Source organism: Phacochoerus africanus, chromosome 15, assembly GCF_016906955.1.
Source record: "Phacochoerus africanus isolate WHEZ1 chromosome 15, ROS_Pafr_v1, whole genome shotgun sequence".
Classification (NCBI taxonomy): Eukaryota; Metazoa; Chordata; class Mammalia; order Artiodactyla; family Suidae; genus Phacochoerus; species Phacochoerus africanus.
In genome coordinates this window covers 3,722,429-3,866,607 of record NC_062558.1, presented here as the reverse complement: position 1 = coordinate 3,866,607, position 144,179 = coordinate 3,722,429, and positions in this window count along the sequence as shown.

Here is a 144,179-nt window from a genome sequence, read left to right as displayed (position 1 = left end):
TTTAGTGTGCACATGTATTTCCCTGCTCATGTAAGTGAATGTGTGTGTGCACGAGTGTACTATTTTATGTAGTAGCCTTTTCTTGAAAAATAAGATATAATATGAAATGCTTTTAATTTTCCTACACTGTCGTCAAACATGCCAGTTGAATCTCCTTGTCTCACCCTTTTACATTCCCCATACATTCCATCATTTGCTGGCCAGTTTTATATATTAAAATTCAGTTTGAGGCAGTTCTCATCATGGCTCAGGGGTAACGAACCTGACTAGGATCCATGAGGATGAAGGTTTGATCCCTGGCCTCGCTCAGTGGGTTAAGGATCCAGTATTGAGATGAGCTGTGGTGTAGGTCGCAGATGTGGCTCGAATCCCGAGTTGCGGTTGCTGTGGCTGTGGTGTAGGCCAGCAGCTGTAGCTCCGATTTGACCCCTAGCCTGGGAACTTCCATATGCAGTGAGTATGGCCCTAAAAAGCAAAATAATAATAATAATAATAATAATAATAATAATAATAATAATAATAATAAAATTCAGTTTGAAAGTTCAATATCATATGAAATTTCATTTCACTCCTTTCCCATTTTCAGCATAAATGTGATCTGAGACCCTGCCTACCTGAGGTGGGTAGTTGCCCTCTTCTATCTCAGTCCCTGGCTTCTTCTCCTTCTATGGACCCTTAGCTCCCACCAGGAGCAGAGCACCCCCTCACACTTCATGGCTCAGGGGTAACGAACCTGACTAGGATCCATGAGGATGAAGGTTTGATCTCTGGCCTCGCTCAGTGGGTTAAGGATCCAGTATTGAGATGAGCTGTGGTATAGGTCGCAGATGTGGCTCGAATCCCGAGTTGCTGTTGCTGTGGTTCTGGTGTAGGCTGATGGCTACAGCTCAGATTTGACCCCTAGCCTGGGAATCTCCATATGCTGAGGGTGCAGCCCTGAAAAGACAAAAAAAAAAAAAAAAAGTTCATGGTCAAGCCCTTATTTATGCTGAAATATGGTAGCTATCAAAATAGGCTGCAAACATTAGAATTAATTGTAAAGTTTTAGAAGACACCTTAGTAGAAGAAGAACACTTACACAACATTGTAAATTACCTATACTTCAGTTAAAAAATTTAAAAAATAAAAAAGAAATGTTCTGTTACACTGGAAATTCCTATGATTTTCATATTCTCAGTATGCGGTTTCACCTACCTGTGGTTTGCTGTGTTCTCTCCAGCGTGTTGCTTCATTATTTACAGCTCATTAATTGAATTAGAACCAGAGAATGCATGGCTTTGACTGTTAGGCAAAGAAACTTAATTTTAATCCTTGAGCACAAGGGAGTGTCTAGAGTTTTGAACAGTGGAGAAAAGTGATAAAAGGAATGTCAGAGGGACAGTAATTTAGCCAGGAAATAGAGCAGACTGAAGAAGGTGGAGACAGAAAGAAGGACTGTCAGGGCACTTAGTACACCTACGTGAGTCTGTTTAGGTCCAGATTCTTACTATGACTTTTTTTTTTTTTTAATTGGGGAAGAATGCAATTTACTCATTTTAGGTTTTTGTATGTCCTTATTAATCTTGTGAATCACTATCTGATTCACAAGAGAAAGCTCAGTATGGCCGAAAAATGTCATTATTAGGAATTCTAACAGATTTTATCAAGTTTTTAATCAAACTCGGAAAAATAAAATTAGGGAATGTACCAGAGGGGGAGTAAGTTAAGTAAAATTTTTCTTGTGTGTTACCTATAAGATTTTGAGGATGGTTTTTTCAAAGAAAATATTTGCAAAAACACTTACATGTTTTTCTTTCTGCTGGAGGTATTACTTTCTTTTTATAAATTTTTTGTTTTTCATTGCTGCACCTATGGCATATGGAAGTTCCTGGACCAGATATTGAATCCAGGCTGAAGTTGCAACACAGTTGTGACCACCCTGGATCTTCTAATGCACTGCACCGAGCCAGGGATAAAAGCTGTGCCTCTGCAGCGACACAAGCCACTGCAGTCAGATTCTTAACCTACTGCACTACAGTGGAAACTCTGAAATATTAATTTCTTAATAATGTAATAATCAGAGACCTCAGTAACTAACATTTTCTGTTTTCTAATAATTTCAGAGAAACAGACATAATTCATTTTTTCCTCTTCTGGTCATGGTAGCATGCTTTGAAATATATGAATGAGAGAGAACACAGAAGCTAAATGTAAAAAAAAAAAGAAAAAAAGAAAAAGAAAACTAGAGATGAGAAATTGATCCAGTTTAGGAGGCTGGAAATTGTGCTACCTAAGTTCAAATATAAACAAAAATTTTGTTCTCCCATTGAGAATGGGGGCTCCTTCTTTAACTGCTAGAGAAGCTACCACCAATGAGGAGAATTAGAATTGCACTTGACGTCTATCTAATGTACAGTAAATGCATGAGGCACGGCAGGTTCACCTTCCCAAGAGAGTTCATGTGGGGAAGTGACTATCGTAGATCAGAATGAGCAGAAGTTAGCTTTAGATATGATGGCTTGAAAAGCAGTACTCAGCACTTTACCAGAAGTGGAGATGGGAATATAATGGAAAGATGCATTCATGCAATAAATGAAGATGTTAAGAAAACCTTGCAGTGTGTGAAGTTTTTACTCACCTGACTGGTTTCTTCCACTGAGATCAGTGAATTAACTTTGGGACTCCTGAATAGCTATTATAAGTGTTACAGATAAAAAATCTTTAAAATTCTCAAATTTTGCTTGGTTATAAACGCATGGGTCCTGTTTGTAGTTTTGTTATTATGTGTTAACTTTCTGTAATGGTAAATATTGTCATGCTGTAGTTGCTACATTGATAATCTTATTTTGTGAGACTGAGGAGATATGAAGTTGGCGAGCAGGCCTGGTGTTTGTCAATTTTCACTGATGTGAAAAGGAAACATATTTCTGAAAAATGAAAATAGCAAATTATGAACCATCTGCTTTTGTGAATAAAGTTTGCCAGCAGGGAGGCAAGGAATGTTGCAGCTGTGTCTCAGATTCAATTCCTGGCCCAGGAACTTCCACATGCTCTGGGTGTGGCCATAAAAAAAATAGAGAAGATGAACAAGTGTTATGCTGATGTGGAGAAATCGGAACCCTCATATATTTTTTTTGCTGGTGGCAATGTAAATGGTATAGCTGTTTTGGAGAACAACTTGGTAATTTCTCAAAATCTTTTTTTTTTTTTTTTTTTTGGTCTCTTGTCTTTTTAGGGCCGCACCTGGGGCACATGGAGGTTCCCAGGCTAGGGGTTAAATCAGAGCTGTAGCTGCTGGCCTACACCACAGCCACAGTCACATGGGATCTGAGCCGAGTCGGCAACCTACACCACAGCTTATGGAAATGCTGGATCCTTAACCCATTGAGCAAAGCCGGGGATCGAACCCTCATCCTCATGGATACTAGTTGGGTTAACCACTGAGCCATGACAGGAATTCCTAATTTCTCCAAATCTTAATCACAGTTACCATATGATTCAAGCATTCCGCATTTAGGTATATGCTCCCCAATCAAAAATAAAACTAAAACTTAATAACCAGTACATAAATATCGATAGCAGCATTAGTTATTTTAGCCCAAAATTTAAAACAACAAAATGTCTTAACTGATGAATAGCTAACCAAAATGTGGTATACCCATATTCTATTGTAAGAGAATTTATTTACCAATAAATAGGGATGGAGGATGGATACATGTTATAATATAGATGAACGTTGAAACCTTCTGCTAATAGAGGAATCCAGTTATAGAAGTTCATGTATTAGATTATTCCATTCATGTATATGACATGCTCCAAGTAGGCAAATTAATGGATGCAGAAAGTAAATAAGCAGTTACCTAGGGCCAAGTGGTGATAGGGAGAGGAGGTTAGTGATTGCTCCTGGGTATAGGTTTTCAAGGAGGTAATGAAATTAGATAATTAGATACAGTTGATGGATATTCCACTCTGTAAAATACCTAAAACTCCTGAATTATGGATTCTATCTCAAGAAAGCTTTTTAAAAAGCCCAAATGGGACATTCCAGTTGTGGCTCAGTGGTAACAAACCCAACTGGGGTCCATGAGGACATGGGTTTGTTCCCTGGTCTTGCTCAGTGGGTTAAGGATCTGGTGTTGCCATGAGCTGTGGTGTAGGTGGGAGGCATGGCTCGGATCTGGTGTTGTTGTGGCTGTGATATAGATGGCAGCTGCAGCTCCAATTTGACCCCTCTCCTGGGAACTTCCATATGCTGCAGGGGCAGCCCTAAAAAGCAAAAAACAAACAAACAAAAAACACCTAACCCCCCCATGATTAGAAATGAGTAGTCATAAAATATAATGACTACAGCACCTATTTTTTTTTAATTTCACAATCTTTTTTCCTGAGTTATAATCCGCATCCAATAGCAGTCACACCACATTCATGGCCATCGTCACTTCCAGACCCTGAAATCCACTCATGTACTTTCTTTTTTCAATGGATTTGCCTATTCTGGACATTTCATATAAATAAAATCATACACTATGTTGCCTTTGTGTCTGCCTTCTTTCTTTTGATATAATGTTTTTAAACTACCTCTATTTCTAAAATACCTATTTTAAGTAAAATGCTACGACTTTTGGTCAAAATAAAAGTAAACACATGTCATTTTGTATCATTTAGAAAATATGGAAAATATTATATTGGGCCCAAAAAGGGCATCTATAATTTTATAATTGGTGAAAATTCTCTTAGTAGAGAACTAAATTCTCACAAACTGTTTTTTTTTTGATCAAATTTCTATAGCATATTTAGTTTGTTTCCCTTTGAAGATTACGTCATGAGCATTTTTTCAAATAATCATCCAGTTATTCTATGTCCATCTCTATTTTTATATAATTGGCAGAGAAAAAAAAAGATTTTATGCTCTATTATGACTAGTTTCTAAATTTGTACTGCATTATACTATTTCAACTGAAAATAATGGATGGGCCAAGTTTTGCAATGTCCTATGTATTGAAGCCTAACACAACATTTTATTCTCTTTTGAATGTGCAGAGTTATTTTCAGAACATTTTCTGGCTCAATCATGATTCTAGTAGCCAAAATTTCAGTTGTTAGAACTATGACTAAATAGGTTCAAAAATGACTTATCTTTGTAAGAAGAGAGACTGAAAGAAAATGATCAGCTAATTTCTGATTTCTCTTATGAAATTTGTTCTTTCATCAATAGAAAATGTCAGTCAGAACAAAATGTAAAATATTCAAAAGCCAAGTGGGAATAAGTCTTCTCCAATCTGTTTGCAATATTGACAAGCTGGCTTTTAAAACACAGCATCTGTACCTGTTGTTGTGTGCATAAGATAATGATATAACTTTTATATCATTGTGTTTTGGTATCTTCCAAATGACTTTGGAATTATCATTTCTTGTTACAGTGTAAGAACAAAATTAGATCTTCTGGAAGATAGGAGTTTTTACAATACGATATGACACAGAAATGACAAAACCTCATGCCAAACAGAAGCACTTTGTGGGTAACTTGCCGTCATTCTCCACTGCACTGTACAATGAACATGAGTTATGAAGAATATTTCATATTTTATAGATCTCTCCTCAAAAAATTTTCCCTGCATCCCCCAAAGTGAAAGAGCTCTGATTCGGACTGTGACATATTTGTGGGATGACCTGAAGTACTTTAAAAAATAAATATTGGCAGTTCCCATCATGGCTCAGTGGTAATGAACCTGACTATTATCCATGAGGATGTGGGTTCAATCCCTGGCCTTGCTCAGTGAGTTAAGGATCTAGCCGTTGCTGTGGCTGTGGTGTGGGCTGGCAGCTACAGCTCTGATTTGACCCATAACCTGGGAACTTCCATATGCTGCAGGTACTGCCATAAAAAGCAAAAAAACAACAACAAAAAATTGGATTAAATAACTATCCCACACAGGTATAGAGTTTGGGAAAAGATATGCCACATCAAGATTCTAAATTTTAAGAGTAGGAGGCATGTGAAGTGATCCAACCAATTTTGTTCCTAAGGATATTTTCTTGGCCCCGGGAGGTAGAGCTCAAGTGAGGAATGGTGATGTACTGACAGAGTGAAGAAATGAAAAAGCACTCTGTGAGGCTGCCAACGGGATGGGTCTGAGAAGTGCACTGCCAAAGTGGTTGAACGTACGAGAGGGAACTTCAGAAATCTGTGTGGAAAGTCTGCTCAAGTCAATGGCCCAAACCTGGGTGGCACAAGCTTGTCGAGAAACTTGAACATGACTGGTAGATTCTAGCAGCGTCGGTAAGCTGAGAGGTAAGAGACATTGTGTGTCAGAAAATGCTGGAGTAATATTACAGCCAGCGTTAATCCTAAATGTAAAGAATCTGGTGACAACTTCTGGCATCAGAGATCTCAGTAGAAACCCTAAAAATATGTCACTCTAGGAGTGAGGTCTATACCCTTGGAGTAAAGGTGAAATAAGTCTCTTATGAAAAAGTGTAAACCAGCCTTCGATATGATCACAGCAATGTGATGGTAATTTTTTGAGACTTCCAGAGTTAAACTCAACACTCATTTGAGAAAAACAGCACAATCCAGGGCCTCTACAATGCATTATCTGTACTGTCCTACCTGTATACAATAAAAAGTAACAGACATACAAAGAAGGAAAACAGTCTTGACTAATAATTTAATATTAAAAGGCAAACGTTTAAATTTTGCTATCTCAGACCATCTAAGCTTCTACCTTAAGAAACTAGAAAAAGAAGTATAAAATACCCCAAATTGAGCAGAAGGCAGAAAAATATATTTGCTGCTGGAGAATCTAAATACAGGAAAAAACACAACTATAGGTTAGCTTACTTCGGGTAGTCTTTCCTTGTTTAGAGTACAAACGGCAAATAGATATTTTTTTTTTAGGTGAGAAAAATAACTCTTAGAGGTCAAGGTAATAACTTCTATCAGATGATCTATAGAATTACTTTTATAAGAAGAGTAAAAATTACTAATTTGGTGGCCATTTCAGCCACAAAACCAATTAAACTGCAGTCTGAGCACCATCAGGAATATATAATATAATATAATTATAATATATATAATATATAATTATATATAATATATTATATATAATAAATAATTATATCATATTATATTATATATTATATAATATATAATTGTAATATAATTATAATATATAATTATTGATATTTCAGGAGTCGACAGGAAGTACAAGTTTCTAACTCTGGTTTCTAATCAGAATCTATTTCAGAGTAGACTCTTAATTCTACATTCCTAAAGGCATATTTAAATGAACCATTCTTTTTCTATTAATGACTTAAACTGAAGAGTTACTTTTTGATTGATAACATTTTTTTTAACAAGTTATTATCATTGCTACAAAGTTTTTCATGTGGTTTGGACTTCAAGGGAAAAGTTAAAAATAGTGACTAAATTTTGTATAGCATTTTAAAATTCACTGTGGGTTTTTGCTAGTATCAACCTATACAATATCAAGCTATTAAGTAAATAAAAAATTGAGGCTGACAGAGGAAAGGGATTTGTTATTGATAAGTTGGAACTTGAATGAAATTTTATTTTTAAAATTTTTAAAATTATTCAATGAATTTTATTACACTTATAATTGTACAATAATCATCACAACCCAACTTTATAGCATTTCCATACCCAACCCCAGGCACATCCCCCCACCACCCACCCTGTCTTATTTGGAAACCATAGGTTTTTCAAAGTCTGTGAGTCAGTGTCTGTTCTGCAAAGAAGTTCATTGTGTCTTTTTTATAGATTCCACATGTAAGTGATAGCATATGATGTTGGTGTCTCACTGTCTGGCTAACTTCACTTAGCATGATAATTTCTATGTCCATCCATGTTGCTGCAAGTGCCATTATTTCTTTCTTTTCAATGGCTGAATAATATTCCATTGTGTATATGTATCACATCTTCTTTATCCACTCCTCTATCTATAGGCATTTAGGTTGCTTCCATGTCTCAGCTATTCTACATAGTGCTGCAATGAATATTGGAGGGCATGCATCTTGCTGAGTTGTGAAATTTTCCAAAAAAGAAGAAAAAGAAACACTACACTATTTTAGTACATCATCCTTCTGGTTCTTGGTGATAAAAGATTCAATCCTTATTATTATCTTTTTAAAAACTTTGATTATTTACCTAAGAATAAAGAAAAATAATTTTAAATTTAACAATCAGTAATTTTTGTTTGTTTAGTGTCTCTGAACAGGGCTGTAAACTATGTTCTCTGGTTATCTAGGTCTATGCATCATGCTATTTGAAATATCCAGCTCTGTATAAATGGGATTCCTGGTTATCTACCTATAATAACCATCACTACTCACCATGTGTTCTGACTCCAGCTGGTACGGGGTCAGTAAAACAACTGTGTGATTCAGCTTAGAGAATTTCCCACCAAGCCACTCATTTGCACTGGGAAATGTTTTCATTCATTTTAGTTGGCTGGGCTGCTTTTCATTTGCTATTCTTGCTTCTGTGGACAGTAAAGAAAGGACAATTAGTTACATATGCTGGTTCTTCATAGACACAAACCGAGTGAAAAATTGGGGGTAGAGGACAGCTATTTTACAAATCATCTCAGCCAGACAGATAATCTAATGGTGGTGAATAGGAGGAGTCAGTTTTATATAAATTTAAATAAAGCAAATCACACTGGAGTGTCCTAAAGAATTTAATCTACCTCTGATGGCTGTGGGTTTTTACCAGGTTTTTTAGTGCTTGTTCATCACATTCTGAGACTAATTATGATATAAGCTGATTAAATAGTGACATTATAATAGGGATTGATAGTGTTAAGAAAACTTGTCCAAAACTTAAAATAAGGCTAAAGGAGTTGGCTTGTCCATTCAATGCTATATTAGAGCATTATTTAATAGGTATTGTTAATATACAAGAACTATTTAATTTTCTAAGAATGTGCTTGATTTTGCTACCTATTCAATTACAGACCAGACTCTGGGAAGTTACCTGTTAATTTACAGAATTGTGCCTTCTAGAAATGCAAGTGTTTTCTGTCCAGGCTAAAAGATAACATCAAAACCCTTTTTCTCAGGTGGTCTTGAGTCTGCTTTATCATACACAATGGTTTCTCACCAATGAGTAGCAACACATCTTTGGCCTGTGCTTATCCTATATATCGGTAGAGTTTTATTTTTAATGTCTTGCATTTTACACTGACAACAAAAATGTATACTTTGTCCAATGGGTGGTCTTGAAGAATTTAGTGAGTAGAATCGACTCTATTGCTTTCCACAAATCTTTCGGATTGAATAAGAAACTGCTTATTTCTCTTACTCTCTCCCATATATATATATATGGCGAGAAAAATATAAAATGTAAAAATTTTAAAAATAGAAAAATATAACCTTTTGCACATACATATGTAAAATTTCCAAATTATTTAGCAATCTTTTTATGAACACAGAAGTACAAAGTGACATTTCCATCACTTACATTTCTTTGTGGAATCCCATCGCTTATTTCTCAAGAATATTATATCCAATAAAAGGATGCTCCTGTCACAGGAAACAATGGTAGCAGTCAGCTAAGTGACACATATGCCTTTGTTCCAAGTAGGAGCAGGGACATTTGTCACCCTTGGTTCAGACTCTTCTAGAGAGAGTTTCAGAATATTTCTAAATCATCAGGAATAATCTACACCTTGAACAGTGCCTTGCTCTGGCAATGACAGATGCCTCAAGAAATTTGGAGCACTTGCCAGCTGCCACTTGAGCTTTTTATTTATGACCTTTGTGCTCTTTAAAAAGTGAGAACAAAGCAACTAACCACAATTTCTCACCTTCCTGGAAATAAAGAACCCTACCTGCTGCTGGCTGTAAATTTAAAGGTGTATTTTTAAATTAACTTCACGGTTTCACTGAGCGGTATTTTTCCTGACAGTTGAAGTTAATTTTTTTTAAAAGTGAAACTTAACAAGCAAATCCTTTTCATTCATTGAAAGAGGGAAATGAGTGCCACTTTTGTTCTTAAACTCATTTTCATGGGCTACATTATGGAAATGACTGTGAAGCCTTTTGCTACTGCGGTTAACAATGTACCAATCGGTGGGCGGAGCGACCCCTGTGATGCCTGCCAATGACCCTGACAGCGGTTGTGCTGGTTGCTGTGGGTAACACACTGGGGAATGTTTGGTTTCCCTCCCTGCCCCACAATCAGGAACTTCTCTCAAGGTAGTAGGCGAGCTCACCATTTCTGTTTCCTGTCTTTCTGGGGTCACTGCCTTTTGGGGTCTCCTAGCCAACATTTTGATTTCCATGGTTTCATACATTTTGTCTTTTTTTGTTTTCTGCTTAGCGATGAAATCACTTCTCATTGCTCCATTTGGGTCCTCCATTGTATTTATATATGGTATTGGTTTCCTATTGCTGCCATGACGTGACCGCAACTGAATTACCTAACACAAATTAATTACCTTACAGTTCTCCAGAAGGTTGGGTAGGGCTGTATTCTTTCTGGAGGCTCTTGGGGAGAATCTGTTTCCTGGATGCTTCCAGCTTCTGGAGGCCACATATGTTCCTTGGTTTGTACCTCTTTCTCCATTTCAAAGAGCTTCATTCCAACCTTGGATTCCCTTGTCACATGTTTGACCTTCCTGCCTCCTTTTATAAGGACCCTAATGATTATATGAGCTCACCTGAATAATCCAGGAAAATCTTAGCACCTCAAGATTTTTAACTTAATTATATCTACAAGTCTCTGCAACAAAAAGCAATGTTCATAGGTTCTGGGGATTAGTGTGTGGTCAGCGCAGGGGCCATTTTCCTGTTTATTGTGTATACATTGCCTCACGTAATATCACCACCATTCTGTGAGTTTGGGAATTTTTCCCATTTTACAAATTATCTGTATCTATCTGTCTATCTCTCTACCTAGTACTTGTTTTTGCTTAACTGCTGTTCATCGTTCTGTTTATACCAGGATTATGATCCTTCCTGTTGGAGGGCTGACAAGGGCATCAGTTGATCAAATATATCCACAGGGGCTAAATTCACAGCCTATTTATCTTTTTTTTTTTTTTCCTTCAGAATTTAGTTTACCCAATTACACAAAATAGATCACTGCACAGTAGGAAAAAATTTTATTTTGATATATCTCCCTATTGAATTTATCTAGTATAAGCACCCTTGTAATAATCTGTGGCTGTGTCTTTAGAGTTATACACGTTAGCTATTTTTCATGGGCCTAATGCTTTAGACTAATGAAGGATTTTTATTTTTTTTAATTAAATTTTTATCTTGAGATAATTTTAGATTTACGTGCTGTTGCGAAAAAAATTAATACAAAGATCTCGTGTGTCTTTTAAGGCTTTTTCATCTCTGTTATGGGGGATATTGGTCTGTAGTTTTCTTTTGTTGTACTGTCTTTTTCTGGTTTCAATATCAGGGTATTACTGGCCTCATAGAGGGAATTAGAAGGTGTTTCTTCCTTTTCTAGTTTTCTTGAAAAGACTGTGTAGAATTCACTTTCCAATATTTGGTAGACTTCTCCAGTGAAGCCAACTAGATAAGGAGATTTCTTTTGGGGGAGTTTTTTTTTTTTAATCGCAAATTCAATTTACGTAATAGTTTAAGGCTATTCAAAGTATCTTTCCTAGGCTGGGTAAATTGTGTTTGGTTGTGTTTTTGGAAGAATTTGTTCATTTTTATGCCAAATTTGTTTGTGTAGTGTGGTTCATACTATGCCTTTTTTTTAAATCAGTGTTTTAATGTCTACAAAGACTTTATTTCTGTTCCAGTCCTGATGCTGGTATGTTGTGCTTTCTTTTTCTATTGTCTTCCTTATTCGGTGTTTGTTGATTTTATTGATCTTTTCAAAGAACCAACTATTTGTTTCATTGATTTCCTTCATGATTTCTTTCTGTTTTCAATTGCATGAATTTCTGCTCTATATTATTTCCTTCCTTCTGCTTATTTTGCTCTTCTTTTTGTAGGTTCTTGCGATTATTGATTTGAGACTTTTCCCTTTTCTAATGTATGCATTGTCTTACAAGGTTGACTATCAGTATTGCTTTAGTTGTTTTCTCAAATTTTAATACGGTATATTTTCATTTTCATTCGGTTAAATGTATTTTTCATTCCTTCATAATTTCCTCTTTGACCTCTGTATTATTTAGAAGTGCAATGTTTAGTTTCCATGTGTTTGGAGAATTTCCTGTTAACTTTACAATATTGATATCTATTTTGATTTTTACCATGACCAGAGAAAATAAATAATGCTAATTATTTTAAATACCAAGTATTTTCAAATTGTTGAGATTTGCTTCATAGGATAAGAGTAGGTTATTCTGGTATTATGTCTTGTAATCTATTAGGGAAAAAAAGGGTATCTTTCTTCTAGGTGGTGTGTTCTGTAGTTGTTAGATCCTATTGGTTGGTGTTCTTGTTGAAAAACATCTTTCTTCTGCATCCTTGCTGATTTTCTCTCCGAAATTTCTATCAGTTCTGTGTTGGTGAAATCCTCAATCATAGTTATGGATTCGCCTATTTCCTTTTAGTTCTACCAGTTTGTGTTTCATGGATTTTGATGATCTGTTTTTCAGTGGATCCACAGCATTTCTTTACTTCTTAGTGGATTCCTTTTATCGTAATTTATTGTCCCTCTTTGTTTCTAATAATTTTCTTTCCTCTATGTCTACTTTGTCTTATATTAATATAACTAATTCTTTCCTTTGATTAATGTTTGTATAATATATCACTTTACTTTTTGGTGCATCTATATTATTGTATTTAATGCAAGTTTACTGTGGACAGTATATAATTAGACCATGCTTTTTGATCCACTCCCAATCTTTGTCTTTTAATCAATGTATTTATACTATATATATGTATATATTTGTCTTTTAATCAATGTATTTATACCATATATATGTATATATTTGTCTATTGATATCCAATACAGTTCTCTGTGACATATGGAAGCTTCCAGGCCAGGGGTCGACTCAGAAGTGTAGCTGCCAGCCTAACATCACAGCCGCAGCAATGTGGGATCTGAGCCATGTCTGTGACCCATACCACAGCTCATGACAACACCTGATCCTTAACCCACTGAGTGAGGCCAGGGATTGAACTTGCGTCCTCATGGAGACTAGTCAGGTTAATTACTGAATGAATGGGAATTCCTATTTTTCATATCATTATTGACATGTTAGGGCTTAAATTTGCCTTAAATTTTTTGTTTTTGTCCTTCTGTTTTCTTTCCCCTGCCTTCCTGTGGTTTAATTAATGTGAATAATTTTAAGACTCTATCTTGACTTGACCTTAGTGTATCCTAGTGTATCTCTTTGCAGTGGTTAACTTTTTAGTGGTTGCTCTAAGTATAGAGTAATGTCTACATAATATATACCTCCTCACAGCCTAATGGCGATGTCATTTTACTAGTTCAAATGAAATGTAGAAACCGTGTCTTTTTCAACTCCTTTTCCTTCTTTATCTATAATACAATTGTCAAATATTTCAACATATATGGAGAATCACATTGTTATAATTTTTGTGTTAACAAACATAACTTAAAGAATTCAAGAGGTGAAGGAAAGCTGTTTGTACTTATTCATATTTTTGTTTCCTCACTTCTTTCTTGATGTTTTAAAGTTCCATCTTTTGTCATTTGGTGTCTATTTAGAGAACTCCTTTTATCATTTTTTTAGAGCAGTAAATTTTGGTGGTAAATTTTCTTGTTTTCCTTCACTTGAGAATGCCTTGATATCCTCTTCATTCCTGAAGGATATTTCATTGTATACATCCTTCCAATGGGAGCATGATTAAAGAAGCCTGAAGTGCCCACATAAGGATTCAAATAAGAGTCCACTGGGATCAAGAATCCTTCTACCTAGAGTGTTGAGATTGGCAGAATACAATGAAACATTTAGAATCTTGGGGACAAAATAGTATTTTCTACTATAATCTAGCCCATGTTCTCCTAGATGTTAAATAACATTGCGGATGAAAAATATCACCTGCTAGATCAGTAAACAAGGGCTGTTGCAGTCATCAAGCCATCAGCTACTCCAGCTGCCCACTGTAGTGATGTTCCAGCTACTAGGTTTTTGTTGCAAAAACTCATATGTATTCTGGCTCCTTCCTTTCCTCTTCAAAACAGTCCCTCAGAGCTATCTGAGAGGCTGTCTCCCAGCCTTTAAGTCCCGAGCAAATCCATTGAATAAAACATACTCCTTAACTTTTACATTGTGCATTTTGCTTTCAGTCAACAACACGTGGCATTGGGAAGGGTGCAGGGAGGAATGTTCCTGGGTCAGCAAGATGTGAGCCTGCTTGAAAAGGGGAATGAAAGCCTTTAATAAAGCCAAACGCCTGTCAGATTATGAAGGATTTCCAATGTATGCAGAGAAGCTGTCCTCATAGCAAAAATTGAGGGGGAGTATAATAACCTGTGAAGTTCAGAACATAATTTCTCATGGACATGATGCTAATACATAGTCCTCTATGTCATTCTGTGTCTTAGACCTCAGTACTAGGGAAAGCTGTATTTCCTTTGATCAACTGTTGTTTTCATCTTGGGATCATCTGGGAGCTTATTATTGAGTCTTTTTCTTTGCCATTCTTTTCTCAAGGAAACTGAGAGCTGAATTTGTAGCCCACAATCAATAGTTGTAGACACTCTGGGCTTTGCTTTCCTATGTCCTCACTCTAAATTTTTTTTTTTCCCATTTCTTCATGTTTTATTGATGTAGAGTTGATTTACCATGTTGGGATAATTTCTTCTGTACAACAAAGTGATTTAATTATACTCAGACACATCCATTCTCTTTCTGATTCATTTCTCATACAGATTATCACAGAATATTGGGTAGAATTCTCTGTTCTATACTGCACGTAATTTTTTTAAACTACCCCAAACTTCAGTCAGCCTTTTAAAAATTTTGTGTATTTAATATTATTATTGTGTATAGGGGATTGTGTATTATTACGCATTATTGTGTACATTATTGTGTATTATTACGCACATTGGTATTTTCAGTTTGAAATGATAATGAGATTTATGTTACCTGAACAAAATTATTTTAATCTCGGAGTGATAATTGGTGTTTACATGGGACTGCGTGTGGCAACCAAAGAAAGAAAATCACGACATTTTAGGATGACATCGGTGGATGAATACAAAGTGGATAGGAAAAGTCTGTAGGCTCGGGGCAGAGGGTTGCAGCAAAGATATCCAATACAGTTCTCTTCTCATGAAATGGGAAGGAAGCTGCTGCCCTCCTTGGAAAGTCATCCATGAACTTGCTTGAGTGGATTCGCACAGCAGATTAATAGAATGGCAGTTGGCCTTCTCTGCCTCCAATGTCTGAAGGACAATGATGACTGTCTCCCTGATACATGGAATGTCAGGAACAGACCTTCACCAAGCTCCGGCCAAGCGCACACCAGCTCCAGGAATCCCCGCCCCCAGGGATTCTGTAGAGGTGGCCCTTGCTTGTGCTTTATCCCAGAGCCAGAGCTAGTAACTAATTGCTACATTTTGGGTGACTTAAACTTTCTGCACCTTGGAGTCTTTCTCTCCATACTTGGAATGCTTTCTCAAGGCTGTTTAAACTCTAAATACATAAAAATGGGAGTTTTGCTTGCTTTCTCCCAAGAATTGGGAGCCAAATATATTCTAACACTCTGTATTTTCTGTATTCTTAAAAAAATGTCCCCAGTGTGGTGCCCATGTCAAACATATTTTTAAAAAATATGCTAACCTTATTTCACTCCATTAATTTCTATGTCTTTTGTTTGTTTGTTTTCGGGCCGCACCACGGCATATGGAGGTTCCCAGGTTAGGGGTCCAGTTGGAGCTGAAGCCGCTGGCTTATGCCAGAGCCATAGCATTGCGGGATCCGAGCCGCGTCTTTGAGCTACACCATGTCTTTGACCACACCGGATCCTTAATCCACTGAGCGAGGCCAGGGATTGAATCCGCATCCTCATGGATGATAGTCGGGTTCATTAACTGCTGAGCCGCGACTGGAACTCCAAACGCCTATGTGTCTTGAATGTATTGAACATTAGAAAGTCAGAGCTTGTCAAAATCAGTTTTCCTCTGCATTAGGCTGTATCATTTTCCAACATCCTGTGTCATTAGGTGTCATTGTTCATGGCCTGCACTGTACTCCAGTTATGTTGTCACTATGAATCCCAAATAAATTTTCTGCAAATTCTTACCTTTGCATTACTTTAACCCCAATTATTTCAAAAGTCAGCAGATATGCTTACTAAAAATAGTATCTGTACGCAGATGGATTTCTTACTTTGTCTTCTTGCTATTCTTTCTTTTTCTCCAGTTTGTGCATGACACAAACGGTGACTCTGTTCTTCAGATGATGAATCCAATCCTTCATTAGGCTCATGCCTTTCAAGCCTAGGGCATCCATTAGTTTGTGAGCGGGATCAATTGTTTTCATGTCTGCTATGTACTATTATCTTTTCACACCATTATATATTTTTTGTCTGTAATTTTTTGTTAAGAACTCTTTGGTCTTTAATTTTATGGTTCATATTAATTGGGCATTTACACATCTTATTTTAAAAGTACCTTTTGCTAAAAATATCTCACTCTCAGCTACCAAAGAATTTATATAATTCAACTTCTGATATTTCTCTATAACATCTGGTTTCGTGTCTTTTAGAAGGAGGTTGAGGAAGGCCTTCTTTTTATTTTATTGATTTTATTTTTTTTTACAGCCTCATTTATAGCATATGAAGTTCCCGGGCCAGGTGTCGAATTGGAGCTGCAGTTGCGAGCCTACACCACAGTCACAACAACACTGGATCCAAGCTGCATCTGCAACTTATGTTGCAGCTGGCAGCAAAGCTGGGTTGATCCTTAACATGTAGAGTGAGGCCAATTATCAAACCCACATCTTCATGGACACTATGTTGTGTTCTTAACTTACTGGGCCAAAATGGGGAACTCCCATTGGAGTTCCCTGGTGGCTCCCTAAGTGAAGGATCTGAGATTGTCACTGCTGTGGTGCAGGTTCAATCCCTGGTTCTGGAACTTCTGCATATTGTGGGCATGGTCAAAGAAAAAAGAAAAAAAAAGAGATAAAATCATATTTTTATAAAGTGGTCCCCAAATCCCATCTTTAGATACAGCAAAAAAAACGTCCCCAGTGTGGTGCCCATGTCAAACAGAAAATGTGGTACAGTCAGATTAAAATTTGTAACAGATTAAACAATGTTCACAGTTTTATTTTAAAGTTCAGCAACACAGAAAACAATGGGAAGAAATTTGAAATCATTCCAACCCTATTTCTAAGAAGACAATTGCATTTGATACATTGCATTCCAGATATCTTTTATTGAGGATGCAGAAAATATAGTTAAAACAAACTTTTATTTGTAAATTTACTAACATTATTGAGTTGTGAAAAGAGTCTTATATAAGCAGATCAATTAGTAATTTAATTCACTATAAAGGAATTCCTAGAGGCTAAAGAAATATTTCTTCAACATAATACATATTGGAGTCCAAAATATTTCTGCTAATTATGATAAAAAATTTTGAAGAATAATAATAGGGTGGAGTTTCTCTCTTGTTTAGACTTTCAAATCTTTCTTTAAAATGTTTAATCATGGCAAAATACACATCACAGAAAATTTACCACTTTAACCATTTTTGGTGTACAATTTTGCAGTGTTAAGTACATTCACATTGTTGCAAACTAATTTCTAGAACTCCCATCTTGCAAAATGAAAATGTATACCCTTTAAACAACAGCTCCCCGTTGTCCTTTCTCCAGTCCCTGGCAAATACTACTACTCTACTTTCTGCTTCTACTCTGTTTCTTCTGTAGTTATCTCACATCCATGAAATCATACAGTATTTGCCTTTTGTGACTGGTTTATTTCATTTAACATTATGTCCTCAAGGGTCATCCATGTAGTAGCATATAATAGGATTTCCTTCTTTTTAAAGCTGAATGATATTCCATTGTACCATATATACCACAATTTTTTTTACCCATTCATCTGTCATTGGACATTTGGGTTGCTTTCAACCTTTGGCTATCATGAATAATGCTGCTATGAACACATGTGTACAAATATCTCTTCAAAACCCTGCTTTCTTTTTTTTTCCCTTTGGCCACACCCATGATATATGGAGGTTCTCAGGCTAGGGGTGAAATTGGAGCTGTAACTGCTGGTCTACACCACAGCCATAGCAATGCCAGATCCTTAACCCACTGAGCGAGGCCAGGTATCAAACATGTGTCCTCATGGATGCTAGTCAGACTCATTTCTGCTGAGCCATGAAAGGAACTCCAAGACCCTGCTTTCAGTGATTTTGGGTATATTCCAGGAGTGGAACTGCTGGATCATATGGAATAGAATACTATTTCACATAGCAGCTGCATCATTTTTATTCCCACAAGTAGTGCCCAAGAGTTTCAGTTTCTCCACATCCTTCTTTTATTTTCTGTCTTGTTTTTGACGGTGATTATTTTCAAGGGTGTGAGATACTATTTCACTGTAGTTTTGATTTATAATTTTCCTAATAATTGCCTAATGATTGGCAATGTTTAACATCTTTTTATAGATGCTTATTGACTATTTTAATACCTTCTTTGGAGACGTGTCTCTTCAAGTTCCTTGTTTACTTTTAACATCCATGGTTGTTAATGTTGAAGTAAATGGATTATATATTTTAGATATTAATCTCTTATGTGATTTTCTCCTGTTCCATTGGTTGTCTTTTCATTCTGTCCCTTGTGTCCTTTGATGCATAGAAATTTAAAATTTTAATGTAGTCCTATTTATCATTTTTTTCTTTTGCTGCCTGAATTTTGGTGTAGGATTGAGTTTCATTTAAAGTACATATAGTGATTATAGGCTGTATTTACTTACTTCTTTATATAATATATGGGCTTTTAGCATACAGATTTTTCCTATCCCAATTTGATCCCTATCTCAATATTTGCTTGTTATGACCTATGTCATTTATTCTTCTCTCTAACACTGATTCCTACAACTTTTTAGATTTGGTGCTGTATTATCTGTTTAAAAGAATACAATGCTCAATTCTCAGCCTCTTTCCTCCTCACAGTCATCCCTGAGTCCCTTATCTTGATTTACTCTTAAATTTTTGGATTTCAGTGTCTCTTATGACTTAAGGAAAGTCCCTGTTGTCATGTGCTCTACCTATGCGCAAGAAGCACTATCTTGGTACCAACTTGATACCTGGGGTTCCACTCTTTTCTCTTTCCAACCTCTCTGAGATTGGCTTGCATTTGTCTCTTCTGGACCATTAGAGGCATGCTGAAGGATGAACTACAAAATACAAATCGCATAAACTCAGTGACTCCATGTATGAGTCAAATGCTCTTATTTTTGCATTTAAAACTGGAATTGTGCAAGATAAAAAGGAATGGTATGGCATTGTGATTGTGGCTCAGTGGTAACGAACCCAACCACCCTCCATGAGGACATGGGTTTGATCTCTAGCTTCACTCAGAGGGTTAAGGATCCAACGTTACTCTGAGCTGTGGTGTATGTTGAAGATGCTGCTTGGATTCTGTGTGGCTGTGGCTGTGGCTTAGCCCAGCAATTGCAGCTCCAATATGATTCCTAGCCTGGGAACTTCGATTTGCAAAGGGCACAGCCCTAAAAATTTATTTATTTATTTTTTACTGAGAACAATAGTTAGCAAATGAAAAGTACTGTAAACATATTGAGAGAGAGGATGCAAAAGAAAGAAGAAAACTTTTTACTTTAGTATTTTTAACAGAATTTTTTTCCTAGTTTTTTGAACATAGAGCTCTGCATTTTCATTTTTCATTGGGTCCCACAAATTAGGTATATGTGTAAATATATATGTATATATCTATACACTTTTAGTAAAAATATTGTTTGTTTTTACATATGTTAGTTAATTTTAACAGTTTTAAATTGTTACCCCTCTTAGTCTCTTTCATTTTGATATCTTCTTGTTTCATGTTTTATACATTGTACTTCCAAAGTTTCTTGTGTATTTACTTTAAAAATAGTGTATATTTTACTTTGAAAATTTTACACTATTTTTTTTCAAGAGATTTAGGTGTGGTGGTCATAGTAAAACAATTTCAAAAATCTCATTTTTCTCTGTGATTTGGTCTTTTCCTTTTTCTCACAATGCCAGAAGTCTCTACAAATAGAATTAGAGCGTGGAGTTGGATTTCCCCCTGTAGTTTGAATTCAAGCTCATCTGCTCTGTAGGACAGCCAAGTAAAAGAAAACACTTATTTGTTTTTTAGGGTAAAAAGTGGAGTGGGAAGACTATCATCAAACATGGTTTTGATCAGATAAACGGTATTTTCTCTGAGGTCTCTCGTGATCTCATGCAAATGTGTCTCTGTGTAGGTGCATAGACATTCTAAACACAAGTTACAGACAAATAAGAAGAGTGTAAGAGCATGAAAGAGTAAAGAATAAATGATCAATGGAGGTCAAGGAATGGGGAGTCACAAATGGAAGGGGCCCATGGAACCACAGGCTGAAGCCTCCTAGATACCTATGCAATAAAGGAGGAAAAATAATTCACTATCCTCAGAAAAGATTGACTCTTCTTCAGCTAAGGGGGCAAGTAACCACTAAAACCAGTCTTTAAACTCAATTAAACACTATAATGACAGAACCCAGTGTCCCTGCTAATCATGTTTCCATAGCCAAGCTCAGCCAGGTCTGACATGCCCACATCTGAGAATCCACCAACCCTGAAACACACATTTGCTCGGCCAGAGCAGAGCTTTCCTCCAGTGGGTGAGGTCATGAGCTACAAATAGGGCTTCCAGATGGCTTTAGTAAGTAATAACTTCACCCTCTGAGTTCAGACTCAGAGAGGTAGTCTCCTCTGTATCAGGTTAAGTCACAGTTCTCTTCCCTCAAAGATAATTTGTCAGGTACAGAATCATCAGTGGTTTTTTGTTTGTTTGTTTTTCCTTTGTTTAAATCCCTCCTGTCTTTTATTTTTTAAATTTTTTGTTTATTTTTTATTTTTTTATTGTTATTACCCCAATCCAATTTTTTTTCTACTGTACAGCATGGTGACCCAGTTACACATACATGTATACATTCTTTTTTCTCTCATTATCATGCTCCACCCTTGGGCATATATCCAGACAAAATTTTCCTTAAAAAAGACACATGCACCCACGTATTCATTGCAACACTATTCACAATAGCCAAGACATGGAAACAACCCAAATGTCCATCAACAGATGATTGGATTAGGAAGATGTGGTATATATACACAATGGAATACTACTCAGCCATAAAAAAGAACAAAATAATGCCATTTGCAGATCAATAAATACAAAGTAAAGGTTTGTGAAGTAAGTCAGAAAGAAAAGGAAAATACCATATGATGTCACTTATATCTGGAATCTAATATGGCACAAATGAACCATATAGTATATCTAATATACTGAGTGAAGTAAGTCAGAAAGAAAAAGACAAATACCATATGATAACACTTATCTGGAATCTAGTATACGGCACAAATGAACCTTGCCACAGAAAAGAAAATCATGGACTTGCAGAATAGACTTGTGGTTGCCAAGGGGGAAGGGGAGGGAGTGGGATGGACTGGGAGCTTGGGGTTAATAGATGCAAACTATTGCTTTTGGAATGGATTAGCAATGAGATCCTGCTGTGTAGCATCAGTGTTGTTTTTAATACCTTGATTTTTATTTGCATTCTTTGTTATCAGCACTTATCAGCCTTATTTAATTAGAAGCTAGCATTAGGAAATCCAGCTGCTCTGTGATTAATTAGAAAAAAAAGTCACATAATGATGCAATTAGAACTGTTTCCTCAGGTAGACAAGCTAACTCACGTTTTTAAGGTCAAACATATTCAAACTTAAGTAGTGAATAAAAATTGGCAGCCTGGAGGCCACTTCTTTTCTCTCCACCCCAGATCACACTGGGGTCAATTTTTTCTGTTTTCTACGTAGATGGAGGGTAGCATGTCTGTGCAATTAACTATACATCAACCTACACACAAAGCTGTAATTAATACTTTTGCGACATGACTGGAAAAACCTGTATATAATTTTGAGTCAGATCAGAAACTAACAGAGTATGTCCATAAACCAGGATCTATCTTAACGGTTGAGAGAGTTTATCTCTGTCTTACCTCTATTTCAGAAATGAACCTTTGCTTTGTATTTATTGATCTGGAATTGCACATGCAATTCCAGATCAATAATGCCCTGTCTTGTATATGCTTTCATCACATGCTTTTACATAGGTGCACAATGCAGAAGTACTGTATAAAGATGCGCTTACTCCCTCTTCCAGTAAGATATACCAGCCTCTCCCAGTTCACAGTGGGGCCTCTCATCAGAGCCAACTGGATTCTTTGCCCCATTCCTATGCATGGAGAGACCAAGGTCCCCTGAGCAGGAGCTTGATACTTATGAAGTGCCCACATTTATATTCTGTATTTCACCTCCAACTGAGCTTACCCATCTGGCCACAGAAATATCCTTGAAATTGAATGATGACACTCATCATCATCAAACTTGAAACTTGTGTCCCAGGCCTGGACCAGAATGCTCGCCTTACTCTAGGTATCCACATACCTAACTCATTCTGTAACTGTCTTGTGAACAGCACAATTGTGTACTGATTCATGTTAAATAGTTTTTTTTTTTTTTTTGCTATTTTAGAGCCATACACGCATCATATGGAGGTTCCCAGGCTAGGGGTCTAATCGTAACTACAGCTGCCGGTCTTTGCCACAGCCACAGCAACATGGGATCCAAACCACCTCTGTGACCCACACCATAGCTCACGGCAACACCAGATCCTTAATCCGATGAGCAAGGCCAGGATCGAACCTGCAACCTCATGGTTCCTAGTCGTATGCATTTCTGCTGTGCCATGACAGGAACTCCCAAACTTCTCATTTTTTAAAATTAACATTTAGATATATCTCAGCTTTTGAAATCTAGTTTTGCATTTCTTTAATTTTTAAAATATATTATAGCTCTAAAAAAAATGGAAGTGATCTGGCTTACATAAGTTTTAGGAGCACATTCATCTCAATTCATCTTTTCCTAGCTACCTGCTTCTGTGCTCTGAGATAGCTCCTCTCCCCCAAGCATGAGCCATGCATTTGGGAGATTCGTAGAATGAGACTAGATGTCGCAATTTACAGGAGCCTGTGGGGTATCTCCTGTCTGGAGGAGAAACTAGTACTGATACTGACTCATGGTCCTGCTGAATGAACCCACATTGTGCTGGCAGAAGCAGAAAGATAGAGAATGGCTTTGGGGATACAGCAAATCATGATACTAAGCTCCTGACAGCTTCCAAGGGAGCTTCTGAGGGGACCACAACAAAGCTGCTGGGCAGGGAAGGACATTCTGGAAATCAAGAATGCGAGAAAGTTTTTTGCTGCCTGCATCCAGATGGCTAAATGAAAGATTCTGGATATCTGTTGATCAGAAGTATCCTGTGCATTCCAGGTGACGATAACTCTATTTTGGAGGCGTGCTTCAGGGATGGAACCCACACCATAGCAGTGACCCTAGCTGCTGCAGTGACAATGCCGGATCCTTAACCCAATGCACCACAAGGGAAATCCTCAGGTGACATACTCTGAAAATGATGCCCATGGAGAAAATTGAAGGCTTTTTCTTGGCCTGTTAGCCAAGTTCCAACCAAGAGTAGGAGACAGCCTCCTTTCTTTTTTTCCATTCATTGCTCTGCATGGGCCACCACAGTCCTTTTGTTCCACCACACAGGTGGGCCAGTGGTCTGTGCACTTGACAAGGGGCTCCCCCAACCTGAGGTCCCAAAAGGTGTAGAGAGTAGCCTCTGACCCTCAGTTAGGCTCTAAAAAGAAATACTCTGATCTTGGAAGCCAAAGGCTCTGTATTATAGGGTAAGTACCCTCAGTCTCTCCCCCATCAGTGATGTATACTAGGGATTAATTAATTTGTAAGAAAGCTGTGTGACTGAGGTGGTCCAGGATGAGCGCATGCCTATTTGGTGGCCACGTTGTGAGTTGTCAGGGCCAGTCAGGGCATAGGGGCTGCCTGGTACTAATTTGCAGCCTGCTTTCTTCTATGATGGCAGGAGGGGCTGGGGCAGAGGAGGGATGTGGTTCTGGGTTCTTCTCAAGAAGACTGTGACTACTGCACCCTCTTGGGGATGCTACAGTTAGTGCAGTTCCTGTGACATCCTGCTCTTGCACCTTTGGCCAGATTGTGAGCAGTTAGTTGGCTCCAGAAGGTCTGTCTTTCTCCATACATGGGTGTGTTTGGGGCAGGAACCTGAACTCAAGAGGAGAGTAGCCATGAAGAGTTCCCGCGTGCCAGACTGCCTCTCTCTGTCTAAAAACATTGCACTTAATTCTCACGCTGACTCACACTGATTATCTTCTATTTTATGTGAGAAAACCTAGACTGAGAGAAGTTATGAGACCTGCCCACAATTATGCCGACCATAATTGGCAAAGCCAGGATTTATCTGCTCATCCATTCATTTATTTGTTCACTTATTTGTTTCTTCCCAAGCCTTTATTGAGTCTTTAGCAAATGTTTGGGGCACTGAAAATATAGCAGTGACCAAGTTCAGTGAATAGTAGTATAAATCTGGAGTTTAGGCTAGTTGTCCAAGCTGTTTATGTGCATTTGGAATTTATCAGTATTTAGATGGTATTGAGGGCCATGAAACTGAATGAACTTAACTGAGAGAGTGAGTGTTGATCAGGAGGAGAAGAAGGAGGAGGAGGAGGAAGAAGAGGGGTGGGGGAGGAGAAGAGAAAGAGAGGGGGAGGGGAGGAGGAGGGGGAGGAGAATTTCAAAGCCTGAGCCCTGGAACCCCTAAGATTAGAGATCATGAAGGTGAAGAAAAAGCAGAGACTAGAAAGAGTGGTCAGGGTGGTAGGAAGGAAGCTAAGAGATGTGTCCCGGAGTCTAGATCAGGAAGTAGCATCTGAGAGGCGTGCATGTTCACAGCCCAAACGAAGTTGATCATTCTAGGAAGATGAAGCCTGAGAAGAACTCTTCAGCTCTAGTCATGCAGAGGTCATTATGACCTTGAAAGGGACAGCTTCAGGAGAAGTTATTGGATCAAGTTCAAGCGAGAGTGAAAGGAAAAATGGTTAAAAACAATTACATGCATTTCTTCTGTTAATTTTGCAGTAAAGGAAGGTGAGAAATGGGGAAATGGGACAAGAGCTATTGGGGGAAATGAAGGGACTAGATGGGACATGTTTGAGTTCTTGCTTGTATTCTCCCTGGATCAGTGGAAGGGGACAAGGATGCAGAGAGGGAGGGAAGACTCCTGGTGAGGCAGAGCAGGGTGCCATGCCCAGGTGGTGGGGCTGCCCTAAGACGGTCATGGACAATCCATCTGCCATCACAGGAAGGAAGGTAAGTCAGAGCACTTGCCATGGTGGGGGAGCCATGGCAATTTTTCATCTGATTAATGTCTATGTTCTTAGAAATCAAGTACTTTGATTCTGAAGGAATTAGTCTTCCAACACCTGCTGATGGATTATCCTGATTCAGTTTTTCTTTAGAAAAGCCTGTTTCAAGGTTCTTTATGATTTGACCATAAATTAAAATCTTCTAGGGCATCAAGTTCATCGTGATTCTAGTTAGACAATGGCATTGTTTTGTGACACATGAAAGTTTATGGCAAGCAATGGTATAATATTTTATTATTTTAATAAGGGAAAAAAGCAGGCCTATTGTATGATTAAATCAACCCAAGAAAATGGAATTTCTAACTATCTGATATTGGCTTGCTGTTCATACTCAAATGTGACAGCCCCATTTTTCACTCAAATAATGAATGATTGTGTACTAGTCTGGATTCTCCAGAGAAATAGAAACAATCTGATATATATAGAGAGAGATTTATTATAAGAAATTGGTTCATGTGGTTATGAAGGCTGAGAAGTCTGAAGATTTGCAGCCAGCAAAGTGAAAACCCAGGACAGCTGATGGTATGGTTATTATCCAAGTCTGAAGGCCTGAGAAGCAGAATTGTTGACGTGTGAGTAAGTCCCTGTCCTGGGCTAAATCTAAATGCAGAAGTACGATGTTACGCCTTGAAGATAGGCAGAGAAAGCAAATTCTCTCTTCTTGTACCTTTCATGTCTTCACTGGATTGGAGGGTGCCCACTTGCATTGGAGAGGCCAGTCTGCTTTATTTAGTCTACTGACCAAATGCTAATCTTATGCTGAAATACCCTCACAGACACATCCAGAATGATATTTAAGCAAATATCTGGACACCCAGTGGCCCAGTCAAATTGACCCATAAAACTTAACATCACACTGATACACATGAAAATAAATTAAAGTGCACATTTAAGAGAAACCAATGCTGTTGGTTAGGCAATGAGGCCAAAATATGGAAAAAAATCAGGCTATAGTTGGTAAATAGTCAGAACAGGGAACTGTTGTGGATCTTCATTTTTGTGTGCATGCAGACAGATTACATACCAGCACACAACAGAAGAACTCACCTTTGGAAATGATGACAAAAAAAGGTCTTATACCAGGAAATGTGGTATTTTGTTAGGGCTGCTATAACCAGACCACAGACGGAGTGATTTAACATCAGAGATTTATTTTCTCGGAGTTCTAGAGGGTGGAAGGCCAAGAACAGAGTGTGAGCAGTCCATTCTTACCCTAAGTATTGGAGGAGACAGGGACAAACATTGGACTTGTGATCACCATGACAAAATCAGGGACAACGCTTGCGTCCCAGAAACAAGAGCTGGTATTAAGAACTACGGGATATTTTTATACTTTATGTTTATATTTTTAGAACGCTCCCAGACTTCAGACAACATTACAAAGCAGCAGTAATCAAGAGAGTGTGGTACTGGTACAAAAACAGACATGCAGGTCAATGGAACAGAGGAGAGAACCCAGAAATAAACCCAGACACGTATGGTCAATCAATCTTCGACAAAGGAGACAAGAATACAAAATGGGAAAAAGTCTCTTCAGCAAAGGGGCACTGGGAAAACTAGGCAACTGCATGTAAATCAATGACACTAGAACACACCCTCACACAATACACAACAATAAACGCAAGAACTACAGAATGCTTTTTATCTGGGCATCTATCCGGCTTATCTGTTCTGGTGGTTCACTTGGCAGGGGAGGATATGAGGTGACTCAGCGCATCTGATCGAAGCTCCTATGAGAACCCACATTGATAGAGGGCACGTTTTCTGCCCCCTGGCTATCTCCTGACTCCCCTGATATTTCTGGGCATAACGGGTCCACAAACAGGTCAGGCTCCTTGCAATCTACTCCGAACATGGCTATCACCTTGCAGACTGCAGAGGCCAATAAATCTCTGTGAGATGGGCAGTCTCCCTCTATGCGCCTCCAACACCTGTCCTTCCACTAACATCTCTGAGGTGCTTTGCACAAATTGCCCAAAAGGGAGCTTATTTAACACTCCTGATGAGGAAGACCAAAGGATACAAGTTCCTAAAAGAAACCCAAGGATGCTTCCCAGAGAAGGAGATTATGAGTGGGAATGAGTTACAGCAGGAGAGGCGGAACAGCAGGAACAACATGTCACTATGCTCATTGCACACCCTCGTGCCGATGGTCCCCAGGGTTACCTGGGCTGGGGCTTCTACAGTTTGCAGCCTCGGCAGTCAGTCTCATCTGTATTTGCATAGGGACTCCTCAAAAAGTATTCCTTCTCCCTACAGGGTGCAACATAGTATCTTGTAACCTCCTACCTGAACCTCAAAGTGTGCTCAAAAGGCATTTCTTTTGTCTACCGTAGCCCTAAGAGTTCTCACCACAAGGAAAAATATATTTTCCTTTTTTATTGTATCTATGTGAGATGATGATGAACCTACTGTGATAATCATTCATATGTAAATCAAAGCACAATGCTGTACACTTTAACTTTATGCATGTCAATTATTTCTCAATAAAACTGGAAAAATTAATTAAGAATAAACAAACGGGGAGTTCCCTTTGTGGCTCAGTGGTGATGAACCCGACTAGAATGAGGATGTGTGTTTGATCGCTTGCTCAGTGGGTTATGGATTCAGCATTGCCGTGAGCTATGGTATAGGTCACAGACCCGGCTCGGATCCCATGTTGCTGTGGCTGTGGTGTAGGCTGGCAGTTGTAGCTCTGATTTGACCCCTAGCCTGGGGACTTCTATATGCTGCTGTTGCGGAACTTTAAAAAAAGAGAAAAGCGAAAACCAAAAAAAAAAAAAAAAGAATAAACAAACAAAAATGCCCGGAGTTCTTAAATAAAAGTCTGGTTAGTGCTGTGTATATTAGGTGTCAGACCCAATTAGGTTTTTTGTTATCCTTGCTGTTGTTAAAAAACAAAACCCGAAAACCAAAACGTAAGCTAAAGCTACAGTTTGCCAGTAACAAATTTATAAGAAAATAAAGAAGAAAAAACAAGTGTTCTCCTCCCCAGGGTCAGCATTAGACTCATTTTCTTTGCCAGGTTTGTCTTGTTCTGCCTGGATCTCGTGATATCCCTCATTTTGCTTTGCAAAATTTCATCTGACTCACATTCCCAGGTCCCTAGTTTCACCTAAAATGAAATTTGGAACTCAATGAATTTGGAACTTGCTTGATTTGTCTGTTCCCCAAATGCCAGTCTATTTTTGGAAAATGGTTTGTGGTTCTCCAAAAAGTACACATAGAGATCACATGACCCACCAATTCTACTCCAAAGTATATTCTCAAAAGAACCAAATACACAAAAACTTGTACGCACGTGATCATAACATTTATGATAACCAAAAAATTGGAAATAATTCAAATGTCTATCAACTAATGAATAAACAAAATGTAGTACATTTACAGATTAAAATAAAATCAACGGAAGGTAATGAGGTAATGTCATATAACATGGATGACTCTTAAAAAATTATGCAAAATGGGGGAGTTCCTGTCGTGGCGCAGTGGTGAACGAATCCGACTAGGAACCATGAGGTTGCGGGTTCGGTCCCTGCCCTTGCTCAGTGGGTTAACGATCCGGCGTTGCCGTGAGCTGTGGTGTAGGTTGCAGACTCGGCTCGGATCCTGCGTTGCTGTGGCTCTGGCGTAGGCCGGTGGCTACAGTTCCGATTCGACCCCTAGCCTGGGAACTTCCGTATGCCACAAGAGCGGCACAAGAAATGGCAAAAAGGCAAAAAAAAAAAAAAAAATTATGCAAAATGGAGTTCCCATCATGGCTCCGTGGTTAACGAATCTGACTAGGAACCATGAGGTTGTGGGTTCGGTCCCTGGCCTTGCTCAGTGGGTTAAGGATCTGGCATTGCCATGAGCTGTGGTGTAGTCGCAGACACGGCTCAGATCCCTCATTGCTGTGGCTCTGGCGTAGGCCGGTGGCTACAGCTCCGATTAGACCCCTAGCCTGGGAACCTCCATATGCCTCGGGTCCAGCCCTAGAAAAGACAAAAAAAAAATTGTGCAAAATGAAAAATTCAACTATACAAGACATGATTCTGTTTATATAAAATATCTAGGACAAGAGCATATAGAGACAAAAAGTAGACTAGTGTATGTAAGGGCATAGAGGGAAGGAAGAATTGGGAGTAACTACTAAATGGGTACAGGGTTTTTCTCCAGAGAGCTAAATTTTTCTATAATTAGATTGTAGTGATAATTGTACAATTCTATGAATACACTAAAGAACATTGAATTGTGCATTTTAAAGGGTAACTTGCATGGTATGCAAATTGTATCTTAAAAGGTATATACTGAGAACTTTAATATGCAATGTACTATTTAAAGATTGAAGAAAGATATAGACATAAGATTTGACCATAAACCACAAACTGAAAATAGTGGTCTGTAACTTATTTGTCCATATCTCTATTATATATAAAGGTATTGTTTTGTGACAGTCTCAGTAATGATGCCATTGGCTAGGGACACCTGAGGCCCTTACCTGGTCAGCACTACTGCTTGTGGCTGCTCCCACTGACATAACCAGAGCCAATGCTGTTGGCTGGACAGGACCTTGTGGTCTCAATTACAGTTACAGAATATACCACTGCAACGATCATCAAGGAACTTTGAAAACACAAGGTCTGTTGCTCACAAGTCCTGGAGGATACACAGTACATCCGGGGCCACACAGCAAAGTCTTGGGTGGAAAGAAAGCCTAAGGACCTGGGGTTCTGCTTCTCTTGGGTTGAGGGTGTGGAGTCAAGGGTTTCACAGCTTCACTCTTTATTGGTGAATTTAACACAAGAGCAGGAATCAAAAGGGAAGAAGGAAGGGAAAAGCACGGTCGGTCACTTGAGCAGTCAGTTAAATTATCTAGGGCTTTCTACAAGGGGAACTTTACCCATGGGGGCAGCCTGGCTGCCTTCGTCTAGCGGTGCAGCTAGCAATGTGTTTATTTGAGACGAATGTCTTTGAAATAGTTCATGTCTTGAAAGCGTTGTATCTACCTGACGAAAATAAGAATAATTGATGATTAGTTTTCCTTACCATGTCTTATTGTGAAGAGTTTTAGGAATTAAATAAATGTGATATTCTAACTTATATTAATAAAAGTAGAGGGGAGTTCCCATGGTGGCTCAGTGCTTAACAAACCCGACTAGCATCCATGAGGACGAGGATTCGATCCCTGGCCTCACTCAATGGGTTAAGGATCAGGATTGCTGTGAGCTGTGGTGTAGGTCGCAGATGTGGCTTGGATCTGGCATTGCTGTGGCTGTGGTGTAGGCTGGCACCTACAGCTCCAATTTGACTCCTAGCATGGGAAACTCCATACACCACGATGCGGGCCTTAAAAAGACCCCCCCCCCCCCAAAAAAAAAATAGTGGTAGAAGATTCACAAATGACTGGCTGGGACAACACACCATCTGACCCTCCCCATTCTTGTTCAAATCAGACCCCTCAGCTTTAAATTTATTAGAAATTTGAAATCCACCCAATTTAGATCTATCCTGAAGTATATCATAAGAAAATTTTAATATTTTTACCATATTTGTTAGAAAACAAATGCTTTAGGGACCTGAGGAGAAAACAAACACAAATGTTTCAGTTTTTTTTTTTTTAACATACAGCACAAAATTAAGTTCCATTTCTCAAAGCCTTCTTGAATTTTCTAAATACACTTAATCATCATCAAGCCTTACGTGATACGTGAGATCAATGTGGTTGTTGAGAAAACATGATGAAGTACTTCTTGCCACCAACCAGGGTTTAAAATATTGGAATACTGGAAGTTTATTTAAAAATTTTGAGTATATTGACTACTTTATCTCTAAGATAAATATAAGCATGTATAATGGTAGAAACTGCACATATTCTAAGCATATGTGAGCATAAAGGCTGTAGGAAAGCGGTTTTGCATTGAAATTAAATACATAATTAATATGGAGCACACATACCACATTACAAATTGAAAGTAGGTTGGTAGTGAAAAATGAGCAAGGTTATGCTTTGTGATCCTAGTGTAAGAATACTACACAGAAATGAAACCCCTCCTAATAGTTTGATATTTTGTTTGTTTGTTTGCTTTTTGTTTGTTTGTTTTTGCTTTTTAGGGCCGCACCCTCGGCATATGGAAGTTCCCAGGTTAGGGGTTGAATTGGAGCTACAGCTGCTGGCCTACATCACAGCCACAGCAACACGGGATCTGAGCAGCGTCTGTGACCTACACCACAGCTCACGGCAACGCCAGATCCTTGACCCACTGAGCAAGGCCGGGGATCAAACTTGCATCCTCACAGATACCAGTCAGGCTTGTTAGTGCTGAGCCACAGAGGGAACTTCCAAATCCTTCCTAAGCTTTCTTTAGAATTCCTAAATAGAAAATGGTTAGGATAGCATTCGAACGTTGGCTCTTTACTCACCTAAAATGCACATGATGTCCCAGGGCCATTCAGACAGAACCATCCTGGTAAGAGATATGACTGTCTGGTCTGCTATCCTGCCCTAGCGTCTGAGCACAACTGTAGGGCTGATTTTCTTGTTAGCCACACCGGCCAACTTCTCCCTTGCAGAAAGCGTCAAAATGGAAGACACAGAAGCTGCCTTGGTATCTGGCAGATGACCCTGCACCTGCCATAGAGGCAAATTTTTATCCATAAGAATATCTGGTTTCCGGATCTTTGTTTCCTTTACTCCCAAATTGTTTGTTTTTACTATATAGACCTTGGTATTTTGAGGATTCGGTGCTGCTAACCACTGATAATATATATATTTTTTCTTTTTTGGCCCTCCATGGCACATAGAGTTTCCGGGGCCAAGGATCAGGTCTGAGCGGTAGTTACAACCTAAGCTGAAGCTGCAGTGATGCCAGATCCTTAACCCATTGTTCTGGGTGGGGGATCAAACCTGTGCCCAGTGCTCCAAAGATGCCACCGATCTTGTTGTACCACAGTGGGAAATCCTGGCCACTGATTTTAATGACTTTCGCAGCTGTTCATTAGGAAAGCAGTTTGAAAATATCAGAGAGCAACCAAGACATCTGGATATTAAGGCCTAAAATTCAGAGTAAAAGGAAGCCCACTATAGGAAGCCCAGTATTATCCACTACATTCCCCTTAAGATAACAGCCAACTGAAGTAGCGTGGTGCCAAGGAGTCAAGCAGAATTGGGGGCTGAGAATTTTCATGGTTTCATCTTGCTGGAGAGACACAAATTGGAGTTCAGAGCATCCAATCCAGCAAGGACTAAGATTCTGGGAAGTGAGAGTGATGGTGCTTTGAGCTGCATCCCCCCAAACGGAGTAGAGACTGGTCAGTCCAAGGGGCTGGTGGACCGGGTAAGAATGGTGGGGGGTGAGGAGTGTGGGTAGGTAGGTCATAGAGTAGAGCATTCAATTCAGCTTGATCCAAGATCCTAGAGAAATGGAATGCTGCAGAGAGGAGGACAGGGAAGAGATGGGGGAGCTGGGTGAAGCCAGCACTTTATAGATTCTCCCTAACATCCAGCCTCAGCACCTGATCTATCTCCCTATGCCCCACCTGTGTCCACTGCTCTACTCTTCTATATTCACTCTTCAGCAAGATTGTGAGAATTGGAGTTCCCACTGTGGCTCAGTGGGTTAAGAACCTAACTAGTAACGATGAGGATACAGGTTCAATCCCTGGCCTTGCTTAGTAGGTTAAGGATATGGCATTGCCTCAGGCTACATTATAGCTCACAGATGCAGCTCGGATCCTGCATGGCTCTGACTGTGGTGCAGGCCAGCAGCTGCGGCTCCAATTCAACCCCTAGCCTGGGAACTTCCATATGCTGCAGGTGCAGCCCTAAAAAAAAAATGATTATGAGAATCAAAGTCTAATGAGAGAATAAACTGAATGAAAAGATCCCTCGTAGGATGGCAGTGAGATTCCATTTACACTAGATGCAGAGAAGGCCCTCTGACAAATTGCCAAGTGCAGAGTTCTCCAATGGGGACACATAAAAGAACTGGAAAAGAGTTCTGGGGACAAAGAAAAGTAGCCGAAGATACTTTGACTAAACTTTTAAGACATGTGCTTCATGACAAAGAAGAGTAGGGTGGACCATGAAGGAAACCGCCCTTTACTGTTGTTGCTAAGGCTGGCAGCGTATTTGTGGGGGAGTTTGGGCATGAATTCTGCCAGTGCTTCAAAGTGCTGTGTTGTCTGCTGGGAAAGTGCACTGCCCCTCTGCCCACACTGACCACCCGCTACCCCTTGGGAATGCTTGTGAGGATCTAACACTCTTGTTCACTCATCGGTCCCTTCATAGCTGCCTGGGGGACCTGCCACCTCTGCAGGACTCCAGGCCTTCAATTGTCCCAGGTCCTGGCAGACAGGGGCGTGTCCCAGACAGAGAGACCAGCCTGGGACAAAAACCTGTTGGCTGAGACTTGGAGAAATAAGCCAGGAAAGGGGGATGAGGAAGGGGATTGGGACAGAGAAAGGAGAAAGCAGGGGAAGACTTTATGGGCAAAGTGGTGCAGGAAAGGAAAGGGCTGTGAACTGTCGTGCCCCACCCTCCTTCCAGCTATGAGCCACTGAGAAGTCCTGAAAACTCAGCCATCTTTCTATGTCCTGGATTTTAATAATTTAAAAGTGTTGTTTTTTTTTTCAGTTTTGATTATTCAGGGGTTTTGTTTTGAGCTTTTTAATAGTTATTTAGCTACAAAAGCAGAATTATTTTCATAGAGCCCTTAGGAATGGGGACTTAGGAACCGGGAGCAATGGCAAAGGAGAATTTGATCTCTAAACCATGCAGTAAAATCTTTTCTGGGACCATTTGGGATGCATCTGTGATTGCTCCATTTCCCCAGCAAAGCCAGTAACACTGTGATGGTGATGGGTTTAGCTAAGGGTCAACTCCCCTTGGACATCAGAGAGGAGAACTTCATGGGGAGATGGGAGGTGATGAGTGACCCTGCTTGACAATAATTGTTAATGCTCTTCAGCCAAAGACCAAATGAACATCTGGAGTTGAATATTTGTGTTCATTACTTGCCACGGTGAGGGAAAATACACATCATGAGGACAATGGGTGGGAGGTAAGAGGGTGCTCGTACCTAACATTTTGTTTGGGTAATTTGGGAGATACTCTAAGGGAGCAGGGGCTCGTCTGGATTGGATGTTGTCAGAAGTCAGAGGACAAATTTGCAACTGCGTATCTCAATGAATTTTACTTAATGGAGGGTAGACTACAGTGAAGTCAAATCTGCAATTGGCTAAGAGTAGCAGTCACTCATTTAGCAAAATAGGGAGTGTTTGCTATTTTATGAGTTGCATGTCATTTCATTTCAAATGGATGTTCAGTGAGATTGCGTGTGTGTGTCTGTGTGTGTGCAACAGAAAAAATAACACGGTTCAATCATAAGTATTTGTATCTACCTTGAGGTCTCCCTGTGAGGTTAGATCAGTTTCTAGATGTCAGAGCCTACTTTTCCTCTTTCTCAGGAGGGAATCGTATACTCAAAGCTCACTTACTGCAACCCCTGTATTTTACAGATGAAGCAACTCAAGCCCACAGGGGTCATGCACCTGCCTAAGGTCATAGATCTGGACCTGTCTTAGTAACAGATGTGGTAATCACAGTTTCTAATAACACTGCCATGTTCCAGACATCGTCTATAGCAATTTCTATGTATTAGGTCATTTAGTCCTCACAGCCACCCGAAAAGTCAAGCATTATAAGAAAATGAAAGATGGAAAGTTTTACTACTGTATCTGAAATGCACAGCGAATTCCTGCAGAACTGGGACTCTACATCCAGCTCCGGGTGTTTAGTTCCAAACCACAGTCTGCAGTGCTTCTGCTGGTGGAGAAGAGCTAGCACTCTAGAAGTGTGTACAAAAATGATTGTGTTGTGTGGTCAGACAACTGGTAGACCTCATACTTCTCATGCATAATGTTAATTATTTTCAGACACCTCATATTTAAATCAATCATTTGTAAGCTCTGTCTATCAAAACTAAATCAAAGAACATTTGACCAGGAGATCAAATATCTTTTGAAAAAGAGCCACTATTAGCCTGGTGTACCCAGCCAAAATCTTGAAAAACACACAACAACCACAACAAAAAACCAAATTATCAGTAAAATAACTGTGCTATGTAGAAAGCAATAAAAGTCACCACAATAAAAGGTTTTTATAGTATTGCTCTATGAATGCACATTCTTCTTTTTTTTTTTTTTGTCTTTTTCAGGGCCACACCCACAGCATATGGAGGTTCCCATATGGGGCTGAATTGGAGCTGTAGCCATTGGCCTATGCCGCAGCCACACCAATGCTAGGTCTGAGCCGCGTCTGTGACCAACACCACAGCTCAGGGCAATGTCAGATCTGCACACTATTCTTTAGGGGGAAAATATTCTTCAATTTTTTAAGTTCATATCTACTTTTTTTCTGTTTCACTGGTCTAGGGAACATTGGCTTTGTTGTTCTCCTGATGACATAGTGAAATAAACAGTGAAATTCAATGCTGCCATTAATGGATAGACCATTAATTTAATCTGAATCAATATGACTACTAAGAGCTCATTGAAAATCCATACTCTTGCTTGTATAATATTGAAGCACAATTAATTATAAAAAAGATATGATAAATGTTTCCTAAATGGATATAGAATTACATTTTAATAAACTAGCTTCCTGTGTATTATATAGTACACAAGGTAAATAGCATTGGCATTTTCTGAGTAAACTTTGGGATATACACTTAGTAGTGGTGGTCCTTAAAACATAAAAATATAGTGAGGCTAGGTATTGATATAGATTAAAACTTTCCCATTATGTTCTCCTTTTTGGCTAAGTATGAGCCAGTTCCAATTCCATAATGGTGTAAACTAGAGGAGGAAGATGTATGTGCTTTGCAGTCTTAATGCCTATGAGCCCCATGGATCTGGGCAGAGTTTATTTCATTAGGATGAATATAAAGTTTCCACTTCGGATCTGGGTCTGAGCATACTGTAAGATAATTGAATAATCCATTCATAATCTAACTGTGACTCATTATAAACACAGGATTTGTATTACTGCCAAATTGCATTATTCTTGGAAGTGTTTTACATGTTCCAAGGTCATGTTTGTCAAATCTTGGAGAGTTGTAAGAGTTATAATAAAGGCTCTAAATAGAACAAATAATTGAGTGACTCCCTATACTGATAAAAACTGGGTGTACTTGTATCCTAGAACAATGAATGCAGTCATAATTACATCTGAAAATGTGAAGGATAGCTTCATTTTGGTAACTATGATTTTTCTTTCTAGAAACTACTTCGTGGTTCATTGGCTCTTACATAAGACAAATGAGATAGTTATTATAAGTAGAACTTGCAATGTCAAAAATGAGGGAATTTCCAGCCCCTAAATTAAGCACAGGGAGTGAGTGGCGAAATGGGTGATATCTCCCTATTTCCAAGAACTCAAGTTTGGGACAATTTCTGTTTTGGAAGAGGTAATTCCATAGCAACCTGGAATATCCAACATGGAGGAAGCTGGAAAATCTAACCTAAATTTAAAGCATGATTCTTGGATGCATACTACTGAGTCAAATTAAGAAACACTTTCTAATCTTTAGTGCAACCATTAAGAAAATAACTAAAAATATATAGTAAAAATTCAAGAATGAAATTGAAATGGTAGACTAAAAATATTTATTTACAGCAAAAGAAGGTAGTCAAAGAGGAACGAAGATAGCAAACATAAAGATAGCAAACAAAAAAGATAGCAGACATAAAGAAACCAGTAAATGGCATCTTTAAAGCCAACCATGCCAATAATTATATTAAATGTGGAAGGTCTAAACACCTCAATAAGAAGACAAAGATTGTTAAGTTAGATATAAAAACAATATCTACATGGATGTGGTCTATAAGACACACACATAGATTTAAAGATACATAGAGTTTGGAAATAAAAGATGGAGATGGATATACCACACAAGCTGTGACCTTAAGAGAGCTGAGAGGTTACATTAATATCTGAGAAAAGGACTTAAAATAGGAAATCTTATTAGATAAAAAGTGTGAAAAAATGAGGAAGACATAGCTACTATAAATTTATATGTACCTACCAACAGAACCAAAAAAGGTAACAAAGCAAGGCCTGACAATATGGAAAGGAGATACAGACAATTTGAAAACTGCAAAATTTCAATACTCACTCTCAATGATTGAAAAAAAAAAACCAGCAAAAAATTGGGAAGAATAAAGACTTGAAAAGCATTATCAACCAATTTGATCTAACTAACCAATATAAAATATACAACCCAATGGCTGATGAATATTTTTTTCAAGACCACCTTGGATCTTGAAAAACACCAGCATGGATAGCACTAATTTTAAAATCCTGTCACTTGAAAGGATTAAAATTATACAAAATGTTTTCTTTTTTTGTCTTTTCTAGGGCCGCACCCGTGGCATATGGAGGTTCCCAGGCTAGGGTCCAATTGGAGCTATAGCCGCCGGCCTACACCACAACCACAGCAAACAAAATGTTTTCTGAGAACAATTAAACAAGATTAGAAATAAAAAATTGGAGAATTTATAACCTTCTATATATTTAGAAATTTAAAATCACACTTCTAAATAACCCATGGATCTAAGAAGATATAACAAAGAAAATTAGAAAATATTTTGAAACTGAAGGAAAACAAAAACACATGTCAGGATGCAGTTTAAAAAATTAATAACTTTAGATACCTATGTAAGAAAAGAAGGTTTCAAGTCAATAACCTAAGCTTTCATCTTAAAGAAGTAGAAGAGAAAAATTAACCCAAAGTAAAGTTAAAGAAATAAAATAATTAAAAGTAAAGCAGAAAGCAATGAAAAAGTTCATTAAATAATAAAGAAAATCAACAATACCAAAAGTTAGATCTTTGAAAGTATCAACAATATTGGTAACTCTTTAGGTAAGTTACAAGTAAATAAATTAAAAAAAAAAATCAGAATCTGGAATGACTTGGAATTGCAACATCAGTTGCTCCAATCATTATGTTTACTCACGCACATTTATTTCATTTTGTTCTGGGCATTCTTTTATTCCTAAGACTGACTGATCCACTGAAATTAGGCTATGTCTTTAGTCAGCCTTTGATGGGAAATGGGTTTGGACAATTATTCAAAAGAGAAATCTCAAGTCATAATTCTTGGTAACAGGGCATTTTAAGGCTTATTTATTTCCCAGGCTAAAAGCCTCTGCAAAACTTTTCTTACCAAAGCAATCCACAAAAAAGAAATTAACACACAGCAATTATTATCTTCCTAAGTTATTTAGCACATCAATACTGCAGTGCTGTTAGCTGTCTTTTAATGTATTCATAGATTCCCAAGTTAACCAGAGACCCCTTAAGGATGCTTATTTTTATTTGCTTTCTTCTTATTCCCCTACTCTTCCCAGAGAGTACTTTACACAAATCGGTACCAGAAAACATTTCTTTATTGATTGATTGATTCTCAAGGCTTCTGTGGCTACTTGAAAGTGGTAAACTTGATTATCCTGGAATCGAAGCTGCTGCCTAAGAATGAATCCTTTGTCTTCACTTTCTGACTCATGATTATAAAATCAAATTCCCCTGTCCTGTCAAATCAGATTTTAGAGGGAAGTAAGTGTAACTCTGATGAGATTCAAATTCTGTAGACCTGAATCACAAGATAAAGGAAAAGACATGTAACTATCAGAGCCATATATTTAGCTGACGTTTGAATTCACATATGCAACTTGATAACTTCAAGGTAGGTTGATAGATGAAAGTAGGTCACATCAAGAGAGTCTGAAATCTTTATTCATTTAAGAGCTCAGTGATTTGGGAATTCTCTGAACTAAATTGCTACTCCTCAGAGCACTATGGGGAAGAGGGGAATGGAGAGGGATTTTCTATCTCTTGAATTTCCATTAGGCCTAGAAAAATATCTGACACTTCTATTACCGGTTTTGTAGCATGCATAGTGAAATTTATCATGTCTAAATCTGCAATGCTAATATCAATCTTTTTCTGATTTTGGATAGGAAAAAGGGAGACCTGTTCAAAAAATCCAAAAGCTGCACATTAGAATTGCCTAGGGAGGCACTTCTAGGCAGTTTCATCAGAGTTTCTGGAGGTGACAACCAAATATCGGTATTCCTTATAAGCTTTCCAGATTATTGTAACATGTAGCCAATTTTAAGAACAAATGCTCAGTAATACAACTTTTGTTGGTATTCTTCATCATCTTTAATTATCTTAATTAAAATATTGATGTGGTAAGAACAATAGCATATTTTGCTACTTACTATGACCCAGTAATTCCACTTCTGGGTATACACCTGAAAAAAACCCCTACAAATTCAAAAAGTTGTACCCCAATGTTCATAATAGCATTATTTACATTTACCAAGGTATGGAAGCAACCTAAGGTCCACCAACAGATGAATAGGTAAAGAAGATGTGGTGTGTGGAGTGAAGACACATACATGCACACACACACACACACTGGAATATTACTCAGCCATGAAAAAGAATGAAATAATGCCTTTTGCAGTAACATGAATGGAGGTGGAGAGCATTATGCTAAGTGAAATAAATTAGATAAAAACAAAAGCCGTATCATATCATTTACATGCAGAATTTAACAAATACAACAAACTAGTGAATAAAACAAAAAAGAATCAAACCCACAGATATAGAGAAAAAACTAGTGGTTACCAGTGTGGAGAAGAAAGAGGGGAGGGGTAATACAGTGGTAGGGAGAAAAAGGGTTATCATGGATTATGTGAAGTCATGTGTGTGAAACTTTTGAAATTTGTAAGGCATTATAGAATTTAAAGACTATTTCATCCAATAAAAAAATTAATAAAAAAAGAGATTTTAGCAGGCAAGTACAGTCATCTATCCATCTTGAGGCCACCCATGACACACACAAAAAGTTGAGACCTAGAGAATACTATACCAACATACCTTAATTTAAAAAGAATATATATAGTATTCCTTTAGCTTCCCTGCATAATTTAGTTACTTTTTCAAGCTTACTTTTCTTTGTACAACCTAAAAAAAGCATGTAGTTTCTGTCATTTACCTGGGTCTTGATTCCTCATGAGAGCTCCCATGGCATGTAAAACATAAATATTTATGTTTTTCTCCTGTTAAGCTGTCTTATGTTAGCTTAATTCTCAGACTCAGGTGAAAAATTCTAAGAGGGTAGAAGTTGTAATTTGTCTCTCCTGCAGTGGACCTATTAACAAACTGGACACAACAGCTGAAAGAACTGCTGAGTGTATCTCAATAGAACCCCCAAAAGCTGAAAAGCAAACAGAACAAAGATGGGAAAAATAAAACAGTATATCCAAGGACTTTGGGACAACTACAAAAGATGTAATATGCACATACTGGGAATACCTAAAGGAGAAGAAAGAAAGAAAAGAGCAGAAGAAGCATTTGAAACAAAAATGACTGAGAATTTTTTTTTCCAAATTAATGTCTGACACCAAACCACAGATCCAGGAAGCTCAGAGAAAAACAAACATAATAAAATGAAAAAAAAAAATCCTACACCTAAGCATATAATTTTCCGTGAGAGAAAATCAGAGACAACGAAAAATATCCTGAAAAAATCCAGAAGAAGAGAACACATTATCAATAGAAGAACAAAGACAAGAATTACAACCAACTTCTCAGGAAGCATGCCAGCAAGAGAGTGGAGTGACATATTTAAAGTATTGAAAGAAAACAAAAATAAGAACAAAACCCCAACCTAGAATTCTGTACTCTGAAAAGTTATCCTCTGGAAGTGAAAGAGGGAATTACTGTTGTGGCTCAGTGGAAATGAGCCCAACTTCTATCCATGCGGATGGTGTTTGATCCCTGGCCTCACTCAGTGGGTTAAGGATCCCACGTTGCTGTGGTGTAGGTATAAAATTTGGCTCAGATCCCACGTTGCTGTGGTTGTGGCATTGGCTGGCAGCTGTAGTGCCTATTCCAGCTCTGGGAACCTCCATATGCGGCAGGTATGGCCTTAAAAAGACCAAAAAAAAAAAAAAAAAAAAAAGAGAGAGAGAGAGAGAAAAGAAAAATAGAAGTTGAAAAAAGTTCTTTAGAATAAGAAAAAATATAAATCAGAAGTGTGGATCTAAACAAAGAAAGAGAATATCAAAAAAGGAATAGGTGAAGATAAAATTTAAAAAATGTCAGTCATCCTCTAATAGGGCTTCTTAAAATGCACTTCAGTCAGTTTCACTCAAGAAAGTTATAGGCCATCAAAGAGTTGAAAGAAGCTATAATATCCTCTGCATAATATTTTCACTTGGTATGATAATCCCCAATAAAGCCATTTACATAGCTAAAAGAGAAATGGTAAATCATTATGGAAATTCTATTCTGTTATTAGAAAACAATTGGAAATAGGCGCCTCAAGGTTCAAATTCACTCTAAGACAAAAACAAATATTCTACACTTACTGGATAGCAGGGTATGATAATAATTTTCTCCCCAACTATGATAAGCTCTGCTTTCTCTAGTGTATTTTCTATTACAGTTTTCTGAAGATAAATATATCCTGAATAACCAGCAAAAATTAAGTCAAAGGATTTGGCCATGAGCCCAGAGACAACCAACAAAGCTGTGAGGCAACAAAATCCATGAGTTTTAGAGACAGAGCCATGAGAGAAAGGACTGGGACACAGGTAACAGAGAAAAGTCATTGTCATTGTGTTAAACAAAGAACCTGTCATATACAGAACAGTGATAATTGGAGCTTCTGCCTATAAGAAATGTATCATCTGTTCTTTTCCCCTAAAGAGCTCAGATGAAAAGTCTGTAAAGGGGAAAGAGGTGTGTAGAGGAAGAGAGGTTCCAATTTTTCATCCAGAAGCTGCCAGCCTGAAATAGCTTCCATGAAACCCTATCAAAGTTGCTAGTGAATAAATATTTCCCTTTACCCCTGGTGCCTTTCTGGAAAGAAAGGCAGGTTCAAGAGTGTTCTGAGGAACATTTGCCTCAGCCCATTCACTCAGATCTTCAGAGCCCTAAAATGTAGATCTCAGTTCTGCCATATGTCCTTCAAATAACATAAGCTGGTCCAGCTCCAGAAGGCTGGTGTTTTTTCATTCCTGGAATTGGGGTCATTTTATAATAAAGGATAAATTGTGCCTGGCAGAAAGAAAAGTGGCATCATAATGCTCTCACTTTCTCATGCATATGAGAGCCAGCACTTGGAGCGTGACATGTTGAAATGGTCAGAGCCAGTTCTTCCCACAAAACATAGGGCCATGTTGATCTATTGAAGTATCCACATCTGGAGTTGGGTTGGGCATAGAATCTCTTTAAATTTTGAAAGTTGAGCAGCTCAGGTCAAGGGAGGATTTTTTTCATAATTATTTTTGTATCGTTGAAAAGTCACAATTTCAAACTGAAAAATATTTTTTTTTTTAAAAACACTCATTGATTAGTTAATGAAAGTGAAATAGAGGTCTATATCCTACATAGCATCCAGTTGATTTGTTTGCCATTTTTAGACCTCTGCCTCTACGTTTCTAGGGCCGCTGGCATAAGTTCAAGGGGCTGTATATTTAACAACCCCTTGAACTTATGCCAGTGGCCCAGTCAGCCCATGGCCTGGATCTCCCACAGACAGTCAAATATTGGTCCACACACTTTACTGCCTAGTTCTCCATGCTTGATTTCAGCTTACCCATGAGGTTTTTTTTTTTTTTTTAATTTAATTTTATTGGAGTATAGTTGACTTACCATGTTGTGTTAGTTTCAGGTGTACAGCAAAGTGAACCTATAAAACATATAAATATATCCACTCTTTTGTCCCATATAGGTTATTACAAACCATTGAGTAGATGTTCCTGTATGCTAGAGTAGGTTCTTGTTAATCATCTATTTTACACAGTGGTGTGTATGTGTTATTCTCACCTTCCCAATTCTTTCCTACCCCCAGTGGTTTCATCTATAGTTACCATAAGATTGGTTTTAAAATCTGTTTGTTTCTATTTTATAAATAAGTTCTTTCAGTTCATTTTTTATTAGATTCCACATATAAATGATGTCCTAGGGGATCTGTCTCTGTCTGACTTACTTCGCTCAGTATGGATAATCTCTAGGTCCATCCATATTGCTGCAAATGGCATTATTCCATTCTTTTTTAATTGCTGAATAATATTCCATTGTATATATGTACCACATCTTTATCCATTCCTCTGCCAATGGACATTTAGGTTACTTCTATGACTTGGCTGTTGTAAATAGTGCTGCAGTAAACATTGGGGTGCATGTATCTTTTTGAATTATGATTTTCTCTGGACAGATGCCCAGAAGTGGGATTACTGGGTCATATGGTAGCTCTATATTTCATTTTTAAAGGAATCGCCATACTGTTTTCCATTGTGGTTGCACTAATGTATAATCACACCAATAGCGTAGGAGGGTTCCCTTTTCTTCACACCCTCGCCAGCATTATTGTTTGTAGACTTTTTGAGGATGGCCATTCTGACTGATGTGAGTGGTACCTCATTGTAGTTTCCACTTGCATTTCTCTAATAATTAGCGATATTTAGAATCGTTTCTTTCTTTCTTTCTTTCTTTCTTTCTTTCTTTCTTTCTTTCTTTCTTTCTTTCTTTCTTTCTTTCTTTCTTTCTTTCTTTCTTTTTTGCCATCTGTCTTCTTTGGAGAAATGTCTGTTTAGATCTTCTGCCCATTTTTTGATTGGGTTTTTTGATATAAAGCTTCATCGGATGTTGACTCAAGAGTGTTAAAGATAGAGCACCTTTGGTTCAGCCTGGCTTTCTGTTAGTGATGTAGGAAGGAAAAAAAGATGAATAGACTGAAGAGAATGACTTCACATTTTCCTCTATCCCAAGAAAAATAGAAAAATAGACACAGCTATGGAATGTGATATTTTCTTAGATGTTTGCTTTTCTGGTTTTATGATTTTCAAATGTTGTGCACATTTTAGTAAGATGGAAGATTTCAATACAGCGTAGACAATGCCTATTGTGCAACTTGTATAACACTCTCCTGGGAATACTCTGTAGCCCCTAGAAGACGTGATTCCTGCCACAGAGAGAAAAATTGAATGAATAAAATCAGTAACTTGGGTGTTCCTGTTGTGGCTCAGTGGTAACGAACCTGGCTGGTATCCATGAGGAGACAGGTTTCATTCCTGGCCTCACTTAGTGGGTTAAGGATCTGGCATTGCCTTGAGCTGTGCGGTGTAGGTCGCAGATGCCCTTTGGATCTGGCATTGCTGTGGCTGTGGTGTAAGCTGGCAGCTGCAGCTCCAGTTTGACCCCTAGCTTGGGAAGCTCCCTGTGCTACCGGTGTGGACCTAAAAAAACTGGCAAAAATAAAATAAAATCAGTAACTTAGTAATTTTCCAGTTTGAGATGTCAGTGTGTATTCTTGAGTATTTTAACCTCAGGAGACATAGCTGCTATTTTTGTTTTAGAACTGCAGAGATATCCCTCAGACTCCCTTGTGACTTTCCCTTGTTCTGAGCTGAGACTTGACTTAGAACATCTAAAATGTTCTAAAATATCACAGCTGATTCTGGGACCAAGAGGTGTGGTTGTCTGGAGGTTTCCTCTGGATATGGGTGAGATTTTGTTCATTACTACTCGCAGTAGAGAGACGAACTGAGCTCTTCCATTTGTCCAGAGGTGATTGGACCTTTTAAAAGGAGAATGAGGGAGTGGAGAAAGGAAGTGAGCAGTCAGGGAGGTAAAAAGGCAGAAAAAAAGAGTGAAGAAGGTTGGGTTTGTTGGTAAAGGTGATTAGGCCAACTGTGACTGCTAGCAGGCCTTTACCAAAGTTAAGATTCTATCCTCCCTCAGAGACTAGGAGAAAGAGGTCCTGTCCTTCCTGACGGTTACATTTCAAAGGAATGGCTTTCAGGTCCTTAAGAAAGACTCTCCTTGTTTGTGGGAAATGGAGATACCTATGTATATTTCTTAAGAGTGTAGAGGAAGATTTATAATTGCAAGATATTTTTAGTAAATGGTCTAAGAAAGAGGACTCAGTTGGCTAGGAAAAAAAAAAAAAAAAGGTAAATTCTTTTATAAGCCTTGAACTTTATCAGAAATTCAAATGGATTGTCCCAGGCATGTGGCTGCAGGCTGCCAGAACCCATGCTTGGTGTCCTGGTGTCTCTTAGTTCAGGATTTACAAGGAGCCACTAGGTTGAGTGTTCTTTTGCAGTTCTTTGGTATCGCACCCTGGGGCTCTTGGCTGATTTTAGGATTTACTTCATCCCAGAAGAGAGAGACTGAAAAGGCATTGTAACCTGTTGCTGCCTCCCACTTTTCTTCAGGAATTGCCCTGGGAGAGGCCGTCCCAGCAACCATGCCAGAGCATGGAGGGATGGCCCCCCTGCATCATCACAAGACCAGTTCTTCCTGGGAAGACAGGGCTTGGTGCCCTTCTAGAGGCCCCTGTGTGCTCAGGATTCCAGCAGGAAATGGAAGATGCCACTATACCCCATTCTGCTCTTGCATCTCTTTTGTGTGTTTCCTGGGTTCTGATTTTCCAGTCAAGCACAGTCTTTTTCTGAGAGCATTTTTCCAGTTCTATTTGACTCTTCCCCTAGGAATCACACACTCAAAGAAAGCGCAGTACATTACCAACACCAAGTGAAAAGAGCCTAAGGGGGAAGGTCCCACTGGAGTCACTTCAGCCTATTGAGAAAATGCCATCATGAGACCATTATGGCTCCAGGAAAGTGGCACTATATCAGAGTGTGGGATGGCTCTAATGTTAACTTTTATCCCTTATTTGTGCAATGACTCCTGCGTAGACTAAGCAATCTGTTCCCAGCAGATGGTAGATTTTCTGGAGAATGTGCTGTGCATATTACCAAACTGGTTTCCTTTGCTGATGTACTTGAAATTCCCATTAGCTGTCTGTAAATGTCAAGTCTCTTAACACGTGAAGATATTTTTTTCCAGGGAAATTCTAATCAGCCATGAGAAAGAGAGAAAAGGTGTTAGATCACAAAATCATAGGCATTAGTTAGGAAAGCTCTATGATTCCGGCAGTGTTAATGTTTGCTCAACGCCTATAGTTACATGTAAACCTAGGTCACCCAATTTTCCTTCCCATTGGGAACCATTTTACTCTCTGCATGTGTTCTAGCCATTTAAGTCAATTTGAAGACACTTACCCAATTAAAATATAAGCTTTCTCTGTTTAAACAGGAAATAAGGAATCCGGAAAGGAAAGCGAGAATTCACGCATTTGTGCATTCTATTAAAAAAAAAAAATTAAAGAGAGAATCAAATAGAAAAACAGGCCGGAAAGCTTTTCTTAAGGAAACCTAAAGAAGTTCAGTGTTTGAGGCGATCAGGTAACAGACTTAGTTATTTACTGGAGTCTCTCTTTTATTCTCCTCACCCAGGAGAACAAATATAAAGTAAAATCAAAGGAATTATCCCAGATACTTAAATAAAATGAAAACATATTTCTGGTTGAGCAAAGTGACTTGGTCTCAAACCAGTAAGAAGTAGGTTTTCTTTCTTTTTTTCTTCTTTTTAGGGCCACACCCGCAGCATATGGAGGTTCCCAGGCTAGGAGTCTAATCAGAGCTACAGCTGTCAGCCGGCCTACACCACAGCCACAACAACGTGGGATCTGAACTGCGCCTGCGACCTACACCACAGCTCATGGCAACGCCGGATCCTTCACCCACTTAGCGAGGCCAGGGATTGAACCCACAACCTCATGGTTCCTAGTCGGATTCGTTTCTGCTGCTCTATGACGGGAACTCCTAGGTTTTCTTTCTAAGCAGAATCTGTGCTGACAGATAGTTCACATACAGGATAATCCAATGAGCAATGAGTATCCAAAAAAAATACATCAAAATCTTCCATCGCTGACATTGAAAGTATTCCATTGAAATCTGAATTGCCTTCTGAGTTATTCATAGAATTGTATATATTCTTCCTAGGGAGATAAGCCATGTGTAGGCCAATAATTGAATTTTGCCTTAATTTGAAAGCATTATAGAGTTAAAAGATTAAGGATGACGTGTTAGGTTTAAACCCCTTTCTTCAGATGAAATCATATGTGGAAGTATTTTATCGAAAAGAGACGAAAGCAGTTCCACTCTGCACCAGACAGCCCCCCCATCTCTGTAATCTTCCTACAGGCTACAGAGCACATGGATAGAAAAGGCACTTCACCAGGAGTCATGGGACCTAAATTCTAGCTCAAGTTTGGTCAGAGCCCAGCTCGATAACCTGCACCAGGTGTGATCTCTGGATGCCTCAACTCCAAGTCAGTAGAGGAGGATCACAAAGTTCCTTTTGACCTCTGAAGTTCAGTTTTCTATATCAGTTTTTTACTTAATTTCTTAAAGTAGCTGGACAGTTCCTTTCCTCTCCTAGACATGTGCAAAGCACAAAACATGTGTACATTTCTAGCGAAATGCTAGTACTTTTTAGTGACCAGCATTTAGTGTAGGAAACAATGTTAAAAAAACATAATTTAAGACTTATGAAAAATATTTTCATAAAAGACACTTTTATTTAAATTAGCAAAGCCTTTTATTAAAAGGAAAGTAGAGTTTGACTCTAAACCTCTGAGATGGTTTTAAAGCATTATACCAGTATCATTCTCAAGGCTCTACATTTTACTTGTGTGGGAAATAAAAGTACTAATACATTTTTTCAAATTACCTCAGCAAAAAGGGGACAGAAATAACCACACATGCCTTTCATCCCCAGCTCCTCCTTCCTGATGGCAATTCTAACAGGTTTTGGTAGCAACCCGGAGCAGCTTGTGGCAGCATCTCATGATTTTATTTATTCTATGGCTCATGAGAAAATGACAGATATGGAAATGAATGGAGCCAATATAGAGGTTTTGAATTTTCAAGTGGTCATTTCAGATGTCACTCATCCATCTCCCATTCAGGAAATATTAAGTCATTGAGGGTCTTTTGCACTCTCAATACAGTTCTAGTTGCAAAGACAGATCCACATAAAATGTGGCCCATGAACTTAATACATATTTAGTCCAGAGTTGGATGTGCAGATGTGGATCTGAATAATACAAAACGGTATTATATCAGATTCAGTATGTGGATCTGAATAATACAAAACGGTAAATACAAAATATAGTAACACCTGGTTGTATGAAATCGTGAAAACAAGCCATATTCCAGACCAGCAAGAAGGAAGTTAGTTGGGGGAAGAAGGCTACAAATTTAGAGTTGTAAATTACTCTTTTTAAAAGTTTGAGCATTCACAGCTAAGAGCTCCAGTGACTATTGATTGAATCTAATTGAGCCAAGAAGAATGATCAGATAATGATACAGGTCAAATTGCTGTGATGGAGGGGGAAGGGAAGAGGATTGAGCAAGAAGAATCCCCTGCTGTAATCCTGTTCTAAGAAAGTTTCTTAAAGACAATTCTTGAGCCAAAGCTGTGGAGTTCTGTGTCTCATGGGAATGGACCTGCATCAGTAGCAGAGGAAAAGCTATTAGCAAACCCCAAGTGATGAAGAACCTTTCCAATACAGAGAAACTTTCTATGGAGGCTTCCAGCTTAATTTGAGGGTCCTCCAACAGATCCAATCTCGTGAATTGGTGCAGACATTTAGAAGATAACGACAAAAAAAATGCATAATTATGTTATCTTCAGGCAAGTATCTGAAATTTTATAGTGCAGCTGTTTAAAAATTTAAACACATTGCACATCCAGAATTGGGAGGATGGTAATATTTTTAGCAATAAACGTAATGAACATCACATGTAATCTAGTGATCACCATTCTAAACTGCAACATTTAACATCGTTATTCTCATGTTTCCCCCATCTTCCCGACCTTAATTCTTCAATTCTGGTAAAAATGTCAACTCTCATTCAATTGATTTTGTAGAGTCACTTACAAAATAAAAATCATGACACACAACTGAACTTAATGTACCCCCGTTGTGTTGAAAACAGAGGCATCTTGCTGAAGCACAGTGAGCTCAATAGACAGTAGCGGGAGTAAAGCTGGAGCAAAACTGTGGCTGAATAGATCAGTGGTCAAAGGCCTGGGGGCTGTGAATTGATGGTGCTGGGAACACCCTGTAAAAAGAAGTGTAAAATATCACATCTGCCTCTAAAGCGGGGCCTCCGAACCAGAGCTCCATGAGGTCTGTGGTACAGGGGACAGGACAGCAAACTGGAGGTGCAGGGCCCACCTCTGCCACCTGCCTGCACTGGGAAAGCCATTCACCCTCTCTGGTCCTAACTGACTGTCTTTCAGGTTGCCTGGAGGGAATGCAGAATTTTTGGACCGATTTCTTATTCAGAGCTTAACTACGAAGTTTTTTTGGGCTCTAGATGAGGGGTTAAGAAGAGCTCCGGGACCAGACAGGGTGGACCTGCATCCTAACTCTGCCACTTTTGTCCTGTAGAACTTAAGCACATTCCCTAGCCTCTCATTTGTGGAGTGAGTATGATATTCGTTCTTACCTGTGGGATTTTTGTGCGGATTAGATGGGTTAATATTTGGAACGTGCTTAAAATAGTGCTGGCCACAAGCTAGATAAATGCTAAATAACTAAACAAGAGCTTGCAACCATTCCTTCACTGACCCCAAATCCAAGTGCAGCTGATGAAGTGTGGAGAGGAGAAGAAACAAGCCTAAAAACAAAGTGAGTAGAGTTCCTGTCATGGCTCAGCAGTTAACAAACCTGACTAGGATCCAAGAGGATGCAGGTTCAATCCCTGGCCCCGCTCAGTGGGTTAGAGATCTGGCATTGCCATGAGCTGAGGTCACAGTCTTGGCTTGGATCCTGTGTTTGCCGTGGCCGTGGCATAGGCCAGTGGCTACAGCTCCCATTTGTTCCCTAGCCTGGGAACCTCTGTATGCCTTGAGTTTGGCCCTAAAAAGACCAAAAAAAAAAAAAAAAAAAAGCTGTGCTAGTCTTGGTGCTTGATCTGGGCTGAGGTAGGGGGTTTGGAAAAGTCAATATTTTCACATTTCTTCATCTATTTGACACACACATGTACAGTGATAATACGTGTCAGGCATTGTGTATGCGCTCAGAAACATTAACACATTTAAATCCCTACAACTGGTGCAACAAAGGGCAGAGGAACATGGGATGATGCTGCACAATAGAGACTTTGGGTTGCCAATGAAATAACTGTATTGGGAGTTCCCGTCGTGGTGCAGTGGTTAATGAATCCGACTAGGAACCATGAGGTTTCGGGTTCGGTCCCTGCCCTTGCTCAGTGGGTTAATGATCCGGCGTTGCCGTGAGCTGTGATGTAGGTTGCAGACGCGGCTCGGATCCCGCGTTGCTGTGGCTCTGGCGTAGGCCGGTGGCTACAGCTCCGATTCAACCCCTAGCCTGGGAATCTCCATATGCCGTAGGAGCGGCCCAAAGAAATAGCAACAACAACAACAACAAAAAGACAAAAAAAAAAAAGAAATAACTGTATTAATTATCTACAGCATCATAACCGATTAGCACACATTTAATAGAGCTTCAAACAACACATTCATTTCCTCATTGTTCCTTCAATAAGTCAGAAGTCCAAGCACAGTGTGGCTTCACTGAGCCCTTGCTTTGGGTCATGAAGCCAAAGTTGTTCCCAAGGCTTCCTTCCTGGAAGGAAGAATCTGCTAGCAAACTGATTTGGGTGTTGTCAGAATTCTGTTACTTCTCTTTCCACATACTTCCAATCTCTTTGACTTCCTCTTCTGTCCTTTTCTCTTTGCTTTTAAGGGCTCATGTGATTATACTGGGACAACCTAAATAAATCAGGGCCACCTACCTTGTACCAGATGAGTAACCTAAACCAAACTTTTTTTTATTATTATTCATTTCAGTTTTTGGCTTGTCTTTGATTTTATAAAGGAGAGAGTTTGTCTGTACTGCACATCTATTGTCTCATAGTTGAGTGATAAACATAGGGAATTGTACCTTTTTCATCTTTTCTTCTTCAGTTCTATTTTCTTCTCTATGCCTTTCTGCTTAAGTTCACCATGCCAAAGCCCTATAGATCTAGCCCTTTGTCCCAAAGAGTTCAGACATGAGAGACAGACATGTAAAGAAGTAAATGCAGGAGTTCCCATCGTGGCACAGTGGAAGCAAATCCGACAAGGAACCATGAGGTTGTGGGTTCGATCCCTGGCCTCGCTCAGTGGGTTAAAGATGCGGCATTGCCGTGAGCTGTGGTGTAGGTCACAGATTTGGCTCAGATCTGGTAGTGTTGTGGCTGTGGCCCAGGCTGGCAGCTGTAGCTCTGATGTTAGACCCCTAGCCTGGGAATCTCCATGCGCCACGGGTGTGGCCCTAAAAAGCAAAATATAATAAAGTAAAGTAAAATAAAATAAAATAAAAGCAAATGCAAGGCAATATGCTAAGGCTGGAGCAGAGACATTTATAGGGTGTGGAAGGGGCACAGAAGAGGATGTCCAGCTTTTGTTAGACAGTGGGGCAATCAGATATATAGCATTAGGTTAATGCTATCACAGAAGTGAAGGAGGAAGGCATCCCAGACCACATAGGGCAAGCATAGAGGCACAATGTCCTCAAGGTTCATTTGTGTTCTTGTAATTGGAAGGATTTCCTTCTTTTTAAACTTGAGTAATATTCTATTTGTGTCTGTACCACATTTTCTTTACCCAGTCATCTGTCAATGGACATTTAGGTTATTTCCATTATCTTGACTATTGCGAATAAGGCCACAATGAACATGGCATGCGGATATGTCTCAAGATCCTGATTTCAATTCTTTTGGATATATACCCAGGGGGTGGGATTGTTGGAATTTATTTTTAATTTTTTTATTTTATTTTTTTTATTTTTTACAGCACCTGCAGCATGCAGAAGTTCTCTGGCCAGGGACGGAACACTGCACCAGAGCAGTGACAACCCATATCCTTAGCCACTAGGCCGCCAGAGATCTCCTGGTAGTACTATTTCTAATTTTTTAAAGGAACTTTTACATTGTTTTCCACAGTGGCTGCACCATTCTACATTTCCAATAACAGTGAATAAGGCCTTTGACTAAGATCAGTGTAGTACTAATGGACTGTTAACAGATTAATCCAGGAGTTCCCATTATGGCACAGCAGAAATGAATCTGACTAGTATCCATGAGGATGCGGGATCAATCTCTGGACTTGCTCAGTGGGTCAAGGATCTGGCGTTGCTGAGAGCTGTGGTGTAGGTCACAGATGTGGCTTGGATATTGTGTTGCTAGGCTGCCAGCTGTAACTCTGATTTGAGCCGTAGCCTGGGAACTTCCATATGCCATGAGTGAAGCCCTGAAAAGAAAAAAAAAATTAATCCAGCATGATCTAATTAATAGTTGTTGAAAATGTTGATATAGTGACTTAGATGTATGCTGTACCAAGGATACAAGAAATAAAGAAATCTTCAATCAAAATATGGTCCCAAAGAAACCAGGAGCTTGAATAAAAAGTTTTTTTTTTTTAATTAAACATACAATAAAAAATATTTTTATTTTTGGGGTACACTTTAACAATTTTCTTGACTCCAAAACCTTTCCTCTTTCTCCCTCTCTAACTCATGCTTTTGGGGAGCAAGATACAACATAAAAACCTTTTGTTTGAGCGTGTCTTATAGATTGAATCAAGTAATAAGTAACCTTTTGAAAATTGCTTTTTTCACTTAGTATAATGCCCTGAGATTCCTTCAAGTTCTTTTTTTTGTTGTTGTTTTTTGTTTTTTGTTTTTTTTTTGTCTTTTTGTCTTTTCTAGGGCCACTCCCACGGCATATGGAGGTTCCCAGGCTAGGGGTCTAATTGGAGCTGTAGCCACCGGCCTACGCCAGAGCCATAACAACACGGGATCTGAGCAGTGTCTGTGGCCTATACCACAGCTCACAGCAACGCCGGATCCTTAACCCACTGAGCAAGGCCAGGGATCAAACCTGCAACCTCATGGTTCCTAGTCAGATTTGTTAACCACTGCGCCACGATGGGAACTCCGAGATTCCTCCAAGTTCTTATATCTATCAATATTTTGCTCCTTTGTATTGCTGAATAATATTCCATTATATAGATATACCACAATTTGTTTATTCATTCACCCGATGAAGGATATTTGGGTTGTTTTCAGTTTCTGGTGATTATGAATAAATACAGCTTCTTTCATATTTATGCACAAGTTTTTATGTGGAGTTTTTTTTTTTTATTTTTCCAAGATAAATGCCTATGAGCAGCATTACTGGGTCTAAGGTAAGTATATATTAAACTTTACAAGAAGAGCCTAGCTATTTTCAAGAAGTTCAAGAATACCATTTGTCACTCCTGCCAGCAATGAGCAATTGAACTGCTCTGTACCTTGCCCACATTTTGTGCTGTCATTATAAGTATTTCCTTTTATAATTTTATTTTTTTATTATTATTTTCTTCTTTTTATGACCACACCTGTGGCACATGGAAGTTTCTGAGCTGGGGTTGAATCAAAGCTGCAGCTGCCAGCCTCCGCACTGCCACAGCAACACTGGTCCAAGCTGCATCTGCCACTTACATCTACAGCTTGCAGCAATGCTGGATCCTTAACCCACTAAGCAAGGCCAGGGATCAAACCTGCATCCTCACAGAAACAATATCAGGTTCTTAACCTACTGAGCCACAGTGAGAACTCCCCCTTTTTATAATTTTAGCTCTTCTAATTTATAGGTGTGAAATAGTATCTCATAGTGGTTTTAATTTGCGTTTCCCCAATGGTTAATGACATTGAGCATCTTTTATGTAATTACTTGCCATCTGTATATCCTCTGTAGAGAAGTGGTTTTTGAAGTCTTTTCCCCATGTTTTTAAATTAAATTGTTTTCTTACTGGAGAGTTAAAAGTCTTTACATATGTTCTAAATATGTCTTTTGTCAGATATGAGAACTGCAAATATTTTCTCCCAATCTGTAGCTTGTCTTTTCATTCTATTTTACAGAGAAAAAAAATTTAATTTTAATTAAGTTCAATTTACCCTTTTAATGTACATCATGTTTTTCTTGTCTTATCTAAGTGCTTTTTGTTAACTTCAGATTACAATGATTCTCTTTCCTGAATTTTTACAGTTTTACATTTCAAGTTACTAACTCATTCCTCTGTAAATTCCATTATCTCTGAAGCCCACCCAGTGAATTCCCAACTGGTTCTTCTTTTCATCTTCTATTTCCTTGCTTAGAACTTCTGTCTTTCTAGTAATTTCAAGAGTGTTGACCTTTGCTTCTTAGGACATGTTTTTAATGGCTGCTTTAAAATCTTTGCCTAATAACTTGAACATATGTTTTGACTCAGAGTTGATGTCTTTGGTTATGTCCTCTCTTAAGAGTTAAGATTTTTTTCTATCTTTGTATGTAAAATAATTTCAGACTGTGATCCTGGATATCGCGAATATTTTTATGAGTCTCTGTCATTGTTATAGCCTAAGGATTATTTATTTTGTTACCCAAGTTTTTCCAGCTTTGGTCATCAAAGGCTCTTTCAGTTGGATACTTTGACCTTTTGACATACCTCTATCATAGTGAGATTTTCTAAATTTTTTTGTTTTTGAACACTGCCTCATTTTTCATCACTACAAGATGCTACAGTCTTCTTTTATACTTCTTTTCCCAACCCTAGAACAGGCCATTTCTCTATGGAGCCCTGTTCCTTTCACTAGAGAATAGTATTAAACATCAAAATCTAGGTTCCTGTCGCTAGAGAATAGTATTAAATATCAAAATCTTTGTTACTTTGCAACTCGAGTGTCATGCTTCTAGGTCCTCTCAGTTGATAGAGCAACAAAATACGTGTATATACTAACTCATGTATATACACATATCTATATCTACTTATGCATCTGTATAGTAAGCTAAACATGAGTTTATACTGATGCTTCTAACTCTAATCTACTGTCTCATTGATTGTTTTAAACTTTTCCTCTTATCTATGTGTAATGTCCCTCTCCAACAATAAAAAAAATCTGGCTCCCACCATCTGCCACCAATTTTTTATTGGTCAGTTTTAGTATTCTTATTTAGTGCTTTCAGGATTATTAGCCCATATCCCAAATGAGAAACAACTTCATGAAATAAAATTACTTATATAGTTCCTTCTGCCTTTAGTCCCACAGATTCCCCACTTATTTTCAATGTTTCTGAGGTCAATACTTTTTTCTCCATCCACTTCATTGAGGTTGTTTCATACATTTGTAACAGTTATATTCTTTTTTTTTTCTTTTTATGGCTGCTCATGTGGCATATAGAAGTTCCCAGGCTAGGGTTTGAATCAGAGCTACAGCTGCAGGCCTACACCACAGCCACAGCAACTCCAGATCTGAGCTGCATCTGCAGCTTACACCACAGCTCACAGCAACACCAGATCTTTAACCCACTGAGCGAGAGCAGGGATTGAACCTTCATCCTCAGGGATCCTAGTTGGGTTCGTTACCACTGAGCCATGACGGGAACTCCCAGCAATTACACTTTTCTTTTTTTTTTCTTTTTTTTTTTGCCTTTTTCTAGGGCCACTCCTGCAGCATCTGGAGTTCCCAGGCTAGGGGTCTAATCGGAGCTGTAGCCACCAGCCTATGCCAGAGCTACAGCAACTCGGAATCCAAGCCACATCTTCGACCTACACCACAGCTCACGGCAGCCAGATCATTAACCCACTGAGCGAGGCCAGGGATCGAACCCGCAACATCATGGTTCCTAGTCGGATACGTTAACCACTGCGCCATGATGGGAACTCCAACAATTACACTTTCATGTCACATTCTTCATTTCTTCCTAGGTTTCCTTGGCCCTCTAAATGATTTCTTGTTTAATTTGAATAAAACAAGTTTCATTCTTTGTGATAGAAAGTATTATGTGTTTATGATAAATGCATATTATCAAGTATCCACCAATGCAATATTACACAGAATAGTTTCATTGCTTCGCTTATTCAAATCTCCTCTCCCACCCAAGTCCCTGTCAACTACTCATCTGCCATCTAGCTGGACTTGTTTTTTCCATGATGTTGTCATATAAATAATTAGGCAGCATGCAGTATTTCAGACTGGCTTCTTTCACTTAGCAATGCAGATTTGAGATTCATCCATGTATTTGCATGGATCTGTAGCTCATTCCTTTTTATCACCAAAGAGCATTCTGTCGTATGAGTAATAATTGTTTAGCATTCTGCTCACATATTGAAGGACTCCTTGGTTCCTCCTAGTTTCCAGCCTTTATAATTTAAGCGACTGTTAAATATTAGTGTTCCGGCTTTTGTGTGAACGTAATTTTTCCATTCATTTGGTTAAATATTTAGAGCGTGATTTCTAGATCATATTTCAAGTCTGTTTGGCCTGCTAAGGAAACCACCAATATGTCTTCCAAACTATACCATTTTGTAGCACCAGCAATTAATGAGAATTCTTCTCATCCCACAGCTTTGCCAGTGATTAGTAGTCTCAGATTTTTAAAAATTGTCGCCATTCTATTGGGTAGGTAATTGTACCTCATTATTATTTTAATTTATACTTCCTTGTGACAACTAATGTTGAGCCTTTGCTTTTCTTAAGTTTTTTGACAACATCTTTAGTGATAAGTATCTTGCTCATTTTTGAACATTTTTTTCCTCATAGCTGAGTTTTAAGAGCTTTTTGTATATTTTGGATAAAAGCCCTTTAGCAGACAAACATTTTGATATTTTCTGTCACTCTGTGGCTTGTCTTTTCATTCTCTCAACAGTGCCTTTCACAGAAGAGAGGTTGTTTGTTTAATTTTAATAAGGTTCAGCTTATCAACTTTTTCTTTCATGGATCATGCTTTTGGTGTTGTATCTAAAAATTCATCACCAAATCCAAGGTTACCTAGATTTTCTCCTATTTTTTTCCTCCTATTATTTTATGTTTTACATTTAGGTCTATGATCCATTTTGATTTAATTTTTGAGAAAGACCATCTACTTCTCAGAGTCCTCAGCTGCTTCATGCCTTCTGTCTATAATTTATAGTTACATTTTGTGGTAGAGATGGGCTAGAGTTTGTTTCTTCGTATTTCTCAGAACCATTCATCAGCATTTAATATTTATTTTAGAAGTTCCTTCTTTCTTTTTGCTTTATTTAAAGTTTTCATTTTTCTCCATTCTCTCAGCCAGTTTCTGTGTTAGAATAATAAAGAATATGATCAGTATATCAAGGAAAAAAGCAACTTCCACTTACTCTAAGTCCCTGAATTTTGCAGAGATTATCATAGATTAGATTTCATCCATCTCTTTCAATTCAAAATACTATATATTTTTTTTAGGATTAGTAAGCAAGCTATAAACTCACAAGGATAAAAAGATAGTATTTCTTGTACTGCAGGGATTTAAAATTCCCCTACTCCCTTTTAGAGCAAAGCTCCTAGCAGTTGTCAATTCTAGAAATCCATACTTTTAGATTCTGATTCTAGCTCTGCTCTCTGCCTGACTCACTAACACTAAAGTGACTCAAAGGAATTTTGAAAATGGCTATATCTTTTATGTATTAAAACATAAAATGGGCATTCAAAAGGAAATTTAAAAAGAAATTTTACTATTCACATATTAAGGTAAGATTATTTTTCCCTGGCCCATCCCTGACTTCTTAAGATGTTCTAATATATGTAGAGAAAAACATGACCAAGAAGCTTATCTGTCCAGAAAATATCCACGCCGTAACATCATATAAAATACTCACTTCTGTGAGTCTTTTACTCTTGTTCTAAAGCTTACAGAAAGCTGCTTTTAGAATGGCTAAACTCCACTGCTGTGTGAAAAATTTCATATATATCGTGTAGCCTAAATAGCTCAGAATATTATATCAATTGCTCTGCTCTCGACTGACCCTGGCCTTTCCAATTACGTGAAATGATATCACCACTCTGACCTAAGCCTGCAAACTGTGTATCTGTGACTTAATCCATGGAAGACAATATCCCAAGGATGATAGAGGATTCTGACCAATAGTAATTTGGATTTTTTAGACATATGTCTCTAGGGGTTATCACCCATGCATTAAATCCCTCCAATGTCCGCGTCCTATTTGTCATATTGGCTTCCTCCTAATGCTACAGGTCCTACAAATGTCATGTATTAAAACTTGAGATATAATTGACACATAACATTGTACTAATTTTAGGTATATAGCATATAGTGATCTGATATATGTACATATTACAAAATGATTGTCGTCATAAGTTTAGTCAACGTGCATCATCACACAGTTACCTTTTTTCCCCCGGTGGTGAGAACCAAATGCCTTTTTAAAGCATCTCTTCCCTCGTCCTTCACTTGTTTCCCCTAAATAGTTGATAATATGCTGAGGTCCAGACCATGACTTGTCTAATTTGAAATGTGCTCTTTCTCCTTTGCACCAAACATTTGCATAGAGGCATATCTGCCCTTCCCCAGATCCAACATCCTTACAACGAAAATAAGGCAACAACAAAAATTACTTATATCTCACACAACTGATATGAGGAAGGTGGGGAGGCTATCTCTAACTCTGCCACCATCACTAAAAGAGACTGGTAAATTCTACGATAAAACTGGGCAAGATGCCACTGGATGTCAATAACAATAGATAAGGGAATGCAAGAATTTGAAGAGCTGTACTCATCATCGTAGATAAGTTGGGAGAACAGGATTGCAGATCCTCAGATATGACTGAGGAATAGCTGACTATCTGCTGCACTTTTCAGCCCTTAGGTAGCTCTCCTTTCATTCATGTACTCATTCACTCATTCATTCATTCATTCATTCATGTCTTCACTAAGTACCTTTTAACCTTCTACCCTCTTCCAGGAACAGCACTGGGCAAGAAGGTAAAGTGGTGAGCACAAGAGACATCGTTCATGTTCCCACAGCTTCTGATGGAACAATTTCAGTGTTATGTGCTTAGTATTATAGCATGGTACATACAGAATGTCATAGAAAAACAAACAAGTGCATTGGATCGAATCTGGTGGGTTGCGAAGCAGTCAGGATGGAAGGTTGGGAAATCGCATGGGGGACCCCAGGAGGTCTCACTGCACTTGGGAAATGGGCTATGACCTGAATGAGTAGGTCAGGAAAAAGCAGAGAAAATCTTCACTCCAATTTGAATGAATATCACCCACATCCAGAAAGCTGCCCCTGCTTCCACCCCAGAGGAAACATATACACAGCACAAATGGCCTCTTTTTATTGAATCCCTTCCATTTGCCTTGAATTTTCTTTCCTTATTTTTTTCTGTGACTCTGTGTCCTCCAGAACTGCAGTCTCCTTCAGAGCAGTCCTCTTGCCTTTCTGTTCTCATGAGCACTTCGCACTGATGAAGGTCAGTACAGCCTGGGTGTGTGACTGGTTTTTCTTTCATCGGAAAATACAAAGTTCTCCAATATCTCCTATATTCAGACCCCTGGCTTTCAGAGATGCTCTTGAAACTGGAGTGCTTGATATGTTTTTAATAGCAACAGCTGAGGCGTATCCCTTTTGATTTGAAATTATTTGTCAGGTATACTGTTAGGCATATACTCCTGTTTTATCACCTAGTCCTAACAGAAACATTTTATTTCCCCACATTGGAAATGTTTAAGATTTCATATATGCACAATGTGGACGTGAGGGTCCAACCATGCCAATCAGAAATTCCATAACTATGGGTTCCTGTTGTGGCTCAGCAGGTTAAGAGCCCAATATAGTGTCTGTGAGGATGTGGGTTCAATCCCTGGCCTTGCTCAGTGAGTGGGTTGAGGATCCGGCATTGGCACAAGCTACAATATAGGTTGCAGACATGGCTTGGATCGGGTGTTGCAGTGGCTTGGCGTAGACTGCAACAGCAGCTCTGATTTGACCTCTAGCCTGGGAGCTTCAATATGCAAAAGGTGTGGCCATAAAATAAAATTTAAAAATTCCATAACTAACAATATAACAGAGCCAAATCCACTGCATTGATAGATCACCCACACCAGAAGGGGCTGACTCCTAGTCTGTCATTGACAGCCTGCCATGAACTTCACTTTCCAGCCTTTTCCCCAAGTTGATGGGTAGCTTTGATAAACCCAAGATGTTAGTCACCAGAGAAGACTAAAAAGTGGAGGCCTTTCCTTTCTTATTTATTGGAGCTGTTTTAAGTTAGGGAATAAAAACAAGGAATGATTATAAAAGTGACCAATTGCTACTTCACACAATGTATTTCATAGCAGAAAAAAATTGCTCCTGCACAATCATCTTTTAAGATAAATTTTAATGGGATGGTGGCTTTTTTTAACAATCATAAACCCCTGCTGACAAAAGTCTTAACTCTATCGGTGACAGCAGATGCTACTAAAATACTGTTTTGCCTTAGAGTTTCATAGTGTATCATAAAGCAAACAATTATGATTGTTTAAAAGCCTGTTCCCAGAGTGAGCTCCAGACCCACAGCAGGAAGCATATTGTCTGAATAGAATACAGAGTAATTGGGATTTTTATCTGACAAATGCAGCAGTAAATATATTCATGAAAAGTCTGCACAAGTGCTACAGAATTGGTCTCATAACCTGACATGAAGAGCAAAGAAAAATATATACAGGGAGTTCCTTTCATGGCTCAGTGGCTAATGATCCCAACTAGGATCCAGGAGGATGTGGGTTCGATCCCTGGCCTCACTTGGTGGGTTAAGGATCTGGCGTTGCCATGAGCCATGGTGTAGGTCGCAGAGGCAGCTTGGATCCCACGCTGTTGTGGCTGTGGCATAGGCCGGCAGCTGCAGCTCCAATTCAACCCCTAGCCTGGGAACCTCCATATGCTGCAGGTACAGCCCTAAAAAGAAAAAAAAAATTCTATACTATTTGTTAAATTTAAGAAAAAGCAAGGCTTTCTTTTGAGCACTTGGAGGACTCTTACAGGAGTTTGTGCTAAGACTTACTTCAGCTTTTCATGGTCTGAAACCACCTTATATGGGGTGGCAGGGAAGACACCAGACAGCCTGCACTTGGACCTGCTTCTGAGAACATTGGTATGATCTTGGTCAACCTTATACTGGTACATTTTATTTTTTCCTCAATAGCAGCACTTATTCTTGCCCTTTTCATCACTGGTCTGCTAATGACCTGGCTTCTAAGGCCTGATAACTGTGAGTAAAGAAGGAAGAGGAGGGAGTTCTCCTTCTGGCTCCGCAGGTTAAGAACTGGACATAGTGTCCTTAAGGTTGTGGGTTCGATCTCTGGCCTCACTCAGTGGGTTAAGGATCTGCCATTGCCAAGAGCTTCAGTGTAGGTTGCAGATGTGGCTCGGATCTGGTGTTGCTGTGACTGTGGGGTAGGCCAGCAGCTGCAACTCCAATTAGACCCCTAGCCAGGGAACTTTCATATGCTGCAGGTGCAGCCCTAAAAAGCAAAAAAAAAAAAAAAAAAAAAAAAGGAAGAAGACAATAAAGTAAATAGTGCTTGTAAAAGAATTTTAGAAAAACTCTTAATGACTTGCTGAAATGCTTAGAATAAACCAGCCTTCATTAACCATGGCTGGCAAGGCAGTGCCCACAATCTTGCCCCTGCTTCCCACTCCTCGTGCGTCTCCTGAAACACCTTGTGTCTCCTTGCCATTTCTCTAAAACAATAGTATCAGGGAACTTTGCACTTTCTGTTCCCTCAAACTGGAACGCTTTTCTTTCAACTATTCCTTCCTATCAGGGTCAGTCCATATCTGAAATAAAATTATATGGCCTTTACGAAGTCATTTTTCGAGTTTATAATAAAAGCACAAGCCCACGAATAAAAAATATGGAAAATGATAAAAACAAATAACTTCGACAAAGATAAATAAAAAGAAACCAGCAAATGAAATAGTGTTCGTCCTAACTAAACAGATCAATTTATGAATCATTTTATGACTAAAATTAGCTCCCAAATCAATGACTTCAATATTGTGATGAAACTGGAATATTCATGTCCTGTGGGTGGCATTTTAAATTACAAACACCTTTTTTTGGTGGAAATCAACTGGCAATATGTATGTCAAAAAGTATAAAATGTTTAAAACCTTTCACATGGAAAATTCACTTTTAGAAATGATTCCTAAAGAATGTCAACCTCTATAAATTGCCTGTAGTATTGAAAAATTAGCAAGTCAAATATAATAAAATGATTAAGTGCATGGTAGTTGAACAATAAAATCATACCATGTGTAGCCTTAAAATATTAATTACTAGGAATGGGTAGAAACTAGAAAGTATTTATGCTATGTTGCTAAAAAAGAAAAAGCAAAATAAAACTTATTTATACATGAACACACACCAGAAGGCAATTTATGGAATTAAAATTAGGATTGTTGCTGCCCTTTTTCAAATTCTGAATTTAATACTTGGTTCTAACACCTTTGTAGTCTTAAACGAAGAAACACAGTGATGCCATGTCCGTAGTTTATTTAATTCTCTTGCTGATTTCTTTCCTTTTTTCTTTTCACGGTTGTACCTGTGCCATATGGAAGTTCCCTGGCCATAGGTCGAATCTGAGCTGCAGTTGCAGCCCCAGGCATGGCCGCACCAGATCTGAGCTGCGTCTGTGACCTATGCCACAGCTTGTGCCAATGCCGGATCCTTCGCCCACTGAGCAAGGCCAGGGATCAAACCCACATCCTTACAGAGACAATGTCATGTCCTTAACCTGCTGAGCCACCGTGGGAACTCCACTCTTGGTAATTTCTGACTTTGCCAAAGTTATCAACTCTGTGTTAAACATTAGCAAATAATTTGTGTTATCATCTGCAGACCCTACCACTTGGCACAGTGTCTGGACTCTATTAACAGCTGAAAATCTGCCTCCGGAACCGAAGAGTGATGGATGGGATAAACAGCTGAGAAAACTGAGACCCTCCCATCTACTCCTCACCTCTAACAGTGGAAATCAAGCAATCAGTTTGGACTAAAAAGAACCCATATTAAAGCTGACAGCATGTGAGGAAAGGCAAGAACGTGGATGTTCTGAGGCTTTGGCCACTGAAATAGTTGCTAATTGTCTAATGATGTTTGCCCTCAAGAAGTGTTCATTTAATCGGGTCCTTCATCATTGTCCCATAAGGGATGGTTCTCCTGTTTGAAGTCTCTGTCTAAATTCTATTTTTGATCATGAAAAGGATGTAGAGATATTGGAACGTATTAGAAAAATGTAAAAAAAAAATATAACAATGACGAGCATTTTATTGAGGAAAGATTGAGATACCAAATCACATCTCCTGGTGATATGTGGAAGGGAAGGAATCCCCAGACAGAGGTGACGCTCCTCCGAGCCAGTGAGACATTGAAGAACAAGGCATTTGGGGGAGCGCAGCAGAGAAGGAGTCAAGAGGCAGCAAGGACAGCAAGAGAAGCCTGTGCTAAGAAGCAGAATTTTGTCTTGAAAAGGTAATGAGACATTGAAAGTCTTCTAGAAAGAAAATACTATTATTTTTGTATCCTCCCCAAGAAAGAAAGAAAACAATGCCATGGGCCACATCCATAAAACTCCTACAGATATATGGGTGGTATCTGTGTTGTAAAACATGACATAAAACTTTAAGAACGACACGAAGCAGAAAGAGTCATAAAATTTTTAAGTAAAATATTGACTTTGGTGACTTGTGATGTTATTACAACCTTCTTATTTCTTGGTGCCCTAAAGCTACCCCCTACAGTGAATATTTGCACCCTCAGATTCATAGGTTGTTTTCATGTTGCTAATGCAAAGAAATGCATCTAATGATGTTTTCCTTCTGTTTCAGAATATCGTCATTTGTTTCATAAGAATTATGTCACTTGCAACTTGTTTTGAGACACATCTTAGGCTATTGTCAGACATGCTATTGTTAGAGGTGTCTTCCAAGTCCCTTGTGGGTATTCTGAGTCCTCTTAAATGCAGTTCAAAATTGGGCTGATGTAAAAGCAAATCAGGGAGGGAGTTCCCATAGTGGCTCAGCAGAAACAAATCTGACTACTATCCATGAGGACACAGGTTCGATCTCTGGCCTCGCTCAGTGGGTTAAGGATCGATCCGGTGTTGCCGTGAGCTGTGGTGTAGGTCACAGACGTGGATCTGATCTGGCATTGTTGTGGCTGTGGCATAGGCCAGTGGCTACAGCTCCCATTTGACCCCTAGCCTGGGAACCTCCACATGCCATGAGTACAGCCCTAAAAAGACAAAAATAAAATAAAATAAAATAAAAAAATTAAAAAATTAAAAAAAAAAAACAAAGGCAGGGAGATGAAAATCACCCTTGAAAATCTGCCTCTAACTAGCTACTCAACTTCATGTTTGCCAAACTGAAATTAGGACATGTCAACCAACCACGGGCCATGGTTTTCTAAGTGGGTTGTTGGAAAATTTGGTCATGTGACTACTGTCCATTTTATTTGTGGGTATTTGTGCTCAGGAGGTAGATCAAATATCCTCTGAGTAGGCTGACAGATTTAACAAATAAAAATATAGGTCATTCTGTTAAACATACTTTTCAGGACATATATATCTCAAATACTGTGTGGGAAATGCTTATGTGAAGGCAATAGTTGAAGTTCAAATTTAACTGGGCACTCTGCATTTTATCTGTTAGCTTAACACCATGATTGTGATAGGTAAATGGATAAGGCACTCCCAGGGTTGAACTTTGGCCCAACTTCAAGTTAAGTCAGACTTCAACGTATGGGGCTAATAGATGCAAACTATTGCATTTAGAGTGGATAAGCAATGAGATCCAGCTTTATAGCACAGGGAACTATATCTAGTCACTTGTGATGGAACATGACAGAGGATAATGTGAGAAAAAGAATGTGTGTGTGTGTGTGTATATGACTGGGTCACTTTGCTGCACAGCAGAAATTGGCAGAACATTGTAAATCAACTATAGCAGAAACAAATAAAAATCCTAAAAAAAAAAAAAAAAACCCTCAAGGTAAAGGGCAGCCATATGTGTCCCTGATAATGAGTTAATACTCAAGCATTATCCCCTGTCCGCACTTCATCAGGAGAATATAATTAGAGGACTAGTCCTAATCTGAGTCCTTGGTGTTTTGCTCAGCGTGGTCTCCAGGCAAGGAGACCTGGGCTGTCAGCAGGAATCCCAGGCTTCCCGGCACCTGTGCAGCTCAGAGGATAAGCACAGAGTCATCATGATGCTTTTAAAATTCTGATCACTGAGACCATCCGGACCATCTCTAAATTATCTAGCTTCCTCTGCAGCTTGATTGTTTTGTGCCTTGGCGTTCAGGCTCTAATCTAACTTCTCTCCTTTCTCTCTCTTCTCCCCTGACCCTTTCTCAGCCTCAGTCCAGGGCTGCCCATCTTTGACCTATGCTGAAATATGATCTAAATCATCAGATTCTCCAGCCCTGTCTAGAATCCAGGGATGCGTCACTGACTGCAGCCCACTGGTCCAAGCAACGTCGCCATCATGTCCCAGCCTGTTCTCCTGACGGTGCCAGCCCCCATTACTGATAACAGTATGAGGGACCAATTCCCTGCCTGAACCCCAGAGATGAATGTAACCCCTCTATGCACTAACAATAAGGAGAAAAATGGGAGGGTCAAACATCCAAAATACAAACCAGGAAAGGTGCAGAGAAGTGAAAGTGCGAATCTAATTCTGAATATAACTTATAGGATGAAAAATTAAGCTGTTAGAAAGAGGAGTTCCCATCATGGTTCAGTGGAAGTGAATGTGACTAGTATCCATTAAGATGCAGGTTCCATCCCTGGCCTCACTCAGTGAGTTAAGGATCCAGTGTTGCTGTGAGCTGCAGTGTAGGTTCCAGACATGGCTCAGATCTGGTGTTGCTATGGCTGTGGTGTAGGCTAGAGGCTACAGCTCCGATTCAATCCCGTGCCTGAGAACCTCCATGTGCCATGGGTGCAGCCCTAAAAAAAGACAAAAAAAAAAAAAGATTAGCAAGCCAGGTTTAGGCATTTTGGTGTCTGCAAAATGCATCTTATCTTCAGAGCTTTGTATTAAAATTTGAAAGCTAAAGTCTTTCCATTACATTCATGAATATAAAACCTTCACAATCCCACTAGAAAATAAAACTGTTTCACAAAGTAATTAGGACACAAAGAATTGTAAACATCAATGTTCAAAAGTTGACAAATTTAAGTTCTCTGAAACAAACAGACCTTCTAACTTGTGCAAGAATATAACCAACCGGCAAGGACTCAGGGAAGTTGAATTTTCAGTCCTCTAGACTCTACTTCAGTGTCTAGATCAAGGTCAAGGGGATCTTAGGCCACAGGAAGCCATGCATGTCATAGCTGTGGCTCTCTGTTTTTGACACAGCTCATATCTTGTTTCAGTCCTATAATTGCTAAGGTTTTTATTTGAGGGATATCCAGATGACATTTCCAAATACGAGATTATCTTCCATTTATGGGATATCTGATAGTTCTAGTTGGGAGATTACACTTTTAAAATTAAAATGATTTTATGGGAATGTAAGAATTAATTGATTGATTCACAGAGTTTCAGGAACGAGTTTTACTCCAGATACAGTCTCTTGGCTCCACTCTTAGCATTTGGCTTTCTTCCCACATCACAACATCCTTGCCATTTTTTTTTCTTTTTGATCATCTCACTCCTAGAGTGAGAAAGCACAAATTTCTGACCACGGGGACTGTGGCTTAGTCCATTGAAAAATCTCCTCTCCAAACTTTTATTATATACACACTCCAGGAAATGAGGTTCCTTAACAATGATGGGCACTGTTTTTTCTACATTTATCAGTTTACCAATAATTGTGCTATTAGTGTGTGTGTCTTCGTGTCCCATCCACAGTAAGGGTGCCTTTATATGTAGTCAGAGCCTTACTTAGCACAAGAGTCATTCATGTGAGAATGAGTTCCATGGCCATGGTTACGTGGCATTTCACCAGTTCTTGCAATAATAAATAAGTCCAGTTTCTAAACTAGTAGGCATTTTTTTAATGGTTGCACACAAGGCATATGAAATTTCTCTGGCCAGTGATCAACCTATGCCATAGCAGAAGCCACACTGGATCCTTAACCCACTGTGCTGGGCTGGCAATTGAAAATGCCCCTCTGTAGAGATAGCGCTGGATCCTTAACCTGCTGTACCATAGCAGGAACTCTGAGCAGGCATTTTTATCTATGAAAATAATTAAAGAAGCAAAGCATGTATCGATTTTGAAAACATAACAATAAGGATAAAAGAGATGCAGGAACTCAGTGTCTCAGAATAGCCTTTAGGACTCTTGGGAAAGAGCTCTTCCCCAGCTGAAGAGATGATGGATTCCAGGCATGGGGTCTTGGAAGAGCGAAGATAGGACATTACTAAATGGAACCAGAAGGCCAACAACAGATAACTATTGACAGAGGAGAGCAAATTCTGTCAGCCCAACAGCCACACTGCAAGAATCTCTTGCATCTCTTCTGTTCTGCATCTAGGACCAGGGACAGCTCTGGGTCACGGCTGAGACCTAGTCAGGAGGCCTTGAATTGCATGCTCTATAATATTAATCTCTGGCACTGAACAAAGCGGTTTCACACAGATTACCTCACTGAAAGGAGCCAATGGAGGGATATTGGTGCACATTCTACATTTGAAAAAATAAAAACTCGAAGAGGCTCAACAATGTGGCTGGGAAGCAGCAAAAGCAAGGCTTGAAGTCAAGATCCATGTCCTCTGACAGTGGAATGAGTTCTGAACTTTGATGAACCACTAAATCAGGTGCATTTCTTTCTTACAAAAAATAAATGCCAATTTCCATGACTTTCTCCAAGACTCGCAGAGATAGGGGCTCCGAGAGGGAGCCCAGACATCCGATGTTTGAAGCTCTGCAGATGATTTCAATGTGCACCAAAGTCGAGGACCACGGATGAGTTGGAAAGACAGCCAGGTGGCCGAGGCCTCAGTCTCTGATGGTGCCTCTCACTGTTGTACAGGAGAGTTACCTGGGGCCCTCCCACAGACAGCCTCATTCAGTGGCTCCAGAAAATCTGTGATTTTAAATCTCTATCACTTTCCACTTAGCTTTTCTGCAAAATACACTTTGATCCACACAGTGCTAATGAGTTTTATTCTTTGTATATGAGGCGATATGAAAGATTTTTAAGGAGGCAAAATACTTTATTTATAATATCGCTATTACGCATGTTCTTAAACATTATGCAGACACCTCACAATCCCTAACTGCATTGTATCCCTTAGTTCTCAATCAATAAGGGATTGTACCATAAACCAGGGCTGGATGCTTTTCCATTCAGGCTAGGATCTAACAAAAATGCAAAAAGGAGACTCTTCCATACTCTCCAAAACAGTCTTCATTTCCTTCTGGAAAACACAAAATATTTTATGATTTATTTTAATATTTCATTGTAACTCCATGCTTTAATAGTCTTAGTAAAGCAGAGTGGCTGAAGATATCCTGGATGAGAACATGAATGGTTTTTCCTCTTTACAAGAATCTGTCATTTTCCATCAAAGTAATGTACGTGCATTATTTTTTTTCTTTAGGAGCGCACACAAACACGTATTATACAGATAAACTTTTGTGTGCCATTCTTGTTTTGCTTTCCATTATCTCTGGAGACAGCAATAGAAAAACTTCAGAAAAACTCTTGCATGCCTGAGTGCCTACGGACCACCCCTCCAACACCACTCCAGCAAAGCCTGCTCCCTCTTCTTGGTGAATTGCTCTACGTATGTTCAGGTGACATAGAGTGTATTCTCCGAGTGTGTGATTAGTTTGGTACAAGTCTGAAAGAATGCCAAACTGCAGACAGGACAGGGATGGCTACATCCACAAAGAAAAATATCAGGCTAATGAAGCTGTCTTCGTGTAGCTGTGGGTCTGCCTTAGGCTATGAGGAGTGGCGTTGCTGTTTTAATTTCATGCAGTATGATGATGTGATGGACAGTGCTCATCACCAAACAAGATTTTCAGCACCCATGAAAGTTCCTGCCAGTAGTAGCATCACAGCCAGTAAATCCAAACCAGCCTTTCTACTGTGAGTTCTTCCTGGGGAACCCTTGGTAAAAGAACGTTCTCAATGGCAGTAATTGGAAATCTAGTGTCCACCTTATCCTTAAGGGAATAGTTCATTGACAAGAAAAGAAAAATGACTGCAGGAAAAGTGCTGCTTTTCTGAGTGCAAGCTGACCTGGTGCTCAGTTCCTTGGCACCGCCCCACAACCTCTATGATGACCCTTCCCACTGACTTGTGTTCTTAGGTGGGATTTTTTTTTACTTCACATTAGAAAACCCAAATTTCTGTACCTTTTTTGGGAGAAGAAGACAGTTTATTTATTTGTTTTTACTTATATACATTCTTTTTTCTCACATCATCCTGCTCCATCATAAGTGACTAGATAGAGTTCCCAGTGCTATACGGCAGGATCTCATTGCTTATCCATTCCAAAGGCAATAGTTTGCATCTATGAACCCCAAATTCCCAGTCCATCCCACTCCCTTCCACGGCCCCCCCTTGGCAACCACAAGTCTGTTCTCTGTGTCCATGATTTTCTTTTCTGTGGAAAGGTCCATTTGTACCATATATTAGATTCCAGATATAAGTGATATCATATGGTACTTGTCTTTCTCTTTCTGACTTACTTCACTCAGTATAAGATGAAATACATCTCACTGTGAAACAAGCTTCCCAAATGAGAGAAAAGTTTATTGATTGAAACCTTTCTAGAAACTCTAATCTTAAAATGAGTGAAAAGCTCTGATTATGGCTAAGCCCAGTTCCTGGGAGTCAAGTGTAACTTTATTTCATACTGGAGTAGGAGGTAGTTGGGCCCAAGCTGAGTCGCTGTGGCCAGTCTCCTGACGACATTTTGAGATATGACACTTGCAGGCACATTGTGTCTCAGTCAGGTGAAACACAAGACGACCACAATTTCCTCTCACTTTACTTGGCTTGAGAGGGACTTTCCAGCCCAGTACGTGTGCAGAGAAGGCCCTCACTCTAGGGAAGGGGCCTAAGGAGAGAGGAGTCACCAGTTTATGATGTGTGCTGGCAATCTCCCAGAGACCGCCACACTGAGATACATCTCGGCTAAAAGATACACACACCCCCACCAGGAAAGACCCTAAGTTAGATCACCTATAAGCACACACAGGATAGCTGGCTGGAGACAACCTTTCACCTCGGAAAATCTGGAAGCCTGCCTCCCCCATAAAAGCAGTCTAAGCCACCCTATTGCACACAGCTCGTCTCTACATGCTCTTTCACATACTGTGCTTGTAATAAACTCTGCGTCTGTTTCACAGGCTTGGTCTCCTTGTTGAATTCCTTCCCCAGGAAAGACAAGGACCAAGGACCTCTCACCAACAAACTGAATACCTGTTCAAATAAAATGGGAAGAAAACATTTTTTAGAAGGTCGTGTTACATGTGGTCCATGTGAAAAATATTATAAAGCTTCTCAGTGAGAGAAATGTATTAAAAAGGAGTTAAGAGGGGAGCGGGCAGCTGTGGAAGGACAGCCACTTACACTTTAATGTGTGGTCCAGCACAGGCTTTGGGTTATGACAGCTGATCACAAAGTTAGAGGTGAGAGGAAGAGGGGTATAAAGAATTGAAACCCTACAGCCGCTACCCAGACTGGTGGCCTCTGGATTCAGCTGTGATGCTGAAACTTTCTACTTCTTCCTTCACAAAACCCCAAATGCTTCCTCGGGCCCCAGAAGCACAGAGCTTATTTTATTCCACTGTTGATACATTACAAGGAGAAAAGCAAGGAGACTGTTCGGCAAATCATTTCTGGCACCTTATTTTGTTCTATTCTAAAGTAATAAGTTCACAACAGCAATGGAACAAGACCTCATCTTAGCTGGGCAGGAAATAAAAAAGAATGGAGATGAGATTCACAAAAGTTAATGAAAGTCACTCCAAGTGACTGTGCTGAAAGAGTACTGGCTTTTAGAAGCAGATGACCTAGAACATTATTCTGGCTGGATGCCTTACTCGCTGTATAATCTTGACCGAACATCATAAATCCTCTGAGTCTCCCTTTATTCATCTGTAAAATAATGACCACCTACCGCTTGACGTTGTTATAATTACTGTGTGTGCAACGTCCAGCTGTTGCTGAGGTTTACAAGGTACTCTATAAAGGTATTTGTCCTCTTCCCTCAATTCGTATTAAAAATACTGTAGTAAAAGATAAAATATGTGCAGAATTACAATAGATACACATGCATGTAGTACACAATGAGGTATCAGGCGGACATTCTCTAGGAGTTTATATTTTTTTGTTGTTAATTTTTGAAAATTTGGCCACACCCATGGCACATGGACGTTCCCAGGCCAAGGATCAAATCTGAGCTGCAGCTGCAGCAATGCCAGATACGAGTTTATGGGTGTTGAAACCGTCAGTTGCATTTGGTAGCTGCCCAGATAACAATAAACACAGGCTTAGGGTATATGTTCTCTATATCATCTCCTTTTCAGGGAGGTACGTTATTTACTCCATGCTATACACATGTTTCTTTCTCTTTTCGAAATAGAATTTATTTTATTTTTTAAGGGTGTTTTAGGTTCACAGCAAAATTGAGTGGAAGGTATGGAGATTTCCCACACATATGCACAGGGCCTCCCCCATTATAAACATCCCCTACTGGAGTGGGGTATTTGCTATAATTTATGGATTTGCATTGGCAGGTGACAAACATCCACAGCCCCTCGTTTACATTTGGGTTTGCTCTTGTACATTCTATGAGTTTGGACAAATGCACAATGACACATACCCTCCATTACAGTATCATGCGGAGCAGTTTCACTGCCCTAAAAGTCCTGCTGATCCTCCTATTCATTCTTCCCTCTTCCATAACCCCTGGAAATCCCTGATCATTTTGTACATCTGTAGTTTTGCCTTTTCCAGAATGTCATAGAGTTTGAATCAGTGTATAGCTTTTTCAGATTGGCCTCTTCCATTTGTCGTGTGCATGTTCACCAACCTGGAAGCTCTCAGAACCCTGACCTTTGGAGGGTTTATGGAAATTTCATTACATAGGCATGCTCAATTAAACCACTGGCCATTGGCAAATGACCCAACCTCCAGCCCTTCTCCTCTTCCTGGAGTCAGCAGGGAAGAGGGGTGTAATAAAGTGCCAACCTTCTAATCATAGAGTTTGCTTCTCTGGCAATCAGCCCTCCCTCCTTAGGTATTTTCCAAAAGTACCTCGTAACTGAACATAAGACACCTTTATGATGTCATCTTCATGGAAACTGATTTTTAGGAGCTTTGTGCCAGTAACAGGATATATACCAAATATATTATAAATTGTAAGATCATAGGCATCTAAGATGTAGGAGGTCCAACCAGCAGCTGGATGTTTTGTCCAGGAAATTCCACACAGTCGTTAGAGGCTCAACAATGCTCTGTTTTCAGTATAACATTGACAATAATACCCAGAGGGGTCTCTTTATTTCTACAAAATAGAACTAAAAAAAGTATGTTTTTCTTCTTTTCCATAAATGTGTTTTAGAATATAAAGCATGAAAAAGTTTTAGGAGTTCCCGTCCTGGCTCAGTGGTTAACAAATCCGGCTAGGAACCATAAGGTTGTGGGTTCGATCCCTGGCCTTGCTCAGTGGGTTAAGGATCCGGTGTTGCCGTGAGCTGTGGTGCAGGTTACAGACGAGGCTCGGATCCCACGTTGCTGTGGCTCTGGTGTAGACCAGCAACTACAGCTCCAATTCAACCCCTAGCCTGGGAACTTTTATGTGCCACAGGAGCGGCCCAAGAAATAGCAAAAAGACAAAAAAAAAAGAAAGAAAGAAAAGGAAAGAAAAGAAAGATTTTCAGATGTTGGAGTTCCTGTCATGGCTCAGGGGTTAATGAATCCAACTAGTATCCATGAGGACATAGGTTCAATCCCTGCCCTCACTCAATGAGTTAAGGATCCAGTGTTGCCTTGAGATGTGGCATAGGTCGAAGATGTGGCTCGTATCCCATGTTGCTGTGGCTGTGGTGTAGGCCAGCAGCTGCAGCTCCTCCAATTTGACCCCTAGCCTGGGAACCTTCATATGCTGTGAGCACGGCCCTAAAAACCAAAAAAAAGAAAGAAAGAAAAAAAAGAAAAAAGAAAATAAACATCAAAGACATGGACGTGAACTTTGCTCTATAAATGGACGTAATGCTGGTAGAAAATTTACATCTCTGGAGTTCCCACTGTGACTCGGCAGCTAGCGAACCCGACTAGCACCCATGAAGACTCAGGTTCCACCCCTGGCCTTGCTCAGTGGGTTAAGGATCTGGCATTGCTGTGGGCTGTGTTCTAGGTCGCAGATGAGGCTTAGATCTGGTGTTGCTGTGGCTGCGGTGTAGGCCAGCGGCTACAGCTCCAAGCTGACCTCTAGCCTGGGAACATCCATATGCTGTGGGTGTGGCTCTAAAAAGACAAACACACCAAAAAAAAAAAAAAATTTACATCTCTTGCTAGTTTTATGCCATAAATAATATCAATTATTTTGTGTATTGACTCAATCTGTCTTGTTTTTTATTGGAATTTTAGAAACAAATACTTTCATCTTCAGCGTATAACAAAATTTACACTTCAAATCCTGACGTTCACTTAATGCAATGCTGAGCATTTTCACAATTATTCATGTTACATATATGTCAAATTTCAGCCAAGGAAAAATAGATATTCATGATATTTTCATACTCATTTTAAAACAAGCCATCTCATTAGGACTCCATGTCGTCTGGCATAGTATAAATATTTAGCAGAAAATGTCACTTGGAGAGAGGGATTGGTCAGACCAGGATGCGCAATTGACACTTAACAAGTCGGCCACCCTTCTAATTAGAAAAAAAATCCATGACCAGGTATCTTCATTAAGTACTCAGTAACCATCAGATACTGAAGACAAACACTTTTTCTGCTTAAATATTACAAAAAAATCCAGTGCTGATAGGAACTCTGTAAATATTCTTACTAAAGGCCATAGGAAAATATGAGGAATGTCCATGCTATATAAGTTTTCTCTTGCTGTTGTAATCAATCACCACATACTTGGTGGCTTAAAACAACACATATGTGTTATACGTCTAAAGGTCAGAAATTGGAAGTCATTCTCAATGGGTTAAAATCAAGGTGGATGTAAGATTGCCTTCCTCTTCCGGAGTTCCTGTCGTGGCGCAGTGGTTAACGAATCCAACTAGGAACCATGAGGTTGCGGGTTCGGTTCCTGCCCTTGCTCAGTGGGTTAATGATCCAGCGTTGCCGTGAGCTGTGGTGTAGGTCGCAGACGCGGCTCAGATCCCGCGTTGCTGTGGCTCTGGCGTAGGCCGGTGGCTACAGCTCCGATTTGACCCCTACCTAGCCTGGGAACCTCCAGATGCCGTGGAAGCGGCCCAAGAAATAGCAAAAGGACCAAAAAAAAAAAAAAAAAAAGACAGCCCTTGAAGTTCCCTTGTGGTGTAGCAGGTTAATTATCGGGCATTGTCACGGCAGCAACCTCTGGTCTCTGCTTTGGGCAGAGGTTCAGTCCCTGGCCTCAGATCTTCCACATGCCGCTGGTGCAGACAACAGCAACAACAACAAAACACAGAAAAAAACAAAACAGCTCTTTGTGTGGTTCTCACCTGATTCTTGAGATCCTGGAGCTTCTTTTTTGTTTAAAGAGTTGATTTGGGGTTCACACAAAACATTTTTAAGTTAAATCTTTCAGGTGGCCTAAAAGCGCTGTCTAATTTATGTTTCTTATTAGGATAAAGTTCATTTCATAGCTTTTATTTATGGTCAAGTTGCCCTTGTGAAAGGATCGAGGGAGTCATGTTAATAAAAGAACCCCCCCACCTCAGGGGGGACAAAGGATTTTAGATGTTTCTTCTTTCTGTCAAGACAAATAATTCCAGATGAGATTTGATTGATAAGATGAAGTTCATGCATCTGGGCCTCATTCTCGATAGTGTATCTGGGCCTCATTCTTGATAGTGTTTAAAATTAAAATTCTCATTAGTACTGGCAAGCTTGAAATTCTTTAGTTCTTAAATGGAACAATATTTGCGTGATTTTGTAAACCGTCCTGATTATCACATACAATTGAATTCAACTCAATTCAACACCATGCCAAAAAAAAGAGGAAGATCAAATAACCTGCATTTAGATATCTGTATACTGTCTTGTCAAAAAAAAAAAAAAAAGAAAAAAAGAAAGAAAGAAAAGAAAGAAAAAGAAATTAGCTTAGCATCAGTGTCCCTGCATGTGTAAATGCCTGGACAATTGCGCACGCTTGGGTATGGTCTTCATTTCCATGGGAGGATTTGAAAGAACAGACGTGGCTCTGGAATCAGTGAGTCACCGCCTGCACATCTTAAGCTGCTTCTTGGGTTCTTGGTTTCCAAGTCCATTTCAGGAATAGGCACCAGTCAGCAGCAGGTCCGCTTTCACAGTGGACAAGCACTCACTGTCTTAAGTTAAAAGAGAATGTTTCATTTGGGGAAATGTCAGCAAATATCAGGGCACATGAACACCAGACCCTGTGGTTCCTGATGATAGAGAAGGGACCCAGGACACGGACAGCTGGAGCCAGTGTTCCCTCCTGGAGCAGTGGGGAGCCTGAAGGTGGCAGCCTAGATGGGTGGGTAGATAGACTGCAGCAATAGGACGCTGAAGGGAAGCAGGGCAGCATGCGGCTAGAGAGGGCTTGTGGGTTCTGAAAAGTTTCAATCCATCTGTACCCTCCGCTTGAAGCAGGGAAAGGTCTGGAAAAGTACCCTACTGAGAAAAGGGGCATATTCCAGTTAGACATATTCTGCAGGGACAGAGCACCTTGTCACTGACACTTCCAAAGCAATTTTCACAAATTCATGAATGAAGTACTGCTCGATCAGACAGAGTTCACAAATCCAGGAAACCATAGGCAATGTTCTGACCATACATTCCTGTTTGGCAAGTCACAGAGTTAGGCAAAATTTTTCCATCTCTTGAGCATATTTAATGAAATAAATCTGCTCTCCTTACAGACTGACAAAACACAGGCTAAATGTATAGGTAGCATTCTTTTTACATGAATTAAAAAAAAAAACAAAACATGGAGATACCACTATGTGTCAAATGTCGTAGGAACGCATTCAAATACACTACCCCGTTTCCAAAGCAAGTGCAATTTAGATGTCAGGAAACTTAAGGTTGTAACCTTAGGAAAATGCAATCTACTCTCTTGGGTCCAAAATAAAAATCATAATGCAAATCGGGGGTTGTTATGGAAGCACTGTATTAAGGATTTCTGAATTCTCTATCCAGCATCTCTGTCTTCTCAGCATTTCCTGAAGTCTCCATAGACTATTAGGGAGAGCTTGCCCCTCTCTGATAGCTTGTCCCTGATTCCCACAGCCCCTGTCCCTCTCTTGCCTCGCCAAAGCCCACAAAACCGGGACTTTCATCTGACTTGTCCATGGCCTCTCCGTTAGCACCTAGAGCAGTGCCTGGCACTAAGTAAGCCTTCATCACATATTTCTGAATAAATAAATTACAGGATTCTCCCCAGCCTGCTTAAAATATCTGTCTGAGCCCTCTTGGGGAAAGGAAGGCTGCGAAAGCCAGAATTCCATTGCATTTACTCAACTATCAATCTCCCTGAACCTGCAAGGTGATTTGCACAAGTAACTATTGGATGAATATGTTGAATTTAACACATGAAGGGATCTCAATATGGGCATAAAGATTATTTTAAAGTGAAAACATTTGGGCAGAAAGAAATCTTATCTGAACTCCCTTTATCTGGCTAAAGCAGAGCCTCCTGAAAATGCAACTACCATTAACCCTCCTTCAGGGAGTTTCCTGAGAATTCTGCTGTTATAGAAACAGACTGCCTATTTCCATTAGCATAAAAAAGCTCACAGAACCTTCCATACTTGCCCACGGAAGCCCTAAAATCCTCTCTTGTTAAAGTGGTATATAAATCTTTGCTTTTGGTTATTTAAGGAGTTACTCATTACGGAGACACTCCTGGTTGCCTCTTGAAATAAATCTTGTATTTTCCCCTGTTAATCTATCTATTATCAGCTAATTCAAAGGTCTTGAACCACTGGAACATAAGATGGTAGAGGAAAAAATTTCCTCCCAACACCAGCACAACCGTGATGATCTGTTTGTTCATTGATTCCAGGCGTCTTACTTTCAATGGCAGGTTTCCAGACCACACTATTAGTTCAGTTGTTTGATTGCTAACTGATCCCTGACATTTACTGAAAGGATACTAAAAGGTTACAGATCATTTGCAAGATAGTCAGTTTGGCAGAAAGATACATCCATTGTATGAAGGGAGCAGAACCAGTTATCAATACATTTTTTTCTACTGGACTCAAATATTTCCTATCCTCAGGATACTTTGAAAATCATGATATCCAGCTGCATCTATGATTAGCATCGTCTTCCCTTGAGCACCCCCTGAGCAGGACTCCTGACTTCTCTGCCCCAACCACAGTTCTGCCCCAGGCAGGCACTCTCCCTTTTGGGATGGTGCTGCAGGATGGGACGAGGCACCACATGGTATCTTTCTGATCTTGGAAGACCCCTCAGCTATTCCTCCGTTCAGTGCATTGGTGTGACCCAGCTGGGCAGCGAGGCTAAGGCAGTCAATGTGAGAAAGAGAGGAATACAGCTGGATTTCAGCAAATGCCTTCCTCTCAAACAGCAAGTTTGAGAAATGGATGAAAGCAGATGACGGCTAATAGACCCTTGGCAAATTTTGATCAAGCTTCTGAACTTTCTCTTAAGCCCTTCTGTGCACTTCTTTGTAGAGTTCAGTTTTAGCAAGAACTTTACTAAATTAGTTTAGCTCCCTGTCCTCCATATCTAATCATCCTTGATATCTGATCAAGTTCCTTGTCTGCCACCCACACCCCCCAAGTTGATGTCTGATCACGCTGTCTTAGTATCTTCAGTAGAAATCTTAATTGGTTGTGTTGGTTCACCCAGAATCCACCTTACCTTGTTCTTTCCTTTTAAGTGATTTTTCATCCACTGACTACTCACTCTGTTCCTTAGATATAAATTCACACTACTCATACCATGTTCGGAATGAAGCCCAGTTCTACACAGATGTCTCTTTTCCCTCTTGCAATAGTCCTGAATAAAATCTGTTTTTACCATTTTACTGTCCAGCTCTGGATTTTCATTAAGACGACCCATTATTTTCTTAATTTTATGGGGTTTTCTTTTCTTTCTTTTTTTTTGTCTTTTTGCCTTTTCTAGGGCCGCTCCTGCGGCCTATGGAGGTTCCCAGGCTAGGGGTCGAATTGGAGCTGTAGCCACCGGCCTACACCAGAGCCACAGCAACTTGACATCCAAGCTGCATCTGCAATCTACATCACAGCTCATGGCAACACCAGATCCTCAACCCACTGAGCAAGGCCAGGGATCGAACCCGCAACCTCATGGTTCCTAGTTGGATTCGTTAACCACTGTGCCATGACGGGAACTCCCAAGGGGTTTTTGGTTTTTTTTTTTTTTTTTTTGGCTTTTTAGGGTTGCACCTGTAGCATATGGAGGTTGCAACACCAGCATATGTGGTGTACTGCTGCCAGACTACACCACAGCTCACGCAATGCTGGATCCTTAACCCACTGATCGAGGCCAGGGATCGAACTTGCAACCTCATGTTCCTAGTCGGATTCGTTTCTGTGGCACCATGATGGGAACTCCATATTTTCTTCATTTTATATAAAAGCATCAGTGATGATTCTAAAAAGCCACTTGCTTCAATCACTTCTTAAATTATGGGTTTGAATGCTTAACTGAATTTAGCAACTCACAATAAATATTACAGTTACTGCTTTTGCCAAATTTATCTCCACTTTTCAGAAGTATCACATGGACTAATTTACCCCTGTCATAATGATAGGGACAGAGTAAAGAGACAAAGCAGGTGATTAAATAGTTAATCCCACTACAGGATTATAAGTAGAGAAAAAATGTGGGAGACCCCACATGTTAATGATCATTCAAGAAAACAGGCTTGCTTAACAACAAAACCATCAAAGAGAAACAAGACAGGGTCCCAAACAATAAAACAATGGTGGGGGGAGACCTACCTCCTGCCCATTGAAGTCAGCAAGGTAATGATCCTTGAGGAGGGGCTTTTTCTGCATGTACTAAGAATGAAATTGTAGGGAAAAGGTGATTATATTGAAATCTGAGATGAATTATCATATTTTAGTATATGTTATCGCCTTTTTATTTCCATAGCCCCACGACATTCCCAGTTTGACCATGTGGGGACAAGAAAACTCCTCCACCTGACATGGAGGAGGAGCTAATGATGGAAGTTTGACATCTACTCAAGAATGAAAAAAGAAGGTGGCCTTCTTTCCCTCCCCACTTTTCCTTTGATTGTAAAGTTGTAGCTCCTGGAGTTCCCACTGTGGCTCAGTGGTAATGAACTCGACTAGTATCCATGAGGACATGGGTTTGATCCCTGGCCTTGCTCGGTGGGTTAAGAATCTGGTGTTGCCATGAGCTGTGGTGTAGGTCACAGGTGCGGCTTAAATCTGGTGTTACTGTGGCTGTGGTGTGTAAGCTGGCATCTGCAGCTCTGATTCGACCCCTAGCCTGGGAATTTCCATGTGCCATGGATGCAGCCCTAAGAAAAAAAGACAAAATTGTAGCCCCCTAAGTTCTCAGAGCAGCACTCCCTTGCCTCCCCTCTCATATGTCTCACAGCTTCCTTTACTAATAAACTCTTTCCTTACCTGTCACTCTGCCTCTTGCTGGATTCTTTCTGTGCTGAGACAGAAGAATTTATGCTCTACTAATCTCCGAAATGCATTCTTCTGTGTTTTTAATAACATGTGTTTGCTTTTAGGTAAACGTAGGTATGGTATTAGATAATTTTTTTTTCAGTTTTTTTTCTCTAGATTAAATGAATAATGTAGAAAATAGTACTTTTTACTTGCTGAGTGATTATTAAGCATAAATTGTCTTGTGTTGTAAACCCATTCCACTCATTTTTTTCCTAAATTATATAAAACACACAAAAATGGGATTAGAACGAAACATTAAGAATTTGAATAGCTTAAATATTCCAGAGAGGTTCTAATTTGCCCTTACAGGGTTTGTGATCAGAAAGTACATGTGTCCTCTCCCAGGTAAACTATCATACCTAGTAAACTCATCACCCTCTCTTCCTTTTGTTTCCACTAATTATTTTTATTTTTATTTTTTTTTACTTTAAATGATTTGTATTTTTTTCATTATACTTGGTTTATAGTATTCTGTCAATTTTCTACTATGCAGCAAAGGGACTCAGTCACACATACATATATGCATTCTTTTCTCACATTATCCTCCATCATGCTCCATCATAAGTGACTAGATACAGTTGCCAGTGCTATACAGTAGGATCTCATTGCTTATCCACTCCAAATGCAATAGTTTGCACCTATTAACCCAAATTCCCAGTCCATCCCACTCCCTCCCCTTTCCCCTTGCCAACCACAAGTCTGTTCTCCAATTCCATGAGTTTCTTTTCCATGGAAAGGTTTATTTGTGCTGTATATTAGATTCCAGATATAAGTGCTATCATATGGTATTTGTCTTTCTCTTTCTCACTTATTTCACTTAGTATGAGAATCTCACTTAGTATGAGAATCTCACCTAATATGAGAACCATGTTGCTGCAAATGGCATCATTTTGTTCTTTTTTATGACTGAGTAGTATTCCACTGTGTGTACATACTACATCTTCTTAATCCAATTATATGTCCATGGACATTTAGGATTTTTCCATGTCTTGGCTATTGTGAATAGTGCTGCAATGAACATACAGGTCCATGTGTCTTTTTCAAGGAAATTTTTGTTCAGACATATGTCCAAGCGTGGGATTGCTGGGTCATATGGTAGTTCTATATTGAGTTTTCTGAGGTACCTCCATACTGTTTTCCATAGTGGTTGTACCAATTTACATTCCCACCAACAGTGCAGGAGGGTTCTCTTTTCTCCACAGCCTCTCCAGCCTTTGGTATTTGTGGACTTATGAATGATGGTTATCCTGACATACGTAAGGCGGTACCTCATGGTAGTTTTGATTTGCATTTCTCTAATGATCAGCGATGTTGAGCATTTTTTTCCATGTGCTTGTAGGCCATCTGTATATCTTCGTTGAAATGTCTATTCACGTCTTTTTCCCATTTTCCGATTGGGTTGTTGGTTTTTTTTGCTGTTCCACTGATTATTTTTAAAGATGTGATTGTAAATATACCTCTGTGCTGTCTGCATGCATTTTAAAGTCCTATTTGGCTGAATAAAATTCTTTGAAACCTATTCAATTCAAGGCATTCTGTTAAGTGTTTAAGGAGTAAAAACATGAAAACTAAAGGGAAAGAATAATCCTTACTACAAAGAGTTTAGAGTAAATAGAATGAGGCTGGCACTAACAGAGAGCTGGCTCCCAGAGATATTAAGATGTACCAAGCAGAAAAGAAGCAAGTGAAGGAAGCAGCAATTTAGCAAAGGAAGGGGAGCTGGGGAGTTTGGAACTTCTTGAGGGGTGTGGGTGAAAACTTCACTTCTCTGGTCTAGAGACTGCTTAGTGTGGAAATCAGCAAATATAGAGAGGAAAGGCCTTCCAGATACAGGGTCAGTGAGCCCATAGATAAAAGGTGTAAGGTCTCCAGGTATGCGAGCATCTTGAAGACTTCAACCTAGCTAAGGGCTTAAACTTTGTTCTGCAGGCCCTAGAAACCTAGAGGGTTTTGCATATGGCTATCTAATGGCCATAGTAAATTCTCCTGAGATTCCTGCTTCATCCATTATATTTTAACCACCACCCTAAGTTAAATACTGGCCAGAATTTGAGGAGCTAAACATTGCTTTTTATTCAGTATTTTATCTCCTGTGTGCCAGTATGAAAAACAATCCAAGTTATTGCTTTGAGTATGTTTAGTACCCTGTGTTAATTTGTTCTGAAATGCTCTAGTGCTCAGAGCAGTGTGAACAGCAATTTTGATGAACTCGCTTTACAAATAACAGTCCGTGGGCATATTTTATCATCATATTGCAAGATTAAGATGATTACTCTAAAGATTGGGAGATGAAACAACTTTCATTTGAAGCAAATGCTTCTTTTCCATCTGAAGCAAACGATTAATCATTTGCAATCTTCAGTTCTGAGCTGTGATGGAAACGTGAAGCATGTAAGGATAGTCTTATTTCATTTATTTTGAAAAGAAGAAACCAAACATAGACAGTAAAAGCATTTTCGGTCTGCGTTTTCATGGTGGCCCTAAGTATATTCTACCTTTTAAATACTGCTGTTGCAAAACAAACAATTAACTTTCATTATAATATGACTTTCCATTTGGAACACAAAGCATAATGGGTAATATCAGCAATTTTATTTGCTTAATAGAAATTATACAATCCAGCCAAGAAAATTCAGTAGCACTTTCTACACTGGTGCAAAAAAAAAAAGCCTATACCAAATGTTTTAAAATTGATGTAATTATAAAGATTTTATGTAGAACACTGTCCTATTTCAACTGAGCCAAATGGAGGGAAGTGACTTTATCCAGAAGCTTTTTTAATGTTTAATTTAGCTAGACTATGTATGAGGATGAAGAGAGAAAAATGGCTATATTTACATTTATTCATATTGATCCGTAATTTCCCCCTTAACTTATATTATACAGTATTTCCCTTCAAACTAATAGAGAAGTGTGAAAACAACAAAATCTGAAATATACATACAATTAAGTTAAAGCACGATATCCAGTTCAGTGCACAGCAGTCAGGTAAATCAGTTTTTGGCTGTCTATTCATCAGATCCACAGGAAATCAGTATATAGAATTTCTTATTTATAAGGAACCCAAGGCCTTTAGGAAATTAAGGCACATTCACAAGTATCTACAGTTCAACACAAAAATAGAAATTGAAGATTAGGAGTTCCTGTTGTGGCGCAGCGGTTAACGAACCTGACTAGTATTCACGAAGATGCAGGTTTGATCCCTGGCCTTGCTCAGTGGGTTAAGGATCTGGCGTTGCCATGAGCTGTGGTGTAGGTTGCAGCTTGGATCTGGTGTTGCTGTGGCTGTGGCTGTGGCCAGCAGCTATAGCTCTGATTCAACTCCTAGCCTGGGAATCTCCATATGATGTGGTTGTGGCCCTAAAAAGCAGAAAGAAAGAAGGAAAGGAAGAAAGAAAGAAAGAAAGAAAGACAGAGAGAAAGAAAGAAAGAAGAAAGAAAGAAAGAAAGAAAGAAAGAAAGAAAGAAAGAAAGAAAGAAAGAAAGAAGAGAGAGAAAGAGAGAGAGAGAGAGAGAGAGAGAGAGGGAGGGAGGGAGGGAGGAAGGAAGGAAGGGAAAGGAAGGAAGAAATTGAAGATTAGATTGCAGTAAGAATTTTTATTTTCATAACCAGCATATGAAAAGGAAAATAGAGGTGTAACTTGGACTTTTTACCTTTATTCATAGGTGAACTCTCCTACCATTCTATGCTTTATAAGAAAAAAGCAGGTTTCAGTACTTTGTTGTTAATATATATGAAGGTCTATACACACTAATAACAGATATTGCGAATGAGGGAATCAAAAAGTGTATTTGGTCATGAATTAACCATTCTAAAGAGGCCACAATCAACAATGATCAAGACAGCTTAATAAATAGTTCACTGCATTATTCCACTTTTTTTTTTCCGGTGAAGACACATTCTACTTCATACAAGCACAGAACCATGTAAAAATAGAGATTTAAATTGGCTTATAGCAGAGAAAATTGAGATGGTACCCTGCAGAATCATTTCCTCCTCTGTAATTTTATGCCCAGTGGCTGAGTCCTGATTGGCCCAAATGTATAACAATTCCCTTCTCGCTTTATGTCTCTTCCATTATTTTCTCATTTGAAAATAGATCACATAGCTTAATTTAATTTCATAGGTAAGTGTCATGCTACTACCCATAATGGGTTACCCTACTCTACAGGAAAACTCTAATCACTGGGAGGTCACTCAATGTACCTTCACTTCACCCCAAAGACACTAAGATTGTTCTCACACCAAAAATTGGAACACCAGGGAGTTCCCTTGGTGGCTCAGTGGTTAATCATCCCAACTAGGATCCGTGAGGATTTGGGTTTGATCTCTGGCCTTGCTCAGTGGGTTAAGGATCAGGCATTGCTGTGAGCTGTATTGGAGGGTGCAGAAGTGGCTCGGATCCCACTTTACTGTGGCTGCGGCATAGGCTGACAGTTGCAGCTCTTATTCCACCCCTAGCCTGGGAACTTCCATATGCTATGGGTGTGGCCCTAATAAGCAAAAAAAAAAAAAAAAAAAAAAGAAAGAAAGAAAAAAAAATTGGAACACCATAAGAATGACATCAGTAACATGGCTGAATAAGGTGTCCCTCGTGGTATCTTCCAATCAACAATAGCAATTTGGTATCCATCCACTGACAAAAGTGTCTTTCTGGGAGACCTGGGATCCAACTCCACTCACCAAGGGACACTGGCGGCATCTTGCCCATGCATGCATCAGATAATAGGCATACAGGTCTCAGTCCTGGCTGACTCTGCAGTGGTCCAGTAACTGACTCTAGCTCCTCTCAGTCACAGTCCAGGAACCCTGGAGAACACGGCCTCAGTCACTTACCAATGGATGAGATACCTTTTGTAGAAGTCCAGGTTTCCCATGAAGAAGTTTCAATCCATCTTTAAAGGAAAAAAAAAAAAGTGAGCATTGATGCATTGGAGAGGGTAATGATAAACAATTTGATATTACCCTTGTCTCTCCTCACAAGGTGGCACAATTCAGTGCCAAGTGAGAACTTTTTTGGCTTGTGATTTCTTCTGTGGGGGAAGTGAGGGTACATCAGCAATGGTCCAGCTTCCCCAGCTGTGTGCGATGATGTCAAAGAGGCAGAGGCTCATTTCTCTCTTGTCCCATCCAGAGTATGGAGTTGTGAAGTGCATGACTTAGAAAGAAGGAAGAGGTTGACAGAGCGGTAGATAGGACTTTGTAGGGCATTATAGGAATGCAGATTCAACTCACTGCATTGCGGACCCTATGAAGAAGCTCATCTATGGGCTGTGGGACCCTTTACCCACAGAAGCTCCCAACTGCCTTGTGGGCAGTGTAATGGCTGCACATGCCACATCCACAGCCCCCTTCACTTTATGGATGGATCTCTATGTGTTTCCCTGACAGTAGAAAGAAGGAGATTTGGCAGAGAGCTAGTGACCATCTGCATAAGCTAGGCCAAATGAGCTTTAGTTCCATCATGCAAAAAGCAAAGAGAAGGCTGCCAGCACTCAGTCGGGTGCACTGCATAATCAAGAGAGAGCATACGTGTTTAATAATTCTGCCACAAGAGGGAGCAAAAGCATGAAGCAAGCATATTCATAGAAGGTGTGAGAAAGCCTCAGAGTCCCAGTCAGGACAGATGGAAAGCAGTTACTAAAGACTGAATGAGATGACTGCTGCCGAATGCAAAGGCAGCGATGCAAGATTTCACACCGTGAGCTGTGGTGTAGGTCGCAGATGAGGCTCGGATCTGGTGTGGTTGTGGCTGTAGCGTAGGCTGGCAGCTGCAGCTCCAATTTGAAGGCTGGCCTGGGGACTTCCATAGGCTGTAGGCAGCCCTAAAAAGACAAAAAAGGAAACAAACAAATAAAAACAACAACAATGATAACCAAAAAACCCAATGAGATATCAAGTCATTTGTGCCAAAAAAAAAAAAAGAGAGAGAGAGCGCGATACCAAGTCTTGGTGAGGATGTGGAGAAAAGGGAGCCTGTGTGCACTATTGATGGGAATGTATAATGGGAGCCATTATAATAAACAACACAGAGCTTTCTCAATAAATTAAAACTATAACTACAATATGATCCAATAATCCCACTTCCAGGAATATGTCAAAGGAAATAAAATTGGGAATTCAGGATACATCTACTCTTTCCTGTTTATTGCAGCATTATTTACAGTAATCAATATAAGGAAGTAATCTAAGTGTCCATCACAGGTGAATGGATAAGAAGGTATGGTATATATCCACAATAGAATATTAGCCAGCTGTGAGAAAGGAAGAAATCTTGCCAATGGCAAGAACATAGAGGGACACTGAAGGCATTATCCTAAGCGAAATAGACAGAGAAAGGTGAACACTGTATGATATCACTTATATGTGACATCCAATACAGCTGAACTCAGAAATAGAGTGGGATAGCGGTTGCCAGGGGTTGAGGTGTGGGAAATATGAAGTTAGTGAAAGGATACAAATCTTCAGTTATAAATGAATAAATTTTGTGTGTTTAATCTGCAGCACTGAGATTATAACTAATAATACTATACTATATGCTTAAAAGTTACTAAGAGAGTAGACTTAAATATTCTAACAACAAAAAAGAAATAGTAATCATATTAAATAATGGACATGTTAGCTCTCCCTACTATTGTAATCATTTCACAATATATAAGTGTATCAACTCATCATCACATTGTATGCCTTAAACTTACACAACTTTGCATGTTAAGTATACTTCAATAAAGCTGGGGAGGGGGGGACTAAAAATCATGAAACTGCTGTGAAGAGGAATAAAGAAAAATATTCTCATTTATAGGATTGTCCCTCTTTGGAGTTCTGGTCTATGTCTCTTCTGGAGGTCCCAGGGAACTCCACAAATCTGATAGGGTAATAGGGCCCTGGATGTTGCCCAAAACCTGAGTGGTCACCACCCTGAGAAAGCCAAACACTAGCTGTGTCAGGTGAAGTGAAAAACACCCTCCCTCACAGGAATGCCTCTAATCTCACTGTGGCTAAAGTTCAACATCCATTGGTAAAGCCAAAGACTTCTCTGATTCTATATCATGCATATTTCCTTGCCCAGCCTCCTCATTGGCATACACACCATCCATGTTTTTTGGGGAAACCACTAGACCGTGGTTTAATATCAAGATTATAATCCTGGACCTAATCATTACAAGTAATAAACATGGCCTTGTCTCTCCTATTCCTCTTTCTACCACCACATTAAATGTTAATGGACTGAACAATCCAATCAAAATGCACAAATTGCCAAATTAAATTTTTAAAAGATTCAATTATTTTCTGCCTATAGGAAACTCCTCTTAGATTTAACAAATAGCTTAAAAGGTAAAGGACAGAAAAAAAAAATAGCATGCAGACATATACCCAAGAAGATCTAGAGTATCTACATTAACATCAAACAAAACAGATTTTTAAGACAAGTTGTTACAGGGGCAGAGAGTGATATTTTGTAATGACAAAAGACCAAACCCATCAGAAGATGTAACAATTATAAACATATATGCTCCAAACAACAGAGCCCCAAAATATGTGAAGCAAAAACTAAGAAGAAAAATGACAAAAACTCTTTTTGATGAGAGCAGAAACTGAGGAAGAATATCTATTATAGTCCCAGATATTTTAAACAGCATTATTTAGGTGGTGCTTCTTACATGAGGTTGTTTTGGAAGGATACAAATTTAAAATAGATTTTTTTCCAATTATGCAAGAGAGAAAGAAAATAAGAATATATATATTTTTTTATTTTATAGTAAAAAAAAAGTTTTGTTTCCCAAAAGCTTTCCAAATCGGGATAGCTTATAAAATATTTATTTGATTGTCTTTAATACAGTGTAGAACAAGTTTTGGAAAACTTTTTTTTTTGTCACAAATATTCTTTTTTAAAATTTAATTTTATTGAAGTATGTTTGATTTACAATGTTGTGTTAACTTCTGCTCTACAGCAAAGTGGTTCAGCCATACATGTCAGGTATTGGAAAACTCAGACTTTTATAAATGAAGTTTATTGAAACACAAGCACCCCAATTCCCTTATATATTGTCTATGTTTTTGCACTAACATAGTATGGTAGTTGTGACACTGACTGCATGGCCCACGAAGCTAAAAGTAGTTACTATTTGGCTTTTCATATGAAAAATTTTCTGAACCATGTTTAGTAGGGCCGTGACACTAAAATGGTAAGAAATGGGAGGTAGGAAAATTGCTAAGAATCATAGCCAGGAGCCTTGTCCATGGCGGTAGCTCAAGCACTTAATGAGTGCCAGTACATATTTGTTTAATGTTTTGTTTTGCCTGTTTACATAGATTATGTGTCATTCTCACATCTTCTCAGCCTTGTGGCTACCCTATGGCAAACCTTTCCTAGATTTTTTATCTTTCTTCTACTTGCACATCACCAGTCTTAGACTGTAGGCCCTTAGGTGTTGCTGGGAGAAAGGATAAGACCAGGTTAAATTGTACCAACCTACTTTTATGACGTATAATCTCGGTTGGTCCCTCTCTGCAATCCTCTCCTTCATTTCTCTCTCTCTCTCTATGACATTCCCTACAGTACTTTTTCTAAGCCTCTTTCCCTCTCCTAAATCTCCTACTGCATCCTATTACATTACAGTTCTAAAGACAATCTCATTACTGACTTGCTGGAGATTGTGTATTCCAAAACTATGTCCCATTCCATATGTTCTCCTAGAAGCATGCCACTTCCCCATTAAGAGCTGGAGTCCAAAGTTTCTTCATTTCTAACCAATAATAATGGTGTGTGATTTCCAAGACTAGGTCAGAAACAGTGGGACTGCTTACATCTTTGTTGATAGGACACTCCAACTATAGCCATGTAAACCTTTCTCCTGCCCAGAGGCTAACACGTTGTGAAGGACCACAATGAGACTCAAAGTGAGTACCATCCAGCCTAGCCCTTCCTAAAGTCATAACTGCAGAAACTATGCAAGAAAAATTATTATTTTTTGTCTTTTTTTTTTTTTAGGGCTGCATCTGCAGCATATGGAGGTTCCCAGGCTAGGGGTTGAATCAGAGCTGCAGCTGCCGTCCCACACCACAGCAACAGCCACAGCCGCATGAGATCTGATCCAAGTCTGCAACCTACACCACAGCTCACAGCAATGCTGGATCCTTAACACACTGAGCAAGGCCAGGGATCCAGTTCGTGTCCTCATGGGCACTAGGCGGTTTCGTTACTGCTGAGCCATGATGGGAATGACAATTAAATTACTGTTATTTAAATTCACAACAAAAATAAGCCATGAAGGCTGGGAATACTTTTTTTTTAATGTGGCAATAAATAATAAGAACAAATTTTGGTACCTGAAAGTAGGTTATTGGTGCAACAAAAAACTAAACCTTTTGAAAAGGATGATAAGAAGAAGCTAGAAGAGCCTTGTGGGGATGGTTAGTGCAGCATCAATGAAACTACCACTAAGGGCTTAAAGGAAAGTAAAGAAAATATTTTTGGAAGCTGGAAGAAAAAAAGACCCTCATCCTATAGTGATAAGAAAGTTTAACAGCATTGTTAACTGAGATAGCAAGGAACATATAGGAAATATATTTCACGAACTCAATTATCCAGCTAAGTGAATTCACAGGCAGAATAATAAAAGTGCAGCTTGTTTATTCCTTTCTGCCAAGGATAAAATGAGACAGAAAAAATATAAACTAAAGGACAATTATTCAATTCTAAATAGAATTTAGAGGAAATATAAAATACCCACAACTGTTTTGTTTTGTTTTCTTCCTCTCAGAAATCAAAGATATTTTAAAGTAAAAATGAGCCCCTAGCCAATGTTCAAATCTAGAGTGGAACAATAGAATACTTCATTTCGACCTCACAAGGATCTAAGGCAGTGATTCATAGATGTTTTCAGACAGATAATAGACATCCTAAGAATTTTAAGGGTGAACTGAACAGAGTCCATTCATTACACAGTAGAGCTTCTAAAAATCTTAAGGACATTGTCTCTCAGCTAAGATCTCAATTAGGGAAAGGCTTATCTCAAAGAGATTTATGTTATGGCTCTAATGAAGTGAACCTAAATGTGATTCATAGATAACCCACAAAATTTTTAAGAGAATTGTTTTGGAGGAAGCACTATCAGCTTGGACTCTGATGGACAGAGAAAACAGAACAGGAAAAAGATCTCTGGACTCTAATTTTTACAACCAGGAAGCAGGCTGGTTGCAAACCCCAGAACTCACTTGCAAACACAGACCTCTTGCTATAGAAAAGAAGACTCAATAGTAGCACCTAGTACCCAGAATGCAGAACCAAGAGCTATGGAAAATAACTCCCAGAGAGCAGGACTGAGCATTAATCAAGAAACTAGCAAAATGTTCTTAGATGGATTTTGGAACTACTCAGTGATGGTTTAAGTCTCCCATTCATTTCCTGTTTTGGACAGAAGTGCCTCTTGTGATCAATCTACTCCTGTCGCATCATTATATATGGGACGCAGGAGGGGCATCTGACTTGCCCTGTAAATTCACAGATTAAGTTGTGTCCAAGGAACCACACTTGAGGAGATTCAGCTGTCCTTGGACTTGATTTAGATTTCAATATCCTAAGACTGATGTCATGAGGGGATATGACCTTGGGAGTATCCTTAAGTAAAGATGAATATATTTTGCACGAAGGATGAGAATTACGGCCCCGGGGGCAAACTGTAGCAGATTTTACTTCCCAGAGATGGTGGCACTAATAGTCCTCATACTTCCTACTCATTCAGAATCTATTTTCCCATGAAGGTAAAGCCTGACGACTCTCCTCTTGTATCTGGATAAGTCTGTGTCTCTTTATTAAATCACAGGCGGTTGCACTGCATGACTTCCAAGGTTAGAACTTCAAGGCAAATTTCACCTAATTCTTTGGAACACTCATGCTAGAGGCTGGAGTCACCATCTCAGCAAGCAGTCCAACTGCCACATGGCTACACGAGGAAGCCAACATTAGATCATGTAGAAAGAAGACAAGGAGATTCTCTGAGGCTACACAAAGAGAGTGAGCTGGTAGCCACAGTCCTCAGCTAATTCAGCCTTTCAGTTCCACCTCAACAGGTTTCTTTCTTTCTGCAAACACATGAGAAACCCATGCCAGAAGCACTCAGCCTATCCCTTGCCAAATTCCTGACCCACAGAAACCATGAGAAATGATCAAAACATTGCTATTGTTTCAAGGCACTAGTCCTGGGAAAATTTGCAGTGCAGCAATAGATTTGCTGGACCATGATTCTTCCAAGGAAAGCCCCCTTGGCTTCTCTTCACTTTGCCTCAGAGTCTATCTGCAGCTTCGCTCATCTTTTCTGCACTGCCCTCCAATACTAAAGCCTTCAAAGCGGAGCTCAGAGGACTTTTCCTCCAGAGTCTTCCCTGATAGTCACCTTGATTTGACCAGCTTACAGCTCCTTTGAAATTGGAATAATATTAATGTCATATAAATGCTCCTTGTACATCTTAATTGCATCCTTCACAAGGATGGGCACAAGCTCATTTGCTCCCCATCGGTGGTAGCATGTCAGGTCTGCCTGAATCTGCAGTGAGTCAGAGTTTCATCTCTTTAAATGTTTTCCATTTTATAAAATGAAAGTAATTTTGCACTCCCCCCCCCCACAAGGCTGGAGTTTTAAATTGCTGGCATCACTCAATCAATTGATCACTTAGGAAGGAAATTAACAATTATTCTGGGCACAGATTAAATGTTTTTACCACATTTACTTTATTTTGCTTACCTCAAATAGGAAATAAGTCAGAGTATGAAATTATGAAGCAAAATTTGTGTCAAGTTTTTTAAAATTGCTAATTTAATGTATAATAGGAAAGGTTTCAAAGAGGGATGTTTGCAAAACCATAAGCCTTAATGAAAAGATAAAAAATTTGAACATGACACAAAGACAAATTTGGAGACACTACCAGAAATGTATTATGTTCATGAATGTCATCTCAGAATATTTAGATAAAATGTATATACAATTTAAATGGCAATACTGAGTAGCAATCTACATGAAAACAAAGCATCACTTATATTCCCAGTCAGCAGAACAGTTAAGATGTGTTTCAACATTTTATTATCATGACTTCAACTTATAACAATAAAAATAGACAATCAAGGTCAGTTGCTGCCTCATGTGAAGATGATTATATATGTAGCAAATCATTGGTTCTTTTACATTTTATAACAAGCAGATTTTAATAATTTTTAGTACCCCTGAGACAATAAATGGTAAGGAAATACATTTACCTTAGTAAAAGGGATTACTTAAAATAAATTAATAAAGCAAATCTTGACTTGACAGATATTGGAATTAACTTAATAACTAATTCTTTTATACCTGCAAATGTCATGTTTGATTGAGGGAAAATGTCTTTGGCATAACAAGAAACAGGAACCTAATGAGCTTAAGACAAACTTTAAAAGAAAATTTTGACTAACATGAAAACATGATTTCAATGGAAATTGTGTAAATTTCTGCTGGAACCCATCAATAACCAGGAAATTTTAAAGTTTCCAAGAAGTGTCTATCTTATATACTGCATTTCTATTTCCTTTTTAGAGTTGATCATATCATTTGAAAAAGTAAGTGCATAAGTTTGTGGGTTTTTTTTCAGAGAAATGAAGCCCTTAATCTAAGGACTTTAGCATTAAGCCAAGACCATTATTTTCAGAAGGGTATAGGCCAAGTTCCCACTCCTGATTTGAAGCTCAATTTGAAGCTAATTCGGGAAAGCTCATCTCCTTGCACCTATCTTTTCTGCCCTTTCCATTAAAAATGGAATAGTTTGAAAAACATTTAGAGGAGTGAACTATAGCTTTTGATTAACAAGGTGGTGCTACATAGCCTATAGTCTTTGGCTTTGTGTAACTAAGTCTTTGAAAATAATAACAGCCCAACACTGTGAATAACCCAGTCAGCAGAACAGCCAAGATTTCACACTCTCTTCCTATGGGGTCTGCAAAGTTATATTCACTGTCTTATAATGATACCACAAAATATTTGAAAGTTTTATTTTGCAAAATTAATGTATTCATTTAGGAATCTTTCAGACACTCTACACTGTGAAAATTATCAATGATTAATTTATCAAGTTTTTTCAAAACCTAGCTCCGCTCTTTCCATCTAATATACACACATACTCACCCAATCAATCAAAATTCACAAACACATGAAGACAGAGTATGCAGCCAACAGGGAGAAACAACGCCTAGGAGCTGAAATCTCATTAGGGATATTTATGATGTTTTGTAAAGTTTATGTCCACATGACTTGGGATACTGCATGTCAGTTTTGCATTTTAGAATTAAAAGAGCAGAGTCCCCATCATTTGTTGTTGTTACAAGAAACCTTCAAGCCCTGGTGAGAAAGCTAGATTAATGTCCCATTCTTAAAGATTCCCAGGGGAAAGAAAAATGAGGCTTCAGAATTTTAAATCCGAAGTGCTATTTATATGAAATAAGTGCAGATAAATTCTTATTTGTTCTTTATAAGTGCAGTAAACTAAACTCTAAATGTTCTGCCCTTACGCCTTATTCCTCTATTCTCAGGGAGCCTCTTGCCTCCTCAGAGACCCTAACCTTTTGCACTTGATCGATAGATTTTTTACCAGGTCTGATCTATGTCCTTTCTCCTTTGATAAACTCCAGGCTATGCAGTCTGTAGAAGCTATTCTTTACAACAAATTTTACCTACAGCAATCAATTCACTCCTCAGCTTCTGGTAAAATATTACAATGGAATTAATTTTATTAGTAAATACAAATTTGCATTCAAGTGTTACATCTCTCTTGCTTCCTCCCCTCTTATTCTGCCCCCAGGTGCAGACTTGTCACTTAACGGCTCGCTGGTATCACTAGGCTGGGCATCTATCCATCTCCTGTCTGCTGGTCTCTCAGTCTCCCCTGTTATCTATCTTCTTCATTTTCTAGTTCCTTTCCATCCCTCCCATCCAGAGCAATAAATCCGGGTTTGATAAGTGTTCTTGACCATAAATATCTGTTACATGTGTTATTTCGAGCATGTGATTATTGAACTTGCATAGATATTAGCTGCATTTATTGTTTTCTTCTACTTTTCCCTTCTTTCCATAGAACCTTTTCCAACATTGTATTTTTAAGCTCTTCCCTATCATTAGATTTCTAGATTTTTTTTGCCTTCACATGCTACATTGCATTCCATAGCATCCATCCATCACAGTTCATTTATCTAAACCTCTCATGGTAAGCACAGAAGTGACCCTCAACTTCCCATCACCACATTTATCATTGCTTGCATATCATCTGTGCACAAGTCCCCTTATGGAGCTGCTTTCTACAATACACTCCCAGGAATGGGGTATGGGACCGATAGGCAGACACGGCATAGCCTGGATTGCCTTCCGGAATTGCCACAGAGTTTACATTCTCACCAGTGGTACATGAGATCCAGGTCTCTGCCTTCCTTGGCCTTCTTGCTCTTGCTCAGCTTTCTTCATCTTTATAAATTTACAAAGTCCTAAAGTGCAAGGAGATGTATGATATATTGAGGACTTTAGATCATGCACTTGTCAAAACATGATACATATTCAAAGTTGTCTATAAAAGTCTTGACTCATATTCAACTTATAATCTAATCTCAACTTCACTGGATCCTAATCTGTAAACCAGTCTATTCTCTACTGGATCCTCATCTGTTTTAATCCAATTTGGTTTCACCGGAATGGGTGCCAAGCAAGTCACCCACCACTTTGAGGCTCCCTCTCATCATTTGTAACATAGGAATCATATTCAAGATTAAGTGAGATAATAACATAAAGTAAAATTAGCTTGGTTCCCAATTGTGGCCTCTGGTTGCACAGTATTCGGGTTGCCTTGCTGAAGCCATTCCTAGGACACAGGCATTTTATTGTCAAATCCAGGGCAGTCCCGGGCAGACCAGGACAGTCAATCATCTTTGATGGCAGATATGCAAATGCCCTGCTGAGATGCCTTTCAGGAAGTGTGGCGTAATGAGGGTGCCCCTTAGATTTTGAGCTAAAGTCTCACTCTTTTTGGTTCAACAAGGCATTGGTAGCCAACACCATGCTTTTTTTCAGCAAAGCAGGGATATCAAGGCCTAGCCATTTTTACCCTAAGGGGACTTCTCTAGTCAGAAAGCTGTGTTCCAAAGCCCATTGTTCGTCAGGCAGGCAATTTTTCAGTTGTATGTCATGACTTGATGGCTCTCCCTGACCAATCTTCCTTTCTTTCCCTTTTAGGCCATCCTCTCTGTACTTCTAACTCCATCTCAACATTAGCTTCCCAGGAAACTAGCCTGCAATGCTCAGACATATTACAAGCTCAGTCAATGTTAGCTAAAATTATTTTCTGATTAGTTTGTGGTTTTAAACACAAGAGGATCTAGAATTCATTGATCATCTACTACACACACACACACACACACACACACACACACACACACACACACGTCCCTTTCTTGTCTAGCTCTTATGACTGAAATTCTGCTTTGCAGTTTCAAGAAATTCTTTCCAATGATCTATTCTTGGGTTGTTTTTTTGGTTGTTGTTGATGCTGTTTATTTGTTGTTTTCCCTTAGCAAATCCTACTGTGGATTTAATGTGCCCTGGACTCACAGCTGTCTGTCTGTATTTAGCTCAGGACCAAGCTGACCTGATGCTACAAATAAAACTCTGGCCCAAAGAGGGAGAAGACATAGAGAATAAAGAGGGTATAAGACTGGAAAAGCAGAACACATGCAAGGGTTAAGACATTATTTATGGTTATATAGTTTTATCCACATCTCTTTAATAAATTGCCACTTCCCATGGTAGCATATGCCAAGAACAGCCCATCGACTAAAGAATAGTGTTTGAGGGGTGAAAGGAGGTCAATGGGATGCAGATCACATCAGATGGTAGCCATCCTGGACATGACAACAAACCTCAGAGAGCAAGGCAAAGGCAGGTTCACATCCTCAAGGGAAAATGCATTCGTCATTCTTCAGTCATAATTTTCCATTCATCTTTAGAGAAGTGATTTAAAGATCACCTAGTGCAGCCTGCCCTCTGGGGTCAGAATTCACCCCCCACCCCCGACCCCTGCCCCACCAAGCCCTCCTGGTCTTGTGCATCCATCTCCACTCAGATGCTGCCAAGAACTCTTTATTCATTCTGGAAATCCCTAAATATTAGAGTATATTCCTTGAACCAACATCTGTCTGCCTGCCATGCCATCTGTAGTCCCCTGCCCCTGATTGCAGCAATAATGAAAAATCTGATCACTCCTTGCCTGTTCTGGGCACTGCAGACAGCTGAAGTGAGCAGTGGTCTTCCCCCATGTCTTATCTGATGTAGGGGTGACATTCCTTCCCCTAAGGTATCTCCAGGTGGCATCATCCTCTCATCACTCATATAACCTTATGGGATATGAAGCTTGCAATGGACCCATCGATGCAGCCTATAATTGCACTAATTTTTGTTTTGGCTTAGATTTTAGTTTTATGTTGTGAAAACAGCGCATCACACTGTTAACTGCCATTGGGCTGAAGGCCAGTGAACACTCCTCAGATATCCCTTCATGTGAACTATGCTGAAGATGATCTGCTTTCCAGTGACGAAGCACATGGGCCAAGGTAAACAAATAAGGAAATATCCATACTACCCTTCTCTGTAATAAAAATAACAACCTGAATCTCAAAACAATCTTGCCGAGTGAAAGAGACCAGAAAAAAGTCCATATACAGTATGTTTCCTTTTATACCAAATTCTAGAAAATGCAAACTAATCTTACAGACAATGTTTGAGATTGCCTGGGGAGGGAGGCAGGGTTGAGAGGCAGCCATTTGAAAAAGGAATGAAGAAACTTTAGGTTGATGGATATGTTTATTGTCTTGACTCTGGTGATGGTTTCACAGGTGTATGTGTATACATGCGTCAAAATGCATCACATTTATGCCTAAAATATGCCCTGCACTGTATGTCAATTACACTTTGATAAAGATGTTTTTGAAAGGCATTAGAGTGCAAAGTGATACATGACTAAGAGTGAAAATAAACGAGACAAACAACAGGTGCAATAGGAGTGTTGTGGGGAAAATTAATGTGACGTGGTTGGGAAGGGTTGGTCAGAGGTTGTGGGGCTTGCACTGGACCTTGAAGGAGGAAGGATGTGACTAGACAGGAAAGGAGGAAAGGTATTTTAGGTGAAGACACCAAAGTGTGGAAGGATAATAGACTTGTCTGTGGATGTTGGGGAAGAGTATGGAATTGGTTGAAGAAGGTGGTGGGTCTGAATGATACAGGTCCTCAGATGTCAGGTTAAGGAATCTATAATTTGGGATAAGAAGAGAATACCAGAGATTGATGAGCTATATCCTGTTGGGAAAATCAAGCACTTCAGTTGTCTTAGGAACAGTGTCAAGTCATAGGAGATAAAGCTGAGGGGTCACAGGAATTGGAAAATAAAATTCTAAGTAATGCTTTGGAATCTCATGCTAATATAGAGTTTATAGACTACATAATGTGTATCATTCTGAATTGTTTATATTAAGTTAGATAAAGAAGGAGCAACATGGATAGACCTAGAGATTTTCATACTAAGTGAAGTAAGCCATATAGAGAAAGACAAAAATCGTATGATATCACTGACATGTGGACACTAAAAAAATGATACAAATTAACTTTATTTTCAAAACAGAAATAGATCTGCAGACATAAAAAAACAAACTTATGATTACCAAGGCAGAAGTGAAGGGAGGGATCTGAAAGAAAAGAGAAGAAGTGAAGGATGAGTTTGGGATGAACATGTACACACTACTATGTATAAGCTAGATAACCAACAAGAACCTACTACATAGCATAGGGAATAATACTCGATATTTTGTAATAACCTGTAAGAGGAAAGAATTTGAAAAAGAACACACACACACTTATCTATAACCGACTCCTGAATCACTGTGCTGTACACTTGAACCTAACACAACACTGTTAATCACCTCTACTTCAATGAAGGAAAAGAAAAAAAAAGAGGCACCTGAAGAAGTATGAGTTTTAGAGCTGAATATATGTTCATTTAATTAGACCCTTCTCTACACATGGCAGGTGATGAGCCTGGGATGCTGGTTAAAATGGTTAGTTCCCTGTGTGGAATGAACTTGAAATGGTAACTGACCCATTGGACAAGGTCATGCACCAGCTACAGTCACCCCTGCTCATGTGTCTTGTCTATTTTCATGTAGCATAAGTAGACGAATATGATGAAGTAGTTCTCAAGTGTGATGCAGAGTACCTTAAACTATTGTGAAATTGTCTTTAAATACCAGAATTAAAAAAAATTATATGATTTAACATTTAGCTAAATGTCATCATCCTTTATGTAGAATCCAAACTAAGAACAAATAGTAATTTTATCTTCACCAAAAGAAGATTCACATATGCTAGAATTTTCCTGTCATTGAGTAAAGATTGCTTCAAATACAAAAAGAGCTGAAAAAGTCTGATTTATACACAGAAAATAGAGAATAACACAAAAGATTCAAAGCAGGTTTGGGAAGAAAAGCAACAGTCAGGAAATCTGGAAATAAAGGGCACTGTGGCAACTTAGTGAGTTTGAGTCCTCCAAGTTCTGCTCCCCAAAACCAGGGTTTTACACCTGCACGAGAACCAACTTTGAATCAAACAGCAATGCTTTACCAAGTCTTCGTGAATGAGCCCTGCCTTCTCGTCTCCCTCCATACGTAAATAGGAAAGTGATACTTCTATCTCTGTCATTTCTTTTCTTCCCAGGCAATGTCACTATGATCTCCCTTATTCTCTCCTACATAAAAATCCTAAATAATTTCCTACAAAAGTCATCAATGAATTACCTTATCATCTCAAAAACCTGCATTTTATTGGTACCTTATTGGCAGAAAAAAGAACAGAGAAAGAAAAGAATATGTGTGTGTGTGCATAAAACTGGAAATATAATTTAGTCTCTAGAGTTCAAATGACCTCATAGACCTTGCAAAGACTGAGAATTTAGCTGAGTTATAACTACCTAATTAACCTCTCTGAGCCTGTTATCCACGGACTGTCCAATACCTGCACATTCACTTTTCTGATTATAAAAATGAACCAAAAAAACCCCTCTTTTTGACAAAGAGATTTTTGCCTATATTTCAATAGGGCAATTTTGTTGGTGGATTTGAATTCGACAGAGAGCTAAATGAGTCATAAGTGTTGCTGCTTCTTATTATTTTACATGTGGGTAACACTTTGTATTTGTTCCATAGGCCCCCATCTCATCTCAGCACTTTAACAGCTATTTCTAACTGTGATCCAGTTGAGGCTTGAGTGTTTTCCAGCCACTCCATAAAGACTGTGAAGCTGATTTGAGGATAAAAAAAAATTTTAAGTGTTTTGACTCAAAAGGTTGAAAAAACACATGATTTTTTTTGCCTTTTTTCTAACCAGCTAAATGGAAACAAAAATTTGTCGACCTTTTGGCAATTATAAGAAACTACCCTGAGAACAAAGGATGACCTTGAATTGCCTTCCTGCAGGAAAGCGCCTGGTGCAGCTCAGCAAATGTGGGGGCTTTTCTTTTCTTACTTCCAGTCCACTCTGATTTTTTTTCTAGAATGGTTGTTGATTGTTTTTCTTTGCCAACCAAGGCAATAATTAAGATATTTGAATTATATACTATACATATCTTCCATGACTTGCAGGTTTTTAGTCTATTAAATGGTTATCTAAGGGCATTTGATAATTAGGCTCCAGAAGTATATTAAAGAACATTTCTGAAATCTTAACATCCATATTTACATTGGAAAAGAGTATCTCTTTGCTATACTTGAAAAAGATCTTTACTGTTATTTCCTTTTTATTTGTTTGTTAAAGTCGGTATTAAATTGTTCTTTTGTTTGGGTTTATTTAACTTAGTTTAAGGCCTCAGTGGAAATGCAGCAGAGAACAGCTGTTGAGGGAATCTGTTACTTTAAATGTGCTCATGGCTGGCTGGGGTCTCTAACATCTCTTTTAAGATACAAATTTTGGAAGAAAATTAACCTTCAGAATAAAAATTATCTTAAGAAAGGGAAAAAGAACGTAAATATATTAGACGATTTTATTCAGTGCAAAGCCTGAGGGTGTCAGGTCCCCATGCCAAGTATTAAAGAATCAAAAGGAGTAAAACTCACAAGGAAGAGTTCCCATTGTGGCTCAAAGGAAATGAATCTGACTAGGATCCATGAGGACTCAGGTTCGATCCCTGGCCTCGCTCAGTGGGTTAAGGATCCAGTATTGTCATGAGCTGTGGTATATGTCGCAAACACAGCTTGGATCTGGCGTTGCTGTGGCTGTGGTGCAGGCCGGCAGCTACAGCTCTGATTCGACCCCTAGCCTGGGAGTCTCCCTATGCCACGGGTAGGGTTCTAAAAAGACCAAAATAAATAAATAAATAAAACTCACAAGGATTAAAACTCTGTCCCAACCCCAAGTGGCTCATGGTTGGGTGCATTTCAGTCACTTGCTGGATGTGTGCTTGCACCTGCCCCAGCACACAGGGCTCACACCTCTGTGGAGAGTTCGTTTACCTTATTCCTGGATTTTAGGCACTGCTGTCCACAGATCCGCTAAGCTTCTCCAAAGGGATGAAAGAAAGTTTGGGGTATAAAATGAAAAGTCTTTAAAGACGTTTAATTGAATTAAAAAAAAAAAAAAGAAATTTCAGCAACATGGTGGAGTAGACCGCCCCATTTCTCTCATGGAGACATCGCCTTAAACACAATATACAAAACAATTTGCCTTTGTGAAAACTGTAGAATCAGGCAAGAGGTAGCAGCGCCCCAGGGGAGGACAAAGCCAGGAGTCACTTCAGGGTGAATAAGACAGTTCCCTCCATAGTCCTTCCCTCGTCCTCGCACCACAGCCTGGTGCAATCAGGAGAAAATCTCCAACTCCTGGCTTCTCCTTCAGGAGGTAGAAGGGAGAATGAGACATGTTTCCAAAGTTTTGGCTTCCTGGGGACTAGCCTGTGTCACCTGACTTGGAGCACTACAGGGGATGGCATACTTTGGGTGCCAAGTTGGGGGCGGGTGAGAACAAAGGCAGCACGTTGACCTATTAGAGAACCAAAATGACATTACACTTAGTGAAAGAAGCCAGTCACAAAAAGACACACCCTCTAGGATTCTACTTACATGAGGAATCTAAAGTATCCAAACTCATGGAAACAAAAGGTTGAATGTTGGTTCCTGGGGAAAGGAGTGGAGAGCTGTTGTTCATTGGCTACAGAGTTTCAGTTTTGCAAGATGAAAAAATTCTAGAAACTTATTGCACTACAGTGTGAATATAGTTAACACTACTGAACTGGATGTTTTAAAATGGCTAAGACAGTAAAGTTTATGTTGTGTATTTTTTTTTTTTACCACAGTTAAAAATTACATATATTTGTGGAACAAAAGAGTACCTAACTGAATTGATAAATAACTCTCTCAACTGTTGTATTTTTAAGTAAGCCCATTTGGTTTCTGGTGAAAACAAAAAAAAGAATATAATTGTAGCATTTCAAACATAAGGAAAAAGTCACCTGATGTTCTACTAAAAATAAAAAAATCTAAAGAATATGCGGTACATATATATGATGGGATACTACTCAGCCATTAAAAAATGAACTAATTCCACTTATAGCAACATGGATGGACCTAGAGATTATCATAAGAGGTGAAATTAGACAGTGAAAGATAAATATCACATGTTAACACCTATGTGTGGAATCTAAAAAACAAAGGATACAAATAAAAAGGATACAAATGTAATTATTTGCAGAACAGAAACAGACTCACAGACTGCAGAATTTATAGTTACCAAAGGGAACAGGTAGGAGGGTGGGAGAGAAGGACTCGGGGTTTGGGACTGGCATATGCACATTGTGGTATATAGAATGCCTGGCCAACAGGGACCTGCTATATAGCACAGAGAACTCTATCCAATATTCTGTGATGATATATGTGGGAAAAGAATCTGAAAAAGAATAGATTGTGTACATGTATAACTGAATCTCTGTTGTACAGTGGAAATTATCATAAACTTGTAAATCAACTGTACTTCGATAAAACTTTAAAAAATGAAGAAAATAGGGAGTTCCTGTTGTGATGCAGTGGTTAACGAATCCGACTAGGAACCATGAGGTTGCGGGTTCGGTCCCTGCCCTTGCTCAGTGGGTTAATGATCCGGCGTTGCCTTGAGCTGTGGTGTAGGTTGCAGACGCGGCTCGGATCCCGCGTTGCTGTGGCTCTGGCGTAGGCCGGTGGCTACAGCTCCGATTCGACCCCTAGCCTGGGAACCCCCATATGCCGCGGGAGCGGCCCAAGAAATAGCAACAACAACAGCAACAACAACAAAGACAAAAGACAAAAAAAAAAAATGAAGAAAATAAACCCCAAAGTAAAAAAATAAATAAAATAAAATCTGAACCCCTAAAAATAAATTAACTAAAAATCTAGAGAGTTCCCTTGTGGCTCAGCAGGTTGAGGATCTGGCATTGTCACTGCTGTGGCTTGGGTCACTGCTGTGGCACAGGTACAATCCCTGGTCTGGTAACTTCTGCATGCTATGGGCATGGACAAAAAATTAAAATTAAAAAAAAAAGTCTAACCCCAAAGAGATCTTTGACTCAAGGTGACAGATCATTTTACTAGACACTTGCTTCTCTAGACTGGAGCAGTTTAATGAATTGCATCCCCATCTTCTCTCAAGAGCAACCTTTCCCAGTTATCAAGAAATATGGTGAAGCTTCCCCAGTATAAGGAGGCTCTTCTCAACTCTATTTATCCATGTCTAAAGGACACCTAGAGCTCTTGTCTTTGGTGCTAGATTTGGAGGAAGGGATCAAATTCAAATTCAACCTGCTGGTTTAGCCCCAAAGCTTTGAGGATTCCCCAGAGAGTCACTCCCAGGGAAGACTAAGCTGATGCCTGGGTCTGACACCACATCACACACACAAACATTTTACACAACTGCCAGCTCTAGGAAGCATTGCTAAGGGATAGAAAATTAGCTTGGGGATGAGATGTTTTGGTTGTTCCACATCTTCTTCTCTCTCCTCCTAAATCTGCCCAACAGTTTCTAGCCTTGGGGTCACCCCACAGGCATCCACTGGGAGCAGCTGCCTACTATGCACTAAGCATGGCTCTGTTTCTCTACCATTATCACGACACTCCAATCAGGTCCAACCAACTTTCTCTTTTCAGATGAGGAAGGATGGGCTCAAAACATTAAGGCAATGACCAGGATCCCTGTGGCAGTGGTCAGTCAGAGCCCATGTTCTTGCCCATGAACTCCTGGAACCCTGAAATCTGTGAATAGAAAGATCTTGAATCTACACAGTTCATGTAAAGAAAGAGATGGCTGTGTGTATATGTATAATTTTTTTTCCTCTTTAAAAAATTTTTTTTGTGTGTGTATGTATAATTAATCACTTGGTTGTACAGCAGAAATTATCACAACATTGTGAATCAACTGTACTTCAATAAAACTTAAAAGAGAGAGAGAGAGCTGACTTGATTTAACAACAATAAGAAAACAACACACCGTCAGATGGGATTATGAATGTCCCTCAGGCTGGGGTTAACTTCTGAGAAACCCAGGCTCCAGCATGTGAAATGACCTCAGGGGTCTCCAAATCATTAGTGGGCAGCAGAAAATGTGCTGCCTTCCCAGAGGAAGTCTCTCTGGATTGTTCCAGATGCCCTGTTTGAAAAACTAGGACAAGCTTCCAAATGAGTTATCTTTTTAAGAAGAACCATACCCAGATCTGGAGACGTGAAGCCTTGTCATGGGCCCATGTTATCAGACCAGGGATTGTACCAGAGATGAAAAACATACCTGACTCTAGGAAGATACTTGAGGTAAGGTAAAAAATCTAAACGTAAAAACTTCATTCTATTCTTTATCTCTTACACTTTGGATAATAATTAAGAGAAGTCATGATATTTAAGAAATTATAGTTTTGGGGATTTAGTGTCACATTTTTCTGCTGATTGCATACATGCTTGCAAATCCTTCAGTTCTATTTCTTGTCAAGTATTTTCCAAGCTGAGTGGGTTGATGTGTGACTTGCTCTTTGTCAGTTGTGGCAAAGAGAGGATCCTCCTCCTCATTTCTGCTGCACCCGGCGGAGTTGAGGAAACCTGTAGAGAAATGCAAAGACACATGTGCATGTGGGCAATGAGAGATGCATCAGATTGGATGCCAGTCACACATGGGGCACGCTGACATCTTCATGGGAGTGTACACTTGGCTTCTAGTGAACTGCAGGTGTGTTTCCTCATGTTACTGATGCTTGAGGGTCAGCCCCAAAACACAGACGCAGGGCCAAATCCAGCCCCAAGACTTGATGGATGGCCACTGCACAGTGATGAGTTGATCATGAATGAATTGGTCATCAATGTTTTCATTGACCTCCCACTCATGTCAGAGCCCACAGACCAGCTTCTCTCATTTCAACCTCCCCAGCGCTGCAGTTGAAGACCTACAATATTCCTTCACGTGCATGTTGCTGCAAATGAGCTGCGTCCAAAGTTCTAAGGTCCACTCAGCCTTCCCCAAAGACTGTAGAGGACAGCCTGAAACAGAAATCAGTACAGCACGATGACTATAGTTAACGCTCTTATTCGCAACAGTGGGTAGCACTTTCTACGGCAGTGGATAGGGCCCTGCTTCAGCCATGGTAGTAGCAGCCATAAGAACTAATGACATGGTGGGGACATGTCTAGGAAATGTATTTTGTCTGGCTGGATAACAGGAAGAATCATGTGATTTTGCAGAAAAATTTAGATGATAAATTTCTTTAAAAAACAACAACAACAAAAAAAGGCTAGTCTGGAACCATACCCAGATCTGGAGATGCGAAGCCTTGTCATGGGCACATGTTGGATTGTTTGCCGAGCCTCATGGCCCCTCCTTGTCTGGGTGCTGGTTACCATTGATAGTCACCCTTATGTTCCCTGGAAGAGAAAGACTTCTCTGTGCATTGTCTTCAAAAGACAGGAATTACAGAGATGACAGTGCTGTGACCCCAGGTTTAAACACCAAGAATACTCTGGCTGATGAAATATAGGCCACTACTGATCTGAGACGCTGGTTTTCCTGCTAGCTAACATTTAGATATGCTTAAGCAGGGGCTTGTTTTAATACAAATCCTGAAATGAAAACAAGACAAAGCCAAATAAATAAATAAATAAATGAAAAGCAGGAAAAGAAAACCACCTTCCTCCTTTCTCTAAGGCTCTTTTATATCCCTTAGGAGAAGACAATAAATATCCCATGAAATTTTGAAACAGGCCTAAAGGAACTTCTCCAGAAATGGTCATTAAATTGGTTAATAATAGAGAATGTGGTGACTTACGTTGCTAATGATTGTTAATGATTAATGATTGTTGTACAAGATCTCTTTTAGAATACATAATAAATTATCAAAATATTCTACTGGAATTATTTGTGTGGGGGAGAAAGGCTTAAAAATGATTGACTAGAACATGACATGATGATTAATCCTACCTTCATCTATGGAATGATTTAGAAGGGTGCAGTTTCTTTTCTTTCTTTCTTTCTTTCTTTCTTTTTTTTTTTTTTTGCTTTTTAGGGCTGCACCCTAAAAAAGAGGTTCCCAGGCTAAGGGTCAAATTGGAGCTACAGCTGCCAGCCTACACCAAAGCCATAGCAACACAGGATCTGAGCCATGTCTGTGACCTATACCACAGCTCATAGCAATGCCAGAGCCTTAACCCACTGAGTGAGGCCAGGGCCAAGGAATCCATGAGGACGGATACTAGTTGGATTCGTTTCTGTAGCACCACAGTGGGAACTCCCAGAGTAGTTTCTTTTCTTTATACTTTGCATTGAATCCCAAATCCTGGGCTCATCTAAAAATGCAGAATTTCCGTGAAAAGTAGGCTTTGGTCCTCCTTTTCAATTCTTAGTCATTAGAAAGGAAGCTGCAGTGGAACAAAGGGGAATAATCAAAAAATGAGATGCTCCACTGTGTGGCTTAAAGAAGGGCTCTGAGTTTTGAGTGAAGATGGGACTCCTCATTCAGACTTGATCACCAGTCAGCAGAGTGAGCTTGGGAGAATTGCTCATCCTTCTCTGACTTGCGTTTTCCATCTAAGAAAGACACTATAGAATAGGCTCCACGAGGGTCATGAAGCAAATTAAGTCAGACAATAAATGGGAAAGTGCATTATACAATGTAAAGTCTTCCAGAAATGGAGGTATATGAAAATATGTGGCTTGTTTCCATGTCCTGGCTATTGTGAATAGTACTGCAATGAACATGCGGGTGCACGTGTCTCTTTTAAGTAGAGTTTTGTCCGGATAGATGCCCAAGAGTGGGATTGCGGGGTCATATGGAAGTTCTATGTATAGAAAGACAAAGACAAATACCATATGATCTCACTCATAACTGGAATCTAATATCCAGCACAAATGAACATCTCCACAGAAAAGAAAATCATGGACTTGGAGAAGAGACTTGTGGCTGCCTGATGGGAGGGGGAGGGAGCGGGAGGGATCGGGAGCTTGGGCTTATCAGACACAACTTAGCATAGATTTACAAGGAGATCCTGCTGAATAGCCTTGAGAACTTTGTCTAGATACTCATGTTGCAACAGAAGAAAGAGTGGGGGAAAAAATGTAATTGTAATGTATACATGTAAGGATAACCTGACCCCCTTGCTGTACAGTGGGAAAATAAAAAAAATTAAAAAAGAAAAAAGAAAGAAAATATGCGAAGACTAACTTGTCTGTAGAATGGAGTTTCTCAAAACTCATCACACCAGGACTTTGTGCAGATGCTGGTACCCTCATCAGCAGCCCTTGCCAAGCCTGTGTGATTGGGATGACCTTTACATGATGAAAAAGCCTGCCCTCGCTGCCCTTACTGACAGTAAGGGCTGTGAACTTTAAGAATGAATTAGTCTCAATTCAGTCCAGTATGATTGATTTAGTTCCAAATTAAGTATACCCTCTGAGAGCTGGTATTGAGCCAAGCACTGTGATAAGCATACAAAAGGTGGTCAAATACCTGCCACTGATTGATTGCTTATGGTTAGAGGACCGCATAAAAAAGATTACATTCAGCTGACCTACTGAGGTAACCTTGCTTCTTTCTTTTCATGATGGAAAGTCAACCTTCATTTACCATCAGCTGCCTTTGTAGGGAAAGGTCACAAGATGCTGATGAACTTTTTTGAGAGTAAGAAAACTTGTGAAGATAGTGGCTAGAGCCCAGCCCTCAAGCAGGGATCCTGTGCTTTTGTTGGAGAAATTCTGAGATGGAGCTTGTTCTTGGGTGGGGTAGACTCTGTTCTATAGGCCAAAGTAGTTGATGTCTAGATGGACCAGTGATACTGCCAGGTGTGCTCACCTAAGATCAGATGTAATGGGCATTCATAAAAGTCTCCCTCCAAATACCAACGTACCATGCTTAACTCAATGAGGTTTTCTCCCTTTCTCCTTGGCAACGCCAAGGCTTCTTTTGAAATGGGGGACATTTTCTTTGTCTCAGAGAATCCATGACAAGGAGTGTCGGGGATTCTGTATCAATCAAGACATCATTATCCAATGACTGGCACCAGAATGATGAAAAGTACTGTATCTGAGTCATGTATCCTCCCCTGCCTCTCATGTCAGTCCAGAGGGAAAAGGAATTTCCCCTTCAAAAAAATTGGAAAAATGTAGCCACAAAAATTAGGAGTGGCTACTGCTCTTTATCTGGACCAGTGGTTACATACCACAGATGCTAGTAAGACTCTCCCACCAACACATCAATGGTTTTCAAATTTCACGCACTGCTGAAAGACTTAAATGTTCAGATATTATACTGTATCTTAAAAATATCTCCAAGAGGCTATTTGCAGGTTGTGTGTAAATCTAAGACCTAGGGAAAAGGGCTTTGCCATTAGGAGCTGAAATTATTCCTTCTGGTTGGGGGGAATAAAAGGAAAATGGAAGAAGATAGGTAGGTAGTTTTCATGGAAATATTAATAGGGAATCACACAGATTATAGATAGAGTAATAAAGTAGATTATGCTACTCTACAGGCTGACCTCCATTTTTTTTTCTTTCTTTCTTTCTTTCTTTTTTTTTTTTTTTAATAGCCGCATCTGCATCGTATGGAGGATCCCAGGCTATGAATTGAATTGGGACTTCGGTTGCAGACTATGCCACAGCCACGGCAACACCAGATCCTTAACCCACTGAGCCAGGCCAGGGATGGAATCCACATTCTCACAGAGGCAATGTCAGGTCCTTAACCTGCTGAGCCACAAGGGGAAGGCCTCCATTTTTAAAATAAACACCAAAGCCAAGCTCTTTTGTCATATCTTGAAATTTCCTCCAAATGTGTAGTTTTTGTTATTCCTTATTGATTCCTCCAGTGTGATGGGTGGTTAATCTAAGATGAATCTCCTTAAGTCAAAGATGAAAACCTTTGGTTGGCTTGTTTGGGAAACCAGCTGGGAAGATAAGGAGCTAGAACTTTATTCTGACTTTGGTTTTTGAGAGAGAACTCTCTCAGGGCAATGTGGATAGTGATATGTGGGAAGAGACAAGTCAAAGGAAGAGTCTCAGTAAGCCTTGAAAAAGAAGGCGGATGGGTGGGGCTTGAGGGTTACTTGATGGCCTGCCTCTTACTTGGGATGAAAGAATTTGCCACCCATAGTTTATGTGCATTTTATAATTTGTAAAAAACAACATAGATGTTAATATATAATATAATAACATATTACCAATAATGTCTTGTTACGATAGTTGATTGATGTATTGTTTCCATAATTTTACCTGAAGTAACAACCAAAGCATGTTTTAAAAGTTTCTTTTTATTGATGTTTCATAGACAGTCTAAATAAAAACAGTGTGGTTTTCTAAGCAAACATAATTTCAGGGAATATGTCTCAACCCAGGGGCCATTCCACATGGTCTCCATATAGCAATTCCTAATCTGCCATTTTGTTTTTAGGATTTTGAGAATCCCTTTATTTTATTAAAATAAAAGGATATTTCAAAGTTTGATGGCTGACACAGCTGATCTGTTCTGTTTAGCTCTAAATATATATGGTTCTATTTATTTCAGTCTAGGAAATGGCAACCTTATCCTTTGAAGCATAGGTGTAAACTTGGCTTCTTTTCAGTTTTTTTAACTATAGTAAAATATGTGTACAATAAAGTCTAAGATCTCACAGGTTTTTTTGTTTTGTTTTGTTTTGTTTTGTTTTTGGTTTGTTTTTGTTTTTAGCTGCAATTGCGACATATGGAGGTTCCTGGGCCAAGTATCAAACCCACACCGCAGTTGTGGCCTTTGCCATAGCAGCTGCAATGACAGATCCTTAACCCATTGCTCCACATGGGTATTTCCAAGACCTTAATTTTAAAGTGTACAGTTCAGTAGCATTAAATGCATTCGCAGTGCTGTGCAACCATCACCACTATTCACTGCTAGAATTTCTTCATCCTCTTGAACAGAAACTCTGCTATCCATAATCAATAACCCCATTTGCCATGCTCCATAACCGCCTTTAACCTCTATTCTACTATCTGTCTCTATGTACCTCATAGGAATAGAATCATACAATTTTTTTCCTTTTATGTCTGGTTTAATGTTTTTGAGGTTCCTCCATGCTTCAGCATGTATCAGAATTTCATTTTTTAAAGGCTAAATGATACTCTGACGTATGCGTATGCCATGTTTGCTTATCCATTCATCTGTTGATGAACACTGGGTTGTTTCCACCCTTTGGCTACTGTGAATAACCCAACTAGAAACGCAGGCATACGAGTATTTGTTTGAGTCCCTGCTTTCAATTATCTTGAGTATATAGCCCAAACTGAAATTGTTGGGTCAAATGGTAATTCTAGGTTTAACGTTGTGAGGCACCACCAAACTGTTTTCCGCAGTGGCTGCACCATACGACATTTCTACCAGCAATGCATAGGGTTCCAATTTCTCCACATTCTCATCAATACTGGTTGGGTTTTCTGTTTGCTTGTTTGTTTTGAATACTAGCCCAACTAATGAGTGTGACGTGGTATTTTTTTGTGGTTTTGATTTGCATTTTCCTAATGACTAGTGGTTCTGAGCATCTTTTCATGTACTTACTGGCCATTTATTTCTCTTCTTTGGAGAAACACTTGTTTAAGTCCTTTGTCCTTTTTTCAGTTGGGCTGCTAAATTTGTTTTGTTTTGTTGTTATGGAGATATAAGAATTCTTTATATACTATGGATATTAATTCTTTATTGGATATATGATTTGAAAGTATTTTCTTCACCTCTCTGTGTTATCTTGTGTATTTTGACGTACAAAATTTTTAAAAATTTTGATGAAGTCCAATGTACCAATTGTTTTCAACCCGATGTTTTGGAGATTTCTTCTATGCTGTCTGACAAGAGTTTTAGAGTTGTATTTCTTACGTGTGGATATAAATGTAAGATTTGATCAATTTCAGTTAATTTTTATTTATCCTGCACACTAAAGTTCCAACTTCATTCTTTTGCTTATGGATATCCAATTTGCAGGAAAGACTGTTCTGCCCCATTGAATTCATATGATATCTCAGGGGACCACAGATCATCAAAACAATCTTGAAAAGGAAGAACAAATTTGGGACACTCTTCCTGATTTCAAACTCACTACAAAGCTACCATAATCAAAACAATGTGGTTCTGGCATAAAAACAGATATATAGACCATAAAAATAGAATAGAAATAAGGGTGATCGAAATGATTTTTTTTTTGTCTTTTAGGGCCACACTCCTAGTATATGGAATTTCCCAAGCTAGGGGTTGAACTGGAGCCATAGCCACCAGTCTAAACTGCAGCTTGCAGCAATACCAGATCCTTAACCCACTGAATGAAGCCAGGGATTGAACTTGCATCCTCATGGATAGAAGTCAGGTTCTTAACCTCCTGAGCCACAATGGGAACTCCTAAAATGATTTTCAACAAAGATTCCTGTTGTTTTTATGTCAAGGTTCATTTACCAATTGTGCTTCTGATAGAGCTTGAAAGTTCCCAGCAGACACTGTTGGGACAGCAGCAGCACTGTCTCTGCCTAAATCTACACCAAATAGGTGTTCTGCACTCATGTCCTTATAGTGGGCCAGGTTTCTCTCCCACATAAGACAGCAGAATCAGTCAAAGCAGATTTTGATCAGAAGTCAGACCATAGCCCATGGTCCTAATAGAGCCAACAGCCTATTTTGTAAAGAAAGTGATATTGGGATTTCCTGTGTGGCGCAGTGGAATTGAATCTGACTAGCATCCATGAGAATGCAGGTTCAATCCCTGGCCTTGCTCAGTGGGTTAAGCATCTGGCATTGCCATGAGCTGTGGTATAGGGCGCAGATGTGGCTCAGATCCTGTGTTGCTGTGGCTGTGGTGTAGGCTGGCAGCTACAGCTCTTGAAAACTAGCCTGGGAACCTCCATATGCCGTGCGTGAAGCCCTAAAAAAAAAAAAAGAAAAGAAAAGAAAAGAAAGTAAGAAAGAAAATGATATTGGAACACAGCCATACTTAGTTATGTATGCATTTTCTGAGGCTCCTTATGTACTACAAGGACAGAATGGAATCATCCTGACAGACACTGTAAGGCCCATAAGCCTAAATTATTCACTATTTCCTCTTTGCACAAAAGGTTTCCTGGCCTCTGGCCTATAGTTCAAGTTAGAAAAATGAGAGCTCTTAGGAGTATTTTTTTTTTCAAATACAAAGAATGTAAACCTATTCCAAAAAAGATTGCATACTTATTATCTTTTTATTTCTTCACCTTGATTCTCATGATATTAATATTTGAACATGGCTAAGATTAATCTAGAAAGTCAATATTCTTTTCATTAATATATATTCCAAATGATACTTGAGAGTACATTTGAAGTGGAATATAAAACATCTAATTTTTCTCAGAAATCCACCCTACATTTTATTTTCCTTAACTTCTCATATCAAATAGATGTCTAAATTGTACCTTCACTATTATGGTTCTGCTTCAAAGAGTATAATAAATAGATTCAAAGAATAAAATTAGAGATTTTTGTCTGCACAAGGAACCCTTGAGTATTACATTAATGGAATATGCTTATGACTGTTTTAATTTGTCTGTCTTTATTCACTGGAGATGCATAGTCCTGGAAGACATGAGTCTAAAATTCAATTGATCTTAAGAGTCTAGTAGTCTCTAAGGGGACAATGTAAAAAAATCCCCAAAACAAAAAGCACATAAGTGTGTTCCTTTTTTCACCCAGCCATTTTCCTAAAGGGAATACTGATAGCATTTACCAGGTGGCCTAAAATTCTGATTCGTATAGACATCTGGAGCGGAAGTCGGTTCAATTAATAACAGACCAAAAAAAAAAAAAAAAAAGGATCCATATAGCTTTCCACCCAGATTAAAGGATCTTCCTAAAAAACGCTTGGTTGTACTTGGCAGAGATTTTTTAATTCCAACACATCTCATTCTGGAGTTACAAGCTTACTTTGCTTTAATCCTAGGCCATCTTAAAGCCATGCGAGCAGCACACCTGCACACGCCTTCCTTTCCAGACTGCCTTGCACTTCCCATCACAGGTCCTGTGGGCCCAGGAAGAGGCCTAGAAGCAGGAAGGATAATTGTTACCTCTACAACTGTCATGTTAAGTCATTTGTTGTAAATGAAGAGAGAGAATTTAAGAGTTCCCGTTGTGGCTCAGTGGTTAGTGAACCCATCCAGCGTCCATGAGGATTTTGGGTTCAATCCCTGGCCTTGCTCAGTGGGTTAAGGATCTGGCATTGCCATGAGCTGTGGTGTAGGTTGCAGATGTGGCTCGGATCTGGCATTGCTGTGGCTCTGGCATAGGCCAGCAGCTGCAGATCCAATTGGACCCTTAGCCTGGGAAACTCCATATGCCCATATGCCGTGGGTGTGGCCCTAAAAAGACAAAAAGACCAAAAAAAAAAAAAAAGGGAAAGAGAATTTAACCTTTTGCAATTGACACATTCCATGACATCTTTTTATAAAAAAGAATTTCCTGACACCATTTCAGAAACCAGATATGAAGCCAGGAATACCTCAGGTCTAAGTCAACGGGAGTTTCCTGCCCCCTTACCCTTAAAGACCCCTGGGATTTTTCTTAGTTTGTTTTTATAACCCTTTTTGTCTTGCTTTCTTCCCCTAACAATCACTTGGAGCTTTACCAATGCTACATGCATCATTAGTTCATTTTTATTACTATATAGCCTTCCACGGTACGGCTATACTACCATTTGCTTATCCATTCATAAATTGATAGGCATTTAGTTGTTTCTAGTTTTAGACTATTACAATAAAACTATTATAAACATTTGTGTACAATTGCTTGTATGAACTTAAGCTTTCTTTTCACTTGAGTACATATCTAAGAAGAAAGGGTGCCATCCTATGGTAGGGAAAATATGCTAACTTTTAAGAAACTGCAAACTATTTTCCAAACTCTTTACCAATTTAACATTTCTACCAGCAGCTGATGAGCGTTGAGCGTTTTACTTCCTTCACACCCATGCCACATCTTGATCTAGTCAGTCTTTTTTTTTTTTTGCCATTTCTTGGGCCGCTCCCGTGGCATATGGAGGTTCCCAGGCTAGGGGTCGAATCGGAGCTGTAGCCACCGGCCTACGCCAGAGCCACAGCAGCGCAGGATCCGAGCCGCGTCTGCAGCCTACACCACAGCTCACGGCAACGCCGGATCGTTAACCCACTGAGCAAGGGCAGGGACCGAACCCGCAACCTCATGGTTCCTAGTCGGATTCGTTAACCACTGCGCCACGACGGGAACTCCTAGTCAGTCTTTTTGATTTTGTTTTCTTACAAGTACAGTGATGTGTCATTGCATTTTTAGTTTGTATTTACTTAATGGCTAATGTTGTTTAACTTTTTTTCAATAGTTTTGGCATTTATGTATATTCTTCAGTAAAATGTCTTCTCAACTTTTTCCATTTTTTTTAGTTGTTGTCATTGTTTTGAGAGTCCTTTACAGATTTTGGGTATAAACCTTTCTCATATATGTGATTTGCAAATATTTTCTTTCAGTCTGTGGCTAACAATGTCTATTCAAGAGCAGAAGTTTTCCATTGTAATGAAGTCGAACTTAACTGAATTTTTTTATACGGCTCACACTTTTTGATTGAATTTCATTTCTAAGAAACTTCTGCCTCACCCAAAGCCACAACGACTTCTCTTCTAGGAGATTGGTAGTTCCAGATTTTTCATTTTGATCTAAGATTTCTTCGAGTTATCAAAACATAGATTAGAGGGGTTTTTGTTTTGTTTTGTTTGGATGTGGTTATCTAATTGTTCTAGCATGATTTGTTAAAGAGATAGTTTATTTTCCACTGCATTGTCTTTATATTTTTATCAAAATCAGTCATCTGTGTACGTGGGTCTACTTCCAGACTCTGTTCAGTTACCCTGCTCTATTGGTCATCTTACTGCCAATGCCACATCCTCTCAAGTACTAGCATTTTGTGATGAATCTGGAAATCAGAAACTGTTAGTCCTCTCGCCTTGTTCTTTTTCAGAATTGTTTCTGTGGTTCTGGGTCTTACGGATTTTCTCATGAAATTTAGAATCAGTTTTTCAACTTTTACCAAAAAAAAAAAAATCTACTGGAGTTTTGGTGGGGAGTATATCGAATTTTTAGGTCGATTTGAGGGGCATTGACAACTTTACAATACTGACTCTTGCAACCCATGAACAAGCAGTATTTCTCCCTTTACTTAGATGTTCCTCAATTTCTCTCAGCAATGATTTTCTTTCTTTTTTTTTTTTGTTTTTTTGTTTTTTTGGTTTTTCATGTATGGAAGTTGTACATCTTGTGTCAGATTTATCCCAAAATAATTCGTATCTTTTTATGTTACTCTAAATATTTTTGAAAATTTCAATTTGTGAGGGTTACTTGCTTTTGTAAAGAAAATGGATGATTTTTGTTTGTTTGGTTTTTGGGTTTGGGTTTTTTTTTGGTAGAAACAAGCAGTAAATGTGGGCCACGCATAACTGTTCTATGTTCTTTTTCTTTTTTTTTTAGAATTTTAGCTGGTAAAAACAAAGTTATGAACATCCTTCATAGAAAGAGACCTTAAAATGAATAAATCTGATAGTTTATTGCAAAGAAAAATATAAAAACAATTCTTAGCTCACAAGCTCTACAAAAGATCGTAGGTCGGATTTGGCACAGGGACTATGATTGGCTGGAGTGGAAGATATAATTGTTTTTGTACATTGATCTTGTATCTAGCAAACTCTCTAAGCTTGCTTAGTCTTATAGGTTGTTTATTTTGGTTTTTTGTTTGTTTGTTTGGGGTCTTTTGGTAAATGTTGACATGACTCTGTTCTTGACTAAACTTTATTCAGGCTCCTCCAGGCCCTTGAGGCTTTGATCATGGCATCTGTCCTTTTCAGACCTGCAGTACCCAGTAGTAGCAAGACTCTTCCTAAACCACTTTATAGAAAACTTGCTCACCCTTGCGATCTGGTCATTCCAGATATCCGATCAGATACTTTATCCCTCATGTGATACCTGATCACCCTGGCCTGCATTAAGCCAGATTTCCGTCAGATCTATTTAGCCAGCATCTCCTTACCCCTGATGTTTCCTCATAGTAAATTTCTACCCACTGACCCCCACCCTGACCTTGGCGATAAATGCCAATGTGTCCATGTTATATTCCTTTTTTTTTGCTTTTTTTTTGCTTTTTTAGGGTCATACCTATAGCATATGGAAGTTCCCAGGCTAGGGGTAGAATTAGAGCTACAGCCACCTGCTTACGCCACAGCCACAGCTATGTAGGATTTGAGCCACGTCTGCAACCTATACCACAGCTCACAGCAACTCTGAATCCTTAACCCACTGAGAGAGGCCAAGGATTGAACCCGCATCTTCATGAATCCTAGTAGGGTTCGCTAACCGCTGAACTGTGAAGGGAATTCCCCATGCTGTGTTCAGAATCAAGCCCAGTTCTATCCTTAGGTATCTTTTCCCTATTATAGTAGTTCCTGAATAAAATTTGGTTTCCTTGTTTTAACTTCTGTCCAGCAAAGGTTTTAATGATACCATTAAGTTTTCTACATAGAAAATTATGCAAACGCAGAAAGCTTTGGTTTTTATTTTCAAACTGGATTGACTTTATTTATTTTTCTTGCCTGATTGCACTATATAATGTTAAATAAAAATGAAAATTAACAACCATACCTTGTTCCTAAACTTGAATCTTGGACGAAACACATTCATCCTTTTCCACTTAATATAATATCAACCCTAGGTTTTTCATAGATGATCTTATTCAGGTTGGGAAAGTTCCTTTCTATTCCAAATTTGCTAAAGATTTTCATCAAGAATGAATGGTGATTTTTTTCAAATATATTTCTATTATTTCTTTTTTAGTATATTAATATTAATGAATTACACTGATTTTCAAATATGCAAACAAACTTTCACTCCTGATATAAGCTCCATTTGGTTGTGAGTTATTGTCATTTTATATGTTGTTGTATTTGATATTGTAAAACTATGTTTATACTATTTGAATAGATATCCACTAGGCATATTGATATATACTTTTCTGTTCATACTTCTTCTTTTCTCATAATGTTTTCATGTTTGGCTTTGGAGTAATGCTAGCTTTATTCTGTATGATATTATAAACATTCCTACCTCTTTAATGTTCTGAGTTTTGGACTTTCCGTCATGGCTCAGCGGTTAACGAACCCAACTAGGATCCATGAGGATGTGGGTTCGATCCCAGGCCTCACTCACTAGGTTAAGGATCTGGCATTACTGTGAGCTGTGGTGTAGGTCACAGACATGGCTTGGATCCCACGTTGCTGTGGCTGGCAGCTATAGCTCTGATTTGACCCCCAGCCTGGGAACTTCCATGTGCTGTGAGTGCGGCCCTAAAAAGCAAAATAATAATAATAACGATAATTTTCTGAGTTTGTGTAGATTTAATATCATGTCATATTTGGTATTATTTACAGTAAAGTCGTCTAGGTCTGGAGTTTTCTCTGTGAGAAGTTTTTAAACTTCAATAACAATGACTATTATAGATATAGAGCTATTCAGGTTATCTGCCTTCCTCAGCAAGCTTTGATTTCTTTTGTATCTTTCAAGTAATTTGTTCATTTCTTCTATGTTATCAAACTTATTGACATAGAATTATTTGTATTATTTCTTTTGTATCTTTCTTATATTTGTAGTATCTGTGGTAATATTACCTGTCTCATTTCTGATAATGTTAATTTTTGGCTTCCCTTTTCTTTCCTGAGGTTTGTCAATATTATTGATCTTTCCAACAAACCAACAATTAGTTAAAAGATTTTCTGTACTGTTTTATTTATTTTACTTTATTTTTTTGCTTCTTAGAGGGCCACACACGCAGCATATGGATGTTCCCAGGTTAGGGGTCAAATTGGAGCTATAGCTGCTGGCCTATGCCACAGCCACAGCAACCCCAGATCAGAGCTGCATCTGCAACCTATACCACAGCTCACCTCAATGCTGGATCCTTAACCCACTGAGCGAGTCCAGGGGTCAAACCAACAATCCTCATGGATACTAGTTAGATTCATTACCACTGAGTCACAAAGGGAACTCCCTGTACTGTTTTATGCTTTGTATTTCATTGATTTCTGCACTGATCTTAATTATTTCTCTTTTTTTTTAAACCTACTTTGGGCTTAGTTTTGCCTTTTTTCCCCTTACTTTTTAAGGTGGAATCTGATATTATTGATTGAGATCATGCTTTTCTTTGATTATAGGTGATTTATAATATAAATATTCCTTTAAATGCAGCTTTAGCAGCATCCTACACATTATGATGCTGCAATTTATTTTCATTCAATCTAAAATATTTTCTACTTTCCATTTTGGTTTATTTTACAAAAAGTCCTGTTAGTAGGTATTTTTCAATTACATATCCTTTGGGGTTAGTCACTTTAAACACAGTGTTTTCTCTAAATGGCATGCTGGTGCCTGCTTCCATTGAAGTCTTTCTTCATGTGAAGTTACAGATTGCATTTGTATCCACCTAAAGTTACCTGTGGGACTTAGAGGTGGCCATCCTGTAATGCCCTTCCTGTGAAGACAAAGATGCCTATTGAAGGGGACTCTTTCATTCTTTCCTGGTGTGATTGATCTGATACCGAAGAGTTTTACTGTGCAATGAGGGATGTTACTTGGCAAGCCATTGAGTTTATGCAACTTAACACATCTATTACCCTCCAGTTTCAAGATCACTGGACCCAGGGGTAACTTGGGAATAACAAAAGACGTAAAGATTTTTTTTTTTCTGAAAACTTCAATGTCTTCTAAGCTACAAAACACAACTTACCAAATTTTGTACTTATTATTTTTTAAATCTACAGAATAATGGATAGAGAATAGTGGCATATTATGCATTCCTTTTTCATCCTTCATCAAAATTCTGTCTTTTAGAATCTCTTTGATGCTCAGGATGCCGGAGGACCCTTTCTATTGAGTGCAGAGATGTTCATTTAATCTTTAACTTGACATAAACGAGACATTTTCCCAAAGATAAAAGACTCCCTATTTTGCTGTGCAGGGTCCCCAGGTCAGCATTCTCACGGCACTTAAGGTCTGTATTTGGACACATGGACTTTGCAAAAAAGTCCTCTCACCCCTCATGCTTTAGCCTTGAAGTTAGGGCTGAAAGAATCCTTCTAATGTTTGCTTTGTGAAGAGGGAACAAGCCTTGCAGAGCATCAGAGAAAAGGGCCTCTGAGAAGGCGGCCTGGTGGATAGCTCCACGGAGAGGGAGCCCTCCGATGCAGGGCCAGCTGGCCTTCCCAATGTATATCAGCACCCAGGCTGCCCCAACCCCCAAGTCAGGGCATCCTTACAGAATCTTGTTCTTGCCAACCTTGTGCTGCCAATAAAAACTCATCAACTCTTTAGGGAAGTCTCTACCCCCCTATTGTTGCTGGAATTTGGCCTCTGTCTGCCGGTGTCCAATTGAAATGCAGAGACAGAGTTTTGGGTAAAGGAGAAAAAAATAGCCTTATTGCTTTGCGAGGCAAAGGAGAGTCACAGCAGGCTAATGCCTTAAAGTCTGTGCCTCTCCTCCTTAGAAGGAATTTCAAGGAGTTTAATAATAAAAAGGAGAAAAACAGGTTTTCCGATGGGAATCAGGATTGGGTGAAACATGCATTCTTTTTTCTTTGGGGGAGTCTTAGTCATCGAAGCTGCAGTCAGGCGATCTCTGTATGTTCATGACAGTGGTCTTCTGGGTCATTGCCTAAAAGAACCGTACTTGTGAAGAGGGCGTATTGATCAGAGACTAGAACAAACCAGGAAAGTTCCAGAAAAACATCACATGCTAATAATCTTTAACCCTCGGGCAATTATACTCAGGGTGTCTAATCTTTAGCTTAAGGGTGATTGTGTTTAGGGTGCAATTAAGACACAGGGAGAAGAGCTAGGAAGGACTCTAAGCTGTTCAGTTTTAAAGTATGCATTTCTACAGGAAGCATAACGAATATAACTTTTCGCTTAGGTGTGTAAGATGCCTACGTTATTATGTATATCCCTGGAGAGGGAACCAGGATGCTGCCCCAAGATGGTACTATTGTTACTTGACTGTTTCTTCCTTCCCTGATCAGCAACTGTCTGATTCTGTCCCCAGGAACTCAGGGAAGGTCATGGAAGCTGAATGAGGCCCATTTGCTAAGAACAAGAGATGGGGGACACAGAAAGACTTTTGCACCCAGGAGCCCCACAGGGCCGTGTCCATTTTCACTATGTCTTAAGTTAGCCTCTCTGCTCCTTCTTCCCTTTCCTACCTCTTTGAGGACCCAGACCCAGGCCGTCCTGCTAACCTGTCTCCATGGTTTCCATTTCCAGAATCACCAGGGGCTACAGAATTTACACCTTTGGGGGTATACGGAACAGAATATGCTACCCCGAAATATGCCTTTTTGGCATAAGGATTGCTTTGGTCTGATTAATTTTAGGAAAACACAGATGGGAGTTCCTGTCATGGCTCAGTGGTTAACAAACCCTACTAGTATACATGAGGATGCAGGTTTGATCCCTGGCCTCACTCAGTGGGTTAAGGATCCGGCGTTGCTGTGAGCTGTGACTGTGACCAGTAGCTACAGCTCCGACTTGACCCCTAGCCTGGGAACCTCCATGTGCCATGGGCGTGACCCTAAAAAGACCAAAAAAACCAAAAAACAGAAAAACACAGATGCAGGCACATCTCTGGGAAACCTGAATAGAAGTTACTCTCTGTAAAAGACATTTACATTTATAAGGGACATCTCCATTTATAAGGGTTCCCTTTGTGCACCAGGAAGAGAAGAATGACTAAACCTCTAGAAACTCTCATCAATGGACAAGACAGGGATTAAACTCTTTGTGACAACCTTTAGCTTGTTTACTTTGTTTTTCCTGACAATCTCCCATAACTGCCCTGAGTCACACACCGCATCTTCTTTTGTCTTTATTTAAGTTTATAAGATGGTGGCTTGAGCCATTAAAAAGTAACTCACTTCTCTTGAATATGTTCCATGTACACAGGAGGTATAAACATTATGAAGAGTCTGTTTATTTTTCTCCTGTTAATCTGTCTTTTGTTATAAGGGACTCTCAGCCAAGAATCATAAGGGTAGAGGGAAAATTATTTCTCCTCTCCTACAGAGGCAAAGAAGCGGAGTAAGCACAAAGTGAGAAAACAAACAAACAAAAGAAAAGCAGGTGCCCATGGGGAAGCAGTTGTGTGGCATAATGACAAACAATTTTTCTGAGGGTCAGATGACATGGGTTGGGAGCCAGTTCAGACTCTTAGGGTGGCAGAATAGCATGGAAACTAATCAGAGCAGTTAATCCCCCAACACACCACATGCATCAGCTCAGAGCAGCACTCAAACAGCCAGCAGGTGTTTACCTTAAAAAGATAAAACAAGCTATTTATTTGGGAACAGAGAGAAGGGCAATTAACTCCTCATTCCCCACCTCCAGGATAAGACACCCTCACTGTCCAGTCCTGTGTTGTTTGGAAGTGTGAGCTGGAGATTGACCTCTGCCTCTACATGGATTGAGCCACTGCAGCTGCTGATGGGAGCTCAGGGTGGAAATCAAGAGCGAGGCACTCTGTGCTCTGGGAAAACTGGCAGAACAGGTCTCCAGATAGTTAAATATTTTTAGGAGATTTTATGGGCCCAATTCTCGTCTCCTCACATCTAGAGAAGCACAAAAATCCTTCATGGTGACATCCTATAAAATCCTTCATTGTTCCTTGTGACTAGCAGTAACCTTCACGAGATCAGCACCGAACTTGTGTAAAATATGTGTGTGGTTGTATGTACCTCCCCCTTCAACAAAATCCCATATATACTGACATTCTTTTCCCCTGCCTCTTTGGAGCAGCGTCTCAGAGCTATTTGAAATGCTGCCTCCTGGGCTAGAGTCCTCATTTTGCCCCAAATAAAACTTAACTCTCAACTTTTAAGTTGTGCATAATTTATAAGTCCACAGAAGGGCTTGTGATAATGATCCCTGCGGAGGGACTCCACTTTGGGCTCTTGCCAAGGCTGCAAGAGGAGACGGAAAAAAATCCAAAGGGCCCCAACCCAAAAGGAGGGCTGTGCCATCTGCCACCCCCCAAGTCTCCATCCTCAGGAGGCTGTTCCTCACTCCCCCCGCCTCCCACACACACCTCTGCAGATATGGGTCCTAAAACCCCTCACACAGGGATCCTCCTAAGACCCAGCCAGAGAAGGCAAGGGGGAGGGCAGTGCACCATTGCTGGCCCAACTCTTTTACCCATTTAATGAAATTAAATGTAGTTTTCATTAGGAGTTGTATTGTTATTATTTGGATGATGAATTCTGACATTGTACATTTCATCCAAAACGTGTTCATCGGCTGAACTTATCCGTGTGCTATTTCTTTTTCCTTAGGGAGACACCGGTGAACATAAGGTGAAGAGATTTTTACGTGCTTGCTGTCCGTGTTAGTGAGAGTCCTCCAAAGGAACAGAAACAATAGGCCAGATAGACAGAGAGAGCGATGGATGGATGGATGGATGGATGGATGGATGGATGGATGGATGAAGAGAGAGAAAGATAAGTGATCGATGGATGGATAGATAGAGATGAATGGATGGATGGATAGATAGATAGGTGATGGATGGATAAGTAAATAGATAGGTGATGGATGGATGGATAAATAGATAGACAGATAGATAGATTTATTATGAGGAATTAATTCCTATGATTACAGAGGATAAGTTCCACCATATGCCATCTGTCAGCTGGATACTCAAGAGAGTTAATGCTTTAATTTAGTCCAAGCCTGAAGGTCTGAGAACCAGGGAAGCCAACAGTGTAAATTCTAGTCCAAGGACAGGAAAACACCAAGGTTGTAGCACAACAGCCAGGCAGAGAGGGAGAATGTGAATTTTCTCACCTTTTCATTCTGTTCAGGCCACCTGCCTTCAGGGGTGGGATAAGGCCCACCTACACTGGGGAGGGTCATTTACTTTACTCAGTCCCCTGCACAGATTTTAATCTCATCCAGAAACACATTCCCAGATGCACCCAGAGTAAAGTTGGACCAGATATCTGGGATCCCCATGGCCTGGTCAAGTTAACCCATAAAACCAACCATCACTTTGTCCACACCTATAAAATAGGGGTTGATTCATTTGTCTATCAAGTATCAAAAGAATGCTTGTTTATGCAGCTTGGCCTGGTGGGAGGCATTTGGAATACAGTAACAGCATTCTTTTTTATCTATTGCTGTATAACAAAACAAGCCACATTTAGCAGCCTTAAAACAAGCACTTTGCTCATGGCTTCCCTGGACCAGGAATTTAGAAACTTCACAAGAAGAGTGCTTTGTTTTTGTTTTTGCTTTTCTTTGTCCATGATGTCAGGGGCTCAGATAGGAGAACCAGTGACTGAGGTAATTCAGTGGCTATCACCTAGAGCTGTGTGGTCCCAAACAGCAGCAACCAGCCTAATTAAATAAAATTAACATTTTGGTTCCTCAGCCACACCAGCCACACCATAAGATGTCAGTACCCACGTGTGTGCGGTGACTATGATACTGGAGGGCATGAATACAGAACTCTTTCAGCTCCACAGAAAGTTTTATTGCACTGAGGTGATCTAGAGGCATCTTCACTCCCAGATGACTCTAGGCTTGGACTCAGCTATGCCGTCTGCAGGCGGCCTGTCCAAGTAGCTTGTGTTTCTTCACGGCATGGTGGCCTTGGACTTTTTACACATGTCCCAGGGCTCTAAGTCAAAATTTCCAAGGGGAACCAGGCAGAAGTTGATTCAACTTTGATGACCTAGCTTTGGAATTCACAAAGTATCCCTTGTGTTGTGAACCACTGGCCAACCAGTCACTTAGGTCACCCCAGCATCAAAAGGAGGAAGATGCACAGAACTCACATCTCAATTGGAATAGAGTCAAAGGATAAAGAGACAGCTTTTAAAGCTTCCACGATAGAGAATCAAACGAAGAGCTTTCCCTTGTGAACATTGCTGTCTCTATGGAAGAGAGAACAATCATCAAGGAAACAATTCATATAAAATCATAAACAGAATACTTGTGCAGGAAACAAATCAAGGAGCCTATGAATGAGAAAACCCATCATAGAGCTTGTCTGGGCTACCACACAGTCCTATGAAAGCCATGCTGCCTTCCAGTGGGTGAGTTTCTGGAATTGACATTTGCCATCACATCTGCCTGCTCTGGGCCACGGAAGGTGCCATCACTTACAAGCATCACAATGCAGAAACAAAGGAGTGCCTGGGAGAGCTCAGGCTTCCTGGCCCCAGTCTTCTGTTGGGCTACCGACACAAACAGCCAGGGCTCCATGATGGAGTTGCGCAGCAGACCCTGGGCTGCAGGCTCCCTGGTCTTCACGGTGGCCGTTCTGTGGATGGAGAGAGATTGGGGAGTCACTCCGGTGAGAAAGCAAAGAGTATGATCCTGGTCTTCTCATGTATTCATGAGAAGCACACGAATAGCAGCAGAGCAACACAAAGGACAGGTGGGATGTTCCATGCTGTGGGAACAGTTACTCTGAGGTTTTAAAACCACAGTAGCTATTACACAGTTCCAAGACTGTGCACCACAGGCTCCCTTCAGTCTGCTTGCCAGGGATTCACTTCAGGGTAGCCATTCTTAATACAAAACATCATTGCCAATGATACATTTTTCAAAGTCAAGGGCTAGAACGGAGTCAGAAGAAGGATGAGGACACCTGCGTCATTTGCACAGGGTACCACCGAGCTGCTGAGCACCCCCGGGGTTGTAGAATCCCCCTGGCTGGCTAGGAGGTCTCTCCAAAGAAAGCCTGGGATGAAAAAAAGTCCCCTAGGGCCAGTTGTAGTTCTGCTGGCCATGAACCATTTTGTGTGTGTTTGTGCTTTATTTACTGTCTCAAAATGGGTGATGGCCATCTGAAGGTCGATTCTTTCCTTCTGGAGACTATTTTGTTCTCCCTGGTTTGGGAGGAGATTGATTTTTGCCTCAGAAGAAAATGATCTGTCCTATAGGAAATACGGCCCTGTGAAGTGGATGACACAACAGCAAGAGTGACCTCTGCTGGACAAAGAGGCACTGTGGCTCACCCTCTCCCTTTGCTCCCTGCCCCTCCCCTGTATGAAGGCGTCACAGCAAGCCTGGGCTCTAGTTTGATTTTATCTCGACAATAGGTCTGGTCCAGCTTCATTTTCTTTTCTCTGAAGAGCTGCTGTTCCTTTGAGCAGTTATCAGGTAGCAGATGTCCTGTGCACCTTGACCCTTACCAGCTCTCTGATCCCCTTAGCTTCCCTATGGGGTAGGCAGCGCTGTCACCCAATCGTGCCTTTTCCAGATCCTAAAGAAGGAAGAGGAGAGAGGGGCTCATGCCCAGGCAAGCAGACTGGAGAGTTGGTGCCACCTCCCTCTGCTCTGGACTCCTGGCCTGTTTTTTTGGTTTGTTTGTTTGTTTTTTGTTTTTGCTTTTTAGGGCTGCACCCTTGGCAAATGGAGGTTTCCAGGCTAGGGGTGCAGTTGGAGCTACAGCTGCCGGCCTACCCCACAGCCATAGCAATGCAGGATCCGAGCTGAATCTGCGATCTACACCACAGCTCACGGCAACGCCAGAGTCTTAACCCACTGAGCCGGGCCAGGGATCCAACTGACAACCTCATGGTTCCTAGTCAGATTTGTTTCCGCTGCGCCATGACAGGAACTCCTGGCCCAACTTAATAGAGGTTCACACAGGTGATTTTGCTCCCTGCTGACAGGCTCTGGAGATGTGGCAAAATGTGACCCTGTGTCCAGCTATCAGAAGTAGCCTCTGAAAGCTGTAAAGTAAATGAGGTAGGCTAAGACTCCCTGGGTTTCTTGGAAACACAGGATTGGTTTGGGTTTGAACAGTTTGCATTTGAAATTTCCATCACCCTTCCTTACATATGATAGGTGAGAACTGGGTAAGTATTCAAAAATCCCACTGAGTTTATAACATGGCAGAAATATTAGACTCTACTAATCTGATCACAGCATAGAGCCACCATGTTTCCACATCTTCCCATCAGAGAATCTCTCAGTTTCTAATCAGCACTCCAGGTAGTGGGAAGATAGATGGATGGAAACTAGGGAGCAGTAAGGCCCCGGGGTCTGTAGGTGTCCTGACATCACCTGCCAATCATTGCCATCATCATCACCATCCTCGCCATCATCATCACCATCATCACCATCATCACCATCATCACCACCATCACCATCATCGCCATCATCACCACCATCATCACCGTCATCACCGTCATCACCGTCATCACCATCCTCGCCATCATCATCACCATCATCACCATCATCACCATCATCACCACCATCACCATCATCGCCATCATCACCACCGTCATCACCATCATCACCATCATCATCACCATCATCACCGTCATCACCGTCATCACCGTCATCACCACCGTCACCACTGTCATCACCGTCACCACCGTCATCACCGTCATCACCATCATCACCACCGTCACCACCGTCATCACCGTCATCACCGTCATCATCACCGTCATCACCGTCATCACCGTCATCACCACCATCACCACTGTCATCACTGTCACCACCGTCATCACCGTCATCACCACCGCCACCACCGTCATCACCGTCACCACCGTCATCATCACCATCATCACCATCATCATCACCGTCACCACTGTCATCACCGTCATCATCACCGTCATCACCGTCATCACCACCATCACCACTGTCATCACTGTCACCACCGTCATCACCGTCATCACCACCGTCACCACCATCATCACCGTCATCACCGTCATCATCACCATCATCATCACCATCATCACCGTCATCACCGTCATCACCGTCATCATCACCATCATCACCATCATCACTGTCATCATCATCACCATCATCACCATCATCACCACCATCACCATCATCGCCATCATCACCACCATCATCACCGTCACCACCGTCATCACTGTCATCATCACCGTCACCACCGTCATCACCACCATCACCACTGTCATCACTGTCACCACCGTCATCACTGTCATCACCGTCATCACCACCGTCACCACCGTCATCACCGTCATCACCGTCATCATCACCATCATCACCATCATCATCACCATCATCATCATCATCATCATCACCGTCATCATCATCATCATCATCACCGTCATCATCATCATCATCATCACCGTCATCATCAACATCATCAACATCATCACCGTCATCACTGTCATCATCACCATCATCACCGTCATCATCAACATCATCACCATCATCATCGCCACCATCATCATCATCTCACACAGAAGCCTTGTCTTCAGGACCTGGGGTGTGCGTGTGTGGGTGTGTGTGTGTGTGTGTGTGTGTGTGTGTGTGTGTGTGTGTGTGGTGGGAGACTGAATACCCCTGACTGCACTCCTTCATCATGTCGAAGGTAAGAGGAAGGACCAGCTGAGAAAGTCAGTTACTTCTACTGGGGGATAGAGGTGTCCTGTATGAGGGTGTTGGTTGAGGAGGGGCTGAACATAGCAGCTCTGCTTCCCAGGTAGTCCTGGTCCTGAAGCTTCCTCAGCCCATGACCTTCTCTCTTGGCCCTTTGGGGAGCCTGAGAGCAGCCTGGACTCCACTGTCCCCCAAGCTCAGATCCTTCCCTCAATTCTACAAGATGTCAGGCCTGCTCCCACACCCCCAGCTGGCCCGGCATTGATGAGAGGGAGAGAGTGAGGGCAAGGGCATGGCACAGTCCCCAGAGTACAGGCGTGCGACTTCTCAGTGGGAGCCAGGTTCTGTTTCCCGGTGGGGCCTTGTGGCGGAGGGGCCTGTAACGAGTCCCAGAAAGGGAAGAGACAAAATAAAGTTGCTGGGGTGGTAGAAATGATGAAATCAAATTTGCATTTGAAAACTCTCTTTCCTCCCTCACAGTCTGACTGATCTGGCTTTTCTAGATCTTGCTCAAACATCCTTTTCTCCCCTTACCTGTGCCTCCCGTTTTCACCTATCCAAGTCATGATGTGCTATAACCACCATCCAGTTACTGTCTGAGTCTGCTCAGTTACATACCTGAGGCTAGATCTGTCTTACTCCTATCTAGACCCACCGTGCCCTGGAAGAGAAATAGAAACCTGCTCCCATAAGTGATATTAATCTGTATTAACATTAACATTAAAATATAGTATTATATTAGACATTGATATCAAATTGATATTTACAGTTCCTAGATATTAAGGACTGGGAATCCTGCACAGTAAATTGGCCCATCCACAAGCGCTTTGTGGTGGTGGTGTAAACAAAACGGCAGAGCAGGAACCAGAGCCCACCTGGGGACCCCTCCCAGCTTACTGAGCTCATGGGCTGCAAACAAGGAATCAGTGTTTTAGAAACAGGGGGAGGGCAAGGACCTCTCCACATGTACCTTCTAGGAGTGCGGGAATTGCCAGAGGTCCCATCCAAAGAGGTGGGCTCAGCAGTGAGCTGGGTCTGTGGTCCTAGGTCATTGCTCTGGTCACAGAAGGGCGGTCATTCTGCATCTCAGTCTAGAGAACAGGTGGCCCAGGATGGGGACCTCTTTGGGGAAAAAATTCTACAGCTAACGTGCTTTCAAGAGAGTTCCATTCATGGCTCAGTTGTTAATGAACCCAACTAGGGACCATGAGGATGCGGGTTTGATCCCTGGCCTTGTTCTGTTGGTTAGGGATCCTGCATTTTCATGAGTTGTGGTGTGGGTTGCAGACACAGCTTGGATCCCGAGTTGCTGTGGCTGTGGTGTAGACCAGCAGCTATAACTCTGATTCAACCCCTAGCTTGGGAACTTCCACATGCCATGGATGCGGCCCTAAAAGAAAAAAAAAATTTAATTTTAAAATTTTTTTAAAAAATTAAAAAAAATAAAGTGCTTTCAAGTTTTATCAATGCTTTCAGTGCATCCCTGGGCTCGGGCAGCCACAGGACAGCTGCCCCAAGGGGTCCAGTCATGTCCACCCAGGCTCCCCAGGAGGATAAGACCCTCCTCCTTACAGGAGGTGCCCTGGGCTTGCACGTGGTGAGAGGGGAAGCCAGGCTTTTTCTGAATGAAGGGTCAGACTAAAGCAAAGAGGAAATTAGAAATTAGCATTATCTAGGGAACAAATGCTTTTCATTTCAGTATTTGTACCAGATTTTGGAAGGCTGACGGAAAAAATAATATCCCTCTATTTCAATATTAAAAAAAGAAAAGAAACATAAAATCCTATTTTTTAAAGTTCCCAACTAAAAGTAAAACAGATGTTTATAATATATTGTGTTATAATTGTTATGGACAAGGTTTTCCTACAAACTTTTTTTATACGATAAGTTCCTCTTGATCTTTTCTTGGCAACATGATGCTAAACATGCTCAGACTTTGAATAACATGCGTAAGGAAATACATTTAAATGTGGATGTTAACAAAATCCTTTAATAAAGAGGGAACACCCCCCCACCTCGGGGTCAAGTCTTGGGCCAGGCATGGTGCTTATAACTCTGGTCAGGACCCGTGTGGTCCACCCGTCCTAGAACTCAACCTTCTAGAGATCTAAGGCACCGCCAGGTAAATGAAGAGACGGCAGCCAGAGTGACGGTGAAGGGGAGCGTGATGGCAGTGAGGTCAGAGAGACGGGCAAAGGTTGGATTGGTTAGGTTAGGCGAAGGGCCCACTGGGCATGGCAAGAAGATCTGATTTTATTCCAATTGAGGTGGGATCAAGAAGCTTCGCACAGGGCAGTGAGATAATCCGCTTAACGTTTTAGGGAGACTCTCAGGAGTGTGTGAAGCTTCCAGAGAGAAGGGGTGAGCCTCGTGATTCAGTTATGAATCTGTTGGGAATCTGGACGGAGGAGAACAGAAGTGCCATCTAGATGGTGGTGATAAGGTGAGAAGAAGTGGCCAACAGGGACCGGCTATATGGCACAGGGGACACTACCCAACACTCTGTGATGGTGTGTGTGGGAAAAGAGGCTGAAAGAGGATGGGTGTGTAGATGTATAGCTGACTCACTCTGTCGTCCAGCAGAAATTATCATAACCTTGTAAACCAACTATATTTCAAGAAAACTTTTAAAAAATAATAAAAAATGTTTAAATAAAAGAAGTTTTTAAAAGGTGAGAAGTATATCAACACCGAGGTCAAGATGCAGGGAGGAAAGTTCCAAATGGATATGTTTGAGGGAAAAATCTGGCTCCCCTGGGGCAATGGGTGAGACTTCCTCATGGAAGCTTCAGGGAGTGCTTATAGACTGAGGCTGAATTTTAGGAGAGACTTCTATTCCATAGCTCACCAAAGCAAAAATATATTCGAGATCACCTCATTCTTGATGGGGCCAGGAAGGTATCACGGTATAGATTTTCCTCCCTGCTTTGCAGCTCTGTGGTCAAGGCACTGGCTCCAGCTTGGGATCCCTGAGCCCTGACTGGTGCTCTCTGCAAACACCTGGCAGCCCTGGATTGGGTCGGTAGGTGGTTTGACCACATCCTGGCCCCAGTGGCATTTCTGTTACTGTGAATACATCTTCTCCTTCCCTGTCTTGATCCCAGAAGTTTCCTGCTGTGGAAGGCGCTCTGTGACTGCTGGAAAACACAGCCCATGACCAGGAGGCTTGTTTCATGATTTCTGCCCAAATATCATAACCTTGTGTCAGACTTCTGAGGAAAACTGATGATCAGCAGAGAAACCAGAAATCGAATGTCACAGAAGAAAGATGGCTCTTCTCTTGAAAATTCAATGTAGAGCCCATCCATGGCTTTGCACACCTGCGACAGCAAAATCCACTTTCCAAGGACACATGGCAAAATTTCATTTGGACTAAGATGCCCATCACTTTATTTACATTGAAGTTTTTCCCCAGGGGTGGCAGCGGGGGCTGGGGGGGGGTGGCGGGAAGGGACTCTGCTTCTCTTTTCTGCTTTGGTTGCGATTTTCTTTCCAGAGTTGCAAGAAATAAAAGGAACACTTAGGAAACTATGCTCTAAGAATTTGCAAAAAAGTTGTTGGCTAAAATTCACTTTCCGATTAATAACAAAGGAAATTGGGGCTTGTTAAAAATGTAATCTCAATAAGAGACATGAAGTGAGGTAGAATGTTTACATGACAAAGACGCCTATGATTTGCAGGACCCTTACATTCTTGGGAATCTTGTATTTGTACACAAGCAAGTGATAAAGCAGAGAAAAATCTTACCTATTCGGTAATGAAGGCTGGTCTCCCAAGGACTTTTTCTTCCAGTAATTGGTCACCTGCTCCTTCATTACTGCATTTCTTCACTAGTAATAAGGCTGAACTTCTTTGGAAATAGTCTGTGGCTTTTTAATGCCTCCCAATTATACTGAGTTTGTGACTTTCTAGAGCAGAGAGCTATTCACAAACGAGGATATTACTCTTTGGATCTCAGCAGGCAGAGGCCTGGAGCACTTTAGGACACAGCAGGCTCAACATCGCAGCATTTGCCATCCTCCATACCCACTTCTTTCTGCCTCCTGCCTAATTTGCCTCTGCAGGCCCTACCACTACACACGTACACCAGCTTTGAATTTCCTGCTCATCCTCGAAGGACTGTGGGCTCTTTGTGTAAAACTTCTTCCAGTCTCAGCATATCCTGGATTATGGGCTGCCTCTCATGTTTGACAGCCAAGTGTAGTCCAGACCTAACTTCACGCATATGGCTCTGTCCTCTAGGGTGATGGTGGTTGGTCTAAACCACAGATGCTTGTGGTTGGTATGATGCAGTAGGAATCCCTGGAGATGCCTCATGGATTCCTGGGAGATTTCAAGTCCACCCATCATCCTTCCTTAGAAACTCCACTCTGAACCAAAGTTAATTGCATTCTAAACAGCATTTCCTCTAGCAGGCATGATCAAAGTCAAAGCGTCTTTAATGAAGAAATGCAATGCTTTCCAACTTGGCAATGCATGGGGAAAACATTAGCTTTATTAGTTAACAAAGGTAGGTATCTTTCCCACCCACTTATTGTGCCTAAACTAATACTGTTTCAAAACCATGTCAAACCCTTTAGTAAATACCTCCCCAATTGTCATGAGTTTTTGTAGATTCCTGAGATGTTTTAATTGCTTGTCATTTCTGTTAAGATGATCAAGTTATTAAAATGCCTATGTTGGCATGATTCACATAGTAAGCTGGCACCAGGAAGGAAATCCCCCTCCATTAAAAATTATTTCAAAATGACTCCCAGAAACAAGAGAAATTATTCCTAAGCAAAAGCAGTTCATAACTACATTTCCATGCTTCTTAAGCTCTAACCGGGCTAAGGAAGTCAAAGAAGTTGCATGCTGGACTAGGAACTGTAGCTAGCAGTCTACAGCACCGTCATGGGTGGTGGGAGTTACCTTGGGGCCAATGTTTCTGGGTTACTCTGGTTGGTTGGGTTGTCCTCCTTGTTCAAATTCAGCAATGAATAGTTGAACATTTTGCTCTGCTTCTGTACGTCGATTTAGCCAATGCGTGATTCCTTGGAGACCTTAGATGATCTGAATCTCTTATTCTCTTCCCTGCCTGGTGACAGTTCCCCTGATATCTTTGATGTGAAGTCCAAACCTAGACAATCATTCATATGGTCCCTTATTATAAAAACCAGAGCCATGAGACCTTTGCAGCCTGGCTGATGCTGAGCTGCAGATAAGAGAGTAAGCGATGTTGTGCCAGAAAGGGAAGTGATAGGACGTGTAGCCAAGCCAACTGCTCAATGGGTTGCAGTTAGAGCTGAAGACTTTCCACAGCCTTTCTATGTTAGACGGTCAGGCAGGCCCCATCACTCCTGTAACTAACCCCCCCCCCAAGAAAGTCGGCGTAAGGAACACGGTGTTCGCATCTTGCCACTCTGCTTTACAAATCCAGTACGTGGCCAGTAATTTGTCCTCATGTGCCACAGGATGTTGGTAGATTAATGAGACAATAAACAGCAAACGATTTCAGATCTTTGGGGACAGGTACTTTATAAATTCCCATCCCTGAGAGAAGGCCTCTGTTCTCTCCTTGGCAGTTAACCCATTGCTTCCATTATAGCTGGAGGCGTATATCTTTTATGGTCTTAGATCCTTTTCACAGACCATGCCTGGGGACTTGCCTCTTGTTTCTGTCCCCAGACATGCTAGTTGAATGCCTGGTGTACAAGCATAGAACCAGATAAATCAGGGACACTGGAAATAATGCCTCTAGGTCTAACTTCTTCAGTCTCTTTGCATTTTCCTTAAGGCTGATCCACGTGAAAATACACTATTGCTTATCCAGTCTGGATATGTTACCCATCGCTAAAATCTAATCAAGCTTTCAGAGAGTAGCACAAGCTTCTGAATTTCAAGAGGCCTACCTAAATCACTGTAACTCTCATCCTCAATAGAATTGCAAGGTAACAAGGAGACAGCCTCAGGAATTCCCTTAGGCTCTCGTAGCAAACTCTGCTTTCCCTGGTCATGTCACTGTTGACCAATCACTGGGCCTTCCTACCACATTAAGTGTAAGTGTTTTGCCAAACAGTTTAGACCTCTTTACATAAAATTTTATCATTTTGGAAAATTGCATAAATATTAACATGCAGTTATTTGCACAGGCGTATCTGAGTTGCATGTTTCTTTGTGAGAGGCACATTCAAGAAATAGCAGCATTATCATGATCTGAGGGTGAGCTTTTTGATTTCTGATGTCTGAGGTCATTGGACACTCAACGCAGACCCACTTGACTGGTTGGGGATCTTGACCAGTTTAATCTGGACAAGACTAGATCCATGTCTCTGAAAAACAATTTAAGTAGCTGATACTATAGCTACCCATACATCAGAGGTGGGTTAAATAGTCTTGTGATACACTGTCTAAGCTATGTGGAGCTTGAAGAATATGCAATTTGCAGGAACAATTAAGTTGTGTTTGATTGGTGAAAGGCAACTTACAGGTTTGTACTTATTAAGCAAGTTATGTTTCAAGGGATCTAACTGATGATTGCCCTTGGTTTCAGTTTTGCTAGTAAATTTATTTCAGTCTGACGTGTTTTCTGGAAAGGCTTTTAATTACACATTCAATTTCTTTTGTTGATATAGACTCATCAGGTTATCTATATCTTCTTGAGTGGGTTTTGGTAGCCTCTGTCTTTCAGGAAATTGATTTATTTCTTTTGAGGTGTAGAATGTATGGATGTGGTATGGTTTATAGTATTCCTTTATTATCCTTTCAATGGTTGTGAGATCCACATTGAAGTTCCCACTTTCATTCCTGATATTGGCAATCTCTTTTTTTTCTTTTTCAGCCTGGCTATATTTTCATTGATTTTATTTATCTTTAAAAAATGAGGGTTTGTTGGAGTTCCCGTCGTGGCGCAGTGGTTAAGAAATCCAACTCGGAACCATGAGGTTGCGGGTTCGATCCCTGGCCTTGCTCAGTGGGTTAAGGATCCGGCGTTGCCCTGAGCTGTGGTGTAGGTAGCAGACATGGCTTGGATCCCGCGTTGCTGTGGCTCTGTCATAGGCTGGCGGCTACAGCTCCGATTGGACCCCTAGCCTGGGAACCTCCATATGCTGTGAGAAGTGGCCCTAGAAAAGGCAAAAAGACAAAAAAAAAAAAGGGAGGGAGGGGATTGTTGATTTCCTCTCATTTTCTATTTTTAATTTCTTTTTTTTTTCCTTTTTCAGTCATTATCATTTCCTTATTTCTGCTGTAGGTTTATGTTTTAAAATTTTTATTGGAGTATATATAGTTGACTTAACAATGTTGCATGAGTTTCATGTGTACAGCAAAGCACGATCAGTTATACGTATAAATATATCATTCTTTTTCCCATAAAGTTTACTACAAACTATTTAGTAGATTTTCTTGTTCTCTACAGTAGGTTTTCATTAATCATCTATTTTATACAGTAGTGTATATATGCTATTCCCACCCTCCCAATTCTTCCCTCCCCCCAGTGATTTCATCTATGGTAACCTTAAGATTGGTTTTGAAATCTGTGAATTTGTTTCTGTTTTATAAAAATGTTATTTTGTCTTATTTTTATTAGATTCCACATATAAGTGATATCATATGACAGTTGTCTTTGTCTGACTTTCTTCACTCAGTATGATAATCTCTAGGTCCATTCATGTTGCTGTAAATGATTTTATTTCATTCATTTTTTATGGCTGAGTAATATTCCATTGTATATATGTACCACATCTTTATCCATTCTTCTGTTGATGGACATTTAGGTTGCTTCCATGTCTCAGCTTTTGTAAATAAATGCTACAGTGAACACTAGGGTGCATTTATATTTTGAATTGTGATTTTCTCTGGAGACATGCCTGGGAGTGGGATTGCTAAATCATATGGTAGTTCTATATTTCTTTTTTTAAGGAAACTCCATACTGTTCTCCACTGTGGCTGTACCAATTTATGTTGCCACCAACTGTGTAGGAGGGTTCTTTTTTCCACACCCTATCCAGCATTTATTATTTGTAGACATTTCTTTTAATCTTTTTTTTTTTAATAGTTTTACAGCCATACCTTTGACATATGAAAGTTCCTGGGTTAGGGGTCAAATTGGAGCTGCAGCTGGGGCCTCTGCCACAGCCATGGCAACACCAGATCTGAGATGCATCTGTGATCTAAGCAGCACCTTGCAGCAAAGCCAGATTCTTAACCCACTGAGTGAAGCAAGGGATTGAACCTACATCCTCACAGAGACAACATCAAGTCCTTAACCCACTGAGCCACAAAGGGAGCTCCTATTGTTTGTAGACTTTTTGATGATGACCTGCTTTAGGTTTAAATTGCAAATTGCTCTTCTTCTTTGTTTTTTTTTAGGGCCACACTGCGGCATATAGAGGTTCCCAGGCTAGGGGTTGAATTGAAACTGTAGCTGCTGGCTCATGCCACAGCCACAGCAACGTGGGATCTGAGCCGCATCTGTGTCCTCCACCATGGCAACCCTGGATCTCTAACCTGCTGAGCAAGGCCAGGGATTGAACCTGCATCCTCATGAATGCTAGTCAGATTCGTTTCCGCTGAGCCATAACGGGAACTCCTAAATTGCTCTTCTTTTTCTAATTTCTAAGATGAGTGATTTTAGAGCTTTCTTTTTTCTAATACATATATTAAATGCTATAAAATTCTCTCAAATCACTGATTTACCTGTATCTCACAATTTTGGTATGTTGTATTTTAATACCCATACATACCAAAATATTTTAAAATTTCCGTTTGTACTTTCTATTTGACCCATACACTCTCTAGAAGTGCATTGTTTAATTTCATATATTGGAGATTTTTCCAGAATATCTTATCATTGATTTTTATTTTAATTCTATTATTGTCCCATAACATATTCTGCACCCTTTCTACTTTTTTTTTTGTCTTTTTGCCTTTTCTAGGGCCACTCCCGTGGCATATGGAGATTCCCAGGCTAGGGGTCTAATCGGAGCCGTAGCCACTGGCCTGCACCAGAGCCACAGCAACTCGGGATCTGAGCCAAGTCTGCGACCACAGCTCACAGCAATGCCGGATCCTTAACCCAATGAGCAAGGCCAGGGATCGACCTGCAACCTCATGGTTTCTAGTCGGATTCGTTAACTACTGCACCACAATGGGAACTCCTACTTTTTTTTTTAACATTTGTTAAGTCTTTGTTTTATGACCCAAAATGTGGCCTATCTTGGGGAATGTTCTTCTTTTAAGTGGAGTGTTCTATAAATATTAATTACATCAAGTCACTTGACAACATTGTTTGGTTTATCTGTACCCTTATTGATTTCTGGCTCCTTGTTCAGTGAATTACTGAGGGAAGAGGAGTATTGGAATCTCCAACTGTAACTGTGAATTTATTTATTTTTCATTTTAGATTTTTCACTTTCAGGTTCATGTATTTCGAAACTCCTTTGCAAGATGCATGTATATTTAGAGCTTTTATCTTCTTGGAGAATTGATACTTGAGCATTTTCAAATGTCCCTCTTGGACGATGGAGAATCTGTTTGATTCACTGTGTTCCTGCCTAATGCTCAGTTCCAATCGTGAGCGCTTTCTGAAGGGCGAGGGTCTTCAGCTGCTGAATCTCATGCTCAGGTACACCTAATAGCACATGGAAGTTCCCAGACTAGGGATCAAATGGGAGCTGCAGCTGTAGCTGCAGCCTATGCAACAACCAAGCAACACCAGATCTGAGCCACATCTGAGCCACATCTGTGACCTCTGCTGTAAGTCGTGGCAGTGCTAGATCCTTAACCCACTGAGTCAGGCCAAAGATTGAACCTGCATCTTCACAGAGACAATGGTGAGTGCTTAACCTGCCAAGACACAACAGGAACTCTATATTTTTAAAAATTTTTTGCTTGTTACATTCTAACTCATTTATTCAGCAAATAAATGCTAGTTTTATTTTATTCTTGAATTGTATATTTGTCAATATTTGTTACATGTAATAAATTTGCCCTGAATTCAAAAAAATAAAAACATAAAAAATAAAATGTCCCTCTTTTTCTCCAATAATATTCTTTATGGTGAAATATATTTTGTTTAAATGAATATAGCTACTGCAGTTTTCTTTGGTTAATGTTTTTGTTGTTCTCTTTTCCCACTTATAATGACTTAACTTACATCATTATATTCAAAGATGGCATACAGTAGATTTTATACAATTTGACAATCTCTCACTGCTGTAAATGTTGTGTTCAAATCCTCATGTTCAGAGTAGTAATTGATACACTATGAATAAAATATTTAATGTTTTCTATGTGTTCCATTAGTTTGTTTCTCTTTTGCTCTTTTTCTGTTTTCTTAGGGTTTAATTGAGCACTTTTTATTATTTCACTTTGTATTTTATTGATTTATTATGTATACCACTTTTTAAAAAAAACTGTGTATGGTCGTTTTCAGCTATAGTAAGTCAGTCATTTCCTTATTCTGCTTTTGCTTTTTCTTTATAAAATTTCTTCCTCAGCTCCCGTGAATGCAACACTTCCAACCGCTTCCAGTTTGGCACTGCCTGATTCAAATCACTTTTTCCTTAAATAAATTTCTAAATTTACAATATGCTTCAGTTTATTTTTTAATAGTTCTGTGGTCAAAATCAATGACCTCCCAGAGCAACAAGTAACCAGACAAAGATACCCGGTGAACCCACTGCATCTGGAGGTTGCAGGTAAGTCCCTCTGGGATCTGAGCTCTGCAGTTTTGATTCAAAAGAGCTCTCCAGGAGTTCCCATCGTGCACAACGGAAATGAATCAAACTAGGAACCATGAGGCTGCGGGTTTGATCCCTGGCCTGGCTCAGTGGGTTGGGGATCTAGCGTTGCCATGAGCTATGGTGTAGGTCGAAGACATAGCTCAGATACTGCACTGCTGTGGCTGTGGTGTAGGCCCACAGCTGTAGCTCCAATTTGACGCCTAGCCTGAGAAACTCCACATGCTGTGGGTGCAGCCCTAAAAAGAAAAAAAAAAGTTCTCTAAATTTATTCAAGCATTTCTTTATTGAGACTGGATCTAGAGTCAGCTGACTTAAAAAAAAAGCAACAACGACAACAAAAACTCTATCAAGGTCAGCCTGGGTCTGAGTTAGAAACCTGTGTTTGACTTCAGCTGCACTGGTTCCAGTGCAAGGCCTCAGGTAACAAGGAAAAACAAAAATAAAATTAAAAGATGAGCTCCTCTGAGTCCAAATCATCTGGCACTTCTCCATCTAGGACCCTAAGTATAAGAATAAACAATATTTGTGTTTTTCTGAACCAGTAGGTTAACCTTACCAAAGATAATCTTAAATTACAGTGGCTGCAGAGGGGAACTTTTAACCTAGATAAGCTTATCCTAGAGAATAAACGGTCCCAAATTTCACCAGAGCAAGGGGATGTATCTTTTATTGGAATGCAGATGCTTCTAAGGAACTAAATTTTAAAAAAATCTTTTAAAAAGATTCTTGAGAAGAGGCAAACAAAAAAGCTTAAGCAACCAGCTGACAGTGAATCTATTTAAAAAGAAATGTACACTGACCAACTGGACTCTGACTGCTCCGAGGGTTCCTACTGCCTTTCCCCTGTACCATCCTCTCCCTAAATATTCTGAATCTACTAATCTCCTTACTCAATTGCCTTTCACGATGAAGCTGAGACAGAGGTTAAATGAATGCCTTTGTCAATGATTGCCCTCCACTCAGCCTGGAATACAAAGTGCAACTATCTTTCTTCCTGGTCAAAGACTGAACTTAGGGCCATCATCCAAGATTTTCCAAACCATAAAGAGAATCCCCCCAAATTGTGTGAATAATTTAAAATTTCAGTTGGAGCTTATGATCTGGGGCTCCCATGTCTCTTGCAATTTGCTCCTATGACATTAGGATGTGGAAACACCTAAAAACGGATGGCTGAAGCCAAGTGGGAAGATCCTGAGAGTATTAAAGACCCGCATACCGAAGTTCTCATTGTGACTCATCGGGGTTAAAGACCTGATGTTGTCTCTGTAAGGATGCAGGTTTGATCCCTGGCGTCACTCAGTGGGTGGGGGAGCCAGTGATGCAGTAAGCTGAGACATAGATGATGGATTGTGGTGTTGCCGTGGTCATGGTGTAGACCACTGCTGCAGCCCCAATTCAACCTCTGGCCTGGGTACTTCCTTATACCACAGGTGTGGCCATAAAAAGAAAATAAATAAATCGATAAAAGATAAAGATCCACATACTAATCACTCTGCCAGAATGGGCCCAAAATGTGCTCAAAAAATAACCCAAGACTTACTTGGAAGTATTGGTAGGTATTTCCTTGAAAGACTAAGTGACCTCTCATTCAATCAATTCTATCAAACAAAAAAAGGATGAATTAGTCTCAGACTATAAGACCAGGCTGGAAGCTCTTTTTGTGAAACATTCTGGGTGTTTCTTAAATGAAGGCCCAGAAGATACCCTGATTTCCTTATTTAGTAGCAGGTTCCAGCGTTAACTAGGTTGCCAAAAAAAGAGACACAAGTTGGGCTGGGAATCCACAGCACTTGCTGAATTAACAGCCCTAGCTGAGCATTTTGGAAAAATGTTGGAGCAAGATCAAATTCAAAAAGCCGGTAAAGGGGAGTTCCCGTCATGGCTCAGCAGTTAACGAACTGACTAGTATCCATGAGGACGAGGGTTCAATCCCTGGCCTCGCTCAGTGGGTTAAGGATCCTGTTTTGCCACGTGCTGTGCTATAGATCACAGAAGTGGCTTGGGTCTGCATAGCTGTGGCTGTGGTGTAGGCCTGCAGTTGTAGCTGATTTGACCCCTAGCCTGGGAACTTCCATATACTGCAGGTGGGGTCCTCCAAAGACAACAGATAAAAAAAAAAAAAAAAAAAACAGTAAATGTATGTCCCTGCAGTTAACAGCTCCAAGGGATGAAAGGAGCTCCATGTACACATTTCCAGCCTGAACCTAGAAGTCCTCCCCTCAGGAATACAGTGCCCTGTAGTGCTTGCCTTCACCGTAAACAACCAAGGCTCTGGAAAAAGGAACGCCCCCCTGCTGAACTCACCATCTGGTAGAACTCCACGTATTAATTCAGACTGTTTTTCCATCACAGGAAATCTTAAAAACTTTGATTACTGAAATACTAATAAGCATTGATGGGGCTCTGGGGGACCCTCCAGTAAACTGCTCCCCATGATATCTCTAACTGAGCAAAGGGAAACTCAGATAAAAATTGATGGAGAGTCTTGTCTCTATGGGTGGATACCAGAGCCATTTTATCTACATTAAACTCCACTTTCATAAAATAGCAAATGCATGGGGTAGAATTCCTTTGTGGCGCAGTGGTTTAAGGATCCGGTGTTGTCACTGCAGTGGCTCGGGTTGCTGCCATGGCACAGGTTCAGTCCCTCGCCTGGGGACCTCCACATACCATGGGCACAGTAAAAAAAAAAAAATTGAAAAAAAAAAATGAAAATCCATAGAGTAAAGAGAGCATTTTCATACTTTTGGGGTTTCTAACCAAATTCAAAGGATACCTGTGCCTAAACCAGTCCAGATGATGCTAGGAACATTCTGAGGAAAACGTACTTCCCTTTTGTATGACATAGCCCCAGTAAAGTGTCAGGACGAGATCTGCTTTCTAAATTAAGTGGTCATATAAGATTTAACTTAGAAGGAGAAATGGTCTGAGAATTTCCTGACCTTCTGTTCCTGAGCTGCTCTGCTCTCTGGAAGCAGGAATTGATGAAATTGAGTCTCTAAAGTTATGAAATCCTCAGTCCTCAGAAATGCCTGAAAGCCTGTGAGGTTCTTCCTCAACCCACAAAGGCAAAATTAAGAGTACTGAACCCATAAAAATCCAAACAGGTCATTATAAGCCTCTGCCTAAATTTCTTTGATAGTTACTAAAACCAGAAAATACCCTAGGGCTTTCACCAATTGTAGAAGACTTAATTAAGCATGGACTTATTCCATGCACTAATCTCTGTAATAGGTTGGTCTTACTGTTTTGGTTTGGTTTTTGTTTTGTTTTGTTTTGTTTTTCATTTTGTTTTGTTTTGTTTTCTTTTTAAGGCCACATGCGAGGCATATGGAGGTCCCAGGCTAGGGATCAAATGGGAGCTGTAGCCGCTGGCCTATGCCACAGCCATAGCAATGTCAGATCTGAGCCACGTCTGCAACCTACACCACAGCTCACAGCAATGTTGGGTCCTTTAACCCACTAAGTGAGGTCAGGGATCGAACCTGCATCCTCATAGATACTAGTCAGATTCCTTTCCACTGAGCCATGATGGGAACTCCTGGTCTTACTGTTAAAAAACCAAATTGACGAGGCTGGACATTTGTCCAAGATCTTCCTTCAATTAATAAAGCTGTGAGACCAAGTTTCCCTGTGGTTTCAAACCCCAATACCTTGTTATATGGCATACCTACAGACCCAAAATGATTCACAATGGTGGCTCTTGGCTCTGCTTTCTTTAGTATCCCAGGTGACAAAGAGAATCAATATTTATTCACCTTCACTTGAAAAAACCAACAATATACCTGGGCTGTAATAATAACAAAGGTTTATCGAAGCCCCATCCTATTTTTTCATTACTTTTATATCAAGAACTGGCAACATGGAGTTCCCATGTGGCACAGTGGGTTAAGAATCCTGTGATGTCATTGCAGTGGCTCTGGTAGCCGCTGTGGCACAGGTTTGATCCCTGACCTGGGAACTTCTACATGCCATGGGTACAGCCAAACAAATAAACAAAAGAGAAAAACAAAACCCAAAAAACTCCAAAGACTTGGTAACTTTACAGTTCCTTAATTCTACATTCATTCACTACATAGATGACTTATTGCTATTTTCCCTACAAGGGAGGACTCAGAAGTAGATTCAGTTTATCTACTACAGCAATTAGCTTGTAAAGGCCATAAGGTCTCCAAGATAAAACTCTAGTTCTCAGGAGTTCCCGTCGTGGCGCAGTGGTTAACAAATCCGACTAGGAACCATGAGGTTGCGGGTTCGGTCCCTGCCCTTGCTCAGTGGGTTAACGATCCGGCGTTGCAGACGCGGCTCGGATCCTGCGTTTTGCTGTGGCTCTGGCGTAGGCCGGTGGCTACAGCTCTGATTAGACCCCCAGCCTGGGAACCTCCACATGCTGCAGGTGCGGCCCAAAGAAATGGCAAAAAGACAAAAACAAAACAAAACAAAACAAAAAAGCACTCCAATTCTCAAATGAGAAGTTCTACCAACCTAGGGGAAGGCATTCCCCTCTCATGTGAAAGAGTAAGACCATCTAAAACTTCCCAGGACCTAAAACTGACTAGGGAGTTTCCTTGGACTTGCAGGATATTGTAGCTCTTGAGTTCCAAATTTCCATCTGAATGCATCTCCCCTGTAAGAGCCTATAAGAAATTCAACTCCAGTGCCTCCGCCCTGAGAACATAATCATGGGCAAGCCTTTAGCCAACTAAATAAAATTAGCCTTAGAACAAACTTCAGCCCTGCAGCTCCCAAATTATACAAAACCTTTCACTTTATCCACAAGCTTGAAAACAAGGCGCTAGGAATTTCCACAAAAGATTATGGAGGAAAACGTAGACCTGTGGTTTTCTTATAATCAGTCCTGTAGCCAGAGAATATCCAAACTGTTTGAAAGCAGTAGCTGTGGCAGCTAAATTAGTGGAAACCTCAGCTGAATTGTCATTAGCATATGACTTACACTTACAAGTGAGGGTCTATTAAACTGAACAAACTCCATCAACACTTTTTAGCAAGTAGCTTAAGAGGAGCCCTTTCTCCTTTTATCGTCTAACCTCCATCTTGAGCGCTGCAACTTTCTCAACCCTGCTATTCTGCTGCCCTGACCTGATGATGGTACAGGTCACCGTGCAGATACAGTGTCCTGATTCTTGACCCCTCACATACGGACTTACAGGACACACCATTAGAAAATCAAGATTTAGTCCTCTTTGTGGAGGAGATCTATGCCAAGAATGCGGAGGGGAAATATCAAGCAGGATATTCTATAACAGCTCAATAAGAACTTTTGGTAAAGGCAATTCTCCCCCAGTTCACGTTCACTTAACCAGCAGAATTACATGCCCTCACTCGGGCTTGTCAGATAGCCAAAGGAAAGTCGGTAACATGTATACCCAGAGCAGATAAGTCTTTGGGGTGGCAAAGAAACACGAATGATAGAAGATTTTATTATACTACTCTCAGTACAAGACAAAGAAGAGTTCCTTGGGTTAAGAACCTGACATAGTATTCATGAGGATGTGGTTTGATCCCTGGCCTCATTATTGGGTTAAGGATCCTGTGTTGTTGCAAGCTGTGGTGTAGGTCACAGATGTGGCTCACATCCAGCATTGCTGTGTAGACCTCATATGCACACCTTTAGATCCCTAGCCAGGGAACTTCCATATGTGGCAGGTGTGGTGGTAAAAAAAAAAAAAAAAAAAAAAGACAGATCAAGGACAGACAATAAATAGGAATATAGAAAGCCTAAACAACATCCTCAAAATGGTAGATCTTATGGATATATGCAGAATGCTACACTCTAATAATAAAGCATACTCTTATTTCTCACATGTCCATGAACATAAAAAAAAAATAACCATGTATTATGTCCTAGAGAAAGCATTGGCAAATTATGACCTGCAATAACACGACTCAATAAAACTAGGAATTACAAATAAAACAGAAGATGCAAAAGTCTTTCATCTTGGAAATTAATATACCTTATATTGAATAAACCTTAGGTGAAAGGAAAAATACAAACTGAAATTACAGAATTTTCTAAAAAAAATAAAATAAATTGAGAAAACCACATACCAGAAAGCATTGATCAGGGGGAAGTCAACAGCACTAAAATATTTTAGCTTTATTTATTTTATTTTATTTTATTTTTTTGTATTTTTGCCACTTCTTTGGGCCGCTCCCGCGGCATATGGAGGTTCCCAGGCTAGGGGTCGAATCGGAGCTGTAGCCACCGGCCTACGCCAGAGCCACAGCAACGTGGGATCCGAGCCGCGTCTGCAACCTACACCACAGCTCACGGCAACGCCGGATCGTTAACCCACTGAGCAAGGGCAGGGACCGAACCCGCAACCTCATGGTTCCTAGTCGGATTCGTTAACCACTGCGCCACGACGGGAACTCCCAGGAAAA